General features: G+C 38.8%; 3 protein-coding genes across 7 annotated transcripts; 1 reads left to right on the top strand and 2 right to left on the bottom strand.

Annotated features, from left to right (window-relative positions):
• Positions 1-9,371: 9,371 nt before the first annotated feature.
• On the bottom strand, positions 9,372-71,750 carry mis18bp1 (MIS18 binding protein 1). 4 transcript variants are annotated; one of them, XM_051919906.1, is made up of 19 exons: positions 71,674-71,750; positions 69,945-70,790; positions 68,620-68,769; positions 68,112-68,210; positions 67,867-67,986; positions 58,778-59,112; positions 49,224-49,300; positions 48,786-48,922; positions 40,974-41,064; positions 35,100-35,188; positions 34,715-34,893; positions 22,092-22,188; positions 19,228-20,335; positions 17,513-17,679; positions 17,056-17,195; positions 14,933-15,078; positions 14,705-14,792; positions 11,535-11,589; positions 9,372-10,184 (listed from the first exon to the last, which is right to left on the bottom strand). In XM_051919906.1, exons 2-19 carry the CDS (start codon positions 70,720-70,722, stop codon positions 10,084-10,086), a joined length of 3,957 nt encoding a protein of 1,318 aa, XP_051775866.1. In that variant the 5' UTR covers positions 70,723-70,790; positions 71,674-71,750; the 3' UTR covers positions 9,372-10,083. The 4 variants fall into 4 exon arrangements, with proteins under 4 accessions (XP_051775866.1, XP_051775867.1, XP_051775868.1 ...); XM_051919907.1 differs by lacking the exon at positions 68,620-68,769 and having other exon boundaries at positions 70,101-70,790; XM_051919908.1 differs by lacking the exon at positions 69,945-70,790 and having other exon boundaries at positions 71,674-71,731.
• Positions 71,751-71,798: 48 nt separating this feature from the next.
• On the top strand, positions 71,799-91,661 carry im:7136021 (uncharacterized). Of its 2 annotated transcripts, none has more exons than XM_051919911.1 (5): positions 71,799-71,929; positions 73,447-74,139; positions 79,054-79,266; positions 85,590-85,806; positions 91,596-91,661. In XM_051919911.1, the coding sequence occupies exons 2-5, from the start codon at positions 73,464-73,466 to the stop codon at positions 91,645-91,647; spliced, it is 1,158 nt and encodes a 385-aa protein (XP_051775871.1). In that variant the 5' UTR covers positions 71,799-71,929; positions 73,447-73,463; the 3' UTR covers positions 91,648-91,661. The 2 variants fall into 2 exon arrangements, with proteins under 2 accessions (XP_051775871.1, XP_028677544.1); XM_028821711.2 differs by lacking the exon at positions 91,596-91,661 and adding an exon at positions 86,387-86,867 and having other exon boundaries at positions 71,800-71,929.
• An 8,042-nt stretch (positions 91,662-99,703) lies between these two features.
• tmed10 (transmembrane p24 trafficking protein 10) lies at positions 99,704-115,175 on the bottom strand. Its single transcript, XM_028821265.2, has 5 exons — positions 114,943-115,175; positions 104,605-104,725; positions 104,339-104,412; positions 103,611-103,737; positions 99,704-100,715 (listed from the first exon to the last, which is right to left on the bottom strand). The coding sequence occupies exons 1-5, from the start codon at positions 115,117-115,119 to the stop codon at positions 100,594-100,596; spliced, it is 621 nt and encodes a 206-aa protein (XP_028677098.1). The 5' UTR covers positions 115,120-115,175; the 3' UTR covers positions 99,704-100,593.
• Positions 115,176-130,548: the final 15,373 nt, after the last annotated feature.

Raw genomic sequence — 130,548 nt, 5'->3', positions numbered from 1 at the left:
AGGGGGATACGACCACCGTTAAATAATCAAATATCAAAAATGTTGTCATATTCGTAATCCGCAACCTCAAAATAACAAAACAACACTCCCAAGTGCCTATGCTATCGATCCCCATTTTTTTTGAAGTTTTGTTAAAAGGAGTAAATTTAAACCCTTGTATCATTGGGGAGTTGAACCCCTGGGGTCAGTGGATGTCACATGCACAACTTCCAACTCCTTTTGTTCGTTTTTGCTGAAGACACCTATTGGTTTACTCTTTATCATAAGGGTGTCATTTCCTACACAAAATTGTGTCCAGAAGTGGCCTAAAAATTAGGGGTTTTCTTGTGTAGATAACCAAAAATAGGGTGGAACACTAAAAAGCTTCACCATCGGTGTGGTGTAGCGGTTAAGGCTTTGGACTTCCATGTGACCCTGAACGAGACACTTGACCTGCCTGTGCTCCAACTGGAAAACCAAAAGAAATGCAGCCAATTGTGTTATAAGTGTTGTAAGTCACCTTAATAAAGGCATCAGCCAAATAAGTAAATAAAAACAACTAGCCGTTAAGATGTCTCAAATGGTATAACATATGTGAGGGTTTTCTCGTACCAGTGAGCCAGGAGGTGTCATATACAGTAAAAGAAAACTCTGAAGGGATTTCAAAGCGTTCATCAGTAATTCGTGTGAACAAAACAAGGGTTACTAAAATAAATCAATTTTATATGCAGTGGAATATAAGTGGAAGGCAAAATTTTCAAAAATCTGATTTAACCAGTTAGATGGAGTAAAAGTACGTTTAGTGCTATTGTTAATGCCAGAACTAAATACCAGACTCAGAAAATACACATAAAATTGTGGGATACCATCCTTCAAATAAAGTTGTAGAGCACTTGGGATAGCAACATACTGCAGCTGGGGTCAGATTTATAAAATTTGTAAATGCACATTTCGGTCCTCTTTTTGTGTGTGTGTAAGTTGTAACAATCTTTCCACGCAAAAGTTATCTATAAAAGAAAACTAGATGGGCGAACTTGCAAATACATTTACGTCAACTCTGACCCATCCACACACAACATTTTGGAGAACCTGGAAAACGAGGACACCCTTGATAAAGTAGGGAAAAGCAGCCAAACCAGCTAAATGATGAATCACACAAAACTATTTCATTTCAATGTGCGTCGATGTGACGGACATTAAAATAAACCTCAAAAATGATGAATGTGACGTATACGCTTATATTTTAGTTGCCTTTTACAAGGGCCAATGCTGCATATTTGTACTAAAGAACTTACTTGGTTTTTTCGTCAGATTATATTGGCTACCTGCTGTCACTTCTCAGGATTAGAAACCATTGCAATCACTTGTTGTCCAAACTTGCTTCAAGCAAACCCATAGGTGTGATTCGCTCCCTGCGTACAGACAGCCTGTTCATAGCCTAAGGGTCTGACACAACATGGCTTGCTTGGCACTACTTGAAGAGTATGCAAATGGTCATGTACAAGGAGAATGAGCTTTTAGGGACTGGCAGGATTTTTTTGCCTATGATGACGACTGACTTAGGAGCTGATTTATGCTCCCAAAAGTGATTTTACTTTTAACTATGTACTGAATTGGGCCCCAAAATAGGCTACACCAGTTCATACACAGGTGTTAGCAATGGGTGGCTATCTGGGAACAGGTACTGTACCAACCCGAGGGAATTGGCCAACACGTCAGGTATATCTTAGCTAAGCTTCTGCTCTATCATGCCTGCTGTGCTGGAGGACAGAAACTGACTGACCAGGTGTGACATTCAGTTTTCATATGGTGTGGATGTACAGGTCAACATAAAAATGCAGTTGGCACCAGTGTGTGGTTTCCCAAACATAATTGGCACAGTTGACCTCACTGATATTGCTGTAGGTGCCAAGATTTATAAATTGGGTTTTTTAGCATATCCACATTTTCATCCTTGAATCCACACAAAACTTTATAAATGAGAATGCTGTTGGGTCTGAGGAACAGCATACCAGCAATTGAACCTTGTCTGGAGAGATCAGTCATACTGTAGTAAAAAAATAATTACACTTTATATTTTATATACTGTAGCTCCTTTCCAGATTAAACAACACTCCAAAATATTTCAAAGTAAGGCACTCCAGTACAATCCAATCTATACTCACTGGTCAAGTACTTAGGACCACTACACCAATATTGGCTAGGGCTTCCTTTTGTCTGTGAAATAGCCTCAGTTCTTCATTGGATGGATTCCACAAGAACTCAGAAATATTTCTTTGAGTCCATGTTGACATGATTGCATCACACAGTGTCAGCAGATACAGTGCATCCAGAAAGTATTCACAGCGCATCACTTTTTCCACATTTTGTTATGTTACAGCCTTATTCCAAAATGGATTACATTCATTTTTTTCCTCAGAATTCTACACACAACACCCCATAATGACAACGTGACAAAAGTTTACTTGAGATTTTTGCAAATTTATTAAAAATAAAAAAATTGAGAAAGCACATGTACATAAGTATTCACAGCCTTTGCCATGAAGCTCAAAATTGAGCTCAGGTGCATCCTGTTTCCCCTGATCATCCTTGAGATGTTTCTGCAGCTTAATTGGAGTCCACCTGTGGTAAATTCAGTTGGTTGGACATGATTTGGAAAGGCACACACCTGTCTATATAAGGTCCCACAGTTAACAGTTCATGTCAGAGCACAAACCAAGCATGAAGTCAAAGGAATTGTCTGTAGACCTCTGAGACAGGATTGTCTCAAGGCACAAATCTGGGGAAGGTTCCAGAAAAATTTCTGCTGCTTTGAAGGTTCCAATGATCACAGTGGCCTCCATCATCCGTAAGTGGAAGAAGTTCGAAACCACCAGGACTCTTCCTAGAGCTGGCCGGCCATCTAAACTCAGCAATAGGGGGAGAAGGGCCTTAGTCAGGGAGGTGACCAAGAACCTGATGGTCACTCTGTCAGAGCTCCAGAGGACCTCTGTGGAGAGAGGAGAACCTTCCAGAAGGACAACCATCTCTGCAGCAATCCACCAATCAGGCCTGTATGGTAGAGTGGCCAGACGGAAGCCACTCCTTAGTAAAAGGCACATGGCAGCCCGCCTGGAGTTTGCCAAAAGGCACCTGAAGGACTCTCAGACCATGAGAAAGAAAATTCTCTGGTCTGATGAGACAAAGATTGAACTCTTTGGTGTGAATGCCAGGCGTCACGTTTGAAGGAAACCAGGCACCATCCCTACAGTGAAGCATGGTGGTGGCAGCATCATGCTGTGGGGATGTTTTTCAGCAGCAGGAACTGGGAGACTAGTCAGGATAAAGGATGGAGCTTGAGAGGTGCTGCAAAGAGGAATGGGCGAAACTGGCCAAGGATAGGTGTGCCAAGCTTGTGGCATCATATTCAAAAAGACTTGAGGCTGTAATTGCTGCCAAAGGTGCATCGACAAAGTATTAAGCAAAGGCTGTGAATACTTATGTACATGGGATTTCTCAGTTTTTTTATTTTTAATAAATTTGCAAAAACCTCAAGTAAACTTTTTTCACGTTGTCATTATGGGGTGTTGTGTGTAGAATTCTGAGGGGAAAAAAAGAATTTAATCCATTTTGGAATAAGGCTGTAACATAACAAAATGTGGAAAAAGTGATGCGCTGGGAATACTTTCCGGATGCACTGTATGTCAGCTGCACATCATTCATGCTGCAATTCTCTTCTACCACATCACGAAGATGTTCTACCGGATTTATGTGTGGCACAGTGGTAGCGCTGCTGCCTTGCAGTAAGGAGACCTGGGTTCGCTTCCTGGGTCCTTCCTGTATGGAGTTTGCATGTTCTCCCTGTGTCAGAGTGGGTCTTCTCCCACAGTCCAAAGACATGCCGGTGAGGTGTATTGGTGATCCTAAATTGTCCCTAGTGTGTGCTTGGTGTGTGGATGTGTGTGTGTGCCCTGCGGTGGGTTGGCACCCTGCCCAGGGTTTGTTTCCTGCCTTGTGCCCTGTGCTGGTTGGGATTGACTCCAGCAGACCCCCGTGACCCTGTAGTTAGGATATAGTGGGTTGGAAAATGACTGACTGACTGGGAATTCTAGTGAAGAACACTGAACTCGTCAACTTGTTCATTAAACCAGTTTGGGCTTTTTGCATTGTGAAATGGTGCATTATCACGATGGGAGTAGCCATTAGAAGATTGGTAAATTTTGACCATGAAGGGATACACATGGTCAGCAGCAATACTCAAATAGGCCATGGAGTTCAAGTGATGATTGATTGGCATTACCAGGTCCAAAGTGTGCCAAGAAAACCTTCCCCACACCATTACACTGCCACCAGCAGCCTGGACTGTTGCCACAAGGCAGATCGGGTATGTGGATTCATGCTGTTGATGCCATCTGAGTGCCTCACCAGAGTGTGAGATTCATCAGAACAGGCTTTGTTTTTCCAGCCTCCACTTTTTCAGTTTTGATGAACCTGTGCCCACTGCTGCCTCTGCCTTCTGTTTTCGGCTGACAGGAATGGAGCCTGATGTAACTGTTGTTGTAGCTCATCCACCTCAAGGTTTGACATGTTGTGCATTCTGAGGTGCTCCTCTGCTCACCCCAGTCGTACAAGAGTGTCTATCTGAGTTACTGTAGCCTTTCTGTCACATCAAAACAGTATGGCCATTCTACTCTGATCTCTCTTTCTTCAGCAAGGTGTTTCTGTCCATAGTACTGCTACTCACTGATTCATTTTTGATTTTCATGGTAAACTCTCAAGACTGGGGACGGCGCAGTGGTAGCACTGCTGTCTCGCAGTTAGGAGACCCGGGGTTCGCTTCCCAGGTCCTCCCTGCGTGGAGTTTGCATGTTCTCCTCGTGTCTGTGTGGGTTTCCTCAGGGTGCTCCAGTTTCCTTCCACAGTCCAAAGACATGCAGGTTAGGTGCATTGGCGATTCTAAATTGTCCCTAATGTGTGCTTGGTGTATGGGTGTATGTGCCCTGCAGTGAACTGGCGCCCTGCCCGGGGTTTGTTTCCTGCCTGTGTTGGGTGGGATTGGCTCCAGGAGACCCCCGTGATCCTGGATGGATGGATGGACTTTCAAGACTGCTGTGCACAAAAATCCCAGATCAGCAGTGACAGAAATATTCAAACCAGCACGTCTGGCACCAACAATCGGGCCACAGTCCAAATCACTGAGTTCACATTTCTTCCCCCATTATGGGCTTTCATAGGAACATAAACTGAAGCTCCTGCCATGTACCTGCACAGAAAAGCAGGTGTTCCTGGTAAAGCGTAGATGTTTACTGTCAACTCCGCTCCCTTGAGAACAGGAGTGCCGTATGTTAGACCATCCAGCCTTTGGCTCTTTGTACACAATGTTAAAGTACATGGTTGTACATTAGAATGTTTTTGTCATTCTTGGCTGTTCATACTGTGGGTGTACAACGCCATCAGGTAGCCTACAGCGGAGACTTGCATTTAAATCGGCCGTCTCACGCTGGTGTGCCTACTGCAGCTGAAAACAGAAATCCCAGTGTTGTATCCACTATACATCTTAATACATCTGTAAGCCCATCTGTCTCATTGTTTTCTTCAGAGCATTGTAACATATCCTACATTTAAATCCTGTATTTTTGTCTTGTTAAATGTCAATAAAAATGTGGGCATAAAAAAAAAATCCAAGATGTTTTCAAGAGAAAACTGGATGCCTTTATGCTGTAACCCTGCTGCAGTGTAGTTAGACCCGAACTCTGCCATTGGCTGACACTGTGATAGTGAGGAGTCCTGCTTCTTGTTCTTTAGATCTTGCTTCTACATTTTTGGCAGAAATGTGCATATCTGAGTCCTGTTGTCTATCCATCCATTATCCAACCTGCTATATCCTAACTATAGGGTCATGGTCATTTGCCTTCAGAAGACCTTTCAGTCAGGTTTTAGAGAGCCCCCCAGCTCTGGTCTGCGTTATGAAGCATTCATTCCTCCATTTTCTCAAATCCATCCATCCCTCGGTCTTTTACCAAACCGTGTTGAATTTACTTGTGGAGTCCTCATAGCAATTGCCGTTGGTGATATGGAGTGCAAGGCAAAATGGTTCTTAGATTGTGTACCCACAAAGCCACAACCAACCTAAACCTGCAGCAGACCCCTATAATGAGCCAGCAGAGGAAGAATCACGTAGCTTAGGGCTCAATTTAAGCATTTAACGGTACAGATCTTAAGTGTAAAATTGCAGGGCATATCCGGTCAAAACTGTTTTCTGTTATGTATTATTTGCATTTTTCCAATTTGAGTTGCACTTCTTAAAGTGGGATCTCATTCTTTTGTAGTCCCCTACTTATTCCTACAGTTTAGACTAGCTGGCTAATTATTTTTTTTGTTAACAGGATGATAAGATTGTTCTAACAGCTGTTTATTAGTTTGCATTTTTAAAAATTGGTCAATAGTTTGAAAAACAAATATTCCACAATTTCAGTGCCTGTGAATTTGTTTTAGTCCACCATGAGTATGCCAGCCAAATCCCCGGGCAAACTTGGGACAAACTGAGGTGTAACAGGCATTCCAATGAATTTGACTAGCCATACCCCACCTTGGCCAGTCAAAACTTTATTCAAATTTAACAAGAATGTCTGTCATCAAAAATGTGTGCAAATTAAAGTGCCCCAATACAACTTAACCGTTTAGTGCTCATTACATATCCTACTTAGTGTCAGGTTCACTAGTGAATTAGAGTGCTGTAGACACATTGGTCCGATAAAAATTAAATCTAACAAAGGCATCTGTTTACGTTACAGAAGCAAGAAGTGAAGCTGCCCAACGGTATTCAACCTTTTACAGTGTCCACTCAACTTGTCCTGTGTTACAGGTACGGGATTGTGCCAACTTAATCAGTGAACCTGCTTTGGGCCAGGCCAAGTTCACATGCACTCAAAGTACAGTAAAATTACGGATCACTTTTAATGGCATAAATCATGGTATACCATTCAGAACATTACCTTCCTATTAATACAGAATAAACCACTGGCACTCAAGAGCTCTGCCACTCTGGGCAACCTGTAAGTGTGCCCACAGATCACTGAATGCCAGTAGTGCCCTTTCATTTATTTTAGTAAACTGACTTCTCTAAGGTTCAAAAAACCTAAACAAACAAATCGAGACCGGACTTTTGTATGATCATGTTTTGGAAGTAAATTCAATATGCAAACAAAACACCAAACTGGTAGTGGTACAAGGGCAGTGTGTCATGGGCTACACAATGTGGTGCCAAGTGATGTGCAATGGCATATCTAGGTATTATCCAGCTATACTTTTGAGGAAGCAATGCAGTGCAGACTGTCAAAATCTCAGAAGGTGCAACAAATACAATTTCAAAAATATAAAAAAGTCCAAGTGTTACATAGGTACTCTTGGAGAAAAGCAGCGAGGTGTATTAGACCACTGTCCTTTTTTAGAATGGAGCTCCAGAAGAGCATGCAAGAAAAGTTCTGATTGAAAAGATCCAAGACATACAACAATGTAAAACTTTAAACACCAACGAGCAGCAGTGGTGATTGGCTATCATGTTCAATGGTGTTTTATACAATGGCAGCTGCTGTTCCGACAGTGTGCTTTTAAAAGAATGTGCAACATTGGTGGTCATCTGAAGATCAACAGGCCCCAATCCATGGCAGTTCAGTGATGTTAAACATCCAGTGGAAATGGCACAGAAAACTTGGACAGTGTCCCATCTCTGCAAGTCAGCAGCTTGTCACATGACCCATCAATTGTTCTGAGGGTCCCGTAAGAACAGGATAGCTTTTCTGCAGTTATCGCTACCAAATGTCTACAGCAACTTGTCTGTATTACTGGCAAACACTGGCAGCAGTGCAAGCATTTCAAAGAGTGTATTTACAAGCTCTTTAATAACCTGGATACTCACAGAAACCAAGTTTCAAAAATGCCACGTATACCCTTGTTATGGTTAGAGAAGCCAGGATATTAGACTTCTCTGTGAGTAACCTGGTTATGTGGCCACGTAAATCCTTAACAAGGTAGCAGTTGAGGATTCTGTAGTCTGGGCATGTCCGTTACACTCTGTTTGCCTGCACACGTGTTTACTTCACATTCACATCAAGCAGCCACAGGCAGAAAATGGTGGAAGCATTCATAAAGATAAGATTTCCTGCACCGAATACTTGCGTGAATGCATTATTCCTTCTCCTGGTTGAAATATTCTGTCCCAGTATTTCAGAATTTGCTACATTTATGTAGATGAGCTGGATGTGCAGCTAAGCTCAAGCACTGCAGTCTTGGAAGACACAGCAGCCACTGTTACTCAGTTTTTATTTAGCAGTTTTATGACATCAGAGCATCCTGCTAGAGAATTGCAGAAGTGGACTCACACCTAAATGTTTAAAAAAAAAAAAACACGTATTCTGCCTCAACCAGTTACTCACCTTACTCTGGCTTTGTGTGCAAATGTGGATTAACCTCTTGTTAGGTGGAGGATGATAATCTATTATCTATGTAAAAGATATTTGAGCAAACCTTTGCATATCCAGCCAGCCTGATCCCAAATATGGCTTTCAAGCAAAATGGTCCACCCTTTCTGAATTCAACTTTTTTTGGATGTATATTGTATTCAATTTCCATTTACAAAAACATACATAATATGTTGATTTTATATTAATTCCCCTTAAATATCATTTTGGCTAGAAATGAAGTATGAAATTTGAAATGTGGATTTTTTTCTTTTAAGTTTAAAAAGTATAGGCCAGTATAGAGAGGGCAGAGATATTTTTAAATTCCTGTTGTGTTTCTATATTAGTAAACAAACACATCTAGGTGATAATAGTATTTATCCATCTACATTATTTATACTTTACCATAAATAAACTGGAGGAAGCTGTATCCTGATTGCGGTAATTTTATGTTGCATTTATTAATTTGCCTGTTTCTTTGTACATCTACATCTCTAGTGAAGAACAAATTTTTCAAAAGATTAAAAACTCTATTGCAGTTTACTGAAGACGTGCTGCTAGTGTGCAATGACTTTAAGAGCCCGTTTCCTTTCCATCTTTAATCCTTACAGTCGACATCACTTGTTATATGCTTTCAAAGTTTCTCCCCATTCAACTCACCTCTTACTGGAAGAGATCTTCAATCCATAAAGCTACTTTTTGTCCTCCAGACTGCAATAATGTAATATTGAAAAATAAAACTTTTTTTCTACTAATTATCCTTTTGAGTAGTAATAGGTTAACCCTAACCCTTTTGATTTAAGAGCTCTTTTTAAAGATATCACCACTATGATTTAAATATCTTCTCTGTAGCAGCATAGATTTGCCAAGTATGCTTTGTACTGAAACAAAGTTGTTATTTTGTTGAAAGTACATCATCATAGCATAAACACAAAGTACACTACAAAATGGTCATAAGATTTGTATATATGTTTATCCTTCAGTAAATATACTATACAAGAAACAGATTTACAGAATTTATCAAAGTCAAATTTACTTTTAACACATTTAGAAAATAACATCTGCCACTTTTTTTATATAAATACAAAATTTACTTCATCATAGACATGAAAAGTACAATATACTGAAAACTAAAACCCATAAACAATTATGTAAATGCAAATGTTCAAATATACAACTTCACTTATAGAACATTAAAATGTGCCAGCTATACATTTAAAAACATTTTAAAAAAATAGGCACCTACCATGAAACAAGCAATCTGATTTCTGAGGTCTTGAATGGTTCTAATAAAGCTTACATGCTCAGTTATTTGAACTGATGTTATAATGAAAAGCATGAAAACCCCAAGAACAATCACCTGATGTGGTTCCAAAGAAGGTTTATTGCTGAAAATGTGTAAAAAAATGTTTTGCAATAATTACCATAAAAACAATTTAATAATCTTGCAAAAACTGTAAATTTGGTTTACCGTGCACTTCATTCTGCTAAAATCAAAGGACAACTGAAGTTTTTCTTTTGCATGAACTGAACAGCCATATGAATAAAACATAATCAGGCCTTTCTGCTTCTAACTTTTTAAATATTAAAAACAAAGTTTGGATGTCTGATTAAGCCATTACTTTGGCTCAAAACAGAAAAAAAAAATTCATCTTCATTTCTAAAATTATTCATCCAGGGAAAAGTAGTGATCCTCATCACTGCTGTGATTCGACAGTTCTTCTCCATCTTTCTTGAAGAGTTGTCCAACAACAGACTCAGTTTTACCTAAAAAGAGGGACATTAAATTATGTGACTACAAAATAAAATTTAACAATAAACAAAGCCGTGTCTAACACCAGGTACCTCAAGTTTTTTTTTGTTTGTTTTTTTTTTTAAAACAAGCAGTAGATTTCTAAAGGCAGCTATATGGTGGCTATTACAAGCATCCAAAGAATCAGTAGCTATTACATACATTATTATATTATACATGATTATCTATATTGGAACAAGGGTAACCCTGCAGATTTTACACTTATTCCATTGTTTTATTGAATATTCACTCTCAGTCACTTTTTCATTCCTCCTTGACAAATTTCCCAGGTACAGTGGAACCTCGGTTCATGAACGTCTCTGAAATCGTACAAATCGGGTTATGACTAAAAAAGTTCGCCAAACTTTTGCATCAGTTCACGATCACACACTAGGTATACGAACAAGCCAGTTTCCCTTTTGGTTTGTGCACGTGTTCAGTCTCTCCCTGTGCAGAGAGAGAGAGAGAGAGAGATGGGGGGGGGGGGCTGGCCACATAAGGCAGAGAAGGAAGTTAAAGAATGCACTGGGCTTGTTTTTAAAGAGACTGATTCCAGCATTGTTTTAACCTCGTTGTATTTAATGAAGACTTTTTTCTATTGGATTTTAACCTCCACTTCACTTCTGTTTACAGCGATTGGTTCGTAGTGTGCATTGTTGCAATGTTACTTTTCTTTGTTGTTTATTAAATTACGGATTTTTCAAATGTTCATTTTTTCCCTGTGCTTAAAACTCATTAAAAAAGTGTTTTTAGCGAGCGGTTCATAGCGCTATAGTGCGAACTCTTGCAATGTTAGTTTTCTCTGTTGTTCAAGGTTTTCTCAGTGTTACTCAATGTTTTTACATTTAGTTTACTATTACGCTGTGCATTCTATGGTATAATTTAACTATACTTGTGCTTAAAAATCTTTTAAAAAAAATATATTTACATACAGTTCGTACTGGAACGGATTAATTGTATTTACATACAATCCTATGGGGGAAATTACTTCGGGTCACGACCAAATCGTGTTACGACCAGAGTTTTGGAACGAATTACGGTTGTGACTCGAGGTTCCAATGTATAAGCAAGGCAGTCTAGTTGAAGTCCTTTAATATGAATCAAATTAATTTAAATAGATAATTTGTTCTTCTTTGATATTCATTTATTTTGAAATTAAAAAATATAACTGTATTGCTACTACTGAGTTAATTCCTTTGCACAGAAGTAATATTTAATTAAAATTATCCTTTAAGGGCTGAGCACCCCCACCCTTCTCATTTCAAGCTCAGTAGCTATTAAGCATTGCCCCGTCTCAGATAATAAAACAGTGTTACCAAACTTACCATCATTCAGTCTTTTGGATACTCTTCGAGATGGTGTTGCTAACACTTTAAAAGTCTAAATAAAAATATGATGAGATATTAACAACTCCATTCAATTTTCTCTTTTATAAACACAGAAATTTAATTAGTTAAAATAGTGAAGCTATATACTTTGTTGTGTTTTTTTGAGAAACTAATCCATTAGTTTAACATAAAACTTAAGCCACCTCAGTTTTTACTTGGAAATTATCTACTTGAAGGAACAAAATTATTGTACAGTAATTTGTCCAGAAGACGTATAGTAAACTGATCACTTAATTCTTAAACAAATGTCACACAAATGTTATTCTACAGAAAGAGACAGAATATAGCTACAGTAGTTTAAAAAAAAAAATTATTTGCATTTATATAGCGGTTTTCTCACTACTCAAAGCACTCGGCAATTACAGGTTAAGGGCCAGAGTCCCTATTGGCATTTACGGGATTTGAACTGGCAACCTTCCGTTTGTCAGTGCAGATTCCTAGCCTCAGAGCCACCACTCCTATAAGGCTGTTATGAACAACTGGCTTAACCACATTGTTTCACATGAAAGTCAGCTCCACAGAACAGCGCTTTATAATATACATGTTTTAATCTAAAACCCAAAAAAGGCTAATACAGGTTGAATATCCCCAATTCAAAATTCCAAAATCCAAAACTTTGAGTGCCCTTTGACCCCACAAGTGGCAAATTCTACACCAGGGGTCTCGTTTATAAAACTTTATTTGGTTTTGAGTATGAAAATATGCTTATGCCAAAATATGGAACTGAATAATGTGTGTGCAGATTAAAATCGGATTGAGTCTTTCAGAGTGGGACCTCTGTGAAGCTTAAAGTGCCATGAAGCAACTACAAACAACTGACGAAGCAAGCACTGCAAGGAAATGACACGTGATCGACAATGTTCTGGGGAACTGGGGGTGTACCCCATGAAGCACTGAGCACCGCTAAGCAACAAAACACAGTGGACGCGTTTTGTCCCCGGTCAATTGACATAACTCCTGCTTTCAAAAGTTCTGCACAGCACCATTAATACCGCAGATGACTTGTGCATTAATGGAATGTCACTGCTCACAGTTAACAAAAGCAGCTTCCTTCTTGCTAGGTGCACTTATTGATATGAACGTTCAGCTAATTGTACCAATTATGTTAGGAAAACTGGACACTAGTGCAAATTGCTGTTTGTTGACAAAAACCTGTAATGTTTTATGTACATACACCCACACCATATGAAAACTGAAAGTAGTGCCTCATCAGTTGGTTAATGACTTCCATCACAATGGGCATGATGGAATAAAGGTTGGTCCTGATCTGTCAGCCAGTTCTTTGAGAAATGACAACAGATAGCCAGTATAAACTGAAGAAAAAACAAAAAGGTTCTCTAATGCAAAAACACAGCACTGTCCCTCTTAAAATAGGGAACAAAAATATAGTTTATATCAGGGCTCTTCAACTGGCAGCCTGCACACCACAACCAGCTTGTTAAAAAAAAAAAAAAAAATCCGGCCCGTTGAAAGGCATTTATTACCACAGTTCCACTTGTTTCTGAGTACCAATGCACTGATTTCAAATTCCTCAAAGAGAAAACTGCTTGTTCTCTTGCTCGTCCCCTTGCTGTCACATCACATGTAGAAGGCCCCTGAAGTGCGTGCTCCGAAGCTTCACTAGGAACCGAGATTCATCTACTCCTCTCTTCCAGCTAGCAAATTTTTACAAACGTCTTTCTCAAACTTAAGAGAAAAGCTGACAATGAAATAGACAGCTTAATAATAATTAGAGTGAGAAATATCTATTTGTACCCGTTTTAACAAAACCTGCATGTCTTCTCTGTAACGAGTCTGTAGCTGTCATGAAAAAATATAATTTGAGAAGGCATTTTAATACAGAGTACTCAAACTATGACAGAGTTTTTCAGTAGGCTCAGATGTTCGTAGATGTAAAGTGCAAAGCCTAGAAATGAGCTGTGAAACCAGACGAGCAGATCATGTTCTGAGCTGGAAAAGGCTACAGCAGCCTCCCTATGTGTAGCATGGATTCTTGGTAAAAGATAAAACCATTCACTGACTCAGCAACTGCCAAAGAATACATGTTAGCTACTATAGAGGAGAAAGTAACAGACTACAAGGTAAGGAACAGCATAACTTCATCCATTCAGAAAAGGCCTATGTACAATACAGCAACCATGAGAAGAACTGAAGTACTAGCAAGTGATGTTTTCAAAATCCTTTTAGAGAGACTGAAAAAGGCCGATGTAATGTCACTAGCTGTTGATGAATTCACCAGTGGCGATGACACTGCACAACTATGCCTGTTTATGAGATTATTTCAATGAAGACTGCTTTGCAAGGACTTGCTGAGTCTAATTTCACTGGAGGGACAGATTACAGAGGAAATCATTTTTCAGAGAATTGTTTAATTTTCTTAACGAAAATGGACTGGATTTGCAACAAGTAAAATCTGATAGTAACAGATGGTGCCTCTATGTTGGTAGGAAGGGTGAAGGGTCTGTCAAGCTTGCCTGGCTGAACCTGTGCCACAGATGAAATCTTTACATTGCCTGAAACATTAAAATCTTTACATTAATCTCCATTTAGTTGGTTTGGCTGCATTTCTCTACTTCATCATGTGCGTCTCCAAGATATTTCATTATGTAATTGCAACTATTCTAAAACCCAAAAATACCTGAAACCTAAATTACTTTTAGTCCAAGGCATTTCAGATTAAAGATACTCAACCTTTAAGTGAAAACTTGTATCCTGTAATAAACCAAGACAGCTAAAATTGGCCCTGTATACAATATACACACATTTGAAAAAAATTCACCTTCATATATTTAACTCATAACCTGGCATTTTGTAATATCATTTAAACACACATACACAATAAACCTGTATGCTTAAAAAATTATTAAAAATAAAAAGTAGACACAAATTCCTTATTTAATTAAATGTATTATTTGCTTACTAATAGAAAATAAAAACAGTGCAGCAGTATCCTAAAGAGGGGGTGACAAGCTCAATTACTGCAGATTTATATTTGAAACAATGTCAAACCAAGATCTGCAAGTTTTGGTTTTGGAAAAAGGATATGTAAACAGTTTTACAGCTGAATTACAACCACTGTATTTAATCTCACTCAGAAGAATACCTACCGGGTGGATTTTAACATTGTACCAGTTCTTTAGCTTTCTTCCTTTAATTTGTCTTTGAAGGTTAAATACATACTTATCATTATCATCTCTGGAGAAAGAAAGAAATAAAACCAAATGTAAATTAAACTTTGAAATTAAAGGGGGGAGGGTTGTTGAGGAGCATCATATTACCAAATGAAAAACAATTTTCAAAAAATACTAAACACATTTTATTTAAAGAGGTCTTACCCATTTACAGAACAGAGCATACCAGGACTAATATAGTGGCTCTGAGGTGTTTTTGATGTTGGAAAAATACCAGACGATGGAGTTACAGGATTGTTTCCAGTTAAATTAAAAGTAAGGTCATCATTTTTGCCAGTAAAAGAAGGTAACTGAAAGAATCAAATAAACAAATAAATAAATGCACATCTAAATTGCAGTAATGTATCAAATTTTCAAACTTAATTACACTTTATAGCAACAACAACAATGGTCAGAAAGTCCAAGATAAACTTAATAAGTCACTGTCATCATTTCAATAATACATTTGTAATGTAGACATGTCAGATATTTCCTTCACAATGAACCTCATTCATCTTCTTTGATGCTCTGCTGTGGACTAAGCAAATGGTACAGAAAATGACATCAGTTACTAATGTTAAACAAAATATTTCATGCAGTACTTACATATTTTAAAAATAATAGCTTTAGATTCGTATGATATTTAACACTTTTATGAAAATGTAAATCATCCCTAAAACATACACTTATAGAAACTGGGGATGGATGATGCTTATGGAAACATTTTTGCTTCTGTACCAGTCAGCTTAATCACATCAATTTACATATTAGAATTCAAGAATCCCCAAAACAAATGGTGGGGTGGGGAACAGGTGTTTGGACTAATCTCAAACACAGGCTGCATGGGCTTGGGACAAGGATCAGGCTTTAAAAAAAAAAAAAAAAAAAAAAAAGGATTCATCTCAAGGGAAGGAGAACAATACAAGATGAAAGACTGACAGAAACTGAAGGCGATAGAACAAACAACTAATTACTGTAACACATTAGATCATTTAAATATTGGAACCTAAGTAACTTGCATTTAAATTTGGTACTATTAGATCTCAATATGTTGCTACAAGTGAACATTATTTTTAATAAGTTACGGGATGAAAATTTCAGTTCTAATGCTAAAAAACAGCCAACAAGCCAGTTTCAGTAAGACTGCAGTCAAACTTACCTGTCTTTCTGCCTTGCAGTTAATGCAGAAATGCAACAACCAAGGTAAATCAAAGTTTGTGAATCTTCTTCAAATACGTAGTTCTATAATTAAGTCTACTCTTATTTTTGAGGGTTCATGGTTTAGTTTTGCAAAACTGGCTTGCAACTGACATGCTGTTTTTAAGTCAGACCTTTTATTTAAGACTTGCATTGATTTCATTCAAAATCAAGTCTGTACTTAAATTCTTAAGTTAACCTACTATATAAATTATTACAAATTTTACCACAAAAATTACCTTACATTTAGATCTAATGTCAAAACCCTCATTGTGCACACTGCCTATTGCACTTTATGTTTGTCAAGATAACAACTCAAGATGTACCAGCCAGCAATTATGAACCAATTATTACTACATATACATGTGCTGAGGTTCTAACCATGGCATATACCTCACAGATATAGGAAATGAAACCACTAAAGACAGTGATCAATTAAGCGTGACATCATAGCTAAATTACACACTCAGGATGCTCCAGGCAATGTAAATTGCTGAGGATAAAACTGGTTGACCAACCTGTCTAGGGTTTTGTATGAATTGCATTTTTTTCTCAGGAACTTCTATCCCCCCGAGGTTAATTTTTAGCTGATTTCAAGTCACACTTAATTTCTATTTCTCCTTTAATAATAATTCTTATACTTAATGATATTTACTAATTTTGTGCTTTACTACGGTATTACAACTGCTAATCTGTCCTGCTATCACCTTGTGAAGCACATGTCAACCTACTGTACATAGCCAGTGTTTTGTAAAATGTTTTACTTTTCAAATTGTCTCTGCTGTGTAATGTTATGAAATCCCACTCCACCCAGTTACCTTAGGCCTAATACTCTTAATACCTATTAAACATTACAGTTCATAAATTCAGCTGAGATATGTTTAATAAAACAAAATAATTGTGCTGGACTATATATGAATAGTGAAGAACACTTATGTAGTATAGCAAGTGATCTTTAAGGAAGACAGATTTCAAATACTAAAAGATAAAAAAAAATCTTACCCAATTGGTTGTGGTAGTTTATTTAATGATTGCTTAAGCAAATGATCAACTATTGAAAACTATGTATTTGTCAAATTATGCCAACATACCTTTACTTTTCTATTCCCTAATGGGGATGCACTAAAAATGTCATCATGTTCATCTTTAGATATCTGCTCCAGAAACTGACGCATCTGTCTCTTTCTTTTCAGAGTTCCAACTTTTGCATCTATTTTTAAGGGGACTTTTGCTAAATGAAAAGAAAGACAGATTACAACTATCACTGTTACTATTAGCAGAAAATCTATGTAAACTGTCAATAATCATAAGACTGATTCATTAACACACTTTAATTACTACTTTATATGTGTGTAACCTTAAAAGTAAAATAATGCCATTGCAGTGAATTAAATACTATGAATTTTTTGTGGCAAACTTTTTCCTGTAACTGCAATTTTCAAGTCTTGATTACCAAAGCAATACCTCATTCTAAACAAATGTTATTTATCTTTTAAAGTCAATTATTCAAGAACAAAAACATAAAAATATATCAAATACACTGCTAACCTGGAGCCCTTTGTTCCATCAGTTTCTTCTTCTTGGAGTTAATATTCCTGCTTGTCTGATGAACTTCCATGTATTTCTTTTGGCATTCTGTTGCTGATCGAGTCCCAACTGCCATTGAAACATCAACCCAATAATCTTTTTTCCTTTTTGGAATACTTGCAACAGCCCTAATGAAGAAATAAGATTAAGGGTTTGAGAATATTATAAAAGGAGTTCTGCTGTTCTCATGATAATTTACCCTAGGCTTTACCTGTGTTTTTCTAATAGTTCTGTAACAGGAAAATGACAGGGGAATCACTCAAGAAAAATAAATCATTCCAACTAATCAATTGCTATTAACGCCATTAATCTGCACATAAAGCTCATTTACATATAAAAATAAAAAAGGAGGCATTAACACACATTGTACAACACTTATTCAAAACTGTTGAATGCAGAACTTATTTTTCTCTTACAAAGAGAACAAAATCTTTGTCCCCCAGTATGGGCTAAAGGCCCTTCTTCTTTCTTTGCTTTTGCTAAAACATACAAATTTTATATTATATATAAAACAAACCTGATGACTATGATCTAGAAAAAATAGTTCTGTGCAAACTACAAAAGGTTTTGTTCTTCACTGCAGGATGCAAAAAATGCCACTACAATATTAGGAAATACTTCTGTACTTTGCTTTATTTAGGAAGGAAAACCTACACAAACCATAATGATATTTACTCTGACATATTAAAAACACAATAGAATGTTATGACGATTTAAATGCAGTTCATCAATTCCTATTGACATCTTCTTAATCAAAGTAACTGTTTTAATATTGTGTGTTGTATGACATTTTAAGAAATCACACAGTATGTAAAGAACATTAATTCCAAAATACAGGATGCAAACGGCAAATTAAACATGCTATTTATTCATTTACATGCCTGCTTATTTCAGTCTCATTTACTCACAGTAATATTCCATATCCTGAAATTAATTTGTGGAAGAAGTGGGAGTTCTCTTTCTTGTAATGTGTATAGGGCATTTTATAGGCTTTGGGAGATTACAAAAAAATTATACGATCATTTGTGACTACCTAATTTATCTTACCATGTGCATGTAACTGTACTAAATTTATTCACTTACACTTTCTATCCAGCAACTAAAAATAAATACTTCTTAAAATCACTATCATAAAAAAATAATAATAATGTGACACACATAAAAATGCATTGGTCACTAAAAGTGCATAATGACAAGTATCCAGTATTCTATCTTGCAAACTGTTTTCAAATTATTTGTTTCTAATAAAAGAAATAAATGTAATTTACAGGAGTATAATTATGCATTCCCTCTCAACATGTATAAATATGCACACACTCTAAATTATTTGTAATGAATCAACAAAGCTACTAGATGGTAAAGGTTTGTCCTATTTGTTTAGGGCAGTTACAGTACCAAGGGCCAACTAACTGACTGACTGACTGTTGTGTTCTCTTTAGCCGCTATCTTTTGACCTGGACATCTAAGATACAGTATTTGACAAGCAATTCAGTATGTTTTCAAACCCCTTTATCTGAATTGTAAGAATGCAGGGAGACAGGACCTGTTGCAGCAAGTTTTCTTAATAGCTGGAATCAACTGTGGAAGAGGCACCACTCCAGGTGGCACATTAATGCATACACCTACAGTGACTAAAATCAGGACAAGTGAAGAAAGAAAAAAAAAGCCAAACTTACAAATGCAGTCTTTGAAGCTCTTCCTTCACCCAAGGCATCTCATTTACCATTTCCTTACTGCATACTTGTTTGACATGCACAGACTGACTAGGTACCAGTTTCTTTCTTGAAGTCCCAATTGTTTTTTTACATGGCACTGAGGTAGGTGTCCCTTCTGTTTCCAGGAAACAATCTGTACCATTTTTAAAATGGTTGACACTACCAGTTGGAGACTTGAAACTGTTAAGGCTGTCTTCAGTGCTGTCCTGTTTTGAATCATAATTCCCTAAATCCTCTGAATGTTGTTGACCGACCACAATGTCTGGATTTCTTTTCTTTGTTTGAAAAAGTTTGTAGTTTGCTGTTGTATTCTTTTGATTTGTTGATATATCAAACACATCATCTACAGTATTAACTGTACTGGAAACAAAGCTTGAACGCAAGCTATACTTTTTTGCAGGTTGCTCAATTTTAGATGTTGACTTTTGCTGATTTACCCTTTTGCTAATAGGTTGTTTTTCAGAATGCATGGGTTTTCCTATAGACTTGCAAAAAGATGATCGTACCTTGGAAGTAACACAACAATCATGTTCCTCCTGTGTTGTAAGTAAACATTCTGGAAATTGATTCTTTTCAGGCTGACGACTCCTCACATTTGAGAATAAAGGAACTGATTTGTCAGAATCAGAGTCACTAACATGAGTATTAATTTCCTGTAAGATATTTTTCATTTTACTACATGCTTCATCTTCAACAAATTGTGATACTACAGTACCTGCAGTTATATTACTGTAGTTGTTTGAAGATAACCCAAACAGCCTTGTCTGTGATGATCCTCTGGTTTTGTGTGCCACTTTGACCTTCCTCTGAAATGAAATCCTTCCATCCTCACTTGAACAATCACATTTATCATCTGGATGCAACACTTCACTTTGGCTTTCTGATAATGAATAGGTAAGACCACTTTTGGGCAGCTGGTTTTGGTTAAATTTAACATGATATTTTGAACAGTGCTCTTTTAGCTGCTTAACAGATCGCAATGAAGTTAGAGAAACTTCCAGATTCTTTTCATTTGATTTGTTTTTTAATCCATTTTGTTTTCTGAAATTTAGTAGATTCCCTCTATAACCTAGTCAATTACAAGCAAAAGACAACTGGTTAGAAAAGATGTTTTATTTTTTTTTGCTGCTAACAGACATTAGGTCAGATTTCTTCCCAATTTTGTTTTTGTATAATATGCATGCTTATTCAGGTTGGGTTATAGAACTTTTTTTTCCCTCAGAAAATAGATACAATACACAATTTCTTTATTTTTACATCTTCACAGCTGTAAAAAGGAATACTTGCCTGTTACACAAAAAGACTGATTTAAAAATTATTTTGTATACAAATATTCAGTAGCCTCACCCAGAAAAGGGAAACTGAGGTCTTGCCCTGGATTTAGGCCAGTAGGGTAGTACATCAGGGAACACCTGGTGGTTGGGCCTTTACCTGTGGGACCCAGCAAGGCACAACCCAAACAAGCAACATGGAACCATCCTCCAGTAGGCCCACCACCTGTAGGAGTTTTCATAAGGGGTGCAGCTGCCTTGACAGACCACACCCTGGCTATCAAAACTGACTCTAGGGACATGGAATGTGACCTCTCTGGTGCCAACCAGTGTCCTGAGAAAATATTGAAAGATTCCACCTAGCTCACAACATTCGTGCACATGTCCTGGTGCTACTGTCTACTGCCTGGAGAAACCAACACTAAAAACTGGGCATATTCCCTTTAGAGGACAGTGTTTCCACATTGGACAAAAACATTCTACAGGTGTCAGTGTGGCTCTCCTCGTCCCTAGAGTTCTTCTACAGGATTAACAGATGCCTGTGCCACCATAGTAGTGTCTTTTTCCCAAGCAACATCTTTCCACCTGGGTATCCTTCATAGCATGTACATGCACACACAGAATAGTATTTAGATTGCTATAGGAATAAGAGTACTACTACTAGGAATTTTCATAATATGTAGATAATACTTCATTAATTTATCACTTTTGTATACTATGGAATGCAAAGTGAGCAGTCTTTTGGTCTTGAAACGAGTAGAAGATTATTTTCTACGGTATCAGTTACAGTTGTAGGTTTTGTTTTCCGCTCCTCTCTTTTTTAGTCAATGAACTATAGCACATTTTATCAAATCAGATTTTGAATTTTGCTATTTTAACCCATTAGATGCTTACAAACTAGGGATTCTTACATTTTGCCTCAGTGGCAAACAAATATATACAAACAAATTGTTATTGGGAAGGCACAAAAATGCTAACGATGCATAAACACAAAAAATTCAAAGGTGCATACAACCTTAAAACATGACAGCCATTCAAAAGAATGAGTCATAAAAATGTCATAAAAACTATGATATCTTTACAAATTATAAAGAGAGAATAAATCAAAAACAGAAACACCATTCCACTAAGTAAGCCTTCCTACACAAATACATCAAAGACCTGCTTCACCAGTAAATCTTTATTTCACTTACAGCACTTGTGTACATGATAGTGATAATGCTGAACATTAGATATTGCACTTACAAGGATCCTACTATTCAAATATCAGCTAGTCACAGAAAACACAATGGTGTTATTAATAAATAACACACACCAAAAACATTTCATATTTATATTGTCGCCATGTGTGCTAAGTGCAACATAAATCATTGTGATAAATCTCTAAATCTAAAAATGTTTGAAAGCACTAAGTATTTGTTACACTTGAAATTAGATTGGATAAGGATATTAATACTAAAATCATTCTAAAGACATTTGCTTTGTTAATAAATTCACATCTGTAAATACATAATGTACAATAGAGACACACTGCATGCAAGACTAATAACATACCTTTTAGATTTGGTGTTGTATTTCCGTTACCAGAGTATGGTTGTCTTTTGGTGTGAACTTTTGATGTGGACAGTTTAGATCTGTGATTTGGCATGACCTGACATCAAATAAGGCATTTATTTGTCAAACATGGATATTAGATTGAATTCCCCCCCCCAAAAAAAATGATAAAACACAATGTTGTGAAGAAAGGGAAAATTTTAAGCAGTTTAATGCAAAGCAAAATCACATTATCAACATTTATGTTTCAAAGAATACTTTGCTTAAGGTGTGTTGCCAGGAAGCACACCACATTAAACAGGCACCAGTTGTGCCTATTCCTGTTGATTTAATAGGAGCAAGTTAGATCAAAATACCATTAAACCAGGACAATTCAATGCATCTTATATACTTGTATCCCTACACTCCTTGTGTTTCTAGCAGGGATATTTAATTGTGCTGACTCTCATATCAGCTATGTCCTGGAAGCATCAGTACACAGTAGGACAGTAGATAGTAGGACATACAAATAACAGAAGAGGATGATCACTAAAAAAAAATAACCGATGCAAAACATTAACAACTCATAATCTCATATATATTTCTCTTTTGGTTCGTCCTGCTTCCACTTCAAAACCGGTCAAGCCCACACGCAGCCGACACAGCATTTCTCGATTCCTATTCGTCCTCTTCCATGTCATGCACTATACTGACCTGCTGAGCGTAATACATCCAACAAGTACTCAAGGTGCTGCCACAATGGTAAAGTAGCTTTACCACCTTTGCGGGAGCCACCTGTTACAACAGCTTCTTACACAGCATACATTAGAAGCTAAAAATTATCGTGAACACATTCCAGAATACAACTCTTCTCTAGCGTTTGCTTCCATGGGTGCACAGATAACTCAACCTCCTGGCCATGGACCATACTGTTGTAAAATACATGGGCAAATTTTTGACCATATCTCTCCACTATACGCTAACACTTCTACCTCTCCAAGATATGGACAGTTGTATGTTTTTGACACAGCGCAAGCTACTGAAGTACGCTTACAAAATAAAGCAAACTCTTCATGCAGCGAAAATGTACTTCTCCAGCTAGATTCCATGCTCAGAACCATTAACCCCTTCGCTAAATCATACAAACATATGCATGAAATCACTCAGTCCAATCCAACAGCATCTGTATGAATGGTTTTCAAGGAAAACCCTAGGCAGGATTTACGACGATACAATGCCCCGACATGTCACACTGATGTTGCAGCGATTTTCGTTGGAGAAGATAGCGAACCGCCTGCCGAAAGGGACATTTACATCTCCCATAGGCAACTCCTGTAAACAGATTTCCACGCTCAATATGAATTGCGATCCTATGGTTTACCCACTTTTATTCCCTTATGGAGACATTGGCTGGCACAAAGATTTACAACATGTCCCCGATAAAAGAACCGCCAAGCAAATAAGGCTTACTCAATGCCAATTTTACGCGTACAGATTAGCAATGAGGAATACATTTAGTATTTTGCACTCCAGCGGAAAACTATTCCAACAGTACATCGTAGATGCGTATGTTAAAACAGAGGGCACGCGTCTCAACTAACTCAGCTTACATCAACAAGATCTACGCGTGGAACAATGCTAAGGACTGTCAGACGCACTGCAAGCAAACGCTGAAAATAACAACGTACGTGTAGGCAAAATGATCATATTACCGTCCACATTTCCAGGAAGTCCAAGATACATGCAACAAAACTATCAGGATGCCAAGGCCATAGTATGTAAATTCAGAAAGCCTGATTTATTTATCATCACTTTCACATGTAATCCTGCTTGGCCGGAAATTCTACATGCATACTCCGTCTTTCAAGAAGTATTTATTTCTTTTTGATTTCTGAATTCCTTTCTCATCATTTTCCACTCCTATTCTTACACCGCCGTATGCTATGGCGGGTGTCGGCTAGTATTTCTCTATTATAAAAAAAAAAACTTGGGACAAGATTTTTTTCCTGCGAGGAGACGTGATGTGATCTTTTGAAGAGAGACACTTTCACGTCCCGTGAGATGGGCAAGTCACGTCATACTTACAATCTTTGGAAACAAGTCCCGTGATACAAATGCAGAGCAGGTTACAGATAATGGAAGTAGGAAAATTCGAAAGTCTCAAAAAAATTACATTAAAGATCACATTAGCACAAATAAGCGGAAAATATTACTCAGTGAAATAACGGAACAGCAAAAAGAGATCAAATAGTGTTTGAGGATGTCTGGGGGAGAAGAGAGACTAGGCACCAAGGTTATTATAGTTAACGAAAACTAAAATCAAAACAAACTATTATTAAAAAAACATTTTCATAAACTGAAATAAAATAATTAGCAAAACCGAACTGAAAAACTAAAACTAAACAAAACTATTAAAGTAGCTGGAAAGGCTAACTGAAATAAAATAATAATTTACTAAAATAATTTTAGTTTGTTTTTGAATGAATATTCTTGCTGTTAGTTGTTAACCCTTTTAACTTTTAACTCTAAAACTGAAGTGTCATTCACCACGAGCCGCCCGCATATATTTATCCAGTGAACATGGAGGGCGGGTGTTCACACAGTATTTGCAGTGAAAGAGCAAGCTAAATATGTGCTTAAAGCGTGTGGAAAAGAAAGCGATTTATGCGCCGCCTTTCTTTGCACTTGTTGTATATCAAGATGTAATTCAAACTCCTGAAATTGAATGTGCTGGTCTACAAAAACTTTACTATATCGACAGAAAAATCACGAGTGAGTAACGTTTCAGTTTATTTCTCAGGTGCCTGCTTTTTGTTGACAGTAATTCACCTGCCACTTCGCACACAAAGTATATGAAGTTTAGAGAAAGTATAGTAATCATGAAAAAAATTCAACCTCGAGATTTTGATTAATTTTGATGTTTTAGACCTCCATGAGTCCAAAAAAAATATATATATTTTTTTTTTTGGAACTATGTACGTGTGTGTGTATAAACACGGTAACTCAAAAACACAACTAGATAGATGAATGAAATTTGGCATGTGTTTGTTGCACCAAAATAGAATATTAGTATTAACGTTTTTGCCAAATCCATCAACCGGAAGTGGTACTTTACCTGAACACATTCTTGATTATTTTTTTTATTCATGCAGCTGCAGAGTCCGATTTATTCAGCTTTACTTTTATAATAATTGTTCAATATATTATTAATTTGATTTGATTTGTTGTTGATGGTTCTTTAACGTACATAATATAATCATTGTCTTGCGGTTTATTCCTCAAATATCCATCCCCATATCTAAGTACACGAGAAAGTCTAGGAGAGATTTTTGAAAATAAAACGGCACTGATCGAGAGACTGACAAGGTCAACATACAAGAGCAGCATATTGTTGCTGACCAATCACTTTTGCTTTAAAAATGTCGTTTAACAACGAAGTGATACAAACCTTGTAAAATTCCTGAGTTGGCAATGTCTCTACTGAACTACAGGTAGGTAGGCGAAGAGAGTCTGCCAAGTGGTGAAAAGCTAAACATACTAATGTGTTTCTGTATTTATGCTATATTTATTATCTTTTTTAGTTAATATGCACAGCTCAAAATACCTGATATTATGAAAATAATCCGGTAGCAGAATTGTGTTAAAATATCTGTCCCCATTTTTTCAATGTTTCTCTCTCTCTCTCAAAATAGATACTTGAAGTATCATATTCTTTTTGTTCTTAACATCAGCCATATCATACATATTGCATACCAGAGATTTCTCCTGCCTTGCATCCAAGCCTGGTTGGGTAGGCTCCAGGTTTCCTGTGATCCTGCTCTAGATAAACAGGTTTAAGTAATGTGTATATTGTTCTTAATCTCAGATGCTGTCTCTGTCATTTTGTGCCTACCCATACTCCTATTACATGCTCTTGCTCTGCTCATTATGGGTTTACTGTTCTTATGATGGGCTATTCAAGTCTCACTGCCCCTAACCTTGACACTACATGCTTGTTTTTCTTTGATTCCCTCAGTACAGCTAGGTCTGCACACTGATTCAAGCCTAAGACCCCTGTTCTCTCTAAGTCCCCATGATTTTCATGATCACACCTGTCAGAACACAGAAGTTTCTGTTTTCTAATTTTTTATATTTTTTCAGGCCTGCAGGTGGCAAAATTCTGTCTATAAATTGTTTGTGCCTGAGATGGAATCAGAGATCAATATGGCTGGTAGAAAATAACAAAGCCCAGTATCTTGAGATTTTTGAATGCAATATTGAAGGTATTCATTATAAGCACTTTGTCGTTGGAGCAGGATATGTTGTGTGCTGTAGACCTTTAGAGTAAAAAAACCCTCACACCTTAAAATTCACCTAAATTTTATTACAAATTGGCCCATTCTGGGCAATAAAAGGAAAAAAGTGCCAACAGGCAGTGCATATTTGTTCAGCACAAATGACAGAAAATATTTTAAAAATTATAAAATTGTCTAAAATTGTGCCTCTATTGTTGAGGCAGCTGACCGAAGCTGTGGCCGTAAGGTGGTCGGTGCCTGTCGTGGCGGTAATCCCCGAACCCGTTGGTGGACACCGGCGGTGAGGGATGCCGTCAAGCTGAAGAAGGAGTCCTACAGGACCCTTTTGTCCTGTGGGACTCTGGAGGCAGCTGATAGGTACCGGCAGGCCAAGCGGAATGCGGCTTTGGTGGTTGCTGAGGCAAAAACTCGGCGTGGGAGGAGTTTGGGGAGGCCATGGAGAACGACTTTTGGACGGCTTTGAGGAGATTCTGGTCCACTGTCCGGCGTCTCAGGAGGGGGAAGCAGTGCAGTGTCAACACTGTATATGGTGGTGATGGTGCGCTGCTGACCTCGACTCGGGACGTTGTGGGTCGGTGGGGGGAGTACTTTGAAGACCTCTTCAATCCCACTAACATGCCTTCCAATGTGGAAGCAGAGCCTGGAAACTCAGAAGGGGGGCTCCCCCATCTCTGGGACTGAGGTCACCGAGGTGGTCAAAAAACTCCTTGGTGGCAGGGCCACTGGGGGTGGATGAGATACGCCCGGAGTTCCTCAAGGCTCTGGATGTTGTAGGACTGTCTTGGTTGACACGCCTCTGCAACACTGCATGGACATCAGGGACAGTGCCTCTGGATTGGCAGACCGGGGTGGTGGTCCCCCTCTTTAAGAAAGGGGACCGGAGGGTGTGTTCCAACTACAGAGGGATCACACTCCTCAGCCTCCCTGGAAAAGTCTATTCTGGGGTCCTGGAGAGGAGGGTCCGTCGGATAGTCGAGCCTCGGATTCAGGAGGAACAACGTGGTTTTCGTCCTGGTCGCGGAACAGTGGACCAGCTCTACACCCTTAGCAGGGTCCTAGAGGGTGCATGGGAGTTTGCCCAACCAGTCTACATGTGTTTTGTGGACTTGGAAAAGGCATTCGACCGTGTCCCTCGGGGAATCCTGTGGGGGGTACTCCGAGAGTATGGGGTACCGGACCCCCTGATAAGGGCTGTTCGATCCCTGTACGATCGGTGCCAGAGCTTGGTCCGCATTGCCGGCAGTAAGTCAAACCCGTTTCCAGTGACAGTTGGACTCTGCCAGGGCTGCCCTCTCTCACCAATTCTGTTCATAACTTTTATGGACAGAATTTCTAGGTGCAGCCAGGGCGTTGAGGGGGTCCAGTTTGGTGGATTCAGGATTGGGTCACTGCTTTTTGCAGATGATGTTGTCCTGTTTGCTTCATCAGGCCGTGATCTTCAGCTCTCTCTAGATCGGTTCGCAGCCGAGTGTGAAGCGGCTGGGATGGGAATCAGCACCTCCAAATCCGAGACCATGGTCCTCAGCCGGAAAAGGGTGGAGTGCCCTCTCAGGGTTGGAAGCGAGATCCTGCCCCAAGTGGAGGAGTTCAAGTATCTCGGGGTCTTGTTCACGAGTGAGGGAAGAATGGAGCGTGAGATCGTCAGGCGGATCGGTGTGGCATCCGCAGTAATGCGGGCTCTGCATCAGTCTGTCGTGGTGAAAAAGGAGCTGAGCCGCAAGGCGAAGCTCTCAATTTACCAGTCGATCTATGTTCCTACCCTCACCTATGGTCATGAGCTATGGGTAGTGACCGAAAGAACGAGATCGTGAATACAAGCGGCTGAAATGAGTTTCCTCCGCAGGGTGTCTGGGCTTTCCCTTAAAGATAGGGTGAGAAGCTCAGTCATCCGGGAGGGGCTCAGAGTAGAGCTGCTGCTCCTCTGCATCGAGAGGAGTCAGATGAGGTGGCTTGGGCATCTGATCAGAATGCCTCCTGGGCGCCTCCCTGGTGAGGTGTTCCAGGCACATCTAACCGGGAGGAGGCCCCAAGGAAGACCCAGGACACGCTGGAGGGACTATGTCTCTTGGCTGGCCTGGGAACGCCTTGGGATTCTCCCGGAAGAGCTACAAGAAGTGGCCAGGGAGAGGGAAGTCTGGGCATCTCTGCTCAAGCTGCTGCCCCCGCGACCCGATCTCGGATAAGCAGAAGAGGATGGTGTAAAATTGTTCATATTCAGTACCTGGTTTTGATTATGCTTGTTTTTATCACACAAAAACAAAACCAAATAGTAAACTGTGTTGTGTAGTGTAGTAAGCTTCCACTAACATTAAACTCATATTATATCCAAACCTGTTAAGTGTACAGTTCTGTCTCATTGTGACACAAAAACTAAACTCCACAGTAGCTCTAACAGTACCATAATTACTAAAACTGAAACTATTATATATATATAAATAAATAAAATAGAAATGTCTTTGTAAAATAAAAACTAAATTAAAACTAAAAATATACGACAAAGGAAAACTAAAACTAAACTGAATTTCCAAGTAAGGTCAGAAAAAATATAGAAATAAAAACTAATATAAAAAGGCGAAATCATAATAACCTTGCTAGGCAGGGATTTACTTTAAAATGTTTGAAGCGCCGCACAAAATGCAGATCACGCGGCACGGGATCAGTAGCAAGCCAGCAGCTGATCAAGCAAAGAGGAGGTTTAAAAAAAAAAAAAAATAAAAAAATCTGCTATTTGATTCCCATTGTATCACCGTTAAAAAGGGTTTTCGGAGGAGTGACCATGTCGCCTTGGGGTGCGTTCAGCCCCCCCTCTTCACAACGGTGCATAGCACTTGGCGTTGGGAAGGGGTTGGAGAGCAAAGCAAGAAGGGGGCAAAGCTCCCTAGTATAGTTAAAAATCTTATACTTAAAATATACTGGATTTTATCTCCTGAATCTAGCAGGAATACTGACCAAAGTATAATAAACCCTTAAAAGTTTTGTCTCATTATACAGTATACTTATATATATATATTATATACTTCTAATTTACCCCTATTTTGGATATCCTTAGTTTACCTGATGCTACACATTTATTAAATTATACTATTTTTGGTCATTATACAAGTTCACCTTTTGAACATTTAGCTATTTGGACAGTGAATCATATGCTTGAGGTCACCAGTGGAAATTAAAGGGAAGAACATTTAGGACTGAAGCCAGGATGCATGTCTTTACACAAAGTGGTGTGGGAATCTGAAACAAACTACAGAGACATGCAGTTGAAGCAGCAACCATGACAACCTATAAGAAGTTTCTGGATAAGATATTGGGACACCTTAGCTATTAGCTAAATAATCTTAAGGAACTGAATGGTCACTTTTCTCATTTGTCAAATTTCCTAAGTTCTGTATAAATCTTATGAAAACATAGCTTAAAATTAGTTTAATATTAAAAAGGCACATAATATTACTAGAGATGAAAAACATTGGGAAAAGCTCACTTCTTGTTGACTACACATTACAAAATAATGTTGGCTCTGTATTTTAATTTCAAGCACCTCAAATATATAGTAACAGCTTTGTCAAACTATTATCAGTGCCAATAATTTGTTGCTTAAATGAAAAAAAGTTCTATTCATACTATATACACATACATATATATATATATATACACATATATATATACATACACATATATATACAGGTGCTGGTCATAAAATTAGAATATCATGACAAAGTTGATTTATTTCAGTAATTCCATTCAAAAAGTGAAACTTGTATATTAGATTCATTCATTACACACAGACTGATGTATTTCAAATGTTTATTTCTTTTAATTTAGATGATTATAACTGACAACTAATGAATGTCCCAAATTCAGTATCTCAGAAAATTCGAATATTGTGAAAAGGTTCAATATTGAAGACACCTGGTGCCACACTCTAATCAGCTAATTAACTCAAAACACCTGCAAAAGCCTTTAAATGGTCTCTCAGTCTAGTTCTGTAGGCTACACAATCATGGGAAGACTGCTGACTTGACAGATGTCCAAAAGACGACCACTGACACCTTGCACAAGGAGGGCAAGACACAAAAGGTCATTGCTAAAGAGGCTGGCTGTTCACAGAGCTCTGTGTCCAAGCACATTAATAGAGAGTAGAAGGGAAGGACAAGATGTGGTAGAAAAAAGTGTATAAGCAATAGGGATAACTGCACCCTGGAGAGGATTGTGAAACAAAACCCATTCAAAAATGTGGGGGAGATTCACAAAGAGTGGACTGCTGCTGGAGTCAGTGCTTCAAGAACCACCACGCACAGACGTATGCAAGACATGGGTTTCAGCTGTCGCAATCCTTGTGTCAAGCCACTCTTGAACAAGAGACAGCGTCAGAAGCGTCTCGCCTTTGGACTGCTGCTGAGTGGTCCAAAGTTATGTTCTCTGATGAAAGTAAATTTGCATTTCCTTTGGAAATCAAGGTCCCAGAGTCTGGAGGAAGAGAGGAGAGGCACAGAATCCATGTTGCATGAGGTCCAGTGTAAAGTTTTCACAGTCAGTGATGGTTTGGGGTGCCATGTCATCTGCTGGTGTTGGTCCATTGTGTTTTCTGAGGTCCAAGGTCAACGCAGCAGTCTACCAGGAAGTTTTACAGCACTTCATGCTTCCTGCTGCTGACGAACTTTATGGAGATGCAGATTTCATTTTGCAACAGGACCTGGCACCTGCACACAGTGCCAAAGCTACCAGTACCTGGTTTAAGGACCATGGTATCCCTGTTGTTGATTGGCCTGCAAACTCGCCTGACCTTAACCCCATAGAAAATCTATGGGGTATTGTGAAGAGGAAGATGCAATACGCCAGACCCAACAATTCAGAAGAGCTGAAGGTCACTATCAGAGCAACATGGGCTCTCATAACACCTGAGCAGTGCCACAGACTGATCGACTCCATGCCACGCCGCATTGCTGCAGTAATCCAGGCCAAAGGAGCCCCAACTAAATATTGAGTGCTATACATGCTCATACTTTTCATGTTCATACCTTTCAGTTGGCCAACATTTCTAAAAATCCTTTTTTTTTCTAATTTTCCGAGATACTGAATTTGTGACTTTCATTAGTTGTCAGTTATAATCATCAGCATTAAAAGAAATAAACATTTGAAATACATCAGTCTGTGTGTAATGAATGAATCTAATATACAAGTTTCACTTTTTGAATGGAATTACTGAAATAAATCAACTTTGTCATGATATTGTAATTTTATGACAGCACCTGTATGTGTGTGTGTATATATGTATATATATATATATATATATATATATATATATATATATATATATATATATATATATATATATATATATATAGTAATCCCTCCTCCATCGCGGGGGTTGCGTTCCAGAGCCACCCGAGAAATAAGAAAAATCCGCGAAGTAGAAACCATATGTTTATATGGTTATTTTTATATTGTCATGCTTGGGTCACAGATTTGCACAGAAACACAGGAGGTTGTAGAGAGACAGGAACGTTATTCAAACACTGCAAAACAAACATTTGTCTCTTTTTCAAAAGTTTAAACTGTGCTCCATGACAAGACAGAGATGACAGTTCCGTCTCACAATTAAAAGAATGCAAACATATCTTCCTCTTCAAAGGAGTGCGCGTCAGGAGCAGTGACTGTCAGAGAGATAGAGAAAAGCAAACAAATCAATAGGGCTGTTTGGCTTTTAAGTATGCGAAGCACCGCGGCACAAAGCTGTTGAAGGCAGCAGCTCACACCCCCTCCGTCAGGAGCAGAGAAAGAGAGAGAGAGAGAAGAGAGACAGAGAAAAACAAACAATCGAAAATCAATATGTGCCCTTCGTGCTTTTAAGTATGCGAAGCACCGTGCAGCATGTCGCTTCACGAAGCAGCTGCACAGAAGGTAGCAACGTGAAGATAATCTTTCAGCATTTTTAGACGAGCGTCCGTATCGTCTAGGTGTGTGAACAGCCCCCCCTGCTCAATCCCCCTACGTCAGGATCAGAGAAAGTCAGCGCAAGAGAGAGAGAGAGAAAAGTAAGTTGGGTAGCTTCTCAGCCATCTGCCAATAGCGTCCCTTGTATGAAATCAACTGGGCAAACCAACTGAGGAAGCATGTACCAGAAATTAAAAGACCCCATTGTCCGCAGAAATCCGCGAACCAGCAAAAAATCCGCGATATATATTTAAATATGCTTACATATAAAAATCCGTGATAGAGTGAAGCCGCGAAAGGTGAAGCGCGATATAGCGAGGGATTACTGTATATATATATATATATATATATATATATATATATATATATATATATGCACATATACATACACACATACACATAGAGACAGAGAGAGAATAATTTATTTGCGTCACAGGAAAATTTAGCTGTTTACAGTAAAGTAGAAACATGCCCTTTTACGAAGAGTTAATACACCTGTGCTTTCCTTGTATTTCAGCATGTTATCTAATGTTGTTTAAAAAGAATGCATCTGTTTGTCATTTGTATTAGAAATAAAGTTCTATTGAGGATATGTTCACACTTTGACAGTTCCCTGTGGTATATTAACATCAAGATCCCACTGAGAATCCACAGAACACCAGTAGTGATGAGCGAATTCCACTTTGTTCACTTCGCCTCAAGTTTGGAGAAATCAGTTTTTGCAAATATCGCCAAACTCTGCGAAATGCATTGAAGTCAATGGGGAAGGACTAACTGAAATAGATTTGACTGGATTTTAATGGTGCAATTATTTTTCAAATGTGCCTGACTGCCAGGGAAACATCTGCCAACTATACTGGACCAATTACTGTAGCCAAAAAAGTGACCTGAGCTGAGAGGCAGCAGTGCCAACCACTACACCATCATCATCAAGTTCTTCCATGTGAACCCTGAATACCATGAGGACTAATTGAGGTCATTTATGTTAGGTAGAATGCCCAGAGGGGGCTGGGCAGTCTCGTGGCCTCGGAACCCCTGCAGATTTTATTTTTTCTTCAGCAGTCTAGTTTTTTTTGTTTTTATCTGTTCTCCCTAGCCATCTGACTTTACTTTTATTCTATGTTAATTAGTATTGCCTAATTTTATTTTTTTATATATTTTGTCTTTTTTCATCATGTAAAACACTTTGAGCTACATCATTTGTATTAAAATGTGCTATATAAATAAATGTTGTTGTTGTACATCACCGTGCCTCTGTGAGATCAAAGAAACACAGTTAACAGATGCGCAATCATATATTTCATCAAAACAAAGTGGAAATGCTGACATCATAGTCAAAAGTCATAAAAATATAAATTCAAATTGGTGTGCCATGATTGAAGCTGCTGGCTTGTTCTATTTTTTGAAGTTGCACTGAAGGCTCTCCAAACTGCCTGTGCTGATTCTTTGCACTTTTTCTGCTATGACAAAGATAGAAACGTCTTGTAAATAGTAATAAACCTTTTGTTATTATTGCAGAGTCTCTTGTGTTTGGGGGAGCACCAGACTCCTTCAATATTTGTTTTTTTATCTCCATGTCACTAATTACACGTGCATAGGGCATACACCTCCACTTATACTGACGTGGAACTCATAGATCGACCTGCACATTTGATAAACAAATAACTAGTTATTTATGATGTATATGTTTCATAAAAATAAAATTTTGAGAATCTGCATTATTTACTTATCTGTTCGGCCACTAACCATTAGCTGTTACAGCTCCGGGGGATGTCACATTGGCCTTGCCAAGCATTATGGGGCATGGAGGAAAATAAAAAAAATTCTCCTAAACCAGCCAAATTATCAGTAAATAATTCGATGAACAAGGGCAAACGCAGCAAATCTGCTGTGAATAACACTTCGCCGAAATTCGCTGATCAACACCTGCAGAGAAGCACAGTGGGTTTATATATAAAAAGTGTACAAATCTGGAAAGGCCACATTTAATTAATTTAGATGCACTAATAGAAATTCTTTAGGACTCATTCACAAATTTATTAACGATATGGCATATTAATAATGATGTGGCAAATTGCAGTGCCAGCACATATTTTTCGCAAGACTCTAAGCTATTTCTGACCTCTCTGGTAATAATCGTCACAGTGCAGCAAAGGCTAAAAATATGCTTGTGGTGATACACCAACAATAATTATCAGGAATGCTGAAACAAACAAACGAAAAATAAATTCAAATAAAAAAGATGGTAAAATATCTCAGAATATTTGAAATCTTCATCTAACTCCTTAGAAATGTGATTGATGCATTTTCTCTCAAAATGTCTTGCATCCTTTTTCACAAATTACCTAAATTTGTCATTATAAAAGGTTAAGACAATCACAACAATCAAACTGAATGTAAAAAGAGAAAAATACATACATCTTGAGTTTCTTCCTTATTTAAATAATTGACATGGCCGTTATCCAATCTTACATTAAAGTCTCTGTCAATTATCATCCTCTGTCCTCTCCAATATTCAAGTGGAGGTTTGATTCGTCTACCACTACGGGTTATTTTCATTGTCTCCAGTGAAAATGTGGCATTAGGAGATTGAACAGCTATTTGAAGAAGAAAAATAGAAATTTAGAAGCTTAGTAAGAAAAGCATTACGACGTCATTGTAGGTTAACATACTGTACACAACATTAAAAGAAAGCAGCAGTAAACACTGCTTAAAAATATCTCAAACACAAAACTGTCAAACAAAATTTAAAAAGTTAATTAAGGGTTGTCAGTAATAGTGTAGATTTTCAAATATTTCTTACATTTCTGGAACAAACTTTCTGTCTCTGAATTATGTTTGCACTCAACCTTAGTTATTGCCTTACTTCCTTTAGACGCTTTGGACTTAGACCTAACAAAAAAAAACAAAAAAAACAAACACCTTATTTTGGTTGTACAAGCAACATAATGAACACAAACAAATAAAATATTCTTACTCATTCACTGTATGACAGTTTTGCATCAAACTTCTTATTCTCCCTGGGAAAGACTATGTCAGTGTAGTGGAATAGAGATTCCACCCTATAGCACAGCCTTACAATCACAAGGAGCAACTTTTCCATATTTGTAAAAATATTTCAGGTGTCATGGGAGGCTGCTGTGGAAGAATAATTTTAGGGTAACATGGCATTCATCTTAAAGATACAGAATAAAGGCTTAATAAATGTCAGAAACCTGTTCAGGCACACTAGAAAACCAGATAAAGGTCAAGTGAACAACAAAATGTACACTGAAAAATAAGAATTGGTTTAGGAAAAATACGGAGATGGTCAAATAAATAATGTACTAGAAGAAAGGTTGATGTAATATACAAAATGTACTGAAGGATGACTAAGAGATGACTAAGAAATCAGCAGTTGTCCTAAAAATGAGAATGGACAATTGGTATATGCACAGAAATTTCAAGGGTGGTGGCACAACTCAAAGGTATAAGAAGAACCAGAATATAACTAACTTTTATTTTATATAAATCATTTGGGTGTAAACCAAGGAACCAACTACAGTAAAATGTATGCATTGATTGACACTTTATGTAAATTCAGTAGTTTATAAAATGAACCTCTATTCTTTGTTTTCTCTGACTATTCTGATCATTCAAAGAATGCTCCCTCCAAGGCATTTTGCTGAGGAGTAATTAAAAGATACAATGAACAGCTTTTCTCCTGTCTGATTGCTGAATTGATGATGTTTCTTTCTTTAATAAGATACTAATTTCTACCCACTGCCAATCCTGTACACATTTTGAGTACTTAGAGAATGCATATGCCTACATATTATGTTTTTGTGAAAGGTATTTCAACAATATGGAGTTCCATGATCAATGCTGTGTCCCATTTGTTTACAACATTTCTGCTTCAAGAGCTGTTTACATGATTACCATTACTTCAAATCTTTTAAAGTGGGTATAAGACTCCACTAAGGGTTTGTTGTCTCTTTTTCAGTTGTTTGTGTTAGTGGACAGAGTGCATTATATATATATATATACTAGGGGGCTCCGCCCCCTGCTCGCTTCGCTCGCCAACCCCTGGTGTTGGGAATGACAAAGAGCGTGATGTATGAATGAGATATAGAATAGTGTGAAGGTGTAGATGATGCAAATAGAAAGCAAACAATAAAGTGTGTGGTACAGTTGAAAGGTTTATTGGAAAATTTCTTTGTACACGCCGTTTAAGTGTAAAAGGTAATTCCAGCTCAGAACTTGTAAGGTCAATGAAGATGGTTATTGTTATGATCAGAGTCAAGTTTGTCAGAGCTTAGAAAGAGTTGTGTCTTTCCAGGAAGTAATGGAATGACTTGGGTATTTATGTTTTCCACATTAATATTTTTTGGACATAATAGATAGATAGATAGATATATAGTGCGTTGTGTTAAAAGGGGCATTTGGTCTAATGAGATTGCTGTTCCAAATCTCTCTGTAACTAAGTCGTCGCAGATAAAGGCTTGAGGAATTGTAATAATATGTGGCTGAAGTCCATCTGTATTCGTGAGTGTACCATCTCTCAGTTGTAATAAGCAATTGTTATGATCTGGTTCTGGACATCGTATCTTTTTTACTAACTGTATCTTTTGAAAGCAATGCCAATTGTCTGCGTATTTTAAGGTGCACTGAACAATAGCTGAGTGCATGGCATCTGGAAGAATAGCTAATCACTGTCTAAAATCTCTTCCTCATAAAAGTACCTTTCCTCCAAATCGAATATTATTATTCATAAACGTTTGTTCATGCCATTGAACATTCATCAATAAACAACATTTTTTCAAGACGGAGGTCACGTGCAGTGCCACCGCTAATGTTCATAGTGGATTCCGATTTGTAGGATCTAATGTAGTTGATAAAGATTTCACTTTCAGGTACATCGTCAGTTATAAGCTTCTGTAGATATTCAGTATATGAATGTAAAGAAGGCAGTCTAATTTGACCCTTTTGACAACAACGTGTAAATGTATAACTTGTATTGCCAGTTGTTTCTTCAGGGAAGTGAACTGAATGACAATGATTGCAAATGACATTCATTAATCCGAATGAATTTTCCTGGTGTATGTTTTGCTTGTGCCGTTTGAGAGGCGCGTTGTTGCATGTGTAGTATTTGGGACGTGTTGTTTTGGAGCTGTAATCGATTTGCCTGTGCTGTGTGAGAAGCCCGTTGTTGCCTTCGCTGCCATTAACGTATGTCTGAGACGGGAGGTGTTTCGTTTTGAATCCGTGCCTGTTGCGATGCAGCACTTTGATTGATAGTTTGTGTCATGTGGATCTAGGATGTAGATTTGTGCATATTAAATGAACTATTGTAGGATGTAATGCAGTTCATAAAGTTTTTACTTTTAGGTACATCGTTAGTTAGAAGCTTTAGTTGAGCTTTGCGTTTTTGGAGTCGAGTCATTTTTTCTTTTAGAAATATGGATAAGTAATAAGGAGTATTGCACTCACTGTTAATATGGAGCCTTTTCTGCGGTTGAACGGTTAATAGTGCCTTATTGTAATGAGATCCACCTATGCTGCATAGCCGTCTATTTTGTTGTTTCTTTCGTGTTCGTGTGTTTGTTCCTGTTATCCTTTCCTTTTCGTTTTGTACCCGTGAGCGTGTATTCATGACTTGTTTCTTTCTCAGCATGCGAAATATGGATAAGTAATAAGGAGGATCGCAGTCACTGTTAATATGTTTCCTTTTCTGCAGTTGAACGGTTAATAGTGCTTTATTGTAAGGAGATCCACCGATGCTGACACCTATGCTGTCTAGTGTGAAGGTGTTGATGTTCACTTTAGAATATGTGGCTTTGGGTGTCACTTCTTATGGATGTGTGTGTGTGTGTGTGGGGGGGGGGGGTGGAGGATTGTTGTCGCGCGAGCGTCTTCTTTCTTTTTGTGTTCCTGTGTCTTGTTGAATCCCCCTGTTTGTGTGTGTCCCGTCCCTTGCTTGTAGGGTCTGTGGGGTGGTTTTGTGTTCTTTTTTTTGTGTTCCATGGGCTTGTTGAATCCCCCTCTTGGTGTGTGTCCCGTCCGGTGCCTGTAGGGGGGGGGGGGTGCCTTGCTGTTGTGCGCGAGCCTCTTTTTTTTTTTTTTTGGGTCTAGTCTCGTGTGCAATGTGTTTCGTGCTTTGCCTGCGTTTCCTCATTTCTCCATTTTCCCTGTGCTCACTCCTTTTTTCTGTGGTCTTGTCCGCCTCTCGCGGCCCCTCATCCGCCTCTCTCGCCCTCTTTTGTCCGCCTTTCTCGGCTCCTCAGCCGACTCTCGCGGACTCTTTTTGCGCCTGCGCAGTACGTCTTTTTGCAGCTACGGCCCATTGCCGGATGTGCCTGCGTCCATCATCCGGTTTAGCATTCTCGGTTAGTAATATGGATATATATATATATATATATATATATATATATATATACACACACACACACACACCTTTCAACAAAACGGACAGCTAAGCACCAATTATACCATTTTTCGATACTTGGAATATCACAAAAACAAAAAATACAATACATTTCAGTGAATAAACATATTCACAGCTTGAAGCCTTTTGCAGCAAGAAATGTGTTGTAGAGTAGGCACAATTCTATTTAAATTTGTGAATTTCCCCTTGGGATTAAAGAATCTATCTATCTATCTATCTATCTACTAGGGGGCTTCGCTCGCCAACCCCTGGTCATGGGTAACACGAAATACATCCGATAGAGATTATTGTCTGTCTTGGTAATTGTTACATATGTATTATGTTCAGTGCCACGATATCTGTAGGTCTATGTAAGATATGTAAATGACAATAGCAGTGTAATTGTTATGTTATGTAGGTATAGATGTGCAGATCTATGCATGAGATATATTGGAGTGGTTATTATACTCTTAACGTCAACGTTACATGAATGCCGAACTCTTGAGATGGCAACATAAAGTTGTCCATGTCTAAATACAGGCTCAGAGAGGTAAAGGCTGACTGTGTCCATGGTCTGTCCTTGGGATTTGTTGATTGTCATGGCAAATGCAGCTGTAATGGGAGATTGGCGTCGTCTAAGTGAACAGTATTGTTAGCAACCATTAATAATGTATCACTGTAATGTGCTTAACATATGCTGTGTAGTGTGGACGTTTGGCGATTCTGTCCGTATAATACGGAGCGTTCATTTATTCATATTATACCTGTGGTGTCGTGTGTGTGTTCTTTGTGGTTGTCGGTGTAGGCGCACGCGTCCTCCGTATTATGTCGGGTTTGGACGTTTGGGGCCTCCGTACTTTCTCTGGTTTGACTGTGGGGCGGGACGCCGAGGCCTCGTGTGTGTTACCTCCGTGAGTATTTATAATATTGTATTACTGTAATGTGATTCACATATGCCGTGGAGTCCGGATCTTTGGGGCGTCTGTACTATCCTGGGTGTTTGCTTGCGGTGTTTTAGAAGTGCTTTGTAGGCGCCTGCACCTTCTGTACTATGTCGGGTCTGACTATGCTGTGTAGCGTGGACGTGTACGGTTTCGTATTCCTCCATCATATATGCTGTGTACTCTGGACGTTTGGGGATTCTGTCCGTGTAATACGGAGCGTTCGTTTATTAATATTATACCTCCGGTGCCGTGTGTGTGTTTTATGTGGTTGTCGCTGTAGGCGCATGCGCCCTCTGTACTCTCTCGGGTTTAACTTTGCTGTGTTTTGTGGACGTTTGGGGACTCCATACTCACTCCGGTTTGATTGTGGGGCGGGACGCTGAAGCCTCTTGTGTTTGTTTTGTCTGTGAGTACTCATATTATTGTATTACTGTAATGTGATTCACATATGCCGTGGAGTCTGTATCTCTGGGGCTTCTGTACCATCTCGGGGGTTTGCCTGCAGTGTGTTAGACCCTCGTTGTAGGCGCCCGCACCTTCCGTACTATGTCGGGTTTGACTATGCTGTGTAGTGTGGACGGTTAGGGTTCCGTATTGTCTGTGGTCGTTGCTTTACTTCGTATTTCCGTTAGTTGCGCTCTTTCGGTTTTGGTGGTGTATCAGAATTCGCTTGCGGTGGTTAGCTATGGTTCAGAAGCGCGTTGTAGGCGCCTGCGCTTTCCGTACTATCTTGGGTTTGATTATGCTGTGTGTTGTGGACCTTTGTGGACTCCGTAGTATTTCCCGTTTCACTCTGGGACAGTGGGCTGAATCCTCTTTATTGTGTGGCTGTGTCGTTACCTCATTTCTTATTTACGTTAGTTGACCTCCTTCGTTTTTGAGCTGTGACTCCTTCGTTCTCGGTGGATCAGACTTCGCTCGCTGTCAGCGCCTGCGCACTATGTCTCCTGCGTCCATGGGCATGCCATGTACCTGCGTCCATATCCGTTTCTTTCCCCTTGGGATTAATAAAGTATCTATCTATCTATCTATCTATTCTGACTCCTTTAACTGAAGAGTGTTGACTTTAGAAAAAAACATTATTTAAAGACGGTGGCATTTATGTTGGTAATACTGATTATTCTTTGTAAAAATATATTAAGGATTACTATGTATGTTTATATATACTACTGAATGCTGCATAAGCTATTTAAAAAATAAGAAACATGACCTGGGGGTGGAATAAAATAGGCAATGACTTCTGTTGTCTCAGAAAAACAGAAAAGAGTAGGATAAAAAACAATTTACATAAGATCCTAGAATGATTGAGTTTATTAATAAATAAATATACCTGTTAAGCTCTTTAATGTAGTTTTTACAGTGTACCTTCCAGTTTTGAGGAAATCCAAAAGCAAATTTTTTAAGGAAAGATGAGGGAAACTCTATAAGAAAAAAGGTGCAAATCAAAATGCGTATATAATTTAAAAAATACATTTGATAGATAAGCTGTTGTAGCCATAATATGCCAAATAAAAAACTTCAAATTAAAAAAATCTACACACACATACAAATAATATGTAACAAATAATAATCAGATGTATCTATTGTATAAAGTGACATTACCAACATGCTAAGAGTGCATTTTAAAATTTAGCTCTTTTAAAGAACTGTTTTAGCTCTGAGGTCTTGTCAAGATCTATGGTCACAACATGATCAATACAATAACACAATTATATTTTAATATTCACTTACAGATGGAATACCTTGTAGTGGACATTTTGTTACTAGTGGTGAACCAACTGGTAGTTTGCTTTAAATTGTCACAATTCACATGTGGCAAAGACACCACAGAGTGCTTATTATAATATAGCTGGGCAGCAAGATGAACTAGGGCAGTTGGAATTATAGGCATAAAATATTTCATGTCATAAGAAACTTAATAGTATTTAAAAGAAAAAAACTGATAACGCTTATGTTGCAGTGCATGTTATTTTGTACTTTAAAAAAAAAAAAAACCACATACAACATTTGAAATTAACTCCTCACCCCCTTGGCTCATTAATGGATGTTTGCATTACAAAAATAAAGTGAATAATACTGTATATGGAATAATACTATACTTTATGAATTACAAAAATATCTAGTTGCTCATAATTCGGAACATTATAACAATATTGCTATTATTGGCAATAGACGTTTAAAAATCAAGATGCTTAGTGCTATAAAAGACCAGACTATAAAGAGCAATTACACTGATTGAGAACTTTTAGGTTCACCTAATGAGGAGGGAGCAAGACTACTATTTTCTCAGGGCATGGACTCAATAAGATATCAAACGCGAAAATCAATTTTGATATCTATGAAGGTATCTTTTTGGTTTTGTTAATTTACTGTGTCTCATCTCAAGGATATTAGATTACAGGAAGATTTGCAGACTAAGCAAAATACTACACACAGTAAAATGACTAACTAGCATGTTCATGAAACATGAACAATTAATCAATCATATATATATATATCAACTCCAATTACAGGAGTTGATCACAAAAAGTGGCATTTACTGCATCCTAATTACAGTAGTGCTCACACTCTGTCAAATGTCCAGGTTTCCAGTTACAAAGTGCTTTAAACATCAAATAAGTGTTGTAACCAATCACAGACACTGGTGAATCAGAGGCATTTACATCACGAGTGAATATATGTAGCTGACCATGCTCACGTGCATTTAATATTGAATGTAAATCACCCTACCCTTTTTACATATTTTAGTACCAAAATTAAGAGAATCATCCATAATATGTATTATTTTGCTTTCAAGAGTGATGAAATTGATCATAAATAACCCAGGGACAGAGGATGCACAAACCAGTGTTTCTTCATGTTGGTCCAAAGCCAGATAAATGGGGAGGGTTATGTCAGGAAGGGCATCTGGTGTAACATTTTGCCAGATCAATATGTGGGCAAAAATGTAGATTTCTATACCGGATCGGTCAAGGCCTAGGTCAGGGGTCTGCAACCTTCACTATGAAAAGAGCCATTTTGCCCCCCCTTCCTCCAAAGAAAAATAGTCTGGAGCCGCAAAACATAACACAGCTTATAAACTTTTAAAAGTTTTAATCTTCTTTTAGATTTTACATGTTACAACCACGGAATACAACAAACAGAAGTGCAGTGTGCATGTGGAGGCCTACTTTGAAATAAATTAAACTGAACTATGCAGGCCTATTTGGGTCCTTCCTATACCTGTGTAAAATTAAAATAAAAACTAGCCCACTTTAATATAAATAAAACATTTAGCTGTAGCTTAGCAGCTTTAAAAAAGTAAACATTAAATTCCATTTCAGTGTGCTGAATCAACTGAAGCACCTGAACATACAAAAAAACCTACATCAGCTCCGGGTCCGAAATGAATGTGTTTTTTTTTTTCTGAAAAATAATAGCATATGAAATGCTATTGTTCTCACCTGTTTAATGTGACTTCTGTTCCTGAAGTTCGCTGCTGATCATCTCTATGTCGGGGCTGTACAATGTGACTTTGACCTTCACACAGGACTGCAGGCTCTCATGTGTGAGGTGGGAGTGATATTTGGACTTTATGAAGTTCATGCTTGAGAAAACTTGCTCACTTAAGTATGTTGAGCCAAAGATGGACAGGACTCCAAATGCATATTTTTTCATGTTCATATACGTTTCGGGAATGGCACTCCATGTGTCGAAAACAAATTTGTCGGGTTTGGGTAGGTTTTCAATATCACTCCATTTGTGCTCTTTAGCGAGAGTAGCCTTCTGACGGGCGACTTCTTCAAGATCCGCTGTCAGGCATTTGAACTTGGACACCCATTAATCTTTATCTGCCATGTCGTCCAGTTCAATTTCTAGATCGGGCTTACTTACTCACTCCTGTGAATGCGGATGTGTTCAGCAGGGATGGGTCGATGTCCAGGGGTGTGACAGGGAAGGAGAGAGTGTGTGTTTTTCCTTTCTGAACTCACTGAATCTTTCTCTAAATGCAGCTTGCATTTTCTGAACAATTTCCCGTTTGTTTTTAAAGTCGGAGAATAGATGCTCTGATATTTTTATGAACGATTCTTTCATGTATTCTCCGTCTGTGAACGGCTTACCCCTCCTTACGATCTCTTGAGCTGCCACAAAACTAGCAGCTGTAGTTGACTGTGTAGAAGTGATCCACTTTTTGAAAGTATGTTTGCTCTGTTCAGCTTTCCGTTGCAGTTCTGAAATTGCTCTCTTTCGCTTATCTTCACTTGGGTATTTTGAATGCTGAGTGCTTGTTTCCAAAATGTCTTTCAACGTTACATTTTTTGTTGTTCGATAATTTATCGCGACATATTAAGCACACCGGTAAGCCAGCGTCGTTGGCGGTGAAGGCAATTGCTTCTGTCCACGCAGAATTAAACTCTCTAAATTAGATGTTAAAATGTATAACAGTAGTAGTCGTAAATAAACATATATATATATATATATATATATATATATATATATATATATATATAAATACAACTTAAATTAAGAAATTGCCATTATTCATTTTCATGTTTTTTTTTTTGTCAAGGCCAAAGGGAGCCACTACAAGGAGGCTGAAGAGCCGCATGTGGCTCCAGAGCCGCGGGTTGCCGACCCCTGGCCTAGGTTAACAACGTCCATCAAAAGTACTGTTAGTCAGCAGGGTCCTGGTGGAAATTGGATTACTGTTGGCTGAAGGAAAAGAGGGGGAAGGTGTGTCCGGAGGCAGGAAAAGAGGGGAGAGGAAAGTGGAGGAGATGGTAGGAACTTTGAATGTTGGCAGTATGACTGGTAAATGGAGACAGCCAATATGATGGAAAGAAGGAAGGTTGATATATTGTGTGTGCAAGAGACCAGACGGATGGGGAGTAAGTCCAAGTATATCAGAGGCAGGCTCAAACTGTTCTACCGTGGTGTGATTGGAAGGAGAATTGGGTTAGGGGATATCCTGAAAGAACAATATGCCAAGAATGTTTTGGAGGTGAAAAACAGTGCCAGACAGAGTGACGATGATGAAGCTGGAAATTGAAGGTGTAATGAATGTTATTAGTGCATATGCCTTGCAAACTGGGTGTTTGGTGGATGAGAAAGATGATGTCTGGAGTGAGCAGGATTAAGCAGTAGAGAATGTACCCAGGGGAGAGAGAGTGGTAATTGGTGTGGATTTTAATGTACATGTTGGTGAAGGGAACAGAAGGGATCAGGAGGTGATGGGTAGTTATGGTGTCAAGGAGGTAGTGGATTTTGTGAAAAGGAAGGACATGACTGTGGTGAATGTATAAGAGTGGAGGAAAATGCACTTAAGTGTATTATATCCTATGTAGGAGGGTCACTAACTTGGTTCTGGAACCAAACCCCTCGAAAGAGGCTGGACTCTCCTTTAGTCTGGAGTTGCCTGGGGGTGAAAGGCATCAGATAGGAGCGTGCTTCTTATCGATTCCCTATACTGTCGATGTATATTTAAAAAACTGCTGAAAACACATTACTTTAACATGGCCTTCTCATAACTTCACTGTAATTTAATCCTGATACTCTGTATATCCAATTCATTATAATAACTATTCATGGTGGCTCTAAAATCTGTACTAACCCCTACTCTCTCTTCTGTTTCCTTTTCCGGTGTCCTTTTGGTGGTGGCGCATCTACTCTAAGTATCATGATGTTCCAAAAATGATGGATGGATTAAAAGCCATTAGTCTGTATGACCATCAGCATCAAGTGACTCCGTGAGAACCCTAACTACAAAGAGGACTATTTTATTTATGTTAGGTAGAATGCCCAGAGGGGACTGGGCGGTCTCGTGGCCTGGAACCCCTACAGATTTTATTTTTTTCTCCAGCTTTCTGGAGTTTTTTTTTTTTTTGTTTTTTTCTATCCACCCTAGCCATCGGACCTTACTCCTTTTCTATGTTAACTAATGTTGCCTTATTTTAATTTCTTATTTTGTCTTTTATTTTTCTTTTCTTCATTATGTAAAGCACTTTGAGCTACTTTTTGTATGAAAATGTGCTATATAAATAAATAAATGTTGTTGTTGATGCCACGTTAGAGTTTGTCCTACAGAATGAAAGGTCTGCTTCTGTGAGGCTGAACAACACGGGAGGAGAGGACTCTGACTACCACACAGTATGTGGGCCAATGCACCAAATCCCAGTTCAGAGTACCAGGCCAAAAGACCTGTGGCCCTGGAGGTCAGGGAAGCAAAAGCCTGGGTGTGGGAGGAGTTTGGAGAGACCATGGACAGCAACTATTGATTGTGCTCAAAGAGGTTCTGGTAAACCATCACACAACTCAGAAATGGAAGGCAGGGATTCACCCAGGGTGTTCTCAGCAAAGGTGAAGAAATGCTGACCCAGACTGAAGGTGTTGTCTGGTGGTGGAAGTAACACTTTAAGGAGCTCCTGAACTGGATGGACACACCCCTCTGTGGAGGAGGAGGCAGAGCCTGAAGCTGATAGGGGATCATTGCCAATTTCCCTGAGGGAGGTTGATGAGGTAGTTAAGCAACTCCACAGTGGCAAGGCCCGTAGGTGGATGAGATCCTCCCAGAATAGCTGAAGGCTCTGAACATTGTTGGGCTGTCATGGTTGGAGCTATATGGTCATCGGGAGCTTGCGTCTGGAGCGGCAGACAGGGCTGGTGGTCCCCACTCATAAAAGGGGGAACAGGAGGGTTTGCTCCAACTATCGGAAGATCACACTCCTCAGCCTCCCTGGAAAAGCTTATGCCAGTGTATTAAACAGGAGACTCATGAGGATTCTGGAGGGGGCACAGAAGTATGACTAATCAGTCTATATATGTTTTGTGGACTTAGAGAAGGCAGATGACTGTTCCTCGAGGGATTCAGTGGGGAATGCTGGGAGAGTTTGGGATTACAGGGCACCTGATAAGGGAAAATTAGCCCCTGTTAAATCACAGTGTGGGTTTTGTCCAAATGCTCGGAAAAACACCAGCACTGTTTCCAGTGGATGTGGGCTGTACTTTGTCTCTTGCCCTGTCTGTGATTTTCATGTTATATGTTTGCTATAACAATCTGTAGTGGTGAAGATGGAGCTGAGTCAGAAGGTGAAGCTCTCAATTTACCAGTCGATCTACATCCCTACCCTCACCTGTGGTCATGAGCTTTGAGTAATGACCGAAAGAATAAAATCATGAGTGCAAGTGGCCAAAAATGAGTTTTCACTGCAGGGATGCTGGGCTCTCCCTTAGAGACAGCGTGAGAAGCACAGACTCATGAGAGAGGAACAGAGTACAGGCACTGACCCTCCACATCGAGAGGAGCCAACTGAGATAGGTTGGGCATCTGATATGGATGCTTCCTGGATGCCAAGCTGAGATGGTTTTACGGGCACGACCAGCTGGGAGGAGTCCCCAGGAAGAGACACAGCTCGCTGGGAGGATTATATCTCCCAGATGACCTAGGAACGCCTTGGGATTCCACAATATGAGATGACAAGTGTGGCAGGGTGAAAGGACATATGGTCCTCACGGCTAAGACTGTTGCCCCCACGACCTGGCTTCAGATAAGCAGTGGAAAATTAATGTTTGTCGGCCACACACTCCCACTATTTCTTCAAAGTTGCATTAGTAAAACTTTATGTCTATGAAAGATGCTATATAAATAAAGCCACACAGTGCTTCACATACAAAATAAATACATATATACAGGATATATATAAAACCAATAACCATAAAATCTCAAAAATTGCAAACATAACTTATCTGGAATAGCTAAAATAAATAAAACCAACAACCAAATGCCTGTTTGAAAAGTTAAGTTTTCTTTTAAAAATTACAGCATTTACAGTGTTCTCGGAGCACAGGGCCAGAGGAAGTGATTTCCAAAGCCTTGGAGCTACCACCTTGAAAGCCAATCACCACAAATCTTTAATCGAGCCCTGAGGCTAGTCAGGAGACCCTGACTAGAGGACCTAAGAGAATGACTCAGAGTGAGGATGGAGACATTCTACTACACATTCGGGAACTTGGCCATGCATGATATGACAGGTAAGAACAAGAATTTTAAAATTATTTTTTAAATTAATTGGGAGTCAATGCAATGCCACTAAAACAGGAGTCATATGAGACTTTCTATTTGTTCTTGTTAAAAGCCTTGCAGCAGAATTTTGGACTGATTAAAAGCAGTTCAATGATTTGTTCAGATAAATAAAAAGTCTATTACAAAAGTCCAAACAAGAGGAAATAAAAGCATGAATAAGAATCTGGCAACATTTCTTAAATGAAAAAAAAAAACAAAACATGACTTTGTCAATAATCTAACGTGGATCAAAACACAAAGTCATCATGTTTAAAGGAAAAATAAAGCTGGACATTATCTACATTAACAATTATAATATTATTAAAATAACTAATAACCTGTCCCAGAGAGAGAAAATATAAACAAAATAGACCCTCAAAAAAGAACACCAAGGACTCCACATGACACCAGAGCAGTATAATTTTCTAACATAAACAGAAAAAGCTCCTATTCTGAACACAGACAAACCAATCCAAATTATAACCTGAAACAGCAATCAACTGGTTTAACCTATGAATCAGGATCTGATGATCTACAGTTTCAAATGCTGAACTGAGATCCAATACAATCAAGACAGAAGGTTCAGTGGCCATTTAAGATCATTGGAAACATTAGTAAGAGCAGATTCACCTACTGTAAATGTATTTTGTGAAAACCAGACAGAAATTTGCCATATGTTTTATTCACTTCAAGAAATCTGTAAGTTGCATGGTAAAAACCTTTTCTAAAATACTAGAAATGAAAGAGCTATAACCCAATATCTAATGTTAAGTCAGAGCTGGATCAAGATTTGCTTTTTCTGAGCAATGGCTGAACAATGGCATTTTTAAATAGCTGGGAACACAGCCTGATAGAAGGCACAGATTTATAACATCAACTAAGCAAGGGCTGATAGTGTCAAAAACCTTTAACAGTAAAGATGAAGGTAAAACATCCAGAGAGTTTGATTTCTCTCTCATTTTGCCAACCAGGTGAAGAAATATCATCTAGACTGCTAGCACTATTAAAACCATCGAAAATGGTTGTGCGTGTTAGTGCTGGAGACTACTGAAGCTAAATGAACCACCAGTCTTCAAATACTTAAAATTACATAACTCCTCTTACCTTTACTTTTACGAGAACTTGGATTCATCTTTCCAACCAAGACATACACACTGCCAGTGATAGTCATCACAACATTACGTGCTATTCGTTTACAGATTAGGTTGCTGTGCCATAATAATGCCTCCTCATTCATATCTCTAGTAGATCACAATTAAAAAGAAATATATAAATGTGTATAAATAAACAGTTATTGCTACAACAAAAGTTCAATAAATTAAGACAATCTACCTTTTTTAATGCATTGTTAAGTATGGACACAGTTTCGATATCGTATATTTACACACAGATAAGCACTATTAGCATTTTAAGGAAGTTCTGGATCATATACTTAAAATTAATATCTTTTCAATATTTTATTTTACTTGCTTGAAAGACTAGTTTTCATAGCTGTCTTTGCGGCAATACTTATACCAGACACTTAAGGCAGGTATCACTTACCTTCTTATTCCTTCAACACATATCCCAGTTTGGTTAATGGGCTTGATTTCCCACTCATAAAGGTGGATGCCAGTTGGCTGAAAAAGTAAAAAAAACTAAATGTAATAAAAATCCAGACAAAGTAATTAAATCAAACTTTATTCTTTTTGCTAGCATTATTGCTATATCCAATGTAAATAAAAAGAATACTAACTCATAATGCTAATGTGTAATCTCATAATTAAAACATTATTCTTTATTTCAGATGCAATTACCTAATGCATTTTACAAAAAATACAAATACAGAGAATACATTTGTGTTTGAGATAATGCTAATTTAAAAGGCAATATACATTAAGTTTAAGGTAATGTACCAATTTAGCAAACCAGGTATGGCCAGCCCCATGTAACAATAACTATACAAGTACAGTGGATTTAGAAAGTATTCAGAACTCAAATTTCTTCACACTTTGTGTTAATTTTGAATACATGTATTTACCATTTTAGCCCATCAACCTACACTCAATAACTCCTATATTTTGTATACACTCACACTTAAATGTGTCAAATTTAGGATCATCAATTCACCAAACACAAATTTGCCACAAAGGATTGTGGGCAGAAGTCTGACCTGCAATGGACAGGCGCCCTGTCCAAGTTATTTCCTTCCTTTCAGCAACATCTCGTAGAATAGGCTCTGGTCCTATAAACCTTGAACTAGACTAAGCAGAATAAGGAAGTTTATATAACTTTACTCTGGATCCAAGTAGTACCAATGCTCCTAATACAAAAATGTATAGTTAAGTGAGAAAAGATACCAACACTCAATTGTATAAGGGGCCGTCTGGAATTTGGCATAAAGTAGGCATAGTTCCTGCTTCCATCTCTGCTGCATCAAAAACTCCTTCCATTTCAACTAGTAATGGCCGTATTAAATCCACCTCTGATGATCAGTATGAGGTGTGCAAGACTAATGACCAAGTGAAGAGACCACACACGGGAAAAGCCATGGGATGGGATAGAGTCAGTCTTCATATTCTTAAGGCCCGTGCTGACCAACTTTGTGATATTCTCTTCTACCCCTACAGTCTGCCACTGAAGCTCCAGACATCAATAAAACCAAGGCACTGGTATTGAATTTCAACGCACCAAAAAAAAAAAAAAATAATAACTCCATGTCCAGTCATTATTACAAGTACTTAGGGGTCCACATCAATGACAACCTGTTCTGGTCTAGAACACAAATGAGCTATATAAGAAATGGCAAAGCAGACTCTTTTTTTCTTAGGAGACTGAATTCCTTAATGTGTAAAGTGACATCTTTTACATGTTCAACAGTTCTGTGATGGTCAGTGTGATTTTTTTTTTTGTGTTGTGGTGTACTGGGCTAGTAATATCTCTACAAGAGAAGTTCAATAGTCAGTAAGCTGATTAAGAAAGCAGGCTCAGTTGTTGGATGCAGACAAAACTGATGGCCATTATGAAAAATGCTTTGCATTCCCTCTATAACACACCTTGATCAAGTGCTTTCTGCCAGCAAATTATTCAGAAGTGTGTCAAGAAACGCTAGTGGGTCTCCTTTATACCATAGCAATGTGTCCTTATAATGCACTAATCACTGTGACTGTCCTTTTATCTGTAGAAAAGTCAAAAGGTTGTTTTTGACCCTTGGGTGTATTTGAAGGATAGTTGTTTGTAATATTTCATGGCGTTCTTATATATATACACACACACACACACACACACATATACATACATTATATATACATACATATATACACATACATACATATACTGTATATACATACAACATATATGTATAATATGTTATGTTACAGCCTTATTCCAAAATGGATTAAATTCATTTTTTTCCTCAGAATTCTATACACAACACCCCATAATGACAACGTGAAAAAAGTTTACTTGAGGTTTTTGCAAATTTATTAAAAATAAAAAAATTGAGAAAGCACATGTACATAAGTATTCACAGCCTTTGCCATGAAGCTGAAAATTGAGCTCAGGTGCATCCTGTTTCCCCTGATCATCCTTGAGATGTTTCTGCAGCTTAATTGGAGTCCACCTGTGGTAAATTCAGTTGATTGGACGTGATTTGGAAAGGCACACACCTGTCTATATAAGGTCCCACAGTTGACAGTTCATGTCAGAGCACAAACCAAGCATGAAGTCAAAAGAATTGTCTGTAGACCTTCGAGACAGGATTGTCTCAAGGCACAAATCTTGGGAAGGTTACAGAAAAATTTCTGCTGCTTTGAAGGTCCCAATGAGCACAGTGGCCTCCATCATCCATAAGTGGATGAAGTTCAAAACCACTAGGACTCTTCCTAGAGCTGGCCGGCCATCTAAACTGAGCGATCGGGGGAGAAGGTCCTTAGTCAGGGAGGTGACCAAGAACCCAATGGTCACTCTGTCAGAGCTCCAGAGGTCCTCTGTGGAGAGAGCAGAACCTTCCAGAAGGACAACCATCTCTGCAGAAATCCAGCAATCAGGCCTGTATGGTAGAGTGGCCAGACAGAAGCCACTCCTTAGTAAAAGGCACATGGCAGCCCGCCTGGAGTTTGCCAAAAGGCACCTGAAGGACTCTCAGACCATGAGAAAGAAAATTCTCTGGTCTGATGAGACAAAGATTGAACTCTTTGGTGTGAATGCAAGGCGTCACATTTGGGGAAAACCTGGCACCATCCCTACAGTGAAGCATGGTGGTGGCAGCATCATGCTGTGGGGATGTTTTTAAGCGGCAGGAACTGGGAGACTAGTCAAGATAAAGGGAAAGATGACTGCAGCAATGTACAGAGACATCCTGGATGAAAACCTGATCCAGAATGCTCTTGACCTCAGACTGGGGCAACGGTTCATCTTTCAGCAGGACAACGACCCTAAGCACACAGCCAAGATATCAAAGGAGTGGCTTCAGGACAACTCTGTGAATATCATTGAGTGGCCCAGCCAGAGCCCAGAGGAATGGGCGAAACTGGCCAAGGATAGGTGTGCCAAGCTTGTGGCATCATATTCAAAAAGACCTGAGGCAGTAATTGCTGCCAAAGGAGCATCGACAAAGTATTGAGCAAAGGCTGTGAATACTTATGTACATGTGATTTCTCAGTTTTTTTATTTTTAATAAATTTGCAAAAACCTCAAGTAAACTTTTTTCACGTTGTCATTATGGGGTGTGTAAAATTGTTGTGTGTAGAATACCGAGGAAAAAAATGAATTTAATCCATTTTGAAATAAGGCTGTAACAAATTTAAATTTAAAATAACTGAATTTGCCATTGGGATTAATAAAGTATCTATCTATCTATCTAACAAAATGTGGAAAAAGTGATGCGCTGTGAATACTTTCTGAATGCACTGTATATACATACACACACACATATTATATATATATATACACACATACATACACACACACACACATACATACATATATATATATATATATACATACACACATACATACACAAACTTTTTGGTCGTAACCTGATTTGTACATGTTCAGAGACGTTCGTGAACCGAGGTTTCACTGTGTGTGTATATATATATATATATATATATATATATACTAGCCAACGCCCGCCGTAGCATATGGCGGTGTAAGAATAGGAATGGAAAATGGTGAGAAAGGAATTCAGAAATCAAGAAGAAATAAATACTTCTTGAAAGATGTAGTTGTGAGTAGGTGTTTTGGTGGAGACGACAGATGAGTCAAAAGATCTAACCCTATAAAAAGCCACGTACAACTGACGTGGCTGAAGATTGGTTGTTGTAGATTAACGCAAATCTTTGCAAACATTTGTCCTTGTGACTTGTTGACAGTCACGGAGAAGGCGAGTCTGAGTGGGAATTGTGTGCGTTTAAATGTCAAAGGGAGATTGGTGTCGGAAGGAAGGAGAGAGATTCTGGGAATGAAGATTGTTTCAGAATTTTGGATAGTGATCAGTTTGCACTCAATAATATTTGTATGTATTCGGGTAACGATGAGTTGTTTCGTTGCAAAGACCTTTTGATGGCATAATATTTCGGAGGAGCATAACTATAGCTCCCACCTTCATATGAAGGATATGGGGAGGCATGCCAGTTGGTGTGAGGGTGTGTAAAAACTCCTGTGGGTACGTTAGTTGATCATTAGGATCATCACTGACTACTGTATCTACACTCTTGAAGGTCACTTTTTCACCCTGTATAACAGCAAGAAGTTTGTTGTTAATATGTAGAGAATCGTTGTTTGTGACGCTCAGTATTGCTCTTGCAGCAAGTTTTTGGGGAGTCACAGTCGAGAAATTAATATCACCGTAAAGTTGAGCAACTGGGTCTTATTGTTGTGGTAAACACTGAGAAGGTAGTTCTGCCGTTAGTCTTGTTGCATGTATCTTGAACTTCCTGGAAATGTGGATGGTAATATGATCATTTTGCCTACACGTATGTTGTTATTTTCAGCGTTTGCTTGCAGTACGTCTGATAGTCCTTTGTATTGATCCATGTGCAGATCTTGTTGATCTAATCAGATAGTTGAGATGGGTGCCCTCTGTTTTAACATACGCATCTACGATGTACTGTTGGAATAGTTTGTCGCTGGAGTGCAAAATACTAAATGTATTCCTCATTGCTAGTCTGTACGTGTAAAATTGCCATTGAGTAAGCCTTATTTGCTTGGCGGTTCTTTAATCGGGAAAATATTGTAAATCTTTGTGCCAGCCAATGTCTCCGTAAGGGAATAAAAGTGGGTAAACCATAACATGTACAAAGACCTGTCGACAGAGAAGATACTGTCATTCATTTTATAACAAAGGCTTAAGAAACAGCCGTTGCAGTATAACGAAAATAGCAAGGTGTATGGGAGGCCGCAGGCAGCGTGGGGAAGGGTTTGGAAGAGGACGAATTGGAATCGAGAAATACCGTGTCGGCTGCATGTGGGCGGGACCGGTTTTGAAGTGGAAGCAGGACAAACCAGAAGAGAAATATATATATATAATATATATATATTATACACACACACACGTACATACACACAGTATATAAAAAAAATGTCTGTACTATTTAATGGACTTAGATCTGATTTTATTCTATAATTTGCTTGAACATTCCAGTTGATTTTGCAACTTCTCTCATTGTGCTCAGTATCACAGTTCGTTTGCGGTAAAGATTTATTTGCGCAAATCCGAGAGACAGGCTGCTGGCCGAGGGGAGGGTGGTGGGGCCCTCCTCATTCACGTGCCAGCCTCCGTTCAAGTCGGTCTACCTCTCGCCACATGTTGGAGCGTACCTTGCCTCCGCTTAGCTAACGATACCCATTTGTTCAACAGATATTACCATCTACAGATTGTTAAGGAGTAACATTTGACATTTTTGAGAGAGAGATATCAGAGCTACGTGCATTTTAGATGGTAACTGCTGATTGCCACAGATATCACAGCCACATGCTTTTCTCCCCATGTGGGGGGCGCTCTCCCATCAAAGGTAAACATGATCACATACAATGCCAATGTTTGACGGAGTGTACCTACCTTCTGCTTGGCCAGAATTAAATTTTTTTTTATTGATTTTTAAAGTTTCACTACTACGTGGGGGGAGCCATGGGGGACAGCTAGTATTTTATATAACATTTTTAAGGATAAGTTTGACATTTTTTAAGTTATTCAAAAGTGTGATGTGCTATTTGATTCAGGCATTTGCTTTATTAATTAAAACTGTACTTGTCATTTTTTTTTACATTAAGACGACAACATAATGCTGCCTGCATTTCAGAACTACTGTATGTCTATGACAAAAAGACAAAATGATATATATTAAAGGAAGGATACTTATTCTGTTCTCAATTCACAATAGCCTGTTTACATGCAAATTCCACACCTACAAAACGTGATGGACACATCCAGAGTTTTTTCATAAGCATTTTGCATTGCAAAATCAAAAATAATCTGAAAAGAAAGCTCGCTTTTTTTTTTTTTTTACATAAAAGACTGATAAATACTAAAGTGCATAAATGCATATACACAGTGAGGGAAAACAGAGAGGAAAAACAACACATTATCAGTGCTTCCCATCAACCCCAATAATAATCAACACTTGGGGACAAGGCTAGTAGCTCACTCAGAATGAGTGACAGTATCCCAGTATACTATGTCAGTTTAGTACAGTATTTCTAAAACCTGTGGGATCTCACATCTACTGACCTCAATGATAGATAGATAGATAGATAGATAGATAGATAGATATACTTTATTTGTCCCCCAAAGGTAAATTAGAACTTTACAGAAGCTTGATATGTAACTACAGAGGTAATCATACTGCAGGTAAACAAGATGACAAATGAGCCTTACTGAAGTTGTCCACCCATTATCCATCCATCCATCCATTTTCCAACCCGCTGAATCTGAACACAGGGTCACGGGGGTCAGCTGGAGCCAATCCCAGCCAACACAGGGCACAAGGCAGGAAACAATCCCGGGTAGGGTGCCAACCCACCGTAGCCACCCATTATCTTTCAATTTATTTTGGGAAAATATAAAAACATTTCTCAAAAACCACATTTTTGACTCTTTCGGGGGAAATATCGACTTTGTCCGTACCAATATTTCCTCCGCTTGTGCGAGTAGTGAGGAGTAAACAATGTCAAAAATGGCAACGACACCTGAAGAGAGATTGAAGCAGATGCGCAAAGCAAAATACTCTGTGAATGATGTTTTGCATATTATTGCTGAATTGGACTTGGACTTGTCAGACTCTGATTTTGATACTTGTGATCAAAAACAAATGTGAGGTACCAGCATCTGGCGATAGTGGTGCTGAACAGGTTTGTATAGCTGACGCACCTACAGCAACGTTCACCTGGGAGAACTGCCACTTACAATGACAAGAGATACAAACCAGATTGTGATGCACTGCAACCGCTGCTGCCATCCCCGCACCCTGCCACGTAAAGACAGCCTGGCAGCCAGTCTACCCACACATTCCTGGCTAACTGGTGGCCACAGCACACAGCAACAAACATTTAATGTTGATTTCTATGTGAAACCACTGCTTTGTGTGCTTTTCAGAAAAAATATTCAGCCCTAACACAAATAATGTGACAAAATGGACAAACATATGCTTTTACAGGACAGTTTGAGTTTCCCCATTTGCAAATTATGTTCATATACAAACCAAGTCCTTGAATTTGCAAAAATGTGTACTGTAGCCACAGACCATTCAATAATGGTTTTTGTATACACTGATCAGCCACAGCATTAAAACCACCAACAGGTTAAGAGAATAACATTGATTATCTTGTTGAGCAGTTAGTTGAAGGTGATGTGATGGAAACAGGAAAAAAGGACAAGTGTAAGAATCCGAGTAACTCTGACAAGGGCGAAATTGTGGTGGCTAGACAAATGGGCCAGAGCATCTCCAAAACGGCAGGTCTTCTGGGGCATTTCCAATTTGAAGTGGTTAGTACCTACCAAAGTGGTCTAAGGAAGGACAACCAGAGAACCAGCAACAGGGTCATGGGCAGCCAAGGTTCACTGATGTGCATGGGGAGTAAAGGGTAGCCTGTCTGGTCTAATGCCAACCCATACCCACTACAAAGCGTCTGAACTTGTCCATGGAGCAATGGAATAAGGTATCCTAATGTGATGAATTATAGTTTCTTGTAGACCATGAGGACAGTCACATTCATGTCATTTCACTAGGGAAGAGATGGCAGCAGGATGCACTATAGAAAGGAAAGCAATGTTCTGCTGGGAAATTTTAGGTCCTAGCATTCAAGTTGTGGGACATCCTGAGGGTTCGCAGGATCCCCTCGAGGTTGCTGAATATTATGGCCGGCCTGTACACTGGTACTGTGAGTGCTGTGAAAAGTGGAGGCAGGACCCTCTGCGTTTTTTCCCAGTTGATTCTGGGGTTTGTCAGGGGTGTGTTCTTGCTCCTACTCTGTTCAATGCTTGTGTGGACTGGGTGTTGGGCAAGGCCGTGGGGTCCAGCGGCTGTGGGGCATATGTTGGTGAAGAAAGATTCACGGATCTTGACTTTGCTGACGATGCTGTGATCTTCACGGTGTCAATGGAGGCACTGATCGGGGCGCTCAAGAGACTGAGCAAGGAGTCTGAGTGTCTGAGCTTGCGAGTGTCCTGGATAAAAACCAAGATCCAGGCCTTTAAAGACCTCTTGGGCTCAGCCATCAGCAGTGTGTCTGTTTGGGGAGAGAGTGTTGACCTTGTTGAGAGGTTTACTTACCTTGGCAGTGACATTCATGTTTCTGGTGACTCTTCCTATGAAGTAGACGGATTGGGAGAGCATGGGGGGTCATGAGGTCGCTGGAAAGGGGTGTGTAGCACTCCCGATATCTATGCAAAAGGATGAAGGTTCAAGTCTTTAGAGTCCTGGTGCTTCCTATCTTGCTATATGGTTACGAGATATGGACACTATCCAGTGACCTGAGAGGAAGACTGGACTCCTTCGGTACTGTGTCTCTCCGGAAAATCCTTGGGTACCATTGGTTTGACATTGTGTCAAATGAGTGGTTGCTCATGAAGTCCCGAATGAGGCACATTACCTGCATTGTGAGGGAGCGTCAGTTGTGGCACTACAGCCATGTGGTGCGTTTTCCCCCCCGAGAGTGATCCGGCTCGTAAGATCCTCATTGTTGGGGACCCGAGGGGCTGGACCACTTCAAGGGGTTGCCCACATAACACCTGGCCGCGGCAGATAGAGGGTAATTTCCGTAGGGTGGTACTGGACCACGCGTCTACCTGGGGGGTTGCAAACTGGGATCCCGAGTTGTTTTGTTGTGTGTTGGGTGCGGCAACGCACTGTACCAGTGCATGCTCCCCAACTTGACTTACATTCAAGTTGATGTTTCTTTGACAGATACCACCTATCTAAAGATTGCTGGACACCATGTACACCCCTTGGGGGCAACGGTATTTACTGATAGTAATAGCCTCCTTCAGCCGGATAATGCACTTTGCCACACTGCAAAATGTCTTCAGGAATGATTCATGAACATGACAAAACAGTTCAAGATATTGACATGGCTTCCAAATTCCCTACATCTCAATCCAGTCAAGCATTTGTGGGATGTGATGAGAAAACAAGTCTGAAAACAAGGACTTGAAGATCTGCTGCTAATATCTTGATACCAGACACCACAGGACACCGTCAGAGGTCTTGTGGAGTCCATGCCTCGACAGATCAGAGTTGTTTTGGCAGCATGTGGGGGAAACTACACAATATCAGGCAGGTGGTTTTAATGTTGTGACTAATCAGTGTATAAAGTGGAAATAGTCACATGCATAGAAAGGGTGGAAGAATTTTTCAGTACACTTCACTGGCAGAATAACACAAATAATACAGACCCAAACCTCAAGTGACCCAGCTATCAACATATAAACCATGTCATATTTTTTCCCCATACAAGAGGTACCATTTAATCCATGTATGAAAATGTGTGCACAGACTTAGTTATTTAAGAATATTGTCATGCACCAGCTACAAATACACTAACTTGCTTTGCAACATCTGTAAATGGCAAGTCCTGCTCGATTATTTAAAATGAAAACCAAAATAAATTACACTTACTTCTGTTTTTGCATCTGTAACATCATTCACTTTTATTTCTGGGACTTTTTTTTCACTTTGCTTTTTGTGGTTTTTACTTCTAGGTATGTAAATCTTTGGGCTGGTTGCAAAGTCTTGAACATCAGGGGTTTCAAGTACACCATTATAAGTGGCTTTTGCCGGGCTATTATTTGTAAAGGACAGTGGACGTCTCTGAGACCTTCGCTCTGAATTATGAAATTCCAAACTAATATCCATGGGATTACTGTCAGTCTTAGCTGTGTGATTAGATGCTTCATTATCAGTGCTTTCATCCCCATCAAATGACACTAAAAGAATACTTATATCCTGATCATCTGGAAAACAAAAACATAAATGCATAAAGGCAATAAATCTGTGAAAAATGTTAGCAGACCAGAATAGAAGTGCAAAATTGCTAGAACAAAAAAAAAGTCTAAGACTAGCAAATTACAGCATCACAAATTTTAAGCTACGTGGCAAACTAATTGGTCATTTAGAGATTAGTGTAAAATAGGTCTGCTGACTGATCACCATGAACACGACATTAACGCAATAACAGCTTTTGCAATTAAATGTTTAATGTAACACCTAAATGTATTTATTAAGTCTGGCTAATTTGACTGCGCTTCACATGTTGTTAATGAAGCATCACCAAACAAATCCAAGTAGCACTGCCATATTAAAATATTGCACACATATTAGTCCTATATGTGTCGTTTGTTACAGCCTGCATTTCCACAAACTAAACATATGGAAGCTTTCTTCATTCCTGGACTGAGCAGGGGAAGGCGGTGATTGACAGCATCTCCCTTTAAGGGTGAGATTTTTAAGCTTCTGTCACAAGGTCAAGCTGCTAGATACAAAAAGTAAAAAAACTTATTGTGAGATGCCCGCTTCAAGCTCCACGACTGCATTCTTCTGAGCAGGAAAAAAAGCAGAGTTAATAAAAGAGTAGGGGTGGGCGGTATGACCAAAATTCTATATCACGGTATTTTTCTAAATTATCCCGGTTTCACGGTATTGGACGGTATTTTTTTCCCCATGCATGAGTGAATGTTAACCACATTTTCTACTGCAATTACTGCAGTACACTGGCTAAGAATAACCTATTCCACTGTTATGAGAATTGTACATTGTATAAAAAAACATTTTAATGTGCACACAAATATTAATCCAGGTTTGCATGGCCCCATAAAGTGATAGTTTTGAAGGGGGTGGCACTAAAGAGAAGGAATCACATTGCATGACAATTGCAGTCAAAATATAGAACCTTTTTATTGAACAAATTTTGCAAAAACTTAAACTATGATTTTGACAACATCATTTCAACCATCCAAAGAGGCATTTAGACTTAGTAAAATATCTAGAGGAGCTTGTCAAAAGTTGTATTGCACTGAATGTCTTAGAAAATAATAAATAGTAAATATTTTTTGTGAACCAACTACACTTTGTTAATGTTAACCATATCTGTCCACTGACACGTTAAAGTGACTTTTTCAACAACTTTACCATCAATAAACTGCATAACATTTAAACTAATAAATAATAATAAAATAAATAATAGTATTATTACTGATAGCTGCACTATTACTTCAAGCCCAGGTGAATTACACAGTATTCACCAAATTAAAATAAAATAAAATAAAACAAGTGCAACTTTGTGATGACATCCTTACCAACTGTACCATCATTTAGGCAAACTGCATTAATATGGACCTTGCTTCAAGCTAAGCTATATACATAAATAATAAAACTGCAACTTGCATTTACTGTATAATGCTATTTGTGGTATAGCCCTACGGAAGTGCATTAGGGCCACGTTGAAGAAAAAAAAAAATACAGACAGGGAAGAAAAAAAACAAACTACCAGTATATGTCAAGAATAAAGTCGACATGCTGACTTTATTCTCGACATTTCCACTTTAATTTTGACGCTTATGTCAAGATTAAAGTCGACATTTCCACTTTATTCTCATAGTTTACTTCATAATTAAAGTAGAATGTCATAAACTAAACTTCATCCTAAAATCAATGTTTAATTTACTCGATTTTCTCACAACCCGTCATAAGTTAATGCAGCACATTAAATGCTTTGTGTTGTTCCCCGACCCAGTTGTTAATCACTATGCTTCTTAAACTGACTTCCTCCACACTAAGAGGAGGCAGCAATCACTGCACAGAATCCATTTATTTCATGGTATTCCTGCTCTCTAAAAATTTAGAATGCTAAGATAAATAGTTGATATCAATTTTATGATGAAAAGCATTAAAGCAGGTATAAAACAAGCATGGTAGTGAGGCGGTTGTGCTGCTCCCTGGCAGTAAGGGGTCCCCAGGTGTACGTTCAGTGCAGAGAACTTTATGGCAGGTGTGATGAGGCTCCAAAAAACTGGATGTATGAATGAGTATCACAAAGGTTTAACTTAAATATTGTGTAAATGTTGGGTTTGTGATCTGGTGGTCAGAGACGAACACAGAATTCAAAGGATGTTCTTCTGAGCGGGCTTTCTTTATTGCACGCGTGCTGTCTGCCTGACGTACCAAAACCCCAGTTCATATCCTTCCTTTTACTTTCTCCACATAACCAATCACCACACGATAAATGTCTTTGTGAAATTGAAACTAGTTATAAACTTAGCCCACGGAGTGTTCAGAACTTTAAAAATATCTTCGCTATACATGTTTAATTATGCCATCTATTCAGGGTTGCGCCCATCCCAGCAAACATTGTGTGCAAGGCAGGAGAAAATCCTGAACGAGTCGCCAACACATCGCAGGGTGAATACGAGCAACACATACACTAGCAGGGTCAATATAGCATAACAAAATCCCACATCCTACATGACTTTGAAAGGAAACTGAAGCACGCCGAGTAAACCCACTAGAAAAACATGCAAATTCAAGGCAGGGTACACCCGAGGCAGCAGTGCAACCTCCACGCCGCCATGCCCCCACATGATTAATACATGCTTTAATGCATTTCATCATGAAAATGATATCAAGTATTTATCTTAGCATTCTAAATGTTCTGAGAGCAGGAATATCATGAAGTGAATGTATTCTGTGCGGCGATCGCTGCGGGTGCCTCCTCAGTACAAGAGGAAGTCAGTTTAAGAAGCACATACTCGATTTAACATGGCTCGGGGAACACTTAACACAAAGCATTTAATGTGCTATATAACTTATGACAGGGTTTGAGAAAATCTAGTAAATTAAATATTCATTTTACGATGTTCTACTTTAATGGCAAATTACGAGAATAAAGTCAACATGTCGACTTTAATCTTGACATAAACGGCAAGAATAAAGTAGAAATGTCGAGAATAAAGTCAACATGTCATCACACTATTACACAGTACCCAGGTACATTACACAGTATTGAAAACAAATAAAACATGTACAACTTGGCTTGCAGTATTATCCAGTACTATAGAAACAGTATTTACACATTTGAACATAATGGTCCACATCTGACCTTTTAAAACCAAAGTATCTCCAGATAACGGACGCGACTCCTTTTTTTCGGCAAAAGTTATTCTGTGTCATCATGTTTAACTTTATCGTCTGCTACAGTTTCAGTTTCGGAATGTTCTCTGTCCATTTTCAGAGTGCAATACCTACACTACCACTACCCATTTAGCAGTGTAGCAGTGAAAAAGGTCCCCACGTGAACAGTTTCCCGCTGTGTCACGTTCCGAATGTCGTTTAGGCAATTTAAACCGGAGTTGCAGTATAACAAAAATCCATATCATAACAAAAATAAAAAACGGTTTTCCGTAAGAACCGGTATACCGCCCAGCACTATAAAAGAGCATTCCTTAAACCAACCAAACATTTGTTTCTGCTGCTTATATGGGTCTGGGACACGGGGTCAGCAGTCTAAGCAATGATGCCCAGACATCCCTCTTCACCGCCACCTCCACCGGTGGGGGGATATCAAGATGGTCCCAGACCACCATGCCCAAAACACTTCCCCAGCGAGGTATCCTGGAGGCACCCTAATCAGATGGCTGAACCAACTTAACATGCTCCTCCTAAATGTCTGCACTCCTCACCCTCGCTCTAAGGCTTAATTAACCCAGACACCCTGGGACAGAAGCCCCTTTCCCTTTTGCTGCTTGCATCTGCAATCTAGTTCTTTGGCCATTACACAAAGCTCATAAGCATAGGCGACGACAGGGACAAAGATTAATCAGTAAATCAAGAGCTTTGCCTTTCAGCTCAGCACTCTTCACCAAAAGTGTCTGCAAATACATTATTTCAATTTACTTGAAACAGTTCTCAGTATTTCTCCAGTGTTGAAATTACTGGATTAAGTGGCCTAACAATCTCGAACACCCACCGTCACTACTCCTGGTTGGGAAGGGGAATAAAGGAATTGCAAGGGCCACTTTTGAGACAAACTGATTTATAAATCATTGTAAAATTTCAAAGGTAACACACTACAACCGAGTCATCAATGCTGTTTGATTACTTTAACAAAATACACCTGTTCTTATTCTGGAATTCTTTACTTCAATTGCCTGCAAAAACGACCATCACTTTGTGCTACTCACAATATCCAACTTAGACTAAGTGTGAAAACTTAGAAACAATCTTGAAATTAGTGACAGCTCTATGACTTAAGACTGGTGAGATTTGGCAGTAACATGTGACAAGCTTTCCACCTAAAAACATGTTTAGCTATTTGCTGAATGATTGGCACAAACAATAAAGGAAACCTAAAACCTTATTGGATTGACTTTTGAATTGAAGACATACTATTCCATCTCATTTGTAGATTAAAGGTCCTGTCTCAGATTGAGAAAGTGATTCCAATGAGGGTTTAGTTTTCCTGTTTATTTGTGTGACATGAGCAATGTGAGATTTTTACCACCTTTGTCACCCCATCAATTGCTATTGTAGAACTGATCACTGATGTCTTCAATTATGTCATGAGCTTCTTTCTCTCCATTCTGCATGAAAACATTTGTGAGATTTTAAACTTTTCTTGGCCACCACTACAAAAGTACACGGAGTAACAATGTATAAAAAAATGTCATCTTTGAATGGAGTATTCTTTTAACAGAATTTAAAATATAACCTAATAATTGGGATTTTACTTGCTTTTGTAAATTAGGCAATAGAATTTGTCATCAGTGTAATCCTCTAAATCCTTTAGAAATGTTCCCTCTTACAGTGTCTTCCATCTTGTATTTCTAATTAATGTTACCTCTACCTGCAGGTAGCAATTTGGACTTCCCTAAATTAAACTGCATTTTGCAAGAGTTTGCCCAATTTTGAGGATTATCTAGGTTACCTTTAACTACATCTTCAGTACTTACTATTTGTAAGAGACTGTCACCTATGAATTTCTATCATTTAAAACTAAGGTTAAATTTAAGGAGGTTCATGATGTAGTTGAACATGGTCTCACTGTGCATCAGAGGAGATGATTCCTGAAAAAATAAATAAACTTTGTTTGACCAGGTAGCACAATCTCCACCTCTGAGACACTTTTGAAGTATACTTTTCAATGCATTAAACTGAACAAATATCTTGTACAAACCACTTAAACTCTTATTCTTTTAGTATCAGTAGTTTATTTTGTGCAAGTTTCCCAAAGGTTCATGTTTCATGTTTACATTTGGAAGTGAACTATAAAGTGGAACTTCATAACAAAAATGACTTTTTTTTTTTTTTTTTTTTATTATTATTCAGCTAAAAAATGAAACGTCTCTACTACTAGTAATTGATCATACTGCATGCATTATCATGGTATTCATGCACACACTTCCGTTTAATTTGTACACATAGTAGCCAAACTACAGAAAATTACAAGTATTAAAAAAAAGATCAAAATATCAATCATACAATATGTTAACTAATTTTAAACATACTATATAATAATGGGTACAGTATTTGGTAAAGTTCTCTTTGCGAATGTTAAACTTGACAGACATTCTCACTAAGAGAAGTGTGTTGGTTGTTCAGCTGTTAAGCCTGTACAAGTGCAACCACTTAAAAATGACAGAATTAAATATGATTCATTTGCTTGTACTTCATTACTGTAACTCAAAAGGAAATACATTTCATAATTTTGATATAGGAATATATCTACAGAAACCCAATCAAAAGCTCAACAATTTACTCTGAAAAATCTCTCATACCAAACAAGTGCACTCACTAGTGGGTGTTTTTTTGCTTAATTCCTCTAAATGTTGGTAAATTGGAAATTAAAAATCTGGGAGAAAAAAAGGATTATTGGAAAGGCAATTTAAGAACATGAAATTTTTCTATAATGCTCTACTCCATCTTGGGAAATGGATTACAACGCAGACTAATGCAAAGGAATTCTTAAGGAAAAAGTTTGCCTCCAAGTTAGTCGAATGCAATTCCTCATCCATATGAACAAACAGGCACCAAGATACTGTAATATAGGTAGCATCTTGAAATAATTTTAAATATCAAATATAGCCATTACCAGAACTCTTCCATCAAAACTCATAGATATGATTTCTTCATATAACACAATGCTGCAACTTCACACACAGTAGCTCTGCTAAGGACACTTATCAGCTGAATGCACAAAAGTTACCTTGAAAAATAAAATGGGTTAAATATTTAATTGAGCTGCTAAGGCAGTTTATGTAGCATAGCGATACACAGAATGAGAAAACTGTGCCTGAAATAAAATTAAAATGTAACATTATATTGACCCTACCAGTACATTAAAGTATTCAAATTAACATCAAATCATTTTCAGTTTGTCTCTGCACTATGTTTTTCAGATGTAAGCTAATATGAAGTCCCCTTTTCGATATAAAGTATTCAATAATATGTTTTGCCAAAACAAGCTCTAACTAATAACATAAGCCAGCAACATTTTCTGCTGGCCATTTTTAATACAATTCATAAACTGAAGTGTAGCAGGAAGGCAAAATTTACCACAACAGCATTAGGAACAAACAAATCCTGGATGGGACAGCAAAGCACAAGTTTAATTTGGTAATTTCACTAAGCAATTTATTAACCTTGTTGGCATTAACTCCGAACATGACTTGGGCTGGGAATTCTATGTAATTATGGTTATTCCTGAGTCAAATTTGGGGTGATATGATATGATTTACAGTTTTAATACTAAATATCTTATGAGAGCATTCTGTTGCCATCTAGTGGATGAAATGACATCATACTGCAAAAAAATCATGAATACCTGCATTTCTATGCATTTTGCCACTCTAAGGTAATTCATTAATATTCATGAGTAGGACAAAGCCTTCAACAACAATGGCGTGTAAACAAGAAACTATAAAGTCTATTTTAGAAAAAACTGAAACTAAACCATTAGTTGAATAAAGCAACAGAGAATTTGAATTGGTCATTAGACGTTGACCTTTACAGCGAAACTGATCCTTGCCGAACTGTATAACTAAACCACTGTGATATGCCTGGTGACTTCAGTCACATAATGCTATCAAAGGGCATAAGTATGTCCATGACAAAAAGGTCAAATCATTGTGGTCAAGTAGAACAACAAGATATATGTTGGCCCGTAAGAACTGTTCACAATGCATCAACTGTCAAACATTCACTTTGTGGAAATCACTAAGCCTTGTATTGTGGTAAACTACAATGACAAAAGGGGTGTATCATTTGTGGCGATCAGGTACTGTCATTCTAGTTCATTATGTTCAAGCAACAGAAAAAACATAAATGTGCACAAAGAAACAATCTTCTACTGTTCCGATTAAAACATCTGGTTGTGCGTTGGTTATTACTTCATAACATATCATACAAAGGATACATACTAAATCTGGAAAGAAGTGAACGTTAGACATACTGTACCAAAATGTCAACACAGAGTAGAAAATCTATTTACACTTAACATTTTTTGTTGAAAAAATGTCAATGTTTTTGACTCATTTTTCTGGGCGTAAACATAACACTAAAGAGGCTATAACATTATCACTGAACATCTGAAATGTGCACTTTAATTGTGAAGAGTTCTTTTACTTTATTTTTTATTGTGTTTTTGACAGATTTTCATCTTACAGTATAAAGTGATACTCAATAATAAATGTGAAAAATAAAGCAATTTTTGAACCAAACCACAAGCAACTGAAAATTACTATACAATAACAAGTGCTTTCTTAAACACCAATACATTCAATAATTTATTCAGCAGCGCAGAGTATCTGAATATAGTACAGTGATCCCTCGCTATATCGCGCTTCGCGGCTTCACTCCATCGCGGATTTTATATGTAAGCATATTTAAATATATATCGCGGATTTTTCGCTGCTTCGCGGGTTTCTGCGGACAATGGGTCTTTTAATTTCTGGTACATGCTTCCTCAGTTGGTTTGCCCAGTTGATTTCATACAAGGGACGCTTTTGGCAGATGGCTGAGAAGCTACCCAGCTTACTTTTCTCTCTCTCTCTCTCTTGCGCTGACGTAGGGGGGTGTGAGCAGGGGGGCTGTTTGCACACCTAGACGATAGGGACGTTGCACTGTGTGCAGCTGCTTCCTGAAGGACATGCTGCACGGTGCTTCGCATACTTAAAAGCTCGAAGGGCACGTATTGATTTTTGCTTGAAAAACAAACTCTCTCTCTCTCTCTCCCTGCTCCTGACGGAGGGGGTGTGAGCTGCCGCCTTCAACAGCTTTGTGCCGCGGTGCTTCGCATACTTAAAAGCCAAACAGCCCTATTGATTTGTTTGCTTTTGTCTCTCTCTATCTCTGTGACATGATCTGCTCCTGACAGGCATTCCTTTGAAGAGGAAGATATGTTTGCATTCTTTTAATTGTGAGATGAAACTGTGATCTCTGTCTTGTCATGGAGCACAGTTTAAACTTTTGAAAAAGAGACAAATGGTTGTTTGCAGTGTTTGAATAACGTTCCTGTCTCTCTACAACCTCCTGTGTTTCTGCGCAAATCTGTGACCCAAGCATGACAATATAAAAATAACCATATAAACATATGGTTTCTACTTCGCGGATTTTCTTATTTCGCGGGTGGCTCTGGAACGCAACCCCCGCGATAGAGGAGGGATTACTGTACAGTAATTCAATATATATTTCTTCTCAAAAAATTATTTCAAACATACCTTCACTGATGTCATGCTCCCTATGCTCAGCAGGAAAAACTACTTTACATGGAGATTGTTTATTCCTTTCACTTCTTAGAAAATTAGGCAGTTCTTGTTCTCTAAATTGCATAGATGACACTGAAACATTCAATAAAGGCAATGGTAATGAATTATTACAGTTTAGTTCAACTGGTAACTAAATACACTTTGTCAAAGAGATCAGTTTATGAACAGATAAAAAAAAAAACAACACAAAAGCCCACCTTCCTGTCTTTCATCCACGATCATATCAGATGAATGTGAATTTTGCTGGTCTGTGAAAATGTCGGATATTACACGTCTCCCAGTTGATACTGCTGGCACTGAAACACAATGACAAAAAGTAATCGTTAGTAGTTCTTTTCTCCATCAAAAGTAAACACATATTTATAAAACCTTACATTTTGATGACATGTTTATTCCAGACAGAAAGAACAAGCAAATTTAGAATTGAAAAAGATGATGTAGAGTAAAAAAGGTGCACATAACTTAAGCTTACTCTCCTGGAAAGCCATTAGAATACATTTTCTTACAGAGCATTTGCACAAAACCAATTAAGGACTACACAGCTATTTACATTTGTCAAAAAACACATCTTTAAAAGCAAATGCCTAAAATGATCACTATGGACTTGAGACATACTATGAATACTAGACAAGGCACCTTAACCTAAGAGACCAGGGTCAGCAGCACTACTGTAATCATACACTGCATCAAGCAAGGCAGACCAACCTTCATCCATTTTTGTTTTCTCGATATGGATTGAGCCAGGAAGTGCTTGAATGTTTTTAGTTGCTAGTGCTTCTGTGCATGGAGATCCTTTAGTTGGCAATTCTTTTTCACCATTAACACCATATAAGATGACTTTACTTTCTCTTTGAACTGGCACAGAAAGAAAACACAAACATGCTTTACATGATGTACTACCACATTTTAATAAAACAAATGATTACTCTGTAAGCCACCTCAAAAAAAAGAGCTGGTATCTGCTTAAGTCTCCCTAAAAAAATGTATGAGTTTAAAATTAAAAAGCATACACTTAAAGCAAAGTGGTTTTCTTCAATAGACTGATTTTGCTTACAATGTAATGCAAATTATATATGGTGAACATTAAATCAACATTATCAAAGCAAAAATATGATACTCTCAACTTTGTAGGTTAAATCTTTCAGTGAAGTTGGGAGTCATTTTATGAACACACATTGATCACACGTAAAATGTTCTCTCAACATTATTGCATCAATTGAAATAGATTTCAAAACTGTTTACTATAATTTTAGGATCTCAGGCTTTAGTGAGGGTATGTGGTTAGGTGACTAATCCTATAAGCATCAGATGGAAGGCAGGAACCAACCTGAGATGGTTAATTTACCTTGACTCCTGTTTGCTGAATGCAACTAATAGATTTGCACTTTTAGAACTAAGATGAACACATTTCCCCAAATGATACATACAGACAATAAAGAATGCAATTCAGAATAAAATAATAGTAATAAAACTACATCAATACACTTCCTTTTTAACGTATAAATTATGGGATATACCATGCCCACAACTGCCATCACATAATTAAATCTGCTTGCTTGCATTACTATTCAAATGATTCCAAACCAAGGCTGAGAACAAAGTAAAGTGGATGCTCTACTTTGTCTTGTAAACAAATGGAGGGCTAAAGAGTGTTCATCATAGTGATTCAGAAGAATGATCTTTTTTTAAGATACCAATAACATGCAGGAATGATGTGTAACAGAGAGTAAAGAATTTAATATCTTCGTTACCATTTAAAAAAAAAATAAATAAATAAATAAAAACCTTTTACTAAAGCAGTTTTGTATATAAACAAAGTTAAAAACTTGTGGGCACAAAATGAAAAAATTCAGAATGTTGGTAGCTCCATATAATCTGTTACTACAAACCAAAGATGCTAAAATAAAACATATAACATATAAACATTTAACATATAATAAAACATACAAGAAGAAGAATGCCTTTAAATTACAAAATTGTCTTGAATAGCTGATATAGGCCTTTTGCAGCCTACTTTCACCTTACTATACCTGGAAACACACAATCTTCCGTGACCCCTGCTTGAACAGAGGTCACCTCACATAGCAAATCCGCATTTTTGCTAGAGAAATTAGAGGATGAAAATAAAAAAGTCTTCTGTTCTTCATTTGCTTGAGAGCTTCGAATATCAGCAAACTCTGATTTACCTCCAGGATACTGGCCACGTTTTGCTGGTGATTTATGCAAAACTGGATTTTTTTCAGTGTACGGAGCATTCTGTCGTTTCCGCTTTTTGGAACTTTCAAGCAATAGATCAAATTGTTTCTTAGTCTCTTTCTTGGTATTGGCACCGTAGCATTCAGTTGAAAATTTTATTTTGTTAAAAAACTGTTCTAAGTGTTTAGAATCTGCATTATCATTACGGGGGGCACATGGCTTCTTCATCCGTGTCTCTAAGGCACAGCCTTTGAAATTATTAGATATGTCTAAGCTACTTTGAGAACTGTTCACAACACTACTGATGTCAGGAAAATACACACGTGGCACAGAACCAATATTAAAGTTTTCATGAATTAGTGTGGACTGCATAACCTCCTTTAAAGGCCTTTCCAGAACATTTTTCTGGACAGCTTTATCTTCTAAGACAGGACCATCATTTTTCTCTGAGTCACTGCGGTCAACCCCAGCCTTTTTCAATAGTTCTTTCACAGGAGTAGCACAAGTTATGATGTCATCAAAGGGTACACCCATTGGGAGCAGGGCTTCCCTTCTGTGAATGGGGTTTTTTGTTGGAGACATAAACATCTTGTATTCCGATTTACTTAACATGCGGTTAACAAGGTGAAAAGAATACAAAGTTATCCTCAGAATACAACAAAAGCATTTCCAAGGTTTGCCTGAAAAGCAAAAAAAAATTAAAAAAAAAATGTTCAAATATGTCATAGTTACAAAATACTTCATTACGAATTCTCACTTTTATAGGAGATTTTTTAAAATCGTGTTGTATGGGAAACTACAACAAAGCACAATCCCATCAAGCAAATGAAAATAATATAACAAGTACAGCAGTATGCTGCGTATATAATTCATGAAACCCAGCACTCGACACGACCAGACAAACGGGGTCTTTCTAATCAGTATTTTAACACCTTGCACGCCTTCACCTTGAACACTCCCAGTGCATTTAGCAAAACTTAAAGGAAAGGCACAAGCGTGCTCAATTGAAATGACACGAATACATTGTTTTATTTCGTTATAAAATAAAGTGAACATCTGAAACCCACGACAAACCAATCCCTAAAAAATACATTAGCTTAAAAGGCACATCAACTACACTAACGCTAAGGAAGCTGAAAAATGCATGAAACCTACTGAACTACCACTTATTCGTTTACAGTAAAGTGGCACTACGGAATTTTCAGAAACACTCCAGGCCTCAAAATTAGAATATGCTGTTTGTTGTTTCTGCTCTTGGTTATAAGATATATATCCTGTCCAATTTAACAGTGGTTTGAAAAGTGCAACCTTATTCCCCCCTGGGAGACTTTATTTTTTTTTTTTTTGCCTCGCAAACCAATGCGTTTTCAGAAACTATTCCCAAGCCAGACACACATTTCAACGCACTTGGCTGAGGAAGCAAAACTCGCATTTTGACACAAATAAATAAGTAAGATACTTGAGACTGTCACCTGTAGCTTTATTAGTATTCCTTTAACTTAAAATCACTATTTATAAGCACAATTCTCCGAACAAAATAATTCCAAATCGAAACAAACTCACCTTCCGCTAACTACCGTTTGAATCTGAAATACAAAACGTTGATTGGCCAGAAACGTGCCCAAGGCGACGATTCTAACTGGCTAGTTAGCAATCAGCGCACACTGATGATGTCATGACTGAGGTGGCGGAAGGGAACGTTTCAGAAGTCTTGCAGCCGGAGGACCACGTGAGAGTACATTGGATAGTCGGTTTATTGGATAACGGGGCGCAATGGAGTGAAAAAAATATAAAAAATATTCGAGCTGTCAGTGAGCAGGTACTTTATATGCAGTGTAAAGTTTGTTTTAATTTCATGCTACTAAAAGGAACACGCTGCATGAGTGAGATCGGTTTTAATAAAACTTGGTGAAGTAGAGAATGCGTTATGGCTCTTTAATACTGAAATCTCCAATTTCGGGTCTAGAGAGTGACAGTGACTGAACTTTTTAATTTCGGTTAATCTGTTAAAGACTAACTTCATTTTTCATTAGGGCCAGTTGTGTAGTCATATTATTTGTTTAGATGTACTGTATCTGCACTCACGTGTGCGTACAGGATTAGTCTCGTAGTATAAATTTACCAACCCCATGCATTACTGTCGTCTTTACCAACACGTGGGTATTTTTGGCATTTAGATTGATTAATTCGTAAAAAATAAGTACATTATTACTTATCTTGCAAAATTACTTTTTCCATACAAAAATCAAGGATAGACGTTTTGCAGAAACAATCCCCTTTATGAACCGATTTCGTTACAATTAGAATCTTAAGACAGTACCTTGACATAAAGGTAGGTGCCCACATCTTGAGCAGAGCTCTTATTCACATGTTTCTTACAAAGCAATCCACCTAGAAAACGAAATAGAAAATAAATTAGGTTCAGAAAAAGAAAACTTGACATGCGAAGAGAGATTGTTAAGCTAAAAAGCTTCCTGCAGTTCAGATCTATGACAGAGGATGCGTTTTTTAAAAATGGTGCTAAATAAAAAAAAATCTGTTTTCTTAACTAGACGGCATATTTACATATGGACAACACTGAAAGCATTGTGAATTGTGTGTTTATTATAGCTGTCTTAACATACTTTGATTCTTTTGTTGCTTACCTGATTCTGTATTTTCACTGTAGCTCAATAATTATAATGCTACTGAGAGCTGACTGATTTATGTCTTTATACAGTCTTACATTAATGTAGTTTTATCTTAAGGATGTACAGGTATTCAGACATTCCATTACACCAGCAAAATAAAATGGATCATATATTTGCGGATCACTTTCACATATGGTTAGAAATGTTACAAGATCAGTGTAGTCTGAAGAATTTTCATAGTTGTGATTAAAGTCATGTAATTGCAAGGCTTAAGCATCTTCAAATGTTTTTTATTATAATAAAGTGAAAGCAGATTTGCTCAGTGGTTAGTTAGTACCGCCATCCAGAGTTTGATTTCTGGTTCTGTCATTGCATGTGCTGTGCTCCTGTTTTTCTCCCACATTCCAGTATGTTCATGATAGGTTAAGGTTTAAACCTCAAAATTTACAAAGTATGAGTTTATGGGTACAGTATGTGTGTACATGAGTGTACCCTTTAGTGTTCTAGTAAGAATTTACTTGATGCTGCCTGAATAGACAGATGTCACCTGTGACCAAAAAGCAGATTCAGAAAATAGATGCATGGTTATTAAATCTAAGAGCACACCTTTTTTTTTTTTTTGGAATCTCTAAGATAATATTTGTTTCTGTGTTTATTTGAAAGGATCAGAGGTAACAGTGAACTAATAGATTTTGTTTTCTTACAGGTCTGAATATCATTACAATGCAGAGACGTAGTTGTCTCCCACTACCTCAAGAGATTTATGTAAATATTTTCAGGTGTCTGTCTGATGAAGAGAAAGGAAACATCCGTGCCACAAGCAGACTATTTAAGCAACTGATTGACCAGCCTGCTTTATGGAAAAAGAGCACAGTTGTCCTAAAAAAAATCACCGGCTATAATGCTGACTTCTGGGAATTGTTGCGTAAAAGAAGAATAAAGTGTGTAGTTATGAGAAAGGGAAATGCAAAATGTTTAAAAAAGTTGCTTCTGGAGCTACCAGGACTGACAGCTCTCACTTTCGATGGCTGCTCAAAAATTAACATGTTGCAGTTGCCATGTAAATTCCAAAGCCTGAACAAGTTGGCTTTCAAAAACTGTCATCCTTCTTTTCCGATACAAGACATAGCGAGTGTGCTGCAGATCACTCACTTGACTTTGTGTAGCTTTGTAGAACCTTTTCCTTGTGCTGAGCAGATGGCCACACTTGTTTCACTTAAAAATCTACGTTCACTTGCTCTTCATAACTACTGCCGGGACCCAAATGGATGCCTTCTTCAGTCTGCCTTGTTTGAATTCCACAATCTCAAGGAATTATCCCTTAAAGAGAAGCCATTTTCTATGGTTCTGCACCCTGATTTCTTCACCCCTCCAAGCATAACAAAATCTGACCGTAAAGGTGAGGCAACATTTTTAATTGTGTTTATATAGAGCTTTCATGATTCTAGATCAGATGGAATATTTTTAAAGCTGGGTTACTGAATTTACATCCTGGAGGGTTGCAGGGATTTTCTAATTACATGCTTTTTTCTGCTTTGAACTAATCACTTTATTTAATTCTGTTGGTAACTGTCCCATATTTGCATTTAGAGTGTGAAAACAGAATTATTGAAGTATATCCATATGTACTTTATTATTGTCTTGAAGTACTGTACACAGAACTTTAAATTTATTAGATACATAGATAGATACTTTATTAATCCCAAGGGGAAATTCACATACTCCACCAGCAGCATACTGATAAAAAAAACAATATTAAATTAAAGAGTGACAACAGTGCAGGTATAACAGACAGACAATAACTTTGTATAATATTAATGTTTATCCCCCCCCGGTTGGAATTGAAGAGTCGCATAGTGTGGGGGAGGAACGATCTCCTCCGTCTGTCACTGAAGCTGCTCCTCTGTCTGGAGATGACACTGTTTAGTGGATGCAGTGGATTCTCCATTATTGACAGGAGCCTGCTCAGTGCCCGTCGCTCTGCCACAGATGTCAAACTGTCCAGCTCCATGCCTACAATAGAGCCTGCCTTCCTCATCAGTTTGTCCAGGCGTGAGGCGTCCTTCTTCTTTATGCTGCCTCCCCAGCACACCACTGCATAGAAGAGGGCGCTCACCACAACCGTCTGATAGATCATCTGCAGCATCTTATTGCAGATGTTGAAGGACACCAGCCTTCTAAGGAAGTATAGTCGGCTCTGTCCTTTCTTACACAGAGCATCAGTATTGGCAGTCCAGTCCAATTTATCATCCAGCTGCACTCCCAGGTATTTATAGGTCTGCACCCTCTGCACACAGTTACCTCTGATGATCACGGAATCCACGAGGGGCCTGGGCCTCCTAAAATCCACCACCAGCTCCTTGGTTTTGCTGGTGTTCAGGTGTAGGTGGTTTGAGTCGCACCACTTAACAAAGTCCTTGATTAGGTTCCTATACTCCTCCTCCTGCCCACTCCTGATGCAGTCTACACCCACTGCACGCCCAACCTACCTGGAAAGGGGTCTCTCTTTGAACTGCCTTCCCAAGGTTTCTTCCATTTTTTCCCTACAAGGTTTTTTTGGGAGTTTTTCCTTGTCTTCTTAGAGAGTCAAGGCTGGGGGGCTGTCAAGAGGCAGGGCCTGTTAAAGCCCATTGCGGCACTTCCTGTGTGATTTTGGGCTATACAAAAATAAACTGTATTGTATTGTATTGTATTGTACAATAGCAGTGTCATCAGCGAACTTTTGCACGTGGCAGGACTCCGAGTTGTATTGGAAGTCCGATGTATATAGGCTGAACAGGACCGGAGAAAGTACAGTCCCCTGCGGTGCTCCTGTTTGGCTGACCACAATGTCAGACCTGCAGTTCCCGAGACGCACATACTGAGGTCTGTCTGTAAGATAGTCCACGATCCATGCCACTAGGTATGAATCTACTCCCATCTCTGTCAGCTTGTCCCTAAGGAGCAGAGGTTGGATTGTGTTGAAGGCGCTAGAGAAATCCAGAAAGATAATTCTTACTGCACCACTGCCTCTGTCCAAGTGGAAGAGGGATCGGTTTAGCATATAGATGAAGGCATCCTCCGCTCCCACCTTCTCCTGGTATGCAAACTGCAGAGGGTCAAGGGTGTGGCGGACCTGTGGCCTAAGGTGGTGAAGCAGCAGCTGCTCCATGGTCTTCATCACATGTGATGTCAGAGCGACAGGCCGGAAGTCGTTCAGCTCACTAGGACGTGATACCTTTGGGACTGGGGTGATGCAAGATGTTTTCCAAAGCCTCGGGACTCTCCCCTGTTCCAGGCTCAGGTTGAAGATGCGCTGTAGAGGACTCCCCAGCTCCAACGCACAGGCCTTCTGCAGTCGTGGCGATACTCCATCTGGACCCGCTGCTTTGCTGGCACAAAGTCTCCTCAGCTCTCTGTTTACCTGGGCTGCTGTAATTGTGGGTTGGGGTAGACTCTCTCCTATGCTGGTATCAGCAGAAGGATGGGTAGAGGGTGCAGTACTCCAAGGTGAGAGTGGGTTAGGGTGGTCAAACCTGTTAAAAAAGTTGTTCATCTGGTTTGCTCTCTCCACGTCTCTCTCAATGGTGGCACCCCGCTTCGAGCTGCAGCCAGTGATGATCTTCATCCCATCCCACACTTCCTTCATGTTGTTATTCTGCAACTTCTGCTCCAGCTTTCTCCTGTACTTCTCCTTCGCCGCCCTGCGCTGTACTCGGAGTTCCTTCTGCACGCACTTGAGCTCATGCTGATCACCACCTTTAAAAGCCCTTTTCTTCTGGTTCAAAAGGCCCTTGATGTCACTTGTAATCCATGGCTTGTTGTTAGCATAGCAGTGTACAGTTCTTACTGGAACTACAATGTCCATACAGAAGTTGATGTAGTCAGTAGTGCAGTCAACAACCTCCTCAATGTTCTCACTATATGATCCCTGCAGGATATCCCAGTCCATAGTTCCAAAGCAGCCTCTCAGAACCTGCTCTGCCTCAGGGGACCACTTCCTGAATGAGCGTGTGGTTGTAGGTAGCTCCCTCACTTGGTTTGTAGTGAGGCTGAAGCAGAACCAGGTTATGATCTGCTTTCCCAAGCGCAGGCAGCAGGGTGGCACTGTACGCGCCTGTAACGTTTGCATACAGTAGGTCAATAGTCCTATTTCCCCGGGTGTTACAATCCACATACTGGGAGAAGGCAGGTAATGTTTCGTCCAGCGTCACATGGTTAAAATCTCCAGCGATTAGCACAAGCGCCTCAGGGTGCTGCGTTTGTAATTTAGCAACTGCGGAATGAATGATGTCACCCGCAATCTCCACGTCCACCCGATATTATTAGGTATTATAACAGATACACAGTAAAATGAGGTTTTTACTTTCATGCTTCAAGTAGACTAGAGGTAAAAAAAGAGATTTTTTTAATGATATATTCATATTTAACTTTTGCAAAGGCTGTGAATACTTATGTACATGTGCTTTCTCATTTTTCTTATTTTTAATAAATTTGCAAAAATCTCAAGTAAACTTTTTTCACGTTGTCATTATGGGGTGTTGTGTGTAGAATTCTGAGGAAAAAAATTAATTTAATCCATTTTGGAATAAGACTGTAACATAACAAAATGTGGAAAAAGTGATGCGCTGTGAATACTTTCCGGATGCACTGTATATAAATTTGTCGATAGTTGATGCTTTGGTGGATGACAAAGACAATTTGCTGGTCTACAAAGTTTTTGAAATCCTTATAAGCAATATATCCTTACATTAAAACATTTAACATCTGTTATACCATATTGAAGCCACAAATTTCCACAGTGGTACAAGATTGGTAATTAATATTCTCCATTATTTGAGATGGCTCTGATAACTGGTGGCTGGATATGGTGTTTTATTTGTAAAACACCCGTCACAACTACCCATTTCACACTAATTCTCTAAAGGCTACAATTCCAAATTAAATAAAGCTTTGCAATGAGTATAAGTAAAGCTTGGGGCCAGACTTAAAACATCAAGGAAACAGAAATGTTTTATTGTACTTTTTTACAGTTGGAAGTATAAATAGTTTATATGTTTTATTCCTGAGGAGATAAACTATGTAAAATCTCTAAGGTTGTTTTGTAGTTTCAACTGTTAATTGAACAATTTCTTAATTATAGTACATCTTTTTTTCTTATTTTCTTGCCAATGGCTAACAAAAATATATTTGCAAATGGACCCAGACAATGCTGAGTGTTTCACCTAGTTTGCAAAAATGCAGCACAGCTGTGGTGTTTAGTTATTTTACAGAATAAACTTTTTGAAGTCATTTAAATGTAATAGTACTATTTAAGGTTCTGACATTGAAAATATCACAAACATGGCTAATGTTGTTCTCATTTTAATGAGAAGTCGTACAGACAAAAAAAAAAAAAAACAGCAATACGTGTAATTCAGTGCATTACACTTATTACGAGAGTGCTTTGCCATGATAACCTACAGCCACTGTGGCCGTCCAGGACCAGATATCACTCTATAAAGACTAAACTGCAATAGAAATGCAGAAGTTTTAAAGGTACATGGGACTGATTTATCTACTATGAAGTTTGATAATTGTGTCATGCAGAGACAAATTTTGATGGGCCTGGATGTGCCTGAGCACCAGTGGAGCAAAGTTAATTTAGTCCTTCTCATACATGTAATAGATGAATAAGTTAGGAATGACTTTAAGTGCTTTGATCAAAGGAAAAGCTCTACATAAATAAAACATATTAAACTTATTCCATCTGATGAAGGATAGCTTAATAATACAGTGAGACTGTCCACTACCGTACTCTCTCCATACCAAGATACAGTGTGTTGCCCCGAACTATAATTTAGCTGACTGTAGTCCATTTGTTACTCCCCATGTAAGCTTTCTATATCCTGTATCATCAGGAGCCTCTCTCCTTCCAACCACAGGAGCACCACTGAATGAAAGTTTTCAGGTTAGTAGCCATTTCTAAATACAGTGTTGGGTATAAAGAATAGAGAACAGTTGCTATGCCTCATGCACTCAAGCTAGCACATCAGGCGCTAACCACTGTACCACATTAATCTTTACTCTTGCCCATTGTCTATCCACATTGCATGGACATGATCCATTGGTATCTATCAATGGCATGCAATTACCTAATAAAGTGACTAAAAAATAAAGCTCTTTGAAAGTACAAGCATAATAATTTGTAGATATTGGAACAGTAGTTTAAGCTATCATAAAAAGCAACAGTGACTTTTCAATACTTTTATGATACTTTTAAAGATTTTATGCCTTAAAGATGTTACAGATTTATTTTATGGGTCTGTTTATTATTTATTGTAATTTCTTTCAGAAAAGCAGACAAAATATGATTCTCGACTTCATCTAGAAAAGCTGGAGATACTGGGGTCTAATAATGTCACCCTTTCTGAAGAATCTTTGAATCAGTTGAGCTCAGTAAACAGCTTAACCCTGCATTATGACCATCAAAAAAATAGCTTGGAAAAGTGTGAAATGGTCACAATTCTCAAAAATCTTCCAAATTTGAAAGAGCTCAGAGTTAAAGGTGAGTTTGACATACTAAGACATAGTTTACAGAATGCCTACTTTTATATGCAATTCAAGAGTTTTCTGAAATGTAACTTTTTTGTCTACAAAGTCGGCAATATGTGTTAGTTGTAATTGTTCCTTTCATTATATGTAAGATAACTTTTACCCCAGGAGGAAGCACCATTTTGGGAAATGTTTCAAAGCATTTAGAAATCAGAGATTTTAAACTCAATATCTTACTGTTTTTTAGTTTTGTAAAACATCATTCAGAATTAGGTCAGGCATTCAGGATTGGTTCCTGCCTGTCAGATGATTGTTTACGTAAAGGTTACGATTACTATCTTATTTCACTTATGTGCATTACAGTTTTTATTTTAAACATTATTCTTAACAACGTTATTGTGACAAAGTTTTGTGAGTTTATCCAGTTGGTATGGTCATACTGTTTTTGACAATGATGCTTGCTCTTCACCAGTTCCATGATTCATGAACATTTCTACACATGACACTATCAAAAGATGGCTACTTAAGTTAAAAACATGCAGCCTTTACAGTGTGACAGTTTAAGGTCTCCATGACCCCTTGAACCCTCAGACCAGACGTTAGACACCAGATAAAAGTCCAAATATTGAATTTATTATAGTAATAATGTGCACAAAGCACCACCTCTCCACAAATCTCCCAAATCAATAACCAATCAATAATCAATAAACAATAACCAATCCTTCACACTCCCAGACGCATTGCCACCCTTCCACCCAGCTCAGCTCAACGTCTGGGATTTCCCATCGTCCTTTTATATTCCCTGACCCGGAGGTGTTCCTGTCCAACAATCCCACAAGTCCTTATGACTTCCGGGTCAGGGTAAAAGTCCTTTTCCTCAGCCCGGAAGCACGTTGTTTCTTCTTGTCATGTGATCATGACGCACTTCCGGGTCATGATCGGGTTACGGGTTATAGGGCACGTAAGAGTCCTTGAGCCTCCCTGCAGCGTCCTCTGGTGGGCCACACGGTGTCCAACAGGGTTGGGAATAAAAACTCCATTGTCCATAATTCCCTGCTGGTCTTCGGGGCACTTCCATGCTACAGGGAGGGCTCCATCTAGCGGCCGGGGGGTATTGGCTGGGGTAAATGGCCGGCCACCTCTCACAACAGATACATTTGGATAAACCAGCTCAGAATCAGAGGTTTAATAAAAAGAGAAGTGAAAAGTGCAAAATAAATGTCATTTTTCTTTTAAAAAGATTTTGAATAGTTCTCAAGTAACCGTCAATCATCTGAGACATCAGACAGTGAAATTAACTATTGAGTGTTAATTTTATATACTTAAAAGAGATTTGGGATATGGAGCATCACAAACCTACTGTATGATCATATTTATTGTTACTGAGGTGATGTGAAATTGTTAATTGCAAGGATTTCTTCTGCAGCAGACATGGGGGTTATGCAGCAACCAGACACTGCTTACAGAACCTAACTCACACAAGCACTCTGTGTCTGAGCTCAGTTGATGTTGCCCAGTTTCTGATGTCTGACTGCTTTATTTGAGCACAGTGCAGAACAATTCCTAGCCAGCTTCACATAATGTTGCCACAGACAAACATCACTCACCTATAGGATGCTTTGACCTCAGACATTTTAATTTAGGATGGGTGAACAGTTGCTATGTATCACTGCATTTGAAAGGGTCTTGGTATGGTGTTCATAAAGAAAGGCACTCTAATAAATACTGCACATGGCTGGCACCCTATCCAGAAGATATGGTCATGAGCAGAGAAAATAAGCAAAGCTAGGAAAAAGGAAGATTGCTGGTACAAAAGAGCCCAGTAGGTCTAACAGAAGATATTCAGGGTGGTTTGATATCAGAAACTACTTTAAAAGCTACCAAATCAGAAAGGTTCACACTGGACTGACTGCATTCACTCCATGATAACTATCCATCCATCCATCCATTTTCCAACCCGCTTTATCCTAACACAGGGTCACGGGGGGTCTGCTGGAGCCAACCCCAGCCAACACAGGGCTCAAGGCAGGAACCAATCCCAGGAAGGGCGCCAACCCACCACAGGACACACAAACTAGGGACAATGTAGAAGCGCCAGTGGATGTGGTGAGCGAGGACATGCAGGTGATGGGTGTAACAGAGAAAGATGCAGAGGACAGAAAGATATGGAAAAAGATGATCTGCTGTGGCGACCCCTAACGGGAGCAGTCAAAAGAAGAAGAAGAAGAATCCACCTAACCTGCATGTCTTTGGACTGTGGGAGGAAACCGGAGCACCCGGAGGAAACCCACACAGACACGGGGAGAACATGCAAACTCCACACAGGGAGGACCCGGGAAGCGAACCCAGGTCTCATAACTGCGAGGCAGCAGTGCTACCAATGCGCCACTGTGCCGCCCCATAATAACTAGATGGTTTAATATGCTTACCATTGTATGTAGTCTCAGTGCATTATATTTATTCCATTTATGATGATGATCACACTCATCAAGTATCATCTTTTTAACTTGTTTGCCTTATTCATATATATTTTGCATTGTGGTAGAATATGATTCAGAAGAGTACCAGTAAACCCCCAATTCTCTAAAGAATCGCAAATCCAAGAATGGCAATTACTTTCTGTTCCCTCCAATCTTTGTAGGGATGAAAGATTATGGAGGTTGGGAGCATCCTGGGAAAGTTTTCATTTAATGAAATAAATATATTTGTAGTAAAGCTGTTTCTTTTTGGAGCCATGACTCGTTTGGTTCTGGTGTTTCAGAAGCGCGTTGTAGGCGCCTTCGTTCATTGTTTTTATCCATGCAGTCTCGTTTTTGTTTTTCTATGGGTGTGTTGTTAGCTAGAAGTCGTTTGCTGTTAGGAATCATAATTGAACCCCTGACCGCAGGAACTGTGGAGTAGATGACTGCTGGCACTGTCAATAATCACCACTACCTCAAGTTTAAATACATACACATATATAGATAGACGCTGCATTCACTGTGTTGCCCAGTCGACACGATACGTCAGCACGTACGCCATATTGCGAGTGGCAAAAGTGCCATTTAAACTAATACAGGTAGACATGGAAACCGGGTTTTCTGATGAAAAAACAATAACGTTTAAAACAGTATCGTTTACATACAACAGATTTTGGCGAATCGTTTAAATGCAATAATTTATATCCATTTATACATTAATAATGGCAATTATTAAATAATAATAATTATAATTATTATTATTATTAACCATTCCTCCCATATAAGTAACATTTTGGGGACTGCCTTCTTCTAACTTTGAAACATTTCCAGACTTTGTCCTGTTCTTACGCAACACAGTACTGAAGTATTGTTTAATGCCCGAGTCACGTCACGTATAGATTACTGTAATGCTATTCTATCTGGCATCCCACAAAAACTTATCAATCGCTTACAACTTCTTCAAAATTCTGCTGCCAGGATAATATCCTACTGTTGTAAATCCACTGAACATATTACACCGATTCTCTCTCAACTTCACTGGCTCCCTGTTAACTACAGAATACAGTACTAAATACCGCTCTTAACATTTAAAGCTCTCCACAACCTCACTGATCTCCTCCAGACTTACACTCCTCTCGCTCACTCAGATCTTGTAATTTGAGAGTATTCAGTCTGGCAATATGGTGCAGCCTTAGTTTGTGGAAGACAGACACAACTAAAGACATGAGCATAAAATGATGGTTGTCAATTTCAAACTGTGTTTCCTCAATGTGCTCCTTGAGAAAAAACATCATCAAGTTTGAGAAATGTTAACAGCTAACAACAATCTACATAGTTACTGACTAAATACGTTTAGCCAAAACGTTTTTTGGAGGCTCACTTGAGCACATAAATGCATAGCTTTGCTATCTTAGCTTGGCTTAGCTAAAGTAAAGATTATAAAACGGGATTTTCTAATGGCCAAATATAACCAAAACAATTGTTCAGCCTTACCTATGAAATGTAATCCCCCGGGATCTGGTTTGGAGCGTACAGCGGTTTGTACAATCCCAAGCAGCACATTATTCATTGCTTCACTCCACAGCAGTGCCACTCACAATATGGCGGCGACGTTGACGTACGATTCTGCTAGTCATGAGGCGTCTAGTTATTCTATGTCAATGTTTAAATATGTCATCATGGCAACTTGTTGGCGTACACGGTTTACGTTAAGTTTAGTTTACAGGTTGTGTTGTGTTGTTTGGGTGCTACCTACTGAGTCTGGAAAGCCACTGGGTTTGACTCTGGGGCGCTGAGTCACAGTGCGCGTGCGCTTCGATGCGTCCGTCGTCCTGCGTCCGTGCATATATGCAACTGTCGTTTAGTAATATACTGTAGATATACACTGTGAAATGCCAATGTTTCAGGGATATCCAGCTCTGTATTACATTGTATGAAGAAACATTTGATGTAAATCACAAGAATTTCCACTACAATTTATTTCTGGATCAAGTGCTGCTGGTGCTTCTGCTCAACTTGTTCTCTCTCATTTTCATACACTTTACAGTGACCATTTGTTTTATTGGCTTATGCTAAATATGATATAGGAAGCTTTACATGACAAATAAGCAGCAGAAACAAATTAATAAAAATTGTATTGATATCCACATGCCTTGAGCTCATGTTTGAAACTGAATTCTTATTGGCACAACCCCTTTGCATTAAATACTAATTCAGCTTTATTGCTAAATTGCACAAACAGCACCAATAATCTTAATGTGAAGGACTCTTGTAAAAGAAAGCAACAATAAAAAATAACAACAATTCAGCGGTAGATAAGAAACACCAGAACTAAACACACTAGATAAAATACACTAAATAGCCAAATGAAGAGGGAAAAGTATTACAAGTACAATCTTAGAAATCCGTATGAAGAGGTGCAGACTTTGATGTCATCACTTCTGATGTAGACGTGCTGATTATATGGCACTAACATCACTGAGACAATGACTTCAACGGCCTTGCAGTTGTGGACTCGAGCATTGCACAACAAAGTATGGTTTATGTAGTAATAGTATAGTCCTTAATACAGCCAGGATTTCTTTAGCTCCATCTTAAAATCTGTAGCAATCACAGAATGGTAAGAATTGGTTTTGTATTCTTTAGTGTCGCGGTTTCATGTATGGGTCTTGCCCTTAGTAGGTTGTGTTTTGCCTTGTTTGTATTTTATTTGTGTTCTTTTTACTTTGTTAGGCTTTATAAATTGCTCTTTAATTGTTAATTATGTAGTTTTAGTTCATGTTTGTTTAGTCAATTTTTAGTAGTGATTTGTCTGCTATGTTAAGTTTAGGGGAGAAACTGCTCATTTTTCAGGTGCATTAAATGATTTCGTTGTCGTACGTGTAGGCTCTGGTGGCCACTGCGCTTTGGTAGAGCCATTAACGTTGGTTTGTAATCTTCTGTTCCTTTTTCCTCCTTTTTGTTTTGCTTGTGTTTTGTGGTCTCTTACCATTTTATAATGGAATTACTGGTTTATTTTGGCTTTGGCATTGTTTAATAGATTTCTTGGCTTTCTTTTGGAATTCAGAATTTTGTATTTCTTTGTTTTTTTGTGTATAATTTTTGTATTTTTCTTTTTTTTTATTTGTTTTTAAATTCTTAGCTTTACACCTTTATTGTGCTTTTTTTTTTTTGATTTTTATTTTTGAATTATTTTTTTTTTACGTTTTTCAGTTTTTTAAATTAGCCTTAAATATTTCAATATTTATGGATATTTTTCTTTATATAATTAAATACATTAAACAATTAAGATTTTGAGTTGTGGCTAGTGTTTTCTGATGGGTTTCCCACATCTGTCTGAATCATAACATTCAGGCTGCGATGGATGTGGTCTCACAAAATATTATCAGAGACAATAAAGTAAGTAACTGTTACAAATGCTACATTTTATTAAGGATAGGGAATGATAAACACCCTGTTTCCAAACATCAGTGGCCATGTACTTTTTTACATTCGGAGCAGCGCTGATATCGTGGCACAAGATTTTTTAAGGTCTTCACTATGTATGAACCTGTTGGTATGGAAGCCAACTACAGAGGTACAATTAGCAAAACTCCTAAGACTGGCTTTAAAGTAATGGGTGAGCGGAGTACACAGCAGTGGGTTTTATAGTTTTGGCGTTGACTTGGAGAACTTGTTGAGGAGCAGTAAAGAAGAAACAAATGGAATGGGGGATTATCTATCAGTGTGTCTATGATATACCACAGAAGTCCACACTTTTAAGAAAGGAGGACAGGAAGATTTTATAATTTTCTCATGTTTAAGCAAACATCTGCCACTTTGTTATTGCAAATGCCCGTTCTTGGAAGCTTAACATGACTCCTGTTTCATTTTCAAGGAGGCTGGTCGTTTTCCAAATATGCCCATTCAATACCTCCAAGTCTCGAAGCCCTGCATTTATGTAGAGTGGCTATAGGCAATAAGGAGCTTGAATACTTAGCACGTCAGAGAGCAGGACTGAAACATCTTCACCTGGACTACTGCAGTTTTACTGAAGAGTGGTATCCTGATGAGCTCCCAGACAACTTTCCTTGCTTAAAAACCTTGAGCATTCGGTAAGTGCACAACTAATACAGTATACCATCTGTCTGTTGCATAATCCAGTTTTTATTGAATTGCTTGCTTCATAACATCTTATGTGATAGTGTGATTTATAGAACATTAAAGACATTAGTAGGTGTTATTCTGTTTCGGTTTAGTTATTCTGGTCAAAGACAACTATGGCCATGTATTTGAAATCATGGAGACTTGGTAGTTGACTTTCCTGGATGTACAGTACGTGATGTGAGTTAGCAATGGCAGTCTTCACCATGAACTACGCACAAGATACCCAGTTTTGCAATATTATGAGGCCTCCTTCGAGCAGAAATCTGAAGCTTGTATTATCGTGAAAGCTACTGAGCAGTTTTTAAAATGGTTTCCTTTGTTTAGGTGACCTGCTACACTTAATACGTTTCATTTCACTTAACAATAAGAATCAGGTCATGTTCCCATATCTGTAGCTTGTTCTACAGTGTTACCTGCTGTGATTTTTATGAAAACACAGACAAAAAGTCTGTTGGAGGTTGTTGTGTGATTTTTTTTTTCACAATATTGTATATAGCAGTGATCTGACTAACAGTGTGTTTCTTTCAGACACTGCAAAATCACCGTTGATCAGTTCAGAGACTTGGCCAAGCTGAAACATCTGGAGATGCTGGACATTGTAGATATTTGTCTATTTCCCACAAATTGCTTACAAAAGTCTGTTCAGGAATTTCGGATTCTTACAGACCACAGGGTCCAAGTTGTGCAACACCCAGGATCAAGGGAGCAGATACCCTGTGACTGCAGTGCTTGCTGAGGGGTTTGGGTCCAATCTTGGTGGATGTACAGTACAAAAATCTGTGTGTTTATTACTTTTACTATTTCTAACTCTTCTAATTGCCATTCTGATGTAAAAAATAAAAAACAAAAAGGTCAGAAGTGAGCATGGGAACTTGATTGTGTGTTCTTTTCTTTTTTCATCCCAAAACAGATCTACTGCTGCAAGCTATTTTCTTTTATATATTGCAGTGGGGAGTGTGATGCATGTCCCAGTCTGCTTGTGCTAAGTGAACAAGTGATGCGATTAATTAATCTGTGCATTTTCTTCCCTCCTTGTTATTCCTTGTTACTCTACTATTTTGCAAAGTACATCAAAAAGGAATTGTTCATTGTAACATTATTCATAATTGAGCTCATAGCTAAGCTTTTGGGTAGTTGCAGGTCCAATCCACTGGAAGCAAGTGAGCTGTAATAACAAATACCTAAAAATCTATGCCATACAGAACCTTGACAAAAGCAAAATTACCTTAGGAATTCTCTTCAGGGTTGAAAATGACGCACAACCTTTGGCCTCGCTTGCATCCATTAAGAGAAACCAAGCAATCATATTAATATTTTGGACAACTGAGCTAAACGGTGTTTTTATTTATCAAGTATTCTGCCGTATGAACAGATTAAGAATTATTAGCCTATTACTACATGTAGTATCATTGTTTTAATCTTAGATGAATTCCAATCTAAACCCAGCAAGAGAGTTGAGACTGTGTGCAGGAGGAAAGTTAGGCCAGCACTGTTCAAAGTCCTAGAATGCAACACCCAGTCCCGGCAGAAGTACACCTTGGTGAGCATCTCGAGGATTGTCTTAGTGTTTATTGAAACTCAGTTCATTGGCATTGATTTAAATATAAACATCATAAATTGTAGTTCTCTCACTTGTTTTGTTTTTGCTCCTACTGAATTTGGGCAAACATGGTTGCCTAATAATTCAATAGGAATAGTTTTTCTCTCCTTTTATAAGATAGGATACATGTGAAGAGTGTATTCACATGGTAAGTTTGAGTATGGAACACTAACATCTCAGCAACCCAGAAAAACCAAACTTTTAACTTCACTGTGGGGAAATTAAGCAAACCATTGAAATAAATGATGCTAAAAAATTACCAGGATGGAGACTGGACAGCCTATGAGCTACAGGCAGGGTGACATACTTGGCGTCCACTCCACTTTATTTAAATTTAAAATGTAGTGTAAATTACATATGTGTCTTTGGAGTGTGAAGAGGAAATCTGTATACACAGAAAAAAACCTAAACCAGCACAGGCGTGGGGACCAGCCGTTCAAACACAGTCTCCTCTAGCTGGGAGTCTACAACCTTCCCCATAGGCGTGCTGCTTTCTTCTGTAGGCCAAATTCAAAGTAGTCTTAGGTAAATAATTTTAGACCAAAGGTGCGCAAGTTCAATACTGGGACCTTTTCATTTTTGATAGATCCCATTGCTTAATTAGCTGACCTTTTTTCCTTCTTTTATCTTGCATTTAGAAAAATGTAGTAGCTTGAGGTTTCCATTTTTATCTTTAAGTGTTTAACTGTTTTTTCATTTCATTTTAATACACTTTTTTTGTGGAGTTTGTTTTTTTAAGTTGTCTCCAAATACTGACAAGCAGAGCAGACATCAGCACAAATGACCCTGAATGCTAAAGAGCTGCTGCCACTTCAGGGTTACTTGTTTGTGAGTATAGTAGTGAATAAAGGGTAAAACAACCAGAATATTATATATATATATATATATATATATTTAACAGGAGAAGGAATGAATTCTTACCTGTCTAACATATACTGTACAAATTCTTGCTTCATTCAGTAAAAATCTACTACAGCATAGAAGACGTGTTCTAGAAAACCAGAGGAACTGGGAAGTACCAGCTGGCTAAATTAAGGAAGGAGTCCAATTAGAAGAATGTGGTAGAGATGAAGGCCTACTGCCACTGGGGGCGCCACCGAGCTGAACTTGAGACATGCAGTTCTGAGTGAGTCTACCGCCATCTTGTGGCCATTCACATTCTCACAGTTGACATCTTTTGTTGTGTGTTTAATTGTTATTTTCTTTGTTATTAATTACAAGGGGGCTCCGCCCCCTGCTCGCTTCGCTCGCCTACCCCCCGGCGTTTTGAACCTGTGCCCGCTGGACAGCCACGTTTGAGGATGATGCACGTCTAATACGGAGCGTTCGCCCGTGTCACTCTGGGGCCCCCCACTGTTAATACAGAGCTCCGTCCGTACTATTATGCGGTGCATTATGGACTACTGCGGACCCCGTAGTGTTTCCTGTTTCAGTTTGTATCTCGGTCAGTCGAGCTTTTGTTTTTGAAGCTTTTGAATTCCAGTCTTCATTATCTGTAACCTGCTGTCCAAGTGTTCGGCCCCCTCGTTTAACCTGTTTATGACGTTTTACTTTGCTTTCTACTCTGTCTTTCATTTCTGATCTCGCTTTATTCTGCTTTTGTTTCAATGACACCTGGTCCGTGGTGAATATATTTTTCCTTTTTCGACTAATAATTTTCATTTGTTTGCGATACTGTGATGTTTATCGTACTGTTAATAATGCATCACTGTAATGTGATTCACGTATGCTGTATAGTTTGGACGTGTGAGGATGACGTGTTTAATACGGAGCGTTCACCCGTGTCACTTTGGGTCTCCCCACTGTTACCACGAAGCTCTTTCCGAACTATTATGCGGTGCATTGTGGAGCACTGCGGACTCTGTAGTGTTTCCCGTTTCACTTCGTATCTCGTTAAGTCGAGCTCTTTCTTTTTGGAGCAGTGCCTGCCTGGTCTGCGGCATTTCAGATGCACATTGTAGGCGCCTGTGTTCATTAATTATATCCAGGCAGGCGCGTGTTTGTATCTCAGTCACTCGAGCTGTGTTGTGTTGAATCCGTGCCTGCTTTGCCTACGCAGTTTGAGACGCGCGTTGTAGGCGTCCACGTTCATTAGATCTGTCTACGTGGGCTCGGTGTCGAAGCTGTGTTAGTTGTAGAGCTGTTTGGTTTTGGAGCTGAGACAGTTTTGCTTCTGCGGTTTCAGACGCGTGTCCGTACCATCTCGGGTTTGATGTATGAACCTTTGTGGACTCCGTAGTGTGTCCCGTTTCACTCTGGGGCGGGGCGTTGACTCCTCTTGTTTTACTATGTCTCCTCCTGCGCCTTCATCACGCATTAGTGCCACTCACAATATGGCAGCAACGCCTGCGCCTTCCGTATTATGACGGTTTTTACCATGCTGTGTAGGCGCCTTTGCCTTTTGTACTTTACCGCGCCTTCCGATGCACGATGTAGGCGCCTGCACCTTCCGGGTCCGCCTCCGCTGTGTGGTGTGGACGTTTAACTGTCGTTGTTTCTGCCTTTATATTCTGTATCTCGGTGTGCATGTGTTTCGTGCCTAGGTTTTTTTGAAGCTGTTGCATTCCAGTTTTCATCATCTGTAACCCACTCTCCATGTGTTCGTCCCCGTTCTTTAATCCCTTTATAAAGTTTTACTTTGTTTCCTACTCTGACGGTTCGTAGTCTCTCCCGTTTTGCTCTGGTGCGGGGGATGGGGGGGGGGTCTTTGTGTGGCACTTGCGCACTATGTCTTTTGCGTCCACGGGCAGGTCCCTGCGTCCATATTCTCATTTAGTAATATGGATAACGACAGAATTTAAACTACCTGGTGTGGCGCAGACATCTTATATCTAGGACATCAGCATTTGTGGAAAAGTAAAAATGAAACAAAAAAATATTTCAAATAATTCAGTTATATTTATTGTATAAATTTATATACTGTATCACTTTGTTCTTCTATACTAAGTACATACATGTATTATTGCAATGTTGCCAATTAATTAATCTAATGCTTTGTGATATTTATTATTTTTAGTTTTCCCCTTTTGTCTGTAAATGTATAAAAGTTTTGGCATGGCCACTCCAGAGCAAGCAAAACATAGCTGACCATGGGAAAAGCATGAACTTTCAAAGCTAGTGCCTGCTACCCCGAGTGACTGTCCTTGAGCCTTATTTATAGTCTTGGCATATCGGGGGATTTGGCGGAGTGGGGGGGTATCCTGATAACCAGTCTAGTCCATGTGGTCTTAGAAAGTAACTGCATAAAGGTTGGTTCAGGTTGGACATAGGAGGCAGCTAAAAGGCCTGAGTAATGGTAATTCCACCACCAACCAGGGGGTGGCGGGGTGTGCTAACTGTCTTTTTCAGTTACTTGCAGACAATTCCCAGGAAATCCCACCAGGGTCTGGCACCCTCGATGACATCACTTCTGGTTCCGGCCCCAGGGATGACATCACTTTCTGAATGGGCCTTTAAAGCCGCCATCTTGACTGTCTGTGATCAGTTCTGTTTTGGACTCAGTCGTGTGAACATCTCTGTTCAATTATTGCAGTTTTAGCAGCCAGGATACGATATACGGGTGGCTGCCCCAAACCTTTATCATGTCTTTTGACATTACTTGTCACAATATATATAGCATAAATATGCAAAGGCTCATAATCAAAGCATCACTAACTGCCAGAGGTAACCATTTATATAACCAAGTTTAAATTTTACACGTATGAAATGTTTTCCTTGCTTTAGCATGTTTCAAGATTTTTATAGAATTTAAATTGCACTTTGACTCCACATCAAAAACAGTAAAAGAAGGAGTCTTATGGTACCTTTTTCATTTGTGAATTTCACATACTGTATACCCACAATGATTAATGAATTATAAATATTTCTTTTTTCAAATTTCCAGTGACCCAATTCCTAAAAGCTAAATAGCATACCTCTTTAACTGTGCTCGTAAAGCAGGAGCCATCACTTAGTAATGTCCAGTTTATATTTTCAAACATTACATTCAAAAACGCTAAGTCAAGAGTGGAAAAATGAGATTTACAAAGATGTCTTATGTGAGGATCATGATAGTTGTTAGCCTTGACCATCCAAAAACAGGCTGGTTGAAATACTAGAAAGGAATTCAGTCCCGACAGATTTTCAATTTTCTTTTAGGAAATTCACTACAGCGTCTGGAATATCATCCAAACTATTGCATATTCCTTAGAGGTAACAAGGAACTGAAATCTTTCCAAGAATACGGGGTAAGTAAATTATCCTCCATCTTCATTCAGCAGTTGGGCCACTGAATACATTATGTTGTTGTACTTTTATAATTAATTAATTATTCTATCGCATTGGCAATCCAAATTTGTCCCTAGAGTGTGCTTGGTGTGTGTGCCCTGCCCGGGGTTTGTTCCTGCCTTGCGCCCTGTGTTGGCTGGGATTGGCTCCAGTAGACCCCCGTGACCCTGTAGTTAGGATATAGCGGGTTGGATAATGACTGAGTGACAATCCTTTATCCAGTTCATTTGACATTTTTATTAATTATTATTTATAATGCACTCATGCCACCAAGAATTTTAGGTTTAAGATATTTTCTAATATCATAATGTTTGTTCTTCTGAATAAATTTAGATAATAATTTGTCAAGCACATCAATAAAATGTGACATTCTATAAAAGCACAACATGGACAAAGTGAGAGAATCTGCCAGCTTTCAACAGTGCAATGTGGCTTGTTGGAATCTAAAACAGATGTAAAGTTCAATTGACATTTTATTTTGGTCTTTACAGAATATAATACCCAGATATTTTTTAATTTACTGAAGGCTCAAAGAATTGCTTTTCAAAACAATGGCTAAACTTCAGTACGGGAGTAAACTAGAGTCCCTGAATAGCAGCTGTAATAATTCACACACACTTTGGCAGGGATTAGAGATGGTCATGGACTGATCCATTCTCATCTGTTATTTCACTAGCTGATGGATTTAAAGGTCTCCTCCATACAAAAAGTGAGATGTCTTTAATATGTTACCCAATGTACTTTTGTAACGGTTGCCAAGAATATTTTTAAAATAACATTGCATACAATCAAGTTGAATTTATACAACAAATGAATTCATGCTCAAACTAAAAAAAAATATCAAAGTTAAAAGAAAAAAGCAGGAACAAAATGAGACACAACTTAAAGCAGAATTCAACTCCGACTTGAGAGAAAGAGAAGAGTTAGAAAAAAAAATCGGGAGTGGTCTCCCCTCCACATTCTCGTATACTCAGACATGGGGATGGATATCTGAGGAGTAAACCACTGGAGAATGATTATATTTTTATATCATGTATATTAAAGAACCATCAACAACAAATCAAATCAAATTAATAATATATTGAACAATTATTATAAAAGTTGAATAAATCAGACTCTGCAGCTGCATGAATAAAAGGTAAAAGTACCACTTCCAGTTAGCGGAAATAGCCCAAAAGTTGATAGACGTCTACGTTTTGTGCCTAATACTTGCACGCAAAATTTGGCTAACCAAGAGAAAGCGTACTCAAGTTATCATGTTTACACACACACAGACATAATTTCAAAAATGGTATTTTTGGACTCAAGGAGGTCTAAAATGCTGAGATTCATCAAAATCTCGAATTGGAATTTTTGGAGGATTCCAATACTTCATATACAAGAAAGTAAAAAAACAAAACAAAGAAGGGAGTAGGTCCTTTTCCCCGATATAGAAGCTTATTCTAAAATGTTATTGATTAGATCTTGCCATACTTTTAAAAAGTTTTGAACAGATCATTCTAAGCGAGAATTAGATTTTGTCCAATTTCAGATTGTACAGAACATCAGTTTCCCACTGACATAAAAGAGGTGGGGTGGGATTCTTCCAGTTGAGCAAAATATGCGTGCTAGTAGTGTGCTATCGGCTATTACACTCAAGTTGTCCTTCTCCAGTTTAAATCCATCAGGGAGTCCACCAGACCCTGCTGTTAATGAGTTTGGAGTGATTGTGACACCAAGTCTGTCATTCTCATGTTTTTCATGCAAAATGGAAAGCAAGATGTTTATGACATAACAGACTCCATGACGATAAGTTCTGTACAATGGTGAACGATGTGAAAAACATCCATAGGGAAAAAAAAAAAAAACAGACGTTCCTCATGTCGCATATAATCCATGTCAGCTATCCAGGCCTTCTGACTTGAGGACAGGACTCTTCACCAATGACTGACTTGGAAAGGTGGCTGTTCAAGTCATAAAGTCTTTCCTGTGAGTCTTTGGGTTTTCTGTCTATGTCCAAGCTAATAATTCCGGAAGTAACTAACAATTTTTTTTAGCAAAAAACCACTCATTTTGCAGGCTTTGAGCAAGCGACTGGATAACTGACTTGTGGGTTATGTGACATGAATAATGAACCTTTTCACATCATTTAGTATTGTACAGAACTGGTCACCGAACCTCTTGCTCCCTGTTCTTCACAAACACATTTTTTTTCAGCCACCATCACAGTGTACATGGGGTAAGTAACATGTAAAAAATATTTATCATTTTTGGGTGCCATATTCCTTTAATTCTTTTAACACCAGCTCTGACCACAATAACAAGTAGCCCAACATTCAATTGTGCAACATCCCGTGATTCATCCTTGTTTCTGTACAGGACCTAAGAAGGAGTTTTAAACAAGTTAGATAGATAGACAGATCGATAAGATGTACTTTATTTATTCAATATCGATAAGGCATATGGTCCAGATGGAGATCCAGGGCCTATTTTAAAAACATGTAGGGACTAATTAGCTGGCATCTTCAGTTAAATCTGCTATTATTTTACCTGGAGACAAGAACTGGCAACAAGAACAATTGTTCTTGTCATCAAGAAAACAAAAGTGGGCTTTCTGAATGACTAAGGACTAATGGTACAGACTCCAACCTTAATGAAGTGCTTTTAGAGATTAGTGATGGGGCACATTAAAAAGAACAAATGCTTGTAATTATCTCCAGTTTGCATATTGTCATCTAAAATGAAGGAGACGATGTTGAGTGGGTGAGCAGTTTTAAATTTCCTGGTGTGACCATTGCTAATGATTGAAGTGAGCTCAACACATTTCAGGTCTTTTCAAAAAGGCTCACTGGACCCTCCGCTTCTTCAGACATGCGAGGGCAGCTTGCATTTCTGTCTGTTCTCATGAACTTCAACAGGTGCACATTGGCATCCATCCTCACCATCTGCATCACATCCTGGCATGTCACCTGCTCGGCTTAAGAAGGTAAAGGACTGCAGAGCATAGTGAAGGTGGCACAGAATATTATTGGCACCCAGTTGTCTTGTGTTCGGGACATACTCAAGTCAAACTACCTAAAAGGGCAAACAGAATAATCAAAAGACTTCAGTCATCCTGCACAACCGCTTTTTGCACTCCTTCCTTCTGGCAAATGACCATTGGCACTTGCACCAGACGATTTAGGGACAGTTCTCTCCACATATTGTAAGGTTACTCAGGAGTTAATCATAAAAACATAAAAGCGCTGTATATGTGTGTGTATGTATATATACAGTACACTGCATGTTATACTTTTGTTTGTGTGCCTCTTTGTTAATTTTGTATTGTCATTGTTCTGTGGAGATATGCATAAACAAATTTCATTGTACTGTGTAAACACAATAAATTTGGAACTTTCTGTCCTTTCTATTACATGTAGAGTTGAGTCTTCACCACACTTCCTACTAATCCCTGTCCTAGCTACGTGTCCTTGGGGCTCGATACGGTCACTGGTATCATTGCAGCCAGGTGTACTGATCAGAGGATTATGATTTTTATTTGATCATCAGCACATCTGGTAGCTTGCACTGTGCTGCCAGCTCTCGCAAACTGTTACATCACCTTATGTGTAACCTCTTTCTCACAAACATCTTCACAAGTTTGTGTTCAAATTTCTAGATTCACATGGCAGGTAAAAAACAGTAGGGCGCTAGCCATGAAGAAGGCATGAGAACACCACCTAAGAATTTAATGAGATCAGATGGTCAGATATTCAGTTCCAAAATCTATGGGTGGGGTGATACTTCGAGTTGTGGCAGCTACCTAAGTGAAGCTGTACATTTTACTCAGTCCCATAAATAGTGCAAGGATAGTGCTATAATTTAGCATCATAAAATCTGTCAGAATCCATACTTTATTATGCTTTTAATAGCCTCTGCTTGAAGAAAACCTAATACAGTTGTCTGACTTTCTGAGACATTAACAGAAGTTAGTATCCAGCCCAACTCTTGTTACCGGCCTCACGAGATACCTGAACCTCCCCGGCACAGAGGAATCTCCATCTTCATGAGCTCTCCTCGCCACACCAGCCCCCTTTTTGTTCTTTTTCAGTCCAGCCCACCATACTGTTAATCAAACCTTCTCATATTCTGCTCCCACACTCGTGAACTACCCCCCCCCCCCCACTTCAGTTTCTCACCAGTTTGTCTTCTCACAGTATGGTGTGAATATTGCAACAGTCTAGACAAGAACCGGTCATTCAACCCAACAAAGCTCTCCAGTCCTATACATTTAACTCCTACAAAAATAACACCAAGTCTAGTTCTTAAAAGTCCCATCGTCTACCACACTACTTGGTAGTTTATTCCATGTGTCTGTGGATGTGTGTGTGAAGAAAAACAATGTTTATGTGAAATTTACCCTTAACAAGTTGTAATCAGCCTAGTCGCTCTGCTCTGGACTTCTTCTAGCACCGCTATGTCCTGCCTGTAGCCTGGAGACCAGAACTGCACACAATACTGCTGATGAGGCCTCACCAGTGTGTTATAAAGCTTGAGCAGAGTCACCTTTGACTTGATGGCCACACATCAGGGCACTATATAACCTGACACACTATTGGCCTACCATGAGCAAAGTCTGCACACAGTGAACATCTAGAATTGTGACTCTTGAAATGAAACATCAACACAACCCAATGGGAATTTCAAATTAATTAATTTAGACTGCTTGTAATTTACAGACTGTTCCAGAACTGCAACTGAATCCAAACACTAACTGAAAACTACTTTGCATATTTCAATTTCGACACCAAAGAAATACAAAGTCCAAACCAGTGTTGGTGAGATCACACACGTTTACTGCTTTGAGGTTGCAACACATGGATTATGGACCTCAAGAAACCCACATAGTCAATTTTACATCAGTTGGCTTTTGCGTCGTCAGTGAGGAAAGCGTGACGCCCCTTGTGTGTCACACCAATGCCTCCCTACTTACACTGTGGATTCAAAGAGATGCAGGCCTACCATGAGTGACTGCCACCTGCTCCCCAATTAGATGTGCTGTAGCAATAGCAGGAAAATACATTCTATCTGAGAGGCATAGAAAAGCTTTGTGAACATCTTTATTAATATCCATAATGATTATATTTTTATTTCTTTACTGGTGGGTTTTTCAATGATCTTTATTAACCCTCATACATATAATTTCACCAGATAGTGAGCAGTTTTACTACCTAGTTAGAAAGGTAGAGTGTGAAATATATATTTATTGCCAAAAATATATAAATAAAATGCATCACGTCAACATTATGGTGACTGGATGGACCGATACTGTAGCAGCTAAAACATTAACGGGAAAACATGAGGGAAGTCCTTGAACAGTATAAAATTTGACTGCAGTATCAATAGCAGCTTTCAGACCACAGTAACAAACTGGTTCTGAAGCAAATAACAGACACGTCCAAAATCACACCCCACCCCAATCTTTCCTTAGTGTGCCATGACATCTCGCAGCTACCCTCTTGGTAGCCTGTACCAAAAATCCTAAAATGCTGGTACCATACCTTTTTAAAACTTAGTTTTTCTACCATGCAACCCTACTCATCAATCATTTTAAAACACAAACAGTGAGAGAGAAGTCTGACACAGTGAGGTTAAAGACTTAAAACAAAACTGACACAGGTTTACTTGATGTACCAATGACACCATATTACTACCACACTTGGTGAATAAAAGCTGAAGGGGAGCATCCATAAGTGTGGACCTTGAAATCTAGAAAATCTAGGAGGGGTGGGGTGCAGGTCTTTGTTTCAACCCAGTTTCATAATGACAAGTCAGTTATTGCTGATGAAGCATTTATTGCTCAAGTACCATTTTGATGCTTCATTTTAGTGGTCTCACTTGTTAAGGTTCCCCACCCTTAATTGCTTATTTCTGTCTTAAACTGCTGCCAGTGGCTCTTCATCTAACTTGTTTCCATTCACCCCTGCATGGATTCATCATGCACTACTTGGTTTAATAAAACACTTAAGAGAAAAATGAGACCGACTGAAAATTATCCGTATGGATTATATCCTTAGAAAGGAAAAAATCTACAGTCTATGAACCTAACATTGCAAACTAACAGGCAATACATTTAAATGACGTCTGAGATTAATTAGAAACTAATCCTTGCCAAACAGTTGGGTTGGAACAAAAACCTGCAACCACTGCAGCCCACCAGGACTGATGTTGCTCATCCCAATCTAGAGATTCTGTATGGATGAGGGTCTCTGACTTTAAGCCTTATAAAAGGTATCTGCGCAAAGAATCACTACAGTCTTAATCCTGAATTTAACTTTAAAAACCTGTAGTCCTCAGTAGGGGTTTATATACGAAGTACATATCAGTTAATAAAACTGGGTAACAGGAAAATGGATTTCTGAAATCGTCATGAAAAGTACTTTGTCACACAACAATTTGTGGTGTTTTTAATTTGTGTTGACCAGTGAAACTGGCACTCCTTTAATTTGCTGTTTGTGAATATTTCATAACTTTCCCAAGAGGCATTAAGAAGTCTGTTGTGCCAATGATTGCTGGCTGTAATGTATTTGAACTTCTTAGGGAATCAGAAGACAGAAGACCATCAAGAAGTAATAGATGATCTTTTAAAGTCATACAAAGCCATGGAATGTAAATTCTTTAAAAATTAAATTATTGGATTCTCATCTGGTCTTTTTCCCTGAAAATCTCCGAATGTTCAGTGATGAGTGTAGCAAATGGTTTCACCAGGACATGTCTGAAAAGGAATAGTGATAGCAAGGTAAGGGGAGTCCCAGTATGCTTGCTGACTACTGCTGGACCCATAAGAGGGATATTTGGGAGTTCAAGAACAGCACCCATTAGGAAAGACGCTCCCAGTACAAGTATAAATGTATTCCAATTTTTAATTGTGTCACTTAACAAAATACATTTTTCACATCCCATTTTGCTTTTATTTACCAAGGGTACCAAATATTAGCAATATTATACTGTATATAGATGGCCATACCTTGCTTATTTATACACCAAGACAAAGATGTCACGTTTATATAATATTCACTAAACAGTGCTGGGAGTAATGGCGTATAACATAAGCTTTACCGTTGCAAACTTTTGTAAGACAAGTAAAACAAGGGGTCTTTCACCCTGGCTGAATTATAGCGCCTTGCATAGTAGTTAATAATCACTTTCAACACATGCCGATACCTGTGAGGTGTCACTGCAAGGTCATAAGCCAAGACAGGTAGATTTGGTGGCCAGTTAAAATGATTTCCTATCTCAACGTGAAAAACCCCTTCTTGCATTTTAATAACAAAATCAAGATTTAAAAGAATGGATAAGCGTTAGTCTTCAGGCTGGTCATATTCTTTGATTTTGTATCAAACTTATCACTTGGAAATACCTTCCCATAAGGCAACATAGTAATGTAAATACATTTATACTTAATAGTCATCTCTGTAGTTTGTGTTTAAATGCAAGAATAGTAGAAAACACTTCTATTATTCATTTGGTAACAAAGCTTGAGGAGCAAACCTTCAATCTTTTTTTTCAGCATTCTTAACCATTTGGTCCATTCTGACCAGTGGCCCATTCTTTAGAAACGCAGTTTTTGAGATTACTATATATCCGCTTTCCCTGTATGTAGACAGTATTTATGTGTTTGGTTGTTAGTAAATACTCACATTAAATCAGCTTGAACATTCCATGTCAGCTCCGCACCACAAGAGATTCTATTCAGCCACATTGAGGGTGAAGTCATAGCACAGCGAGCCGTAATCATCAATAAGGAGTCCGAGTTATCAAGTGGCAGCTCTGCACTCTGCCTACTCAACTGCACAGACACTTTGGGACATGACTTTACAGTAAGATATTAATGCAGTATGAAGGTAAACACTATCTGTGAATGAAGAAAGAAATCTATACACACAAGTACAGTTAAAAGGTCAAACAATATATGAAAACCTTTTTTTGCCCTCACCAAAAAGCAAACTGTACAATGTAAATATTTGGGATTTTTTTTTTTACTTAAAACAGTTGAAAACAAATTGATCACCAGATAATTACAGTGGAACTAATAATTTTACTATTAAAAAAATGTATAGAGTACCCACAGGATCAGCCTTGAAGGAAAGGGGAGCCAAGTATTTCACCAAATCTCATTTTTGTGCCTTCGTATATATGTAACACTAGGAGCAAAAAGGTACAATTTTTCAATTCACTTGTTGCAAAGAAAGCAAATACAGCCATAGCCTCCATTGACCATCCGGATAAACATGAAAATGCCTGTCCAGAAATACTGTAAATGCAGAACAAATCTCCATCAAATCCACCTACAGCCATGACTGGCATTCCATAGTTGTTACTTGGTAATTTCTGAATTCTATGCAATAAAGGTCGGTCAAGGACTTCCATTTCTTGCAGTAGGAGAGATGCCAAAAACAAAATGGCCAAGTGTTGTGATAATTCTTTTTTCCCATGTTTTCACACACTTTAAATATATGTGTCTTCCAGATTTCACTTGTGTAGCAAGTCTGATTTGAAAGACAAAAGGGGGAAGGCAAATCCAATTTGTTAACAGATGTGTAATTGCAACCCAATTATTCACCCAAAGAAAGAATTGCTGAACATAAAATATTTGAAATAAATTATTTACAAAAACCCATAAAGATCCCAACAATGATGTTACCATTTTGTGAAACTAGTAAACAAAGCTGAGAACAATTAAGCTTTTGAGTGGTAAGCCAAATCCCTTTCTGCAGGATCTCATTTAGCACTTTCTGTTCCCAGACCCCTTGAATGAACTCCCCAAGCTACTTTATGTTAAAGTCACCAGCCACTTGCTATGCCAAGCAAAGCCTTGTGTGCACTTATTTCATGGTGAAATCCTCAGATTTTACTCAATTAGTTTCTTTGCTTTGAAAAAGCGCCGCAGGTAGAAGACTTGCCAAGTTGCCAGTCCAATTAAACAGCACATGGAGAAAATGCTGAAATACAGCACACGGGTGTTAGTAGACTCTGCAGAAAAGATAAAACACAACAAGATACATCTGTCAATATGCTAACCAGTGTAAATTTAATAAGCATTGCATCACCATTTGTCAACTGATACATTAAGGTCTTAAATGATTTATTCCAACCTCTCATTTGGGAGAAATCAAATTTATGTCCACTACTGATTCGTTTTTCAACATTTGTATAGTGCAGGCAATATCTTTTACACTCCATTGAGAAAAAAACATTGTATGGCAAGTTTACAAACCGGAACTTGGCTCTGTGTAACCGATGACAACTCAAAACGTCAGTTTGTGGTCAAAGATGACAAAGTCCGACAACCCCAGAAGTTATTTAAGAACTAAATGGAGTACAGCTGTAGTGGTCCCAGCATTTTAAGTTGATTAAGAATAAGCTTATGAATTTTAGGTAAACATAAATCTAATTAAAATTGATTTAGGTTAATCTGCAAGACCTCCTGAGTCAAGCTTTTCCAGGATCAAGCTTTATGAACTATGAAAGGTTTCATCTACACACACTTCTTAAAAAGTTAAGGGAACACTTAAATCCCACATCAGATATCAATGAATGAAACATTCATGTGGAAACTCTTTACCATGTAATACTGTGCAATTCATTGAGAACAAAATGATGCAACAACAGTCAATGGAAACCAAAAACACCAACCCACTGAAGGATGCACTCAACATCACACCGAAAATCAAAGTAAAAAATTTAAATCACAGGCATATCCAACTTGCATGAACTTCATCACGCTAACTCAACGTGACTCGAGGTTTGGTGGAAACTGGGAGACTGTCAACTCGGCAACAGTTCAAAGAGATTTTTTAATTATATTTAAATGAAGTGATTTAAAATATTGAAAATAAATTTATATAATTGACAAATGAACTTTATTCTGCAGATGGAACAAACTATCTTACATTGTCTTGTGCAACCAAAATTGCTAATCCTTTATATAAATTGTATTGACTGTAATCGTATAACATTATTTAGAATACCAAAGGTGACCTGCGAAAACAGCTTAAGGAATATCTTTACTCTGAACGTATTGGGACTCTCATAAAGCAGGTGATTCTGTGGATTTTCTGGTGCCCTACATTGTCATTTAAATATCATTAAAAAATCGCTTTGAACCTAACTATTCCCTAACTGGTAAAGGATGTCGCCGAGTTGTTTTGTCGCCCAGTTGCCCCTGAACGACTCAGTAGAGTGTATGGCCCCCACATGGCTGTATGCACTCCTGAAAGTGTCAGTGGATGGTGTCCTGGAGAATCTCCTCACAGACTTGGATCAGGGCATCAGTGAGTTCATGGACAGTCTGTGGTGCTACTTGGCATTTTTGGATGCACCAATACAAAACGTCCCCAAGGTTCTCAATTGGATTCAGGTCTGGGGAATGTGCCTTCGTCACCCAGGAACTGCCTATGCACTCTGGCCGCAGGAACCCAGGGCCCACTGCACTAGCATAAGGTCTGACAAAGCTTTGAGGATTTCAGCCTAGTATCTAACAGCAGTCAGTACCGTTGCCTTCCTTGTGGAGGTCTGTGCAACCCTCCAAATATATGCCGGCCCCCCCCCCATACCATCACTGACCTACCACCAAACCGGTCATATTGGAAGATATTGCAGGCTGCACGACATTCACCACAGAATCTTCAGATTCTTTTATGTTTGTCACATGGGCTCAGTGTGAAACTGCTCTCATCTGTGAAAAAGAATGCAGCGCCAATAGCGGAGCTGCCAATTGAGGAATTCTTTTGTTAATACCAATCGAGCTGCATGGTGATGGGCTGTGAGCACCAGTCCCACTAGAGGATGTCGGGCCTCATGGAGTCTGTTTCTGACAGTTTGGCCTGAAAATGCACACCAGGAGCCAGCTGGAGGTCATTCTTAAGAGCTCTGGCAGTGCCCCTTGTCCCTCTTTGCACAAAGGAGCAGATGCTGGTCAAACCGAAGGGTTGATGCCCTTTAACACCCCTGTCCATCTTTTCTTGTGTAATGGCCCAGTTTCCTGGTATCTCTTCCATGCTCTTGGGACTGTGTTGGGCAAAACAGCAAATCCTGAGACGACACATATGGATGTGACATTCTGGAGGAGTTGGACTACCTATACAACCTGAATCGGCTGCAGGTGCTGCCTCATGCTACCAAGTAGTAACAAGGACACTAGCAAAACACAAAACTAGAGAAGAATCAGTCAGGAAGGATAAGGACAGAGCAATTGGCTATGGCTACCACCTTTAAAACCATTCCCTTTTCAGTGGTTGTCTCGCTGTTCCCTCTCCAGTCCACCTGTTGTCACTTTCATTCGCACCAAAGCAGATGAAGTTGATTTACAATCATTTGTGCTTCCTAAATGGGCAGATTGATATCCCTGAAGCTTTACAGATTTGGTGTTAAGACTGTGATGATTAAATGTTCCCTTAATTTTTTTTTTGAGCACTGTAGTTTGTAGAACTTCTCCTCCCTTTGTTATTCAACAGTTTTCATTCGAGATACCATATCTAACAATAAGTCTAGCATAGAACATAACTTCTTTCCCCCCCCCCAACTCATACTATATATCCTTTAAGCATCATTCAAAACACTTTGTCCACTTCTGGAGTGACGTTGGTCTGTGTGTCTAAATGAGAGTTTGTGAATACAATAATTCAGTCCAAGTTACCTGGCACAGTTATTAAGGTCATAAAATGACAAGTCTATTGTTTTTAAGTAATATCTCCCTCAAGTAGATTTTACCCTACAGAAATAATGATTGTGAGTTTTTGCACACATTGCCTAGCAAAACTTTACTAGAAAAATCATTACTTTATATAACTAAAGCCTTGTGCTGGACACTTTAACACCATATACTTCTAAGGCTTTTAAATTAAGTTATCAATGCCAAAACATTACCATTTGTGTCTCTCATCTCCTCTTCTCGTTTCTTCATATATGCAAAATCGTTAACAATTGATTCAGAGAGATCTTCCAATCGACGTAGCTCTACTTCCAGTGGCTTCAGTTTCTCTACTTTAGCAATCTGAAACAGATTTTCAAAAACGTTAAAGGCTATTTGTTCTTGAATAAGGCCCAAACAACACTTTAAGTAAACATTAGCATTTAAGCTTTTCAACAATATGTCACTAACTGCAGACCATAACATTAGCATCTTTTGTCCATTTATTTATTTATTTTTTTGAATGTTTGGTTGTTGACCACTACAAGATGTATTTAATAGTAAAAAATAGAACTCCAAATTCAACATTCAAAATTATTACAACATGTAACCATATTTGCATATCACTGGTTAACAAACCAATACAAAAAATAATCAATCCACTAGAGGGCACCTTTACCCCATACAAAGATCAAAATGAGAAACTTTGCAACTCTTGTCTGGTATGCAGACAACCTCCACCCCTCTCACATACTAGAACATGAAAAAATAGCTTCAGTGGCTAAAAACTTAGAAGATTAAAAAATTGAAATACTCTCTTCTGGCAAAAGATGCAAATCAGACTACTAGGAGACTACAGATACAAAATTCACTGGCTTAACAGATATAAAACTGCTTTATTTTGTTACTGGTTAATTTTCCTAACATTCACAATTTATTGAAAACAACTTATGTGCCTTCTTACCTCCTCATAATTTTTTGCCTCCACTCCATGTTTCATGTCTAAAATGACCAGCTGGTCATTAACCCGCCCAGTTCCTGGAAGCAGTATGAAAAGTTTTATTGTACAAGTGGCAAACATTCCGGGAAATCCTGAAGCCCATTCAAACCCACCCCCCACAAATTCCACCTACTAGATTAGAGTCTGGGCCTCAGCACAGCTATTTAGTAAGAGGAATTTGCAGTCTGAAACTGCACTAGAAACAAAAAACGAAAGTAAAGAATACCCACCCATTGGCAACTTGCTCTCAAAACAAACTTCAAACATGTCATAGTCCTCTGTAGTAAAGGCAAATTTCCCTTTGGAGGCATCATCTCTTGTGTAAAGGATGTGACCAGAGGAATCTGTGATCTGAAAGAGAATATTGTTTGAGCTTATTATGGTTAGACTTTTCTTTTTTAAAATCATTGTGTATAATTCAAATAAAAATCCAGGAAATTAACACAAAAAAATATAAAAATTAAAATTTTTAGGTTCAGTTTAAAAAGTGTAATTTCTACAACCTAGATGTAAGAAATCAGTTATGAAAATTCTGATCTGAGTTATTTAATTGTTGGGTAATAATAATTTCTTGTTCCCTTGTTTCCACACTGTTTCTGAAACATTCTAAAAGTCTTGCAAAGATGTGCGTGAGTGACAATTTATGGATATCCCATTACTGTCTAGTTACCATTCAATTGATACTCAACCAAGTGTATAACCCTCTAAAACAATTAGCTGACTAAAACTTTCTAATGAGTCTTTATTCTGAAACACAGATCATCCACAAGTCAATCCAAAACACTGGGCAGAAATTATGCCATCTAGATTTAACAGGATGTCATATAATCAAGTGTAGAAGGATGTGGTTCTGAACATGCAGAGTCAACAATGTAAAGCTGAACAATAAAGCTACAGTAATACTGTAATAGTGTTTTATAACTCAATTATACTGTGCAACACACCATTAAATAAAACAATGTAAAGAGGTTTTAAAAAAATAAGACAACATTCAGCTTCCTTCTTCCTTTTCTAATAAAAAAAAATTATCTGCTATCTCAAAATACCAAAGGAAAATCCCCAGATACAAATAAATGACATGTATATACAAAAATAAACACTTTGAAAACAACACCATTGATTAACATTTTGTTTTCCCATTACCATCCTTATTCCTGGTTCTTGTCCCCAAAATAACTGGCTATCCAGTATGGTACCAAAGGTGCCCAGCAGTAACTACCAGGGGCATCTCTATAATGGCACTTCACACAAAAAAACAATGATATGATGGTCTGGGTTGGCTCCACACTTCCTGGTGCTCCCAGAAGCCTCTTGAACCCATAACCACTGATAGCCACGAAATGAAATGAGACGGGCAAATGAGGACACACCCATTCAGCAAGGGGTTGCTGCAAAAGTGTTCAGTGCTTTTATTAAAATCCAAAGGAACAGTGTTGAAAGGATGCAGTGTAAAAATCTTCACAATAAATCTATACACATACATATGTATACACACACATATACATATATATATATTATACGCACACACACACACTGAAACCTCAGGTCACAAACGTCTCGGACCACGTACAAATCGGGTTATGACCAAAAAGTTCACCAAACTTTTGCATCTCTTCACGACCACACACTCGGGTGACAAACAAGCCAGTTTCCCTTCTGGTTCGTACGCGCCAATGATTTCCGCACATGTTCAGTCTCTCCCTGTGCAGCAAGCGAGAAAGAGAGCGAGAGAGCTGGCTGCGTAAGGCCGAGAAGGCAGTTAAAGAATGCACCGGGCTTGTTCTTAAAGAGACTGATTCGAGTATTGTTTTAACCTCATTGTATTTAATGAAGACTTTTTTCTATTGGATTTTAACCTCCACTTCACTTCTGTTTACAGCGATCGGTTCGTAGCGTGCATTGTTGCAATGTTACTTTTCTCTGTTCAAGGTTTTCTCAGTGTTATTCAATGTTTTTACATTTAGTTTACTATTACGCTGTGGATTCTATGGTATTATTAAATTTTTGTGCTTAAAAATTTAAAAAAATATATATTTACATGCAGTTCGTATGGTCTGGAACGGATTAATTGTATTTACATACAATCCTATGGGGGAAATAACTTCGGGGCACGACCAGAGTTTTGGAACAAATTATGGTTGTGGCCCGAGGTTCCATATATATCACACACACACACACTCCTTTCCACTGTAGCTCTAAGGAGCATCCCTACTCCAGCTCCGCATTCAAGCACAGGTCTGCCGCTCACCCTCTTGGAGCATGCCCCCGACCAACTCGCCCTCCTTTCTAGACGATACAGGCTCCATGCCATTGTGCCTCTTTTCCAGCCTGTCCATAACCTCCATCCTTACTCTTATCTGATCCTTCTCAAATCTTTTTTTTTAATCTCTTCCTTTGTTGTCCCCCTCTCCTCTGCCATGCAGGTTCCCTTTATTCTGCCTGACATGGGTTCAGGTGTAGGACTCTGCCTGAGGCACCTGACTGATTTGCTTGCATTTGCACATGAATGTGCGATCAGCCAAATACCCTAATAAACCCCAACACAAGTGCCAGCATGCACACACCTACACCGGTCTGGAGCCTGGACACCCTGGGACACGATTATTTTAAAAATTGCACTTAGTCACAGACATCTTATCACAATGAGATTACCAGGGTGGAATGGGGGGGTTGGGATGGGTGTAGAGAGCGCTAGCACCAACTACACTGTTAGTAGAAACGCGTCAGACGAGCCAAGGAGTGCTAAATCCTGTATGGGTCCTTGATACCCAAAAACAGCAAAACTTCAGGAGAGAGAGAGAGAGAGAGAGAGAGAGAGAGAGAGAGAGAGAAACAGTTGTAGTCTAAATAACATGTGTGGTGTTCCTCAAGACTCTTGAGGATTCAGAGAGACTGCAGTGACTGCAATCATCGTCAGTCGTGAAGTAACAAGACCTCCAAGCACAGTGATGGCAGCACCTGGAAACTGGCCTCAAGAGTACAATGATAGAATGGGCTAGCAGATGACTATCCTACATATACACACAAACTTGGAAGAGATGGAGCATTTAGCTCCTTTTAGACAACTGCCACTGAGGTCACTTCGTAGACATGCTACTTTTACAACGGTTTAAAGCTCAGGGTAGAGGGCCATTAGACCAGACTAGACCCCCACAGTATGGTTTTCTTGATGGAAAGCAGGCCCACCAGGAGGTTAAATGCTGCCTAAGGCAAAAAAAAACACACTTAAGTTAGGAGTCAAGGTAAGTTGCAGAGAGTCACGGGCAGGAAGAGGAGGGCTGGGTTGTGTAAAATATACACCAAAAACTCACACAGCCACTGATACAGGAGTACAGGACAGGCCATGCTACCAGCAGGCAGGGGTCCAGAAAGGCTAAAAGTGCTGTGCGGTTGCGTTGGCCTTCAGATTTGGTCTTCAATGTTGTGCCCTTATTAATCGCTCTCCCTGTGTGCTTTAGTGTTCTGATATTATTCTGCATGACTAGCTACACTGCTACATTGCAAAACTTATGTGAAGTAACAGCATGCACATTTTTTGTCACCACATCAAGCCAAGAACTCATATAGAAGGTCAAAAAGAAAAAAAATACATAAAATATTTTTTCAGTCCTGTTGTTCTATTTTCTGATGTGGAGTTTTGACGTCAGTTGAAAAACCTGTCTGGTTTAACACTTTGCAAATATTACTCACAAGAATGCAAATTTAAAACTGTTAATAATGAATTTTTTCATCTATTTTTAATAGATACTTTATTAATCCCAAGGGGAAATTCACATACTCCAGTAGCAGCATACTGATAAAAACATTTTTTATATTTATATGAATTTTTATGAATATTTATGTGAATTTCCCATTGGGATTAATAAAGTATCTATCTATCTATCTATCTATCTATCTATCTAATATTAAAGAGTGATAAAAATGCAGGTATAACAGACAGTAACTTTGTATAATGTTAACGGTTACTCCCCCACCCCGGGTGGAATTGAAGAGTCGCATAGTGTGGGGGAGGAACGATCTCCTCAGTCTATCAGTGGAGCAGGACAGTGACAACAGTCTGTATACATTTATTTATATATACATTTTATCATAGGCTTAGCAGGCGGGCACAGAGATAAAAGTAGTTAGCATGACATTATGTAAGAATAGTGGAAAATTACAAAAAGGGATCAGTGACTCTGTAACTCAGTAATCCAAGGCCTCCCCCCTACAACCTTACATGTTGAAGTACATTTTGCAATACAACTATAATTTAAAAAAGATGTGTATGAAGAGATGTCATTATTCATTCCTATATAAAAACTGGACCACAGCCATAATAGTTTACTCTTAGTTAGTGCCAATGGTACAGAAACATGAAACATTCAGCAATAATTGGCATGTTAAAAATACATGGACCACTACATAAAAAATTAACAGCTACCTGTAATTGTTTGGCACAGTGTCAAACTAACACATATAAACATACAACAGACGTAACAACACAAGCCACTGAAGTTTGGATGGCCACTGCATTGAATCAATAATGCAAACCGAAAGGCAGTGCAGGTCCTTATAAAATGAAGTCTTGGCCACAGTTCAAGAGAGTGATGTGCATGAGCTTGGCAATTTAATGTCCCCTGGCCAAACTGTTTGCAAGTGTATTGCTACTGCAGCAAATGCCATATCACTTGCTAGATGACAGAAAGGACAACATTTTATTGCTAGGGTTTAGTCAATAAATAAGGATTGAATATTCCAAATAAAAATAATTAAATATTCAAAACATATTCTAACACAGGTTAACAATTCTAGGCGGTACATATGTACGTTTGTTTTTATACTTTATTATTATAATAATGGCTATATAGCAAGAACAACCACCAACAGCAAAACAAAATAAATCACAGCAGTACATGGACAACTGTTATTTAAATACCCATCATGATATGTTTGCAGCACAGGGACACCCATGCAACATGTCGCAAGAACTATGTGATATTCAGAATCACCGCAAGTGGGGGAAAAATGTAAAAAATATTAACAGTGATGTAGTGGAGCGCTGTGCCAGCCACTGGCTCTCAAGAGCTCAAGCTCCTTTTCATGGCTTGCTATCTTGCCAAGTCTCACACGGAATACAGGTCAGTTGGTAAGAAAGCGACAGGGTGAGAGCAGCAACCCAGAGATGTGCAGACATTACAGTATCAAATCAGGGTCAACGCAAACCATTTACTTTTTTACCTCCTTTACAGATGCAGTAATATTTTAATAGAGGTGGCCTAAATATTTTTAATTAAATCTCATAGTTTTAGGCATTGTATGTCAAACTGTGGGGCATAGCATGTTGCCTTTTTAAGGAATGGATTTTAAACAATGCAAATTAGGAGTTAGTTTCCATTTGCTCTAATGAGAAGTATTAAACAACAGTCAGTGATGCCAGGTTTAAGAGTGAATGGGACAGAATAAGACGCAAAATGATACTTTTCGGGAACAAAAGTGTTTAGAGAAACTGCTCCAGATACACTTGTGGCATCGGGAAAACAAACCATTAAGTAATCTGGCTGTAAGTCTTACTGATAACTTGCTAACCATTCAAAATTACAATATGGCTGATCATAGAAATGAAGCTGCAACAATACATCTGTAAAACACTGCAGCTCTGCACAGCACAACTGGAGTAAATCAATGCTAAAATTTGTACAGGTAAAACAAACAACTGTTCTTTAACAATCTGTAAGATGCTAGGGGTCGCTGTTGCCCCTTCAAACCCAACAGACAGATGCTTGGGAGACAGGTTAAAAACACAAAGACGACGTTTAATATTTCTCTTCTTTAAATAGTGTCCAAAGCACCACAGCCAGCACAAGTACACATAACTATAATAACAATAAATACAATTCTCTCTCTCTTTTCTCCTCCACATCTCACAGCAAGCGTTGTCTACTACCTCCCAACTCTGGCTCGCTTGCCAGGTCTTCAGCGGTCCTCACCCTGATGAGATTCACCATTTTAACCCCCTGATGCGGAACTAAAATCTCAAAGTAAAAAAAATAAGAGGTTATTTTAAAAATATTTGGCATGGTTAATTCATATGGAACCTATCGTTACCACAGGACTGCCCATCTGTTTCACTTGTTTAACCTTGCAACAACCTAAAAATTAAACAGTTGATTGTGAAAACATCACATTAATGATCTTCTTTCTAATATGACCCACTGAAGTATATTAATGATTTCAGTCCATATTTGAAAAATCCACTCAAACACATAGATCTGATATGAAAGGTTTGCATTCCAGTCAATGGTCCAGTTTAATACTATAATACTCATACTGTGTATTTATCACACTCAATAAGAACATCAAGCCAAATGGAGTTTGGGCAAGGATACAAAACAAAGTCAGTAACAAACCCCAATAACCTCATTTGTCTACCCACTTATGTGACAGAATATATTCAGTCTAACTGATGCAAGGATAAAAAAAAAAATTAAAAAACAGAAACCATTTCACACAGCTGTTTCTAAAGCAGTCAGTGTTTTAGTCTTCAGTAAAGAAGAATTCATTTTTCTGTTTTCATCAAAACTGTTGCTTGACAAGACGCATTATGTAGAACTGAAGCCAAGGCTGCTCTCACTCTGGGACTTGAATGAGAAGCCAGTCCTTAACGCATCAAGCTGCTTCATAGTCAACTGTTAGTCTGATGATATTCAGGCATTGACTACACAATTCTGTTTATATTACACTGCAATGACATGTCTAACATATTTCAACCCAAAGTAGTTTCAATGCAGTGCTATGGTGGAGTGTTAGTGGTACTCAAACACAAGACTCATTCATTCTATTGTAATTAGGAGTGGGAATGCATTTTTATTATACACACACACACACACACACTTGTGCCTTAAATATTTCCTTCTAGCAAATTTACCTTAATTCTATATTTAGGTTAGGTTAAATAAATAAAAGAATTTTGAAGCCTGGGTATAGGGCAATGTCTTGGTGTCGGAAGGGGGCGTTTCTACCTGCTTTGGCCTAAACTATACATTACACTGTAATGTGCAAATACATGCCATTTACGAAAAATACTATGTTATATAGAATATGTTTAAATGGTATTTTGCTATCTTTAACATCTTTTGTATCTGCCACTCAGCTTAATCCAATATGAAGTCTACTGCTGGATGAAGTACGGGGTCTACCAATATTTCTCAACTTTTTGACTTGGCACACTGAAGAAAGGTTTGTTTCAAGTCAGGATTACCTATTTAAGGTAATGTGAACACAAGACAAGTCCATCATGGTTCCTCATTGCTCCATAGCACACCTGCTATTTAACCTCCTTAGCATTAGACCCGAGCATCACTCGGGCTGTAGAAACAGTGCTAAAAGCGTTACTCTTTAATGTCACTCTGGCAACACAATAGATGCCTCTTGTCTAAGACCCAAGGTTTATTCGGGCTGAAAAAATGCCAACAGCATTAGTGCCGAGTGTTACTCAGGCAATGGTATAGGTATGTCTTCCGAGCATTACCTGGGCAACGGTGTAGAAACGTCTTCTCCTAACATCTTAATGGCGTCTCATAAGAAATGCCTCTCATCAGCAGCGATGCTGTCTTAAGGTAGTGAAACTAAAACAACCTACCTTGAATAATGGTTTCTGCTAACAGCAGGACCACATCATTATTTTGGATAATTCTTAACTATAGTAGAATATTGATGAATATTGGGATATCTTTTGGCCAGGTTTACTTCACATTTTTTCTTGGTGTACTTCCACCAGGGATTAATATGTTTTGTGTCACCATTTTTTTAAATCTTGAATCACTAATAGCTTAACTATTAGGCACAACTAAAGGTAATATTTTTAATACCCACTCCCCAATTTTGTTATTTGGGAATTTTAACCGAAGATTTTTGTGTGGGTCTGTGTTTTTTCATTTTCTGTATAATATATATATATATATATATATATATATATATATATGCCAAATTAATTATTACTAATATAAAAACAATAGTGTGATTTGAATGGAATAAAAAAGGATTTTAAATATTTTACATTTACAACAAGCATAAAACTACATTGGAATTCAGATCAAAAGCAGGAGAAAAATAACTTGCAGGTTACAAACACCTTTCTGTCAAAAATAAGAGAAAAATAACTTACAGGTGGTTCCAAGTCAGTCTAAAGGCTGGGCTGCTTTATTGTTTCTCAGTTGTGCTTCTGAATTCAGCCTGTTTGTATATTTATTTTTTAAGGATGGACAAAGGCTTTCCATTGTTAACATTGTATTAATAAAACTAAAATTAAATGTGAGACGCTTTGCAGATTAGTTGCGTCAGGGGATTAAGACAGCAGTCACCTGTTCTGGCACAATCTTTCATAAAAGTCTGTTGGTCTTGGAGCGTCATTCCCAGACAGTCTCCATCCTGGCATGGATCAACTCAAAGAGGTTTAGAGATGAAGCTGTGAACTCGGACTCTGCAGGCACAAATTGGCATGGAACAGGAGAATGAGGTTGGGTGAGTGGGATAGGAAGGGAGAGTCACAGAATTAACACTGAGAGACTCATCGGTGGAACTGAATGCGACCTAGCATGGAGATTCAGGTTTGTCCAGGCTATAACTAGTAGGCTTTTTAAGGCCCATTTCCCCACTCTCTGGCTGAGACCTGTAGCACTAGACTATAACTACACTGATACAAGGCAACTTTCAGGTAACAACTGCATAACATTTTGAGTAATAATTACATAATGCAATTTAAAGACAATATTTAAAGTATTTTTTTTTGGAACGTCAACCCCACCAGGAGTGCTCTAGCCCCTCGAGCTAAGTGTGGCAGACCCCAGGGGGCCGTGTACCCTAGTTTGAAAACCCCTGGTTTAGACTAAAGCATCTTGTTGATGAAATTACAATACGCCCTCCCTAGCACAGACTTAGAAAATCAAATCAGTGGAGGATATTTTTTGCTAGATTTACCAAAATAATGTTGCAGTAGTTGTGTTTGTACCCACAACACAGTCCAAAGTGGCAATTAATTCATACAATTGCTATATTTTAAAATGTGCCATGTACCCTACTTAGTGTATTAAGCAGTGTTAACAGAGCCTTTTGTGGTGTGAACTGATCCAGTATTTCCTTTTCCGTATCACGACCACTTTTTCCCATCCAAGTGTCTTCACAAACCAATAGTGGGGGGTCCTCAAACGTGGATCGCGACCCAGTGGTTGAGAAACACTGATTTTGGCTAGTGACTAAGGCTGTAGTGACCTGGCGACTGGGGCACAGATACAGTGGACACATCAAGACAGATGTGAACCTGCTATATGCTGTTATAGTTCAATGTCTTCATGACGAAAATCCACAATAATTAACGACTTTTTTAAGCTTTACGATCGGTTAACCCGAACATACACGCCACTGGCTCCTGTAAGTACGCATTTTAAAACAAAATGTGTTGCCCCCCATTAGGGTGCGCGCTGACATGGGGTCAGTCCTCATAAAACGCGCTTCCTGACGCTACTCAATCAAGCGCCTGCGGAAGAAGGTTAACAGGAAATCAAGACGCAATCGAGAATGTGTGTGTCAGATTTTGGACAAGTAGAAGTAGTGAAATAAATCCGATCAGTCCAAATTGTTCAGAAAAATAACTGGTACCGTGTCAGGCAAAAACCGAAAAAAATTGTGTTTCGCCCTCCTACAGAAGAACATTTTCCAAATGGGGTGTATACCAGAATTAAAAGCACCCCGATTACCGTCTTACTCCGAACGGAAGTGAACGAACGCAAAAACGCATCCATTACCATTCATTCTTAAATTTGTGCCTTCAACTGCCGGTTGCTCTCATGCCGACGTCTGACAAAAGGACCACGGTGGCGTCAGCGTTGATCTGCTGAGCACGACCGAAGGCTCACCGACTCCTGTACAGTTTCTTGACACCGACGACCCCATCTCGAAACGCAATTACCTCTCACCCATTCTTGATCAGGAAATACAAGAGCCTCCCTGGATTAGGTGAACACAGTTTCCCCAAGAGCTTTTCGGGCTGTAGAAGGTACACTTCACGTTGGTCATTTTGCAGAAGCAACATCCCGGCGCCAAAGCCGGTAATCCAGAGGAGAATATAAAATTACATCAACTAATCCAGCAAACAAATTTAAATTTGGATACGGCTAAAACCTACACTTCAATACTCCATTACTACTCTAGCGGGGCGGACGTGGGCTCTGCGTTAGCATGACGTGTACAAAGCGCCATGGCCACAGAAGGACGTCTATGTTGATTGAAGATTAAGCCCAGTTTCGCAAAATATTTTTATAATACTTTAAATTCACTTAAAAACTGCTTAAAATATGACAAAATAGGAATAAGATGTCATTCGCAACATTACCGAGAAAGCAGGCCAAACTCCGCAAACTGGATTTCCGGACCCTTGGCTGTGGATATTCTTTGTTCCGTTTTGTTTTATTTTTTGCACGTTCTCTTTTAAAACTTGACCAAAGCCATCTTTTTGTCTTTCACGCAACTCTACAGACCTCAAGAAACACATCCTGGGAGTTTCCTTACTATCAAGGAACCGCCGCACTTACCTTTAGGTTGGTCTTAGTATTGGGCTGTTCGGTTATCTCGTACTCTCCGGTCACTAATACGTCTTTGTGGATTTCTTCTCTCAAGCATTTTCTGGAGTTTACAGGCAAATTAAAAGAAATTGACAACGCTGACCCGATTAGAAACGGGCCAAGCAGCAGCACAGAAAGCCGGGACATGGCTACTGAGAAGCCCGAAGCAGAAGGCAGGCCGTTGGTGTCAGTGCTGCGTAAGCTTTAGATTGGCTGTGGTAGGATTTTCGAACACTGCCATCTGGTGTCTGGAGGCTGGAGATTATCTAGCAAGTAGCGGCAATAATATCAACCCCAGCGGAAGTGTAATTGCAGATCGCTACTAATAATTCAGTTATGTATCGCCACACTTATTTACAGCATTTGTTTGTTTATAAAATGGTAAATGCTACAGCGTTTCAAGCAATTTACATGCATTCTTTGTATATTTAGTGTATACAAAAACTTACATATGCGTGGAAATACCCTTTAACCATTTTTCATTGTATATTGTTGCTTTAAATATCAGAAAACTATCTTTAAATTCCAAACCAATTACTAACTGCATAGATTCTGCATTTCCCTTATGAGTAATTATAATAATAATAATAATACATTTTATTTATACAAGGCGCCTTTCTAAGCACTCAATGGCACCGAACAAACAATAAATAAAAAAACACATTATAAACAAAACTTAAAACATCAGAAAATATAAAAGTTAAAACCAAACAAAGCCACTGTAATCACAGAGAAAAAGCCAAATTATGTGTTTGTGTTTTTTGACTTCGTCCTTCCACATCTCAAAGTCGTGTGCAGTACGCTAATTTTCAACTCTAAATTGTGTCTGAGTAGGTGTATGCACGAGTGTGCCCAGAGATGGACTGGCACCCCATCCAGAGTTGCTTCCTGCCTCACGCCGTACCCCCTTCACAAACCTTAACTGAAGTAAGCAAGTTCCAAAATGGATCATTAATCTTTTTCAATTTTGTACCAGAACTACATTTGTATTTCAGCCAAAATTTTTTGTGTCTTTCTTGTTCAATTTTGATTGTTGGTCGTTTAGTTTCTATGTACCTTTTACAGTTGAAGTCATAAGTTTACATACACTTGGGGTGAATTCTTTAAAACTCACTTTATAACCCCCTTCACATATTTTTTTTACTAACAAGCTATACATTTGGTATACCATTTAAGACATCTGCTTTGTGCAGGGCAAAAGAACATTTTCCAAAATGTTTACAGACAGATTATTTCACTCTTTATTGACTATATCATAATTCCAGTGGGTCACAAGTTTACATACACTTTGTTAACTGTGCCTTTAAACATCTTGGAAAATTTCAGAAAATTATGTCAGGCCTTCAGGCAATTAGACACTTAGCTACTGATAGCCAATTAGCCTAACTGAAGTTAACATGTGGATGTATGTTAAGGCCTACCATCAAAATCACTACCTCTTTGCTTGACATAATGGGAAAATCAAAAGAATCAGCCAGAACCTCAAAAAAAAAAAAAGTGGATCAGCACAAATCTGATTCATCCTTAGGAACAATTTCCAAACACCTGAAGGTTCCACATTCATCTGTACAAACAATAATATGCAAGTATAAACACCATGGGACCACACAGTTGCCACACCGTTCAGGAAGGAGACGCATTCTGTCTCCTAGAGAAGAACGTACTGTGGCACGAAAAATGCAACTGAATCCCAGAACAGCAGAAAAGGACCTTGTGAAGATGCTGGAAGAAACAGGTAGACATGAATCTACAGTATATCCACAGTAAAACAAGTCCTATAGTGACATAACCTTAAAGGCTGCTCAGCAAGGAAGAAGCCACCGCTCAAAGCCGCCATAAAAAAACCAGACTGCAGTTAGCAATAGAACATGCAGAAACAGATCTTACCTTCTGGAGAAATGTCCTTTGATCAGATGAATCCAAGATCAAACTGTGTGGCCATAATGACCATCATTTGGAGGAAAAACGGTGAGGCTTGCAAGGCAAAGAACACCATCCCAACTGTGGGAGCATCATGTTGTGGAGATGCTTTGCTGCAGGAGGGACTGGTGCACTTCACAAAATAGATGGTATCTTGAGGAAGGAAAATTATATAGATATAGTGCAGCAACAACTCATGAGCTTAGCAAGGAAGCTGAAGCTCACTCAGAAATGGGTCTACCAAATGGACAATGACCCCAAGCATACCTGCAAAGTTGTGGCAAAATGGCTTAAGGAAAACAAGGTCAATGTATTGGAATGGCCATCACAAAGCCCTGACCTCAATCCAATTGAAAACTTGTGGAAATAACTGAAAAAGTGTGTGCAAACAATGAGGCCTACGAACGTTTCCCAGTTACATTAGTTCTGTCTGGAGGAATGGGCCAAAATTTCAGCCACTTATTGTAGGAAGCTTGTGAAGGCTACCTATTAAACATATGGGTCAAGTTAATTCTACCAAACATTAACAAAGAATATCAAATGTACAGAATAAAATGTAACAGAAATTAAAGCATAGCACCAACAGCACATGAGAAAGGGTAAAAACAATATAAGAAACAAAATAAAAACATATCACTAGAGTCGCAAGCAATTACCATTTAGGAATAAGGGACAGAAAAAAATTAGGTTTTAGTTTAGCTTGAAAAATGTCACTAGATGAAACCAAGCTGATGCCCATGGGCAATGAGTTTTACAACCTGGGTGTTATAATAATTAATCATGAATAAGTTCATAATTGAGAGTGAACAGTCAGTCACCTTTTGATTTTATATTCAAGTGTGAAACCACAAGCAATTGTTGGTCAGATGCCCAAGGTGATCTACCAGGGCTTAAGGGTGTAATAAGATCAGAAATGTAAAAGGGGGCTTCGCCATGGATTGCATTACAAACAAACAAAAAGATTTTAAACTGGACTCTGTAATACACTGGAAGCCAATGACAAGAAGCCAGGACTGGTATTATGTGGTCTCTTTTCTTTTTACCCTGGAACAGTCTTGCTGTAGCATCCTGGATCAGCTGCAAATGAGCTAAAGAAGACGGACTTCAACTAGTATACAGCGAGTTACAAGATGCTAAACATGAGGTAACAAATGTGTGGATTGCCATCTCCAAACTGTTCAAAGAAAGGAATGACATAATTTTGGAGATCATCCTCAGCTGAAAAAGCTAGCCTTTACCACTGAACTGACTTGCTTATCAAATCTGAAGTCCATGTCAAAAATGACACCCAGAATCTTAACATCTAGTTTTAAAAACAGTGAGAACTGACCAAATCAGAGGTATCTATTCACACGACACACAACAACTTCTGCTTTCTTATCATTTAACTGCAGAACGTTATTGGCCATCTATGTGTTTATCCCTTCAATGCAGTTGTCAAGTACAGAAAAAGTGTTAGGATCATTAAACTTTATAGGCAGATCAAGCTGACAATCATCAGCATAAAAGTAAAAGGAGACATTATAGTTTCAAATAATGTCCCCTAATGGAAGTAGATACAAGGGAAAAAAAGTGGGCCTCAAAACTGAACCTTGGGGGACACCATACATAACTCTTTCCATAGAATAGTACTCATTAACCGACATAGTATGAAGTAAACCATTTCAGGGCAGTACCTTGAATGCCAATAAAATGTTGGTGGTAAAAAAGCAAGTTATGCTCCGCAGTACCCAAAATATCACGGCACCTGAACTTGCCATAACTCCGCATGAGATATAAGAGTTCAAATAATTTATCTGGAAGCAATAGAGCATTAGGGCACGTCTACATTTTTTACACTTTGTTTTTATCCTCACTCTACATCAACTCCATAAACAGTGGCTGGGCGTGGAGGCTTTTTGGTGCTGCAAAAGTCAACAACCAGTTTCTTGGTTTTGCTGGTATCGAGTTGCGGACAATTCTCTTTGCATCAAGAAACAAAGTTCACCCCCTGACTCCTACGCTCTGTCTCATCCCCTTTATTAATATACCCCATAAGTGCAGAATCATCCAAGAATTTGTGCAAATGACATGACCTGCTGTTATATTTATAGTCTGAGTTGTGCAGAGTAAAGAGAAAAGGAGACAGGACTGTTCCTTGCAGCGCTCCAGTGTTGCTCACATCCTTTAGTCTCACAAATTGCATTCATTACAAAAAATATAAGAAGAATGCATTTCATTTAATTTGGGCACTTGAACTACTTTGTCTCACTTTTAATGCTTTTTTATTATAATTATATAATGATTTAAAAACTTACAACACGTTATAGAGCAAATAAAACATGAAAAAGATGGCTTAATCTGAAGTGATCACTCAAAGAATGTCAAGGGTTCAAACGTTTAGCATTAATAAATGCCTGCCAGATTGCCTCAAAGTATACTGGACTATTACTCATAAGGCTAATTTGATTGTTTTTATTAACTTACAATATCGTTTTCTAATTGTGTTACTATAAGTAGGCTAACATTTTTCCAGATGAGCAAGATCAAGATTTTTAATACTTTTTTTAATACTTTTTTTTTTTTTATTTTTAATACTAAATCTGTAACAACAAAGGAGTTTTTTCCTCTGGAAAAAGTGTTTCCCCCAATGTGACAGACTACTAGCACACTACTCACATCTCTCAAAGTAGATCTGAACTTTTAGATTATGTTTCTGCTTTATGCACAGAGAAATGTGCTGTGAAGAGCAGCATGTGCAACAAAATCAACCTAACTGAAAACACTTGTGGATAGTAATTATCAAACATTTGGATTTTAGACTGTTTATATTATGGAGTTTGAAGGGTGGCAGAGTGTTTTGTGCTGCTGCTTTGTAGCTCCTGCATTCCTTCCAAGATATGTCCATGAATTGCCAACTCTTACTTAACCCAGTGGAGGTGCTTTGCAATGCTCTGATATCTCTCTCGGGTTTGGGTTCTGCTTTCTGTCCGAAGCTGCCAGGCAGGATAAGATTTGCTTCCTTAGGACCTTTCAGCAGGACTGTGTCCCTGCCCTGGATAAGCAGCCTAGGAAGATGGGATGATGGAAAGCCTGCATCGGAGTTCGCCGTTCCTGACTGGGAGAATACATTTCCTGTTTAAATATGCAGAACTGCTTGCATTGTCTTATTATAGCACTAGGGGGCTCCGCCCCCTGCTCGCTTCGCTCGCCAACCCCTGGTGTTGGGTAACCCGAAATACATTGATGTATGTATGAGATATATTGAAGTGTAAAGGTGTAGATGACGAACAAAGGAAATAAAGAACCCATAGCATGGCACATTAGTAAATGCAGGACAATATCGCGGTCAAATGGAGGATCACCATCTTTACTTTGAAAGACAATTGCAACTTCATTAACGATGGGAAGATTGTATCGTCTTGGATCTTGTTCTTTGTCCTTTATTAACACTAAAGCAATTGCAGTTGGCGCTACATCTTCTGCTTCTGCTTTTGTATTGGCCTCTCTTTCAACCTCATGTAGCATTTTTATAGACATAGCTAATGGGTGATTGTTTATGACTTCAGCGACGTTTCTCATTATCAGCTCTGTGCATTGCTTGTTTTCAGGAAGGTTCATTCGTTGATAGATTGCGTCATCTGGATCTAACACGTAGATCTGTGCATATTTGTGTTCGTGATTTGGCTCAGGGTGCACTGTTCCAATCCGATGTAATATTTGTCCACATACGCGAAAGCAGTATGGGCCATTGCCAGCTGGTGGCCTGATATTTACCCCGGTAGATGCAAAAGCAAATGAACTATTGTAGGATCTAATGCAGTCCATAAAGTTTTTACTTTCGGGTACATTGTTAGTTAGAAGCTTCCGTAGATATTCAGGATATTCATCTAAAGGAGGCAGTCTAACCTGACCCTTTTGACAACAACGTGTAAACTCATTAGTTGTATTGGCAGTTGTTTCTTCAGGGAAGTTAAGTGAATGACAATGACAGCAAATGATATTCATTAATCCTAATGAATGTTCATTAATAGTGGACTCATTACAGAATGCGTTGTCAGCTAATTAGCGGAATTGTTTAGCGGCTGTTTGTCGTTCCTTTCTTTGCCGTTTATCTATTGCCTCTGCTGTTTGAGAGGCGCGTTGTAGGCACCAGCGTTCATTAATTGTATTCAGGCGGGCTCGTTTCTGTATGTCCGTTAGTTGAGATGTTTCGTTTTGGAGCCGTGACTCCTTTGGTTGCGTTGTTTGAGATGCACGTTGTAGGCGCCTGCGTTCATTGTTTTTATCCAGGCGGGCTTGTTTTTGTAGCCCCGTCAGTCGAGCTCTGTCTTTTTGGAGCCGTGCCTGCTTTGCTTGCGGCATTTCAGACGCGCGTTGTAGGCGCATGCGTTCATTGATTTTATTCAGGCGGGCTCGTTTTTGAATCTCCGTCAGTTGTGGTCTTTCATTTTGAACCCGTGCCTGCTTTGCTTCCGCAGTTTCAGATGCGCGTTGTAGGCATCTATGTTCATTGTATTTGTCCATGCGGGCTCGTTTTTGTAGCTCCGTTAGTCGAGCTGTTTGGTTTTGGAGCCGAGACAGTTTTGCTTCCGTGGTTTCAGACGCCCATTGTAGGCGCCTACGTTTATTTTTTTTATCCATGCGGGCTCGTTTTTGTAGCTCCGTTAGTTGAGCTGGATCGTTTTGGAGCCGTGACTCCATTAGTTATCCGTTGTCTACCGTTAGTAATCTGGATAATTGCACTTACTGTTAATACGGAGCGTTTTCTGTGGTTGTACTGTTAATAATGCATCACTGTAATGTGATTCACATATGCTATATGGTTTGGACGTGTGAGGATGCCGTACGTTTAATACGGAGAGTTCGTTTATTCTTATTACCAGGACCATGCTGTGTAGTGTGGACGTTTAGTTCAGAAGCGCACTGTAGGCGTCTTTCGTACTTTCTCGCGCCTTCCGTACTATCTTTGTGGACCTTTGCGGACTCCGCAGTGTCTTCCATTTGACTCTGGGGTGCAGTGCAGAATCCTCTTTTCTGTGTGGCTGTGTCGTTAGTTGTTAGCTATGGGCGCGTTGTTGCTTCATGTCTTATTTACGTTAGTTGAGCTCTTTCGTTTTTGAGCCGTGACTCCTTCGTTCGCGGTTGATCAGACTTCGCTTGCGGTTTATGAGACGCGCGCTGTAGGCGCCAGGGCACTATGTCTCCTGCGTCTATCGCCGTGTACCTGCGTCCGTGCCTTCCAGTTTACCATTCTCGGTTAGTAATATGGATACTATCCCCATTATTTTTGCTTTAAAGTGCCAGTACACATTTTGCGGTGCAATATGTATTTAATTACTGAAGTGTGAATAAAGCTGAACAGAGTCAACGCTGAGGATGTTACTGGTTGGCCAACTTTCCATTCAGCAGCGTATTTAGTGTTGTTGGTGCAGCCTGCTTTGCAGTCCATCCATTTACATCAGAAACCTTTTTCAGTCCCAACAAACAAAGCAAACTCCACAGTATGTTCCTGGTGTGCTTCAGCTTTTCCAGACATATTCAAACATCTTCCTGCCACCAAAACATTTGACACAAAGTACGAAGTTCCCACCTAAACCAACGAAGGTATGCTAAACACCACGCCTGCCCAAGTAAAGGTACAAGAAATGGAGGCAACTTGCAGTCCAAATCAGAACCTGTCCCTGTCCTTCCATATGGATGACAATTACATATACAATCATGTGAAAAAGTAAGTACACCCCATGAAAATTGTTGGCTTTTTCAATATATCTGAAGAGGCAAACAGTACAACTTCACTCAGAAAGTGCCTACAGAAAAAGGTCATATACTTAAACAAAAAATAGAAGGAAATGTTACCTTTTATTCAACAAAAGCATCAATAGATGTAATGGTCTACTGAGGAAAAAGCAAGTCTACCCTTGGCCTCCAAAACTGACATTGCCTGTTTTAGCAGAAACAACTTCTTGTAGGTGTTTTGCACAGCTGCCTACCAGTCGTTGGCATCAACTTAATGACATTTTTGACTGCTCCTCCATACAAAATTCTTTCTGTTTGCAAGATGATTGTCGCTTTTCCATCATGTCTGCCCATTACAAATCCCCTCACAACGTTTTACTTTTTTCTTCACTCTGTAGACCTCTGACTATAAATATAACACCAAGTCACGTCATCTGCACAAATTTTCAGGTGATTCTGCACTTGTGGGGTGTATTGCTGAGGGGGATGAGGCAGAGAATAGGAGTCAGGTGGAGAACTTTGCATCTCTTGCAATTTAACATCAGCAAAACCAAGGAACTGTTAATTGACGTTTGCCGCACCAAAGTTCCTCCATGTTCCGCTTTCTGTTTGGGGAGTGGATGCAGAAATGGTGCACTGGTACAAGAGCTTGGGGTCCACATCAATGACAGGTTTGACTGGTCATAGAACACAGATGAACTGTGGGCACAGCAGGCTCTTCTTACTCAGGAGAGTGTGCTCCTTTAATGTGGGAAGTGACATCCTTCACATCTTCTATAACTCTGTGATGGCCAGTGTGATTTTCTACACTGTAGTGTGCTGGGTAGGTAAGATGACTGCAAGAGAGGCCCACTGAATCAACAAGCTAATTAAAAGAGCAGCCTCAGTTATGGGACACACTCTGGACTCCCTGGAGGTCTTTGCAAAAGAGAGAATAAAAAAAAACTGAGTGCCATTATGGACAATGCTGCACATTCTCTCTCTGACGCACTAACACTGAGGACATTCAGCAAACAAATTATTCAGCAGAACTGAGAAATGTGTCAAGAAACACAACTGGGGCTCCTTTATACCAGCAGCAATGCACCTGCATAATACCTAACTGGGACTGGGACTGCCAAGTCAGAAGGTTACTGTCTTTTTACATTTTCTTCCTTTGTAGTCATCGCGACATCATGTGTGTTCAGAACATACTGTGTGTACTGTATATATACATATTCATCTATCTATTTAATGTATATATTTATTTAATTAAACAGCTTCTGGAAAAAGCAAAATTTCACCCCAGGGACAAATATAGTTCGCTCTCTCTCTCTCTCTCTATCTATCTATCTATCTATCTATCTATCTATCTATCTATCTATCTATCTATCTAACATTTCAATGACATTGAGTAGGCCCGTGCAAAACACTCCATTTCTTCTTTCTGAGCCATTCCTTGGTGGATTTGCTAGTGTGCTGTGGATCGGGTCCATTTCAGGGTCATTTTCAACTTTTGAACTGATGACCTCACATTCTCCTCTGGCACACTTTGATATAATGCAGAATTTATAGTTGACTTGATGATCGCAAGCTGTCCAGGCCCTTACGCAGTAAAGCAACCTCAATTAATACAATTTCCAACACCATACTTCACCTTTGGTCTGAGGTTCTTCCTCTGAAATGCTGTCTTTGGTTTGCACAAACGTCTACTGTTACTGTGGCCAAACAACTCTTTGATTCATCTGTCCAGAGCACATTGTTTCGGAAGGCCAGGACTTCACCTAGATGTCCATTAGCAAACTGTAATCTTGCGCTTATGTTCTTTTTGGACATAAAGGCTATTTCCTGGCACACCTCATGTGCTGGTCAAATTTGTGCAATCTCTTTCTGATTGTAGATGTATGCACTTGGACACCAACTGTTGCAAGAATTACCTGTGGATGCCACTGCAAAAGTTTGGGGTCCTTGGAGACTTCTTTAAATATCAAATGGTCAGCTCATGGGCTGAATTTGCTGGGTCGGACAGACCTGGACAACCTATCTGTACCAGTAGGTTGAAATCCACACCACTTGTAGAAGGTTTTCCTTACAGTGGAATGATTCATTTCAAATAATTTAATGATCTTTATAAATCCCTTGCCAGCCTCAAAGTCATCCACAACCTTTTTTCTTGTAGCCTTAGAGACCTCTTTTGATACTGCCATGATGTCAAAAGAAAAGAGAATACCAGACCCTCTATACATGTAGATTAAATAAGATGGGGTCCATCTGCATATTCTCCAAGGAAGTTCTAATCATTAGCACCTAATCTGGAACACCTGATTCGAATTTTATAGATTTGAAGTGGTGATTAATGTAGGATTGGCCATACGTTCTCCATGGGACAAATGTAAATTTTTTATTTTAGATTATGAGAATGAATACACCAATTTCATGTGTCATTTGCTCAAGTACACCACCTTTATTTGTAGGCACTGTTTGCTTGAACATCTACTGTTTGTCTTTTAAAATCTGTTGAAAAAGCCTACAAGTTCTATAGGGTACTAGGGGGCTCCGCCCCCTGCTCGCTTCGCTCGCCAACCCCTGGCGTTGGGGCATGACAAAGAGTGAGATGTATGAATTAGATATAGAATAGTGTGCAGGTGTGGATGATGCATATAGAAAGCCAAAAATACAGTGTTTGGCACAGAGTAATGGTTTATTGGAATATTTCTTTGTACACAACATTAGTAGTAAAGATGGTGTCCTGTCCTTGAATGAGTCTTCCTTGGCATGGAGCATTTATAACTTTAACGTCAGATGAACGTCGAACACGTGAGAAGGCAACATAAAGTTGTCCATGTCCAAAAACGGGCTCAGAGAGGTAGATGCCAACCTTGTCCATGGTTTGTCCTTGTGATTTGTTGATGGTCATGGCAAATGTAGGTTTAATGGGGAACTGTCGGCGTTTCAATGTAAAAGGTAATTCTAGGTCAGAACTCGTAAGGTCAATTCTAGGAATGAGAACAGTATTGTTAGAATGTGATCCTGTAAGAACTGTTGCTTGAATAACATTGTGTGTCATGGTGTTGACGACTAAACGTGTGCCATTTCATAAACCCTGTTTAGTGTTAAGGTTTCTTAATAGCATGATTATTGTTCCGTTTTTTAAGGCTAAGATTGTGTTGTGTTAATCCGGCTGGGTTAATAGTGTTCAAATATTCTAAGGGGAAATTCAGATGTTCATTGTCGTCATCAGAGTCAACTTTGTCAGAGCTTAGAAAGAGCCGTGCCTCTCCAGGAAGTAATGAAATGACCTGGTTATTAATGTGATCAACATTAATATTTTTTGGACATAATATAGTGCGTTGTGTTAAAAGGGGCACTTGGTCTAATGAGACCGCTGTTCCAAATATCTCCGTAAGTAAGTCGTCGCAGATGAAGGGTTGAGGAATTGTAATAATATCTGGGTGAAGTCCATCTGTATTGGTGAGTGTACAATGTTCTAGTTGTAATAACCAATTGTTATATTCGGGATCTGGAAATCGCATGTTTTGTACCAAGTGTATCTTTAGAAAGCAAAGCCAATTGTTCGCGTAACATTTTTTGTTCCTTGGTTTTATAAGCGCGCTGAGGTGAATTTTTTTTTTTGATGCGGGTTCGTGTTTGTGGTCCCGTTACTCGAGCCGTCTAGTTTTGTATCCGTGATCGTGAATTGATGACTTGTTTGATCTTTATCGTGAGGAATATGGATAAGTAATAAGTAGGATCGAACTCACTGTTAATATGCGGTCTGTTCGTTTCCTCGTATTATCACCAATCAGGTCTCGCGCCTGTATATGTATTGTAGTTTGGTCTCGTGTTGTTTATATGACGTTGTCGCGTATTTTAAGGTGGACTGAACAATAGCTGAGCGCATTGTAAGTGGAGTAATAGTTAAGCACTGTCTAAAATCTCCTCCTAATAAAAGTACCTTTCCCGCAAAGTGAATATTCTTATTCATCAACGTTTGTAGAAGTTTATCAATGGTGTTGAGTAAGTGACTGGATGCCATTGTATATTCATCTATAATTAATAGTGTGGCAAGACGGATGTCACGTGCATTGTTACTGTGAATTGTCATAGTGGATACCGATGTTTCTGTGACAGGGACCAGTATTTGGAATAAGGAGTGACATGTGTTTTTGGAGCCGAGACAATTTTTCTTCCGCGGTTTCAGAATTGCTTTGTAGGTGCCGACGTGATTTGTGCATATTTGCGTTCTTGATTTGTTTCAGGGTGCACTGTTCCAATGCGAATTAAATTTTTGTCCACATACGCGAAAGCAGTATGGGTCATTGCCTTTTGGTGACATGATATTTACTCCGGTAGATGCAAAATCAAATGAACTATTGTAGGATGTAATGCAGATGCGCCGCCGTGTATTTTGTTGTTTCATGCGGGTTCGTGTGTTTGGTCCCGTTATCCTAGCCGAATCGTTTTGCACCCGTTTGCGTGTATTCATGACTTGTTTGTTCTTCAGCATGCGAAATATGGATAAGTAATAAGGAGGATCGCACTCACTGTTAATATGGAGCCTTTTCTGCAGTTGAAGGGTTAATAGTGCTTTATTGTAAAGAGATCCACCTATGCTGCCTAGTGTGAAGGTGTTGAGATGACGTATGTTTAATATGGACGGTTCCTTTAGAAATGGGGGCTTTGGGTGTCACTTCTTATTGATGTTAGTGTGTTTGTGGGTCTGATTCGTCGTTGTTGTGAACGTTTCGTGTGCCATGTCTCGTCTCTAATGGGCCTGGCCTGGCGGTCACGGCTTCTTTTTTTTGTTGCGTTAGGAGCTTGTTAAATCCTCCTGTTTGTGTGGGTCCCGTTTCATGTGCAATGGGATTCGTGCGGCGCCGTGTGCTTTTTCGGCATCTGGGGGGGGGGGGGTGTTGGGGGTGGGGGGACTGGAGATGGGGGAATTGCTGGTGCGCGTGCGTCTTCTTTCTTTTTGTGTGCCAGGGGCTTGTTGAATCCTCCTCTATGTGTGTGTCCCGTTCGTTGCTTGTAGGGTGGGTGGGGTGGTTTTGGGTTCTTTTTTTTTGTGTGCCAGGGGCTTGTTGAATCATCCTCTTTGTGTGTGTCCCGTCCGGTGCCTGTAGGGGGGGGGGGGGGGGGGGGGGCTTGCAGGGGGGCGCGAGCGGCTTCTTTTTTTTTTGTGTGCTAGTTTCGTGTGCAATGGGTTTCGTGCGGCGCTGTGCGTCGCCTGCGTTTGACTCCTTTTTTCTGTGCTGACTCCTTTTTTCTGTGGTCGCGGGGGCCTCATTTCTTTGACTCCTTTTTTCTGTGCTCACCTCCTTTTTTCTGTGGTCGCGTCCGCCTCTCGCGGAGCCTCATTTCTTGGGGCGCCTGTGCAGTACGTCTTTTTGCGGCTACGGCCCATGGCCGGATGTCCCTGCGTCCATCCGGTTTAGCATTCTCGGTTAGTAATATGGATACGGCCCATGGCCGGATGTCCCTGCGTCCATCCGGTTTAGCATTCTCGGTTAGTAATATGGATACTTACTTTTTCACATGACTGTATAAGGTCATTAGCATCAGTTTACTTATCAACGATGATTTCTAAAACCATTATTGAAAGGGCCCAAATATCAGTAATGGAATTGTGATTGAAACACAACATGAACAAGTCATCAATTCACTTGTGCAACACAACAACAAATCATGTAGTACTCCTCCATCCATCTATTTCAAGAACTCTCATAAGCCAAATTTGACACCAGTCCATCATAGGTCACACTCACATGTACTGGGCCAGTATGGAGTCACCACACATCTTTTGGACGTTGGAAGTAACTGCAAAATATGGAATAAAGCCTCACCAATACATGGGGAATACGGAAGCAACATGCAGAGCTGGCCAGAAATCGAGTACAGGAGCTGAGAGGCAGTAACACTAACAATTATGCTGGCATGTCTTCCGATGTGGTAATCATACATCCAGTCCCCATCTCACCTAACCCACACACCTCCAATCCAAGCACATCACTGCATGTCTATTGGGCCAAGTCACATAACTCAAAATTACACTAAGCCCTCTAGCCAAGTTTTATAAAAGGCTTCTTATTCATTTTTGTTTAACTTTACATGTAAAAACCATAAACAAACTTTTTTTCAGAAATTTCAACAAATACAAACACTCCATTTTGTTTTTTTCCTTTCTGCCTGGATCCTCCCTGCAGATGTAAATTGACGTCATCCTTCTAATTTCGCTGCTCTTTGGTGCTGGTGTAAAAAGAAGCTACCGGCACCTGCTATTTCTGCTCTGTTCCCATTTCTGTTCTGTGGTATTATTAGAATTATTTCATGCTGCATGGTTTCACAGTAGGATGCCTTTGGGGTTGTAACTTTGTGGAGTGCGAGTGGCAAAGATGTCACATAAAAGATTTAGTTGCATCTCAAGAATGTTTATTTAACAAAAATCCCTTTTTGTTTATAATCAGTGAACCCCCAGCAGTGTTACTCTGCAGTCAAGATGTACGTTGCAGTGAAAGTCAGGACATTTGTTAATAAGAGAATCCATTAATTCTGTAAGCGACTTGTCAGTGCCACTGAAGTCTAGAAAGAACACACATTTCATTTATATAGCGCCCTGCTACAGGAAATATTTTCACTTTTTTAATATGTGAGCACTAGCAGGTTAAATGGCACACTCTGGGTCACATACACAGTCACAGACAGGAAGTTAGGGCAAATGGCCCTTGCAAAATTAACCTTTAGTGAACAGGACCTGAGAATGGGTGGCAAAGGATACTGACCTGGGTTAAAATGCCAGCCTGGGCTGTGTTTACGTCCAGGATGATTTCCTTCCAAAGATGTGCGTGTGATCGATCATAGTGGGATGATAACTGGCCTGGAATGAGTGTCTCATGATGGACTGGTGTCCCATGCTGCGTTATTTCCTGCATCTTTCTCTGACCCTGTAATGAAATAACAGATTTTGGAAATATACCACTTTATAAAGGATTCAGACTGTTCTTAGGGTTCATGTTCATTGTTAGAATAGCAGACTTTATTTTGTGCAGTGAAGGATGAAACCCTTTTACTTGTGTAAAGGACAATAAAAGGGAATTTAAGAAAAGTCAAGGACATAAAAGGAGAAATGGTTGTAAATAACAAACTGGACAAACATTTCAGCCAAGTATTTGTAAAGGAAGAAACAAATGGAATGGTGCCTGCAGAAACAAAAATAAACTCTGAGTTTCTACATTTTAAAATAAAAGAGTCTGATGTGCATCAAGCCCTCAATAGGCTGAAGACTTATAAAATCCCTGGACCTGATGGGATTTTATCGATTGTATTGAAAGAAATGAAAGACATCATCTATATACCCTTACTATACATATCTCAGCTGTCACTTGAGAAAGGACAAACACTAGAAGACTGAAAAATTGCAAATGCAACTCCAGTCATTAATATGAGCGACATAATGAATCCTGATAAATTACAGACCATTAAGTCTTGTTACTGTAACATGTAAAAGTATGGAAACTGTAATAATTGATAAATTAGAGAGGTACCTATATGAATATAATAAACTAAATGACAGCCAGCATGGGTTTGTAAGAGGAAGACTTTGTGAAACCAATCTTTTGGATTTTTTTCAGTGGTTTACCGCAATAGTTAACAAAATTAAGCATGACATGACTTACTTAGACTTTCAAAACGCTTTTGACTAAGTCCCACACTCAAGATTAATTATAAAACTACAAGCTTTAGGTATCAGAGGTAACCTACAAAACTGGATCTCAAGTTGATTAAGCGGCAGGATACAAAGAATACAAATTAGAAGAGAATGCTCCAAGTGTGGAGTGAGGTCACCAGTGGAGTCCCTCAGGGTCTGTTCTGGGTCCAAAATGCAAATAAAATGTTTGGTTATATCATAAAAATTATTGAATTTAAATTGAGGGATATTATGCTCATACTATTTAGCACACT

The sequence above is a fragment of the Erpetoichthys calabaricus genome, chromosome 16 (assembly GCF_900747795.2).
Source record: "Erpetoichthys calabaricus chromosome 16, fErpCal1.3, whole genome shotgun sequence".
NCBI lineage: Eukaryota > Metazoa > Chordata > Cladistia > Polypteriformes > Polypteridae > Erpetoichthys > Erpetoichthys calabaricus.
This window is presented reverse-complemented; position numbering and strand designations above follow the sequence as displayed.

Coding starts and splice junctions, on each gene's coding strand:
- im:7136021 (XM_028821711.2), top strand. CDS start 73,464: ATGCAGAGACGTAGTTGTCTCCCACTACCTCAAGAGATTTATGTAAAT. Junction 79,267..85,589: donor GAAAGAGCTCAGAGTTAAAG/GTGAGTTTGACA, acceptor TTCATTTTCAAG/GAGGCTGGTCGTTTTCCAAA. Junction 85,807..86,386: donor TTAAAAACCTTGAGCATTCG/GTAAGTGCACAA, acceptor TGTTTCTTTCAG/ACACTGCAAAATCACCGTTG.
- mis18bp1 (XM_051919906.1), bottom strand. CDS start 70,722: ATGTTAAGTAAATCGGAATACAAGATGTTTATGTCTCCAACAAAAAAC. Junction 59,113..67,866: donor GGAGCATGACATCAGTGAAG/GTATGTTTGAAA, acceptor TTTGTTTTCCAG/ATGATCAGGATATAAGTATT. Junction 10,185..11,534: donor ATCCAAAAGACTGAATGATG/GTAAGTTTGGTA, acceptor CCCTCTTTTTAG/GTAAAACTGAGTCTGTTGTT.
- tmed10 (XM_028821265.2), bottom strand. CDS start 115,119: ATGTCCCGGCTTTCTGTGCTGCTGCTTGGCCCGTTTCTAATCGGGTCA. Junction 103,738..104,338: donor AGGCAAAAAATTATGAGGAG/GTAAGAAGGCAC, acceptor AATCTGTTTCAG/ATTGCTAAAGTAGAGAAACT. Junction 100,716..103,610: donor GGAGATGAGAGACACAAATG/GTAATGTTTTGG, acceptor TCTTTTCTGCAG/AGTCTACTAACACCCGTGTG.